Source organism: Schistocerca americana, chromosome 4 (genome assembly GCF_021461395.2).
Source record: "Schistocerca americana isolate TAMUIC-IGC-003095 chromosome 4, iqSchAmer2.1, whole genome shotgun sequence".
Lineage (NCBI taxonomy): Eukaryota > Metazoa > Arthropoda > Insecta > Orthoptera > Acrididae > Schistocerca > Schistocerca americana.
In genome coordinates this window covers 479386835-479531013 of record NC_060122.1, presented here as the reverse complement: position 1 = coordinate 479531013, position 144179 = coordinate 479386835, and the positions used below count along the sequence as shown (strand labels likewise).

Genomic DNA, 144179 nt, shown 5'->3' with positions numbered 1-144179 from the left:
TCTATAGTGGCCTAGACATCGATGAGACCTTACACTGTAACTTTGCTCGCTCACTTCCGCTTCAGACGGCTAATTATCGCGCATTTTCGTTTCGGCTCGCCGCTTCAGGCTGCCTTAAGGCTCGACGACAGGAGGCGCACACTTGGCTCTGCGCTGTTCTATTCTGCCCGCCGCCTGGCAGCCGTCGTCCTCAACCCTGTGTACTTTCGCCGCCGACCGTCCCGAATTCTCCGACGGCTGCTAACCCCGACATTTAACACCTATCGCTATTATTCTTACTGTCTGGCACACTTCGTTCGACAGTGTTCCTTGGTCAGCAAACCGCTGCTTTGATCTCACTCACTCCACTCGTTGTTCTGATCTCCTTTCGCCCGCAGCATTGAAGCTGGAAGCACTGCATTCTAGTGCATGGCAACGCTTGAGATGGTTAGAATACTTTTATCGGCCTTTACAGATTTTGGTGAGCTTGGCTTTATTTTTGGTGTTGTAATGCCTTTATTTCGATGCAACTAAATTCAGCGACCCTTCCCAAACACCCTACCCCCTCTGAATTCCAGCGGCACGCACCACATTATAATTTTTATCCCGTAAATCTCATCATAATGAATAAGGAATGCTAAATTGCATTGTGCCTGAGTATACTAATCGTTCTGAGGTGGGATAAATCACAAAGGCTGCAGAGAGAGTAGAAATTATCGTGTTTAGTGCAGTGAAGATGGGATTGAAACAAAACTCCCCCCTGAAGCTGATTCTGTTCATTGTTACCTTATTATTGCCATTGTGATGAAACTAGGCGCTGCAGGAGAGCGATAAGTTGCGTGATGGTTGACCGTGTTAGAACGCAGCACAATTCGATGGAATATGTCACGGAACGCAACAAGAAAAATCGAACTTCGTATCACAGACAGTTTGGACTGCAGGTTCTAAGAGAACACACTGATGGCGCGTAATCGTCACATCACCGAACTTCCCTTCCCAGCGGAATTAAACTGCTTAAACACGTAATAAACTTATACAGACAATTAGTTGCCACTCTATATTCACGAAGATGCAAAGCTGGTACTTTTTGCCGATGATACAAGTATAGCTATCACACCCAACAGACAAGAATTAACTGATGAAATTGTAAACGATGTTTTTCAGAAAATCATTAAGTGGTCCTCTGCAAATGGGCTCTCATTGAACTTTGACAAAACACAGTACATACAGTTCCACGCAATAAATGGAATGACACCATTAATAAATATAGACTTCGATCAGAAATCGGTAGATAAGGTAGAATATTCAAAATTTCTAGGAGTATGCATTGATTAGGGGTTGAACTGGAAAAAACACACTGAAGATCTGCTGAAACGTTTGAGTTCAACTACTTATGCTATTAGGGTCACTGCAAATCTTTGCGATATACATCTCAGTAATTTAGCTTACCACGCCTATTTTAATTCTCTGCTTTCTTATGGCATCATATTATGGTGTAACTCATCATTGAGTAAAAGAGTGTTCATTGCACAAAAGCGTGTAATCAGAATAATTGCTGGAGCTCATCCAAGATCATCCTGCAGACACTTATTTAAAGAGCTAGGGATCCTCACTGTAGCCTCACAATATATATATTCACGTATGAAATTTGCTGTTAACAATCCGAACGAATTCAAAAGTAATGGCTACAACACTAGGAGAAAGGATGATCTTCACTACTCAAGGTTAAATTTAACTTTGGCTCAGAAGGGGAAAATTATCATGCCGCAATAGTCTTTGGTCGCTTACCTAATAGCATCAAAAGTTTGACAGATAGCCATATAGCATTTAAAAGGAAGTTAAAAGAATTTCTCAATGGCAACTCCTACTCATTAGATGAATTTTTGGATATAGTAAGTGGGTAATTTCCCCACCCCCACAAAAAATTAAAAATATTAAGTGTCATGAAATATTTTGTGCAATGTAATATCTTGTATAGACACCTTTTATTAACCTGACACGTTCCACATCATTATGAAGTGTCGTATTCGTGATGTGTGGAACAAGTGCTAATCTAATCTAATCTAGTGATTTATAAGGTACATATTCAATAAATAGTAAGTTATTTTAACTCAGTACCAATGTTATTATTAATAATTAACTTATCGCTAAAAACATGACGGTCTTACATGTATGTTGACAGAAGAAAGAGTGTGAAGTAAGCAGGAGTCTAAGGAACTTCCTTCGTTTTTCATAGACGTGTAACGAAATTATTCCATTGATTCTAACACATAGAATTCAAGAATGTACATATCTCTCTGCATGATAATTAATCAAACGACCTTCATTATATTGCCTCCTTGAATTGCTATGACAAGGATTGCAACAATTTGTCGTAGCCATTCAAATGCACTATCAGGTGGTTGGTTTAGGATACATACAATGGTTACATATTATTGGCAGTATCATAGTTACAAGTAGTGTGAAGATAGTTGTTCAACACGTGTTTGTTGATGGGTAGTTATCAAGGTTCCACCTTTCTATTATCATATCGGGAAGTTTAGGTGCAAACTGCTGTTTTCTACCATAGTCGGTTACATAAAACAGTCATTACATTTTGGGTTAAACATCTTCCAGATAAGGCTTTTGCAAACACAAAGTATGGAAAAAATGCGAATCTCTGATTAGAGTTGCTGTTTGAGAATATTTTATGATTATTGATATACTGTAGGCCACTGCATTTCGCAGTTTAAAATCTTGCTATCAGTTTTTGTCGATTACAAATTCTTTAAATATTTTGTTATTACCTTAGTGTCTTTCAGTTTTAAAGTCATAGTGACTTAACACAACACAACACAACACAGCTGATTAATGTTGTGTTGACAAAAAGTGTCGTAGTTTGTGAGGCGCAGTATTTCAGAAGTGGATAGATGTTGCGGCAGACATTGACCAGGACTGCAGCAGTGACGTCATTTGGCTGCATTAGGACCCGTACTGGTACCAGGCCTTTTGATAGAAGATTATCAGTTGGAACAGTAGTCAAGAACCATTCGTCCAATAAGTCTGACAACGAAAAATTATCACAATCAGTTCAGCGTTTACTGTGTGCATGAAACAATTGTACAACATGAGCACTGTTTACTGTGAGAAATATTATCATCTTTCACCGTTCTGTATTGTCACAGTTGGATATAAACGAATTCGTTCAGACGAGATTAAATTTTTTATTAACACCTTAGCATGCACAATGTGAATGTGTAACACTATTGGCCCTTACCAAATTGACTGTTGTTGTTGTTGTTGTGGTCTTCAGTCCTAAGACTGGTTTGATGCAGCTCTCCATGCTACTATATCCTATGCAAGCTTCTTCATCTCCCAGTACCTACTGCAACCTACATCCTTCTGAATCTGCTTAGTGTATTCATCTCTTGGTCTCCCTCTACGATTTTTACCCTCCACGCTGCCCTCCAGTACTAAATTGGTGATCCCTTGATGCCTCAGAACGTACCCTACCAACCGATCCCTTCTTCTAGTCAAGTTGTGCCACAAACTCCTCTTCGCCCCAATTCTATTCAATACCTCCTCATTAGTTATGTGATCTACCCATCTAATCTCCAGCATTCTTCTGTAGCACCACATTTCGAAAGCTTCTTGTCTAAACTATTTATCGTCCGTGTTTCACTTCCATACATGGCTACACTCCATACAAATACTTTCAGAAACGACTTCCTGACACTTAAATCTATACTCGATGTTAACTAATTTCTCTTCTTCAGGAACGCTTTCCTTGCCATTGCCAATCTACATTTTATATCCTCTCTACTTCGACTATCATCAGTTATTTTGCTCCCCAAATAGCAAAACTCCTTTACTACTTTAAGTGTCTCATTTCCTAATCTAATTCCCTCAGCATCACCCGACTTAATTCGACTACATTCCATTATCCTCGTTTTGCTTTTGTTGATGTTCATCTTATATCCTCTTTTCAAGACGCTGTCCATTCCGTTCAACTGCTCTTCCAAGTCCTTTGCTGTCTCTGATAGAATTACAATGTCATCGGCGAACCTCAAAGTTTTTATTTCTTCTCCCTGGATTTTAATACCTACTCCGAACTTTTCTTTTGTTTCCTTTACTGCTTGCTCAATATAGAGATTGAATAGCATCAGGGAGAGGCTACAACCATGTCTCACTCCCTTCCTAACCACTGCTTCCCTTTCATGTCCCTCGACTCTAATAACTGCCATCTGCTTTCTGTACAAATTGTAAATAGCCTTTCGCTCCCTGTATTTTACCCCTGCCACCTTCAGAATTTGAAAGAGGGTATTCCAGTCAACATTGTCAAAAGCTTTCTCTAAGTCTACGAATGCTAGAAACGTAGGTTTGCCTTTCCTTAATCTTTCTTCTAAGATAAGTCGTAAGGTCAGTATTGCCTCAAGTGTTCCAACATTTCTACGGAATCCAAACTGATGTTCCCGAGGTCGGCTTCTACCAGTTTTTCCATTCGCCTGTAAAAAATTCGCGTTAGTATTTTGCAGCTGTGACTTATTAAACTGATAGTTCGATAATTTTCACATCTGTCAACACCTGCTTTCTTTGGGACTGGAATTATTATATTCTTCTTGAAGTCTGAGGGTATTTCGTCTGTCTCATACATCTTGCCCACCAGATGGTAAGAGTTTTGCCAGGACTGGCTCTCCCAAGGCTGTCAGTAGTTCTAATGGAATGTTGTCTACTCCCGGGGCCTTGTTTCGACTTAGGTCTTTCAGTGCTCTGTCAAACTCTTCACACAGTATCGTATCTCCCATTTCATCTTCATCTACATCCTCCTCCATTTCCGTAATATTGTCCTCAAGAACATCGCCCATGTGTAGACCCTCTATATACTCCTTCCACCATTATGCTTTTCCTTCTTTGCTTAGAACTGGGTTTCCATTTGAGCTCTTGATATTCATGCAAGTGGCTCTCTTTTCTCCAAAGGTCTCTTTAATTTTCTTGTAAGCAGTATCTATCTTACCTCTCACGAGATAAGCCTCTACATCCCTACATTTGTCGTCTAGCCATCCCTGCTTAGCCATTTTGCACTTCCTGTCGATCTCAATTTTGAGAAGTTTGTATTCCTTTTTGCCTGCTTCACTTACTGCATTTTTGTATTTTCTCCTTTCATCAATTAAATTCAGTATCTCTTCTGTTACCCAAGGATTTCTACTAGCCCTCGTCTTTTTACCTACTTGATCCTCTGCTGCCTTCACTATTTCATTTCTCAAAGCTACCCATTCTTCTTCTACTGTATTTCTTTCCCCCATTCCTGTCAATTGTCCCTTATGCTCTCCCTGCAACTCTGTACAACCTCTGGTTCTTTCAGTTTATCCAGGTCCCATCTCCTTATCACCGATAATCTTAACCTTCTGCGAAAGTGACTGTACCTAATGGCAAGCAATTGGACTACAGTTTGGTAATAGTGAAGTAAGTGAAACAGTAACAACAGCAAAGCAAACGGGTTTTTGAAATGATTTTTTACTAAAACGAGGGTAAACTATAATTGTATACAAATGCGGTCGCCAGCCTAATTAGGCAATACGGTTTCAAGTTATGGTGCAAAATGATTCAAATGGCTCTGAGCACTATGGGACTTAACATCTGAGGTCATCAGTCCCCTAGACTTAGAACTACTTAAACCTGACTAACCTAAGGACAACACACACATCCATGCCCGAGGCAGGATTCGAACCTGCGACCGTAGCAGCAGCGTGGTTCCGGACTGAAGCGCCTAGAACTGCTCTGCCACAACGGCCAGCAAGTTTTGTGGCAAAGCGGACATAAACTTCACCTAAGAAAACTAACCTCACTTAATACCCTAACTAATCTCTTCTAACACAATTACTCTCAAAACTGTACAGCAACTTGCAGCAGCAAACAACACAACAGCTAACCGTTATGCAGAATATAGAATGGTCAATAAATGCAGCAGTACACACTGTCTCACAATAACACTTACTATAAGCAAAAACTAGTATTCAGTGTAATGAACAAATGCAGAAGGGCGTATGAATCTACTAACGAAATTTGACTGGCAATAACATGAACTACTATTTTTTAAATTAATTATCAGCAAAAAGATCATGATTTGAAGCAGTACTGATTGCTAAGGACTTCAGAAATTTCCACACAAAGTTGCTCTATACAATTGGGCAGCGCATTTCTTATTTATAAGAAAACTTTTGGTGCAGAATAAATGATTGTAATGATTGCTACAGAGCCTTTACTTTCAGAAGGAGCCTTTAATTTCTTTTAAATACAAGTTAAGGAGCTTATGGCGTCCCTTAAACTGGTATGGTTTGAAGAACCACAATCAATAGTAAATAGTAAGACACAAAATTAAGAAAATGGCAAATACCTTTAGTAACAACCTTAAGTATAATGAATAATGGAAAATTAGTTCAACAGTTAACGAAGGAACCTAGTGAGTAGTCTCTCATTGGATACAAAATCAAATTGGCTTTTTAAATGACTACACAACTTGAAAAACTACTTCAAAATAACATATACAAGGAAACAAAATATTACAAGGTTACAAACCTGCTCAAAGTGAAATAATACTGCTGTCTTTTTATACCTTCCGCTAACAGACAGCTACAAGCAATCTATATTTTTGTCATTGGTTATTTTAATGACAGTTTCTCATTTAATGAAAAGATTTTTTATGTACAGACTTGAGGAAACTTTAATATGAACACTAGTGTGGAGTGAATCATTTATTACTGTACAGAACGCTAACCAAACTTCATGTTCCACAAAATTAATAAAACGGCAAAATGTTTTACTGCCAACATTGTCAGTTTAATAAAAAAAAAAAAACGGGATACTCGGTGTTATATTGCTAGAGAAGGCCGAAATGCACGCTGTAAGCTCACGTAGGATGGCGTGAGGTCTGAAACAGGATACGTAATGAATGCTATAAAGAAAAGTACGTATCTTCTGGAATACTTAACTTTAATCCATTATTTGTATACATCGTTCTTGATGAGACATGCTTCATACGATAACTATCAATTGCTATGGCACAATTTTGGTAAACATTTTTGGAAAGCAGTGATCAATTAATTGTTATATTTTGACTAAGGTTCAGTCTTGATCACATCATTTATGTTTTAATAATATAGGTTATTAAAACATACATGATGTGATCAAGACTGAACTTTAGTCAAAATATAAATTGCTATGGCGCCTTGCTAGGTCGTAGCCATTGACTTAGCTGAAGGCTATTCTAACTATTTTCTCTGCAAATAAGCGAGGCTTCGTCAGTGTTGCATCGCTAACTGAGTCGTCCGTTCAACTGGGGCGAGTGCTAGTATGTCTCTCGAGACCTGCCGTGTGGTGGCGCTCGGTCTGCGATCACTGACAGTGGCGACACGCGGGTCCGACATGTACTAATGGACCGCGGCCGATTTAAAGCTACCACCTAGCAAGTGTGGTGTCTGGCGGTGACACCACACTCGGAATTAATTCACTTGGAAAGGACCCTGTCTAGGAATATGACTGGGGATAATCACGGGCGTGCATATGTAAGGTAGAAGTTCCACAAAAAGATATTATTCAATGCATAATACCTGGTTCATTGGCTGTACATGTTTAGACAACAGTTCTGTTGAGGGTGATGGTGCTTGTGGGAAATTATTGAGGCTGTAAAATTAGCGGTAAAGCAACCGTGGTACTTGATTTTAGCCACGCCCTAGTACAACTCTTCCTGGCGTCGTAAATTTAACCAAACCGGACCAATAATGATACCATGGTCGATATGCCACTTTACATTCCATCCGAGGCTGATTTACATGCTCGCAAGATCTTCTTGCGTCAATTTATACATCCAAATTAGCCACAATAGCTGACCAAGTTTCGCGCTGACCACACAATATCACAGTCAGAAAGGAATGAAGCACGTTGCCCGCCAAGTTCACATCTCCCAGTCACACCAAACTACTTGCATAGTGGCGGGGTTTTACTACAGGTTTTACATTTAGCTCCCCTACTTATGGACAAGTAAAATATACAGAGTTTTTACAAATTATTACATTCACAGAGTATTACATATAAAACCAGAGCAACAGTTACAGTATAATTTATTAAAACGCCAAAATAATTAACATTATTTTTACATATTTACACAACCAAACATCGTGACTATGCAGATACACTAGTGTACATTGTCAGGAGAGAACTTATACGGAATACACATAAATCTACCGATTATTGGTTTTACATGTGTCTCCTCTAAATAACCCCATCAGGTCTTAACCATAATTCATGGCAATAATGACGGCATACTGAATCACAGACAACCAGAGCTGACGTCACGCCATACAAATGCTGAAGATGAGCAGAATATACACTCATAGTAATAACTCACGAAAACTCGTAGTACAATACTCATTCAAAGCCTGATTACTCTCTTATCTGAATATTTATACAGCAGTTAACTATGGTCAGTAAACAGAAACCTGGTGCTCGTCAGCTGTGTGGAATTTCTGAGTGAGTTGTTGTGACGTGTTTGAAAGTAGCTCCAGGCAAGCTGCCATTATTCCAAGATTTTCAGTATAACATAACTAGGTGTTTTTTTTTCACAAAACAAATAGTTGTACGAACCTTGCCTATTGGGTATAACACACACATATTTACATTCCTTTATCAATTTTCATCTAATATTGTTTTGGGAAGGTAAAATCGGTAGTGCAATGTTTTCTATTACTGGGAGACAGACCATATCAGAAGCAGAATTCGAAGAAAACAAGGAAAAGAATAAAGTAAATGCTGAAAGCTGAGCTGAATATATACTCATAGTCATAACTCGCGAAAACTCAAAGTACAGTACTCATTCAAAGCCTGCTTACTCTCTTATCTGAATATCCATATAGCTTTGATATGAGTAACACTAAAAATATTTTGCGTAGGGGGGTGTATAGGCTCGTGTATTTAGAGCACCTCCTCCTTTTGTTGAGCCTAAAATAGTTGTGTCATAAGTAATAATCCTTGCAAATACTATTAACATACATATGCATAAATTGGTAAGTATTCAATTATATAACGAAGCAGTAAATTATTCCTTCTCCAGGTTGATAGAAAGTGAGAACTATTTCACCTAAACGTTTGCTCTTGGGTCTCCTGCTCTTGCAAGGAACTAAATATTGCTTTCCTTAACTTAATAAATGTCTCTGAGCACTATGCGGCTTAACTTCTGAGGTCATCAGTCGCCTAGAACTTAGAACTAATTAAACCTAACTAACCTAAGGACATCACACACATCCATGCCAGAGGCAGGATTCGAACCTGCGACCGCAGCGGTCGCTCGGCTGCAGACTGTAGCGCCTAGAACCGCTCGGCCACTTCGGCTGGCTTAACTTAATAACACTTTGTAAGTAGGCTGTTTATGTTTTCTCTATGTAAGTAGGCTGTTTATGTTTTCTTATTGGCAACGTTACGTAGCGCTCAATATGAAAATCACTGGCTGTGCTGTGTGCAGTCTGTGGCTAGTTTGCATTGTTGTCTGCCATTGTAATGTTGGGCAGCGGCAGCTGGATGTGAACAGCGCGTAGCTTTGCGCAGTTGGAGGTGAGCCGCCAGCAGTGGTGGATGTGGGGAGAGAGATGGCGGAGATTTGTAATTTGTCATGAACTGCTATATTTATATATGATGATATCAAGGTAAATACATTGTTTGTTCTCTACTAATATCTTTCATTTGCTAACCATCCCTATCAGTAGTTAGTGCCTTCCATAGTTTGAATCTTTTATTTAGCTGGCAGTAGTGGCGCTCGCTGTATTGCAGTAGCTTGAGCAGCGAAGATTTTTGTGAGGTAAGTGATTTGTGAAAGGTATAGTTTAATGTTAGTCAGGGCCATTCTTTTGTAGGGATTTTTGAAAGTCAGATTGCGTTGCGCTAAAAAAAAAAAAAAAAAATATTGTGTATCAGTTTAAGCACAGTCATGTATAATTGTTCAAAGGGGACGTTTCAACCTTCTATTAAAGTTGTTAAGGTATCTCTGTTTTCTGTTAGATTGATAGTTCCCGCAGACATTAGGGGTTAATCTGTTATAAATCACCTCCTGCAAGTACACTTAAACATAAATATTACATATACGAAAATAAGATGAAGTAGTTATGAATATACATCTTCAAACACCGATGGGAATATAACCCCTAGAAGATAACTTCTGTCATGAGGTATTCTCACAGTCTTATTAGGATTAGTAAATAAAAGCTGCCACTTGTAATTTTTCTTGTACAGAGGTGATAACTGTGGGTGAGTTCTTAAAAGAATGTAGTCTTATACCTGGTATTTTTGTACTTAGCTTCCTATCATAGAACAATTTACGTGGTATTTTTGTACTTAGCTTCCTATCATAGAACAATTTACGTAAGTGTGCCTGCTAAGTGCGTGTAACTAATACTTCCCTTACTTTTTCCTCCCAGGAATTCTGTTCTCTGGATACTGTCATTCTTTTCTTTAGATTTGCTTATCAGATCAGCTGGAGTGAATTGTGCATTATACAGAGAAAGATTGTTTACCACCTGTTCAAAGAATTCCAAGTACTCCATCCATGTCGTTGGATGGTTATGAACATAAATCCTATTGAATCTGTTAAACTTTCTAAAAGCACGTTCACGTATGTTTCCTTCTAGACGAAAGGTGAAATTAATAATTATTTAAAACCATGTTCATTTAAAAATATTTTCCAAGTTTAATAAGTAAAATACAATAAATGCAGTGCAGCAGGTTTGTTAATTTTTGGGATGCAATGATGCGCTATTCTCTTGATGACTGGAACTGTTGTAGATTTTGTAACATAACATATTTGGTGAATGCTTTATATAAAGCTACAACTTTATTAACTCCACCTCTCGCAGAGGGGAGAAGTCCTGCATTATCCTCACAGACTATGTGAAGTTGTTGTCTTGGTATAAAGGGATTTAATGGTGGATTTGGATTTTTGACAAAGAGGACATGTTTTTAACAGATGTTGTGTTCGTTTTTCATTGTCTGGAAAATAACAGTATAAATTAAACTTCTGCATACACTTAGATTCGCCATAACGACCCCAAGTATTATGTGTATAACAGATTAATGCATCTTCATATGTGCTGGAAATGCAAAAACATCAAGTGTCAGGAATTAAGATTTCGTTTATAGAATAGGACATCATTCGTTCTGTATCATGTGGTGCTAGTTCAGTTTCTCTAATTGATTTTGAGAAAGCAATGTTTTTATCGTGTGTCAATGATTTTCTACGTCCTGTAAATCAGCCATGTTCCAACACATGTCTAAGTAATACTGGCTGTAATAACAAATTTTCACTAACTGTATTTGAGAGTCAGCGGGTCGTTTAACTAGTTCTGGACAAGCCTTGTTGTAGTTGTGATAGTGCATCTGCTACAGTATTGTCTCTAACGAATATGTAAATGACTCAAAATTGTACTCCTGAAGAAACAAAGATCCTCATACTAAGCAGCATTGTTGTAGGTTGCATGTCATGAGAAAGCTCAATACCTGTTGGTTACGAGAGACTTCTTTCCATAAATGTAATATTAGGATTTTCTAAGTACACAAACAATTGTAAAAGTTTCTAAATCACTAGCTGAAGGTACGACAAGAAAAACTCAAGACTCGAATTTCTCATTGTCTCTCTTTCTCATGTATCTGAAATAAACTAGTCCCTAATCAGATCAGGTTAAATAAATAAATAAATAGATAAACCAAGAAATTATGTGGCAGTGACAAAATAGAAATCTTTACCCATATCAGGGTAATACAGAATGTCAGAATTTTCCAAAGCCTCTCTTATTGCATTAAAATTATTCTCGCAACCACTCAAGCAAATCCACAATGCATCTTTCTTCAAAAGAATTAGCAAGTTTGAAGTGTTTAAAAGCTGATTGGGAAAAAATCAACGAAAAAATGAGCAGAAGCAAAAGAATGTTTTAAATTGTTTCTTAGTACATGGGCATCAAAAATTTTTGATGGCACTAGTCTTCATGGGATGATGTACAGATAATGATATGACTAAGAAATTTAACCTTTTCCTTACATCAACGTACAGTATAACTTTTCTGCTTGTTGCAGTGGATGGCCATGCAAACAAGAATGTTTCCTGGCAGCAAGAATGTTTCCTGGCTAAGGTGGAACAGTGAAATAGCACTGCACCGTTATGCGCTCCCGTGACATGAATGCACCCATGTTGTACAACTAACTACTTACTATTTTTAGAACATGTCATTATATAAATATTCAATACTACTGTGACAAGCATAACTGTTGAATGAGTACTAATTGCAAATGAAACCACTGTGCACATAGGTTGGAGTAGTAGACGATATCGTCCTTACCTGTTTTTCTATGTTGAGCACAGTCAGCAGTTCTTTTGATACAATTTTTCTTGTTGCTCCAGTAAAACTTATTGTGGGTATTTACCGTTTATTCTTCCTTACAATCTGCTGTCATACTCTGTATCTGTTCTCTCCAATACTATTCGTTGGGTATTTGTACATGAAGTAAAGGCAGAAAAATTACAACAATGCACTACTGTAATATATAATTTACATACAATATTCATACAGTTTATGCAGGGTCCTGTCTAAAGGTAGCTATTGTGATTTTTATCCTGTAAATTTCATTAAAATAAAGATGGAATTCTAAATTGCATTGCATCCCCAAATTCTGATTGTTTGGAAATGGGATAAATCAAATAAAAAAGGCTGCAGAAGGTGTGGAAACGATAGCGTTTAATTTGCAAATAAGATAGCTTTTAAACAGAACTCTTCGTCGACGCTGATCCTTCGTCTTGTGACCTTATTTTTCCCAGTATTATGAGACCAGATGCAGAGATCGCTATAGGAGAGCGATAGGGTGGGTGGTGATTGACCATGTTTAAATGAAGCACAATGTGATGAAACATTTCGCAATCGGAAATCATATAAGAAACAATTCAGACTGCAGGTTCTAAGAGAAAGAATGCGCATATGCATGTAATAACACACTAATGGCGCACAATCGTCACATCACCAATCTTCCGCTTCTCAGCTGAATTATGTACCACAACCATACGAAAGGTGAATAAAATCGATAACCTACTGGGTGTAAGTTTTCCTTGTTAGCTGAAGTTAATGCCGACATTTTACTAATTTATTTTTCACAGATTAATGATTAAGTTGCCGTCACCTATGTGACCATTATGGACAGATCACTTGCTAACTGGAAATGAATAAAGGAGCGAATCAGTAGTGCCACGGGAATGCTAGATCTTTACATTGATTGACTGTCCCATCGCTTCTTGACAGAATACTATTTTTTTTGTTTACTTTTCAAATAGGTTTTCGGCTGTTAAGCCATCATGAGCTACAAAGATAAATAGGTGTGGTTATGAAATTTTTGCAGGACCGAAGATTTTAAACCCGTGCATCTACAGAGTCTCTCAATGCGTTTCCAAAGACGACATTGCCAGTAACAGCTGTCATCTTTGGACAACTAAGATACTCTGCGGATGCATCAGTTTAAAACTTTGATCCTATAAATGTTCTACAGTCACACATATTTATTTTTTTACCTCATGATGAAGTAACATGAAAAAACGCTTTGTAAAATGAATTATTAATATTTTAAAATATTGCAACAATGTAGTGTGTGTTTTCATTCATAATGAATAGTTTATTCGATATGCCCCATCTGCTCCAAAAGTTTAGAAAATGGATTAGTAAAAAATAGAGAATAGTTAAGATGGTGGTTTTGATGTTTCAGTTGTTCTGCATAATCTTCCCACACTCTGGTACAACGCATAGAACTTTCACAAACCATATGAAACTATTAGAAAAGCCGTTCTTCGTGCTGTTGTACAACTCGCCCGTCACAATCTCTCTGTTTTCGGTCCTGGCGAATCATCAGAGACCCAGTCTGCACTTTGTCGTTTCGTTGTAGGTTCTATTGATAACACCATGATTTTCATCAGATAAGAATTGTCCGCGTTTTTTCTTTTAATCAAGTTGCGAAAGGCGTCCGCGCATCGTTGTTTTGTTTGAGAGTCAAGGTGTGCGAGATGAACTTGGCACACTTTTCTATTCTTCTAAAGGATGTGGAGAATTTCTTGAGCGCTTCATTTGATGCTGTTCAGTTCGTTGCCACATCGTGATTTGTGACACAGCAACGTTGGCATACGGTCGCATACTGGTTGCTCGCAACATATGGGTCGAATGCAGATCTCTTGTTTACAGTCGTTAATTCAAGCTGCCACCATAGTTAATGCGCTGACGTCACTTATACGCCACGAATAAAATCAGTCTCGGAACTTTTTATGGAGACGGCATATGAACCATGTCCTCTCAAAACTGGAACAAACGGATTGCTCTCCACCCTTACATCAATGTACTTTCTGTCTTCATAACCATTAATCGTTTTAGTTGTTATACATGTCTGCTGCATGACACAGTCACGTAATTTAAATACCTGGGTGTAACGTTGCAAAGCGATATGAAATGGAACGACCATGCGAGAACTGTGGTGGGAAGGCGAATTCTCTACTTCAGTTTAATGGGAGAATTTTAGGAAAATGTTGTTAATCTGTGAGGGAGACGGCATAAACGATGCTAGGGACCTGTCCTTGAGTACTCCTCGAATGTCTGGGATCCTTACCAGGTCAGATTGAAGGAGGACATCGAAACAATTCAGAGGTAACCTGCTAGATTTGCTACCGGTAGGTTCTTACAGCACGTAATTGTTACGGAGAGGCTTCCGGAACTGAAATGGGTATCCCTGGAGGAACACCGTTGAGAAAATTCAGAGAACCGGCGTCTGAAGCTGACTGCAGAACGATTCTTCTGCGCAAATATACATTTTGCACGAGGACCACGAAGAAAAGATAAGAGAAATTAGGGGTCATAGAGATGCATTAGGTTTTCCCTCGCTCTGTTAGAAAGTGGAACTGGAAGGGAAATGACTAGTGGTGGTACAGCGTACCCTCTGCCACACAGTACCGTACGGTGGCTTAAGGATTATATATGTATATGTAGATGCAGATGTAGAGTATTTTGAGCAGATTTCGACTTAGCTGATCATCTTCTCCCAATAATTAAAAAAAAATACTTTGTATCATTCATTATAGGAACAAGATAATCACTGCTACTCTCCTGTATTTCAAATAAAAAAAGTAGAAAAAATAGATTGGTGTGAAAGGAACGAAACAGCCTAGCTCATAAACATGTCCTAGCTCATTATTGTCCAGTACACGCATATACTCGTACAAGCTCAGGAAGCAACAAAGATTACTGTGTTTATATGCATTGTTTACATCCGGAAATTGCGACCCAACACCATGTGCCATCGGTGTGACATTTAGAAACAGTATTGAGTATTTAAGACAGTGAAGATTTATTTGGCTATCGAAAGTTTCCTTTACTGTGGTTTCCCTAAATCTGTTAAGCTAAATGCCAAGTTGCTTCCTTTCAAAAGACATGGCCGAATTCCTTCTTCATTCTTGTTCCATCTGAGTTTGGGCACCGACTCTAATGACTTCATCATAGACGTGACTTTAAACCACAAGCGTCTTTTACCCTTTTGCAGAAATATAAAAATACATATCTTCTTATTTGCTCGGTGTGAATGCTCATTAGTATAATGTAACATCTTTGTTGCTTTGGATGACCATAGAAAGTAAGATACACGATGCTGGCGTAGCGTTTATTTTTTCTTTCAAATTGCACCAAGGAGCTACACACGTTGTTCCAACCAATGGTCAATCATCATCAAAAGTATCACATTGGTTCATCCCTTGAGACACTGGTTGGATATTTGGCTTTCAACCAAGGACCTGGGCTAAGAGAAGGAACTGTACATCCCCAAGTATCCTCCTTTGTACTTCTTCAAGTTTCCTTGGTTAGAAAAAAAAGAAAAGAAAAGCGTAATGATAAAAGGTTTTCCATCAGTAGGTTTCGCAGCCTCTCATTTTGGGTCCTAGCGCTACTTCAGTAGCATACAGTAGTAACTTGCTCTAGAAAAGCAGGTATTTTCCATAAAGGATGATTATAACTGAACACCATGTACTAATTATACTTATCAAGTGGGTGCCAAATTCTGTAGGACTAAAGTACAGAAAACAGACTACAATATTGCGGGCTTCGCGAACTTAATTAGTCATACATCAGACTAGCAGACACAGTTATCATTCGGTGTTGTTAACAGATTCACTGGCGACGACCTATTGTTATTTAAGTAGTGGTAGTAGTAGTAGTAGTAGTAGCTTTATTCATCTGTAGATATCTTTTTACAAGGATATAGGACATGTCAAAGTATTTACAAGTTTAGACCAATTTAAAATAAGCTAATTCGTATACACATACATTACAGGCATCTAGTTAGGGGAAATCATTAGATTTACTCCTCGTATACAATACTTTTCTTACAAATAACTTATTAAATAATGTAATGCCACACTGGTCACTCATATCTCACCATTAGCCACTGCACACACCATACACACATTCTTTCATAACACTTCATTCACTACACGCACAAACACACAACACTGGTGATCTCCGGGCCATTTTCTGTACCGCAACTTCCCGTTTGCTAGCCTGAGTCAACATCCCTCTATAATGAGTGAGATGATGAGCTCAGAAAGAGGAAGAGGTGTTACTATTGTGCTATGCATAGCTAGGGGGTATGATTTTCTGGGAAAAAAAGAAGAAGGAAAAAAACATAGTGTGAAGGTGTTATGTGGAGTGTTGGATGTTTTATAATCATCATCATTAGTATTGTTTATTTGTATAACATTTTTTACCAAACACTTACTCAGTTTTCTCTAAGTAATCCTTCAACGTATAAAATGTATTGCATAACAGGTACTTTTTAGCAGCCTTTTTAAGTAAGTGCATTTTTGTAATTTCTTTGATCTTTTGTTAATTTATTTACAGTTTTATTCCTTGGTAGAAAACGCTGTTTGAGTTTTACGTTTATTTTTTTCTAGGTAAATGTAAGTTGAGTCTAGTTCTTGTTCCATGGTCATGGACAGAGCTGTTTGTACAGTAATTACCAATGTTATTTTTGATGTGTACAACTGACTGGTGAGTGTATTCACATGGAGCAGTTAAAATCCCCAGTGTTTTGAACAGATCTTTACAATGAGCTCAAGTACTATTTTTGGTTATTATTCTTATGACTCTCTTCTGGAGTTTGAAAATTGTGTTCATATTTTGTGCATTTGCTGTAGCGACACTATCCTTTGAGATAGAAAGAGTCAGTTTTGGTGCAATATTTCTGTGTGCGCAAATTACATCCAGGTGTGGGCCTGTTTACAGTGAGTTACACTCACCAGCAGTTGCGAAGTATAATAGACGCCACAGGGGTGTAGAACCGCTGGAAAAAGTACATGCAACAGTTTGCATGGCGCAAGCCACAGGCAGAAGGGGCCCTCTGGCCAACCCAAGTGTTATGAGAAAATAACATGGAGTGGCATGTTTAGCAAAATAAAGGCGCACTGCCGCATATAAATAGGTGCCGGTTCACTAACAAAGCATTCAAGTATGGCAGCTCTCCTGGATGGCGGGGCGTGTCACACCACCAGCTATACACAGCGGCAGATGGGCACCAGCATTCCAGTCCACAGTGGATCGCTGGTTCGACCCTCTGAAGCTGATGTGGGGTCCATAGCCAGCCAGTGGCGGGCCATGTCATGGCTCACGACCGTGGGCAGTCGTCTTGGCTCCCAACACGCACCAGAGACATCCAGGGCGAGGGCCGCAGATTCAGCTGCCGGATCGCAGGTGCTTGTTGTCGCCACGATCTTAGCCACGCAGGCGAGGGAGCACGCCACTGGGCAGCCTTGTGGCTTCCTAGCATGTGGCGCTGAGGCAAGTGGGGACAGAGGCTGCTGAGTCTGCTGCCGGCACATCCTGACGTCACCACAACTCCGCAGCGGTACAAGGCCGACACACCACAGGGGCGTTGCACAGGTCGCTCAGGCAGCTATTCCACACCAAGCCGTTTTGCAGACAGCAAAATGGTGTCCTCAGCATCCTGGGACCCGGTGACACAGACCAAGAGGAATGGGGGCACTGTAGCTGAAAATAATAAATCACTTGGGAAACTCGAACGAGTTTTAATATGGTGCCTTCTACCTCTTCCCACTACATTTGGTGTTGCTGTTCATTCAGTGTCAGAAGTTGTCACTACAATGCCATAGCTAAGAAATGAGTGTACATGTGAACAGTACATAACTGAATGACACTGCATGTTACACACTAATGATAGGATTCTAAGGGCATAACATGCTGATGACATTCTGTTTGCTAGTACCTTTGTGTGTTCACACCACTTCAACTGAAAATTAATATTCCTTGCTAGAAATTTTGCATTTGTTACACAGTCTATAGTAGTGACATATACATTTAATTAAACACTGTCATTTTCCCATTTCAAACTGAAATTCATAGCATTAGTTTTCTTTATGTTCAATGTTACATTATTGCTTATTGACCAATCGTAAACTTTCTTGAGAGTTTCATCTGCTTTCCCTGCAAGGAGTTCTCTTGTTTTCTCACTGACTATATATAATTTCTCACTGACTATATATAATTTTTTCACTATGAGTAACACTACTGGGAAAGTCATCGATGTGTATTGGGAATAGTATTGGTCCTAATATGCTGCCTTGCGGAACTCCTATATTAATGTATTTTGGTTCTGATAAGTGTTTTACTTAATGTTTAGACCTATTTGAAGTATGTGTTACCTCTACTCTTTTTACCCGATCTGCTAGGTATGATCGAAACCACTCATTAGCTACCCCCCTTATTCCAAATGCTTCTAATTTATTTAATAGAATCTTGTTGTCAACTGTATCAAAGGCCTTAGAAAGATCCAAAAATATGCCTGTGACACACTCATCTTTGCCAAGAGCATCAAGTACAACTTTTGTGAATTCTACTATGGCTGTCTCCATATTTTTGCCACTTCAGGAACCAAGCTGTGATTCGCTTGAAGCACTGTATTTATTCAGGTAATTAATTAATCTGTCTTTCATAACTACTTCTATTACTTTTGAGAATGGTGACAGAATCTAAATTTTCTATGTCTTTTGCATTACCTTTCTTAAGCAAAGGGACAACTCTTGCCTGTTTTAACTACTCTGGAAATGTCCCTGATGTGAAGGATTCATTAATTACATTTTTTAAGGGGTCTTGTATAATCTCTATTCATTGTTTCAGTACGCACACTGTCACTTTATTTGAGCCAACTGACTTTTTATTTTTTACTTCTGGAACAGTTTTATTGATTTCATTCTCTGTGGTTGGCAGTAACATCATTGTATTTAGTGCAACATTATTTACAGGTGTTATATTTGTTTTGGGGAATTTTTCCTGTAACTGCGCTGCAATACTTGAAAAATGCTCATTTACATGATTATTTAACTGTTGTAGATCATTTATTACCTTATCCCTCTCCCTTAGCAGTATGTTATTCTGTGTTTATTTGCCTCTCCACATTTTCTTTTTTGTAACACCCCAGACTGATTCGCTTTTACTCTCTGCATTATATATTATTTTGTCATTAAATGACTTTTTTGCAGCAATCAGCGCCTTCCTATAAATTTTTTTGTATCTATGATAGAAATTTAAGAATTCTGGATCATTGTGAATCTTTTTCATGGAACTGAGGTACTTAAGGGTTTGACAGGATTTCTTAATACCTGCTATTGTCCATCTGTTTTTGTAAGATGTTGATACAGACACGCATACATTCGGAAATGCCTTTTCAAAGTTCATTTTAAACAATGTGGATAATTTGGAGAATTACATTTTCACATTGATTTTCTTATACACTTCATCCCAGCTTTGTTTTGCTAGTTCTTTTGAAAAATCTTTTATTTTTATATCTGATAGATGTCGTTTGTAGGCTTGTAGTTTAGAGAACGATTTGATGCATGATTTTACTGTTGTTATTTGACAGAGATCGTCTGATAGTCTGAGATCTTTTACAGCTACATCAGATTTGTCCCTGTCCATATTTGTGGCCACATGATCAATTACTGATGCAGTCATTGTAGTCACCCTTGTTGCACTATTGACCAATAGGGACATGCCAAAACTTTGAAGGATGTTTATGAGGGTGCTGCTGGATTCATTTGATATTAGTGTTGATGTTAATGTTCCCACAATGAATTATGTTGACCTCTGAACTTGAGACTTTATCTAGAACTTCTGTTAATTTATTGAAAAAAGTGTCCACACTACCACTGGGAAAACTATACACATAAAAAATTATTAATTTCTTGGTGATATCAAGCCCTGTTAATTCAATAGCTGATGTTTCAAAGTGTTTGTCTTCATATACTGTACTGAGGTCATGTCTTGATTTGAACTGTGTTCCTTTTCTGATATAAATGCATGATCCTCCACCCCTTGAAGCAGTTCTGCAGTAAGAGTTTGCCCTTTCATACAGTGATAATACTACCTGTTGGATTTCTATGTCTCTACAACAGTGCTCAGCAACACGAACTACCGTGCAGTTCAAAGACTGGAGCTCAACTTATGATAGTTGTATTTTATTTTTTATTGATTGCATGTTTTGATGGAGGATCGTTAAGTCTGTGAAATGCCCCAGGTTACTCTATCCAATGGTTTGTTTTTCTTTGTGACATCTGGCATGTGTGATTTTTGGAGTTTTAAAATCTGTCTTGTGAGTGACTGTTTCAGTATTTTTTAAACTGCTGGAGATACTCTTTAGGCAGGCAAACCTGTTGTCTGGATTTCTTCTAAAAGAAGACTTATTTTTCCTGCATATGACAACAGGTATTTGACCATGTGTGGCCCGAGATCCACCCCCTATACTTTCATGAATCAGTTGTACCAATATTCCCTTCCCAGTCCTGTTTACATGTAGGACATGCCTAGTGAAACCCCATCTGTTGATAGTCCCAACGGGCGCCAGAGATACGTGAGCAAAGTTGGCTGCCCTCAGAGCCATCCCTAACCCCACATTGATTCGCCTCACAGCTCCATCAAGGTGTGGTCGATCATGACGTCGGAACAGCTCAACAAAGTGTACGTTGGTGCCATGAGTCAGGGAAACTGGAGTTGACAAGAGGTTCAACAGGAAAATCAGTGCATTATTTATGAAATTATAAACATTGTAACTACACTTTGATAGTATCACAGGTTGAAAGAACTACAGAAGGCTCTCATTTCCACGTCAGTTTTTCATATGATGGTAAAGAAGCTCAGAGAAATTGCAGCGATTGGACCTGTTGCAGTGCTGGATATTGCTTTTCCTGTGAGGGGCAAAACTTTGCCATAACCACCGACTGTTAAGCTACGTCTATGGCTACGGAACATTTGGTGCCCCACAGTTCATTCTTTGGAATGTTTTTCGGAAATCTTTGAGAGGATATACAAGCTAGATTCGTAATATATGGCAACAGACACAACAAGATGAGCAACAAGAGCCTCATTCCGTTCTGCATTTCCTTACAAGGATTAATGTTAGTTACATCTCGCCTTAAGCCATCTCATGAGTGACGAACCTTAACTTTTTCTTTTGAGTGTGATAGAAACAGTTACTCGGTTTGCTGTCTGGGAAGTCTCCTAATAGTTCAGTCACCTAAGTTGAAAAGAGTTTCTTTACCCGTGCCCCAGTATTCTTTATTTACAAAGTGTGTGTTTTTTCCGTTAATGTAGCCATTAGTGCAAGTGACTATGGTGGGTGCATCAGTGCAAAGTTTTTTTGTGTGGTTGTGATGATGATGAAGAAGAGAGAGAGAGAGAGAGGCAGGGTCGGAGGGAGACTGAAACCCAGTGTCGACAGGTAGCCTACTTCTCTCGAACAACACTAAGGGGGATCTCCAAGCTTAATTTACTGACTCAGCAGACCAATCATCATAATACTGTCCGATGCTCTCATTTAATTTTCATGTAACCAAGAAGAAAGCATGTTCCTAAACTTGCCATTGGGCGGAAGGTCTAATAATAATAATAGAAATAATAATAAAAATAATGTGGTATTCCAAATTTCGTTCTTTCTGAACAGGTAGTCAGTTGTTTGGTCATTGTACTGTATTACTCTATGGCAATGTTCTTCTAGAATAAAAACAAAGTAACTCTTCAGTACGACATTATTGCCTTCAAGTAAAATCATATTACAATATTAACTGGGAGGTTTCAGGGAGTAGTTTGAGGCATCTAATCCGAAAAATGTTCTTTTTCCAAGACTTAAATCATTTTCTCGATAAATCTTAACATCCTGATTCTGGTTATGGATCTATATCAAAGGTGTTTGTATAACATTCACACATTCACTGATATGAATCGAAATTTATAAACTACATTCAGTGTCCATCGAGATGGTGATGCAGTTTTAGCAGAAAGTTAGTGTTATGTGGTGGTTTATGTCCAAACTAGCATATAACATATTTTACAAAGTAATATGCATATCTCAATATCTAGTGATAGTTGATTCTATGATGCTGTGTTATAACTGCAGACAATATTCAATACTGCCAATGAATGCCTGGCTAATAATTTCTTCTGCTGCTTTTACTATGATGAGGGAGACGTGTTTTGTCCTGCAGCTTGGAGCTGTTCTTAGCTGGCTCGCACAACATGGAAGCTTACTTAAAAGAACCAGATAAGCATAAATGTATTTGGAGGTGTAAGCAGCCCTCCTGAGCAGTTAGAAGTCGGAGAATTGGCCACATTCTTAGTACAGCAGGTGATCTGTCTGCCATGAAACTGCTTTGTGCGAGGCTCAACAAGAAACACTTTAAACAAGTGTAACAGTGGCGACTGCAGGTAGGAGTGGGCGAGTGGTTATCTACTGGAGGCTGGCAATGGGAGACGGGTGGCGGGGGGGGGGGGGGGCAAAGGAGACAGCCAATTAATTAATAGAATATTTTATTGATGAATATGAACGGAAATGGCTAACCACGTCTGAAACAGACAGACTGCAGTCAACTGGAAGTGATCCTCAGACCCTAGCATACTGGTACATGTGTGCAGATACAGGCGTTCCCCGTATACGATAGTGGCTGTTTGGTTACGACAGCATGCTGGTGGGTGGTGGCTGACTGCTTCAGGACAGCTGTGTAGCAGCGAGACGAGGTTGGACACTCAGGCAGTGGACATTGATCCATGGTCCAGTGGAGACAGTGTCACAAATGTGGCGACGACCAGCACAGGTTTCGCTTCATCAGATGGTCCAGCTGTGATGACTTGCTGACACGCTGATTCTGGTGGTTTAGATCCCGTTCCCACATGCTGACAGTTGCAGAAGGCCCCTTGTATGGAGACCATATCAAAACAGCTGGAGCAGGGTCAGTGACATGGTGCAATGTTATCGGTAGGTCGGTAGATCATACGACAGGAGTCCACACGACAACCCCTATGTGGAAGCGCCAGCTGTGGAAATCATGTCTGATGATGCTACTGAGCTGGCAGGGTAATGACCTGTAGCTGTAGCCTAGTTTTGGTTGCTGGGCTCTTGTCCTGGCCATCAGTGTTTAAGTCTTACAGAAAGATAAAATATAAGACAGGTGTAGTCTTCAGAATGGTTAGCATGACACTGGCCATTTTTTCTACTGTCATGCCAGGAAAAAATGTCTGTCTAAAATCCTAGCACCAGAGACACTGACTGGCTCGAAACATTTATCTCTGTAGAGGCCGCACTTTTCCTCACATGTCCTCTTATAAACCTTTTGATAGGCCCGGATTAGAAACTTGTCATGGAATGGGACAGATTATCTGCCTTCCTCCCCACACCAGACAATCTATGTTTAACCATGACAAACCCACAAGAGTTTGTTAAACTTGTTTCTAACTTTGTTATTGGTCATAACTCGCAAGGTCTGCTGCAACTGGCCAACAAGATTCCTATACTGACAGAAATAGCCAAGTTTCGAGAATTTATGTGAGAGGACACTTCCTACCAGGTGACTGATGAGAGAACACTTTCTGTATAATCTACGAAGAGAGTTCTCTTACTGCCGGGGCGTCGCACAGAAGCATGACTGTGTACAGAGGACGAGCTGGACTCAGAATTTCCAGCCATTACTGCCGCCGTCTTCCGCATTCACACCATTTAAGTATAGCAAGAATGAGCTGGCTATGCAGTCATCAAATCGAGGGTGACGTAAGGCTAGTTAACCCATGTGAGGGTTTAACTGCACAGTTTTAACATTCGCAGCCAGCTAGTAGCTTCCATCACGAACTTTGGCGATTCTACCGATGTTCATACTTATTTTTCTGCGTTCTTTCTTTAAACCATTGACCAGTTTGCAGTCACCTGTAGTATCCACAGTTGGAGCAAAGAAAATAAATTAAAAGTAGCTCCCAACGAAACTGTATATTTACTGCTCAGAGGGACACTACAGAGGTATCCAGTTCTAAAATTAGACAATACAAGCATGCAGAGGAAGGAAGCTACACATTATCTCGGACTGCATCTAGATGAAGAACACTTTCAACCATCATACAAAATTGACAATTGACAAAGCCTCCAAAATTATGCACAAACTAGCAAGACTAAACACAACTCAGTACAAATTACCTATTACGACGATAAGGACCTACCACATTGCGATATTTGAATCCATCGCATGCTTCGCTGCAAGTGCTTGGGCTCACAGACTGATCGTATAGACTAAAAGACAGTTGCAAGACGAGGTCAACGTAGTGTACTCCTGAGAATGAGCGGAGCCTTCAACACAACCTCACTAGAGGCACTTTGCGTTGGGATGGGGACCTGACCTATAGACATAACAATACATTATAGAGCTGCACTTTACTGACTTAAGAGGGACAGGCTCGATAAAGTCACCGAACTTACGGGAATCAACATTATGAACAAAACGTAAATGAAAGAATGGCGGATTCAAACATGACACAGAGAGTGGGCTGCATCCGACAAGGGTCGCCGAATACACTCTTTCTTTCCTGATGTACACGAAAGACTACAACTGAAACATGTCGACTCAAGCCGGGCATTGGTCCATTTCCTGACAGGCCACGGACCGTATTCGGTACATTTAGACCGTATGGAACTAACTAATGATGAAGTATGCGTATGCGGAGAAACTGGGACACCAGAATATGTCCCACTGCTGTGCAACGCGCTAGCACAAGTAAGACCTATTACTGTCTGTTTAAAACACAATCGAATGCGAGGTAGCGTTCCACAGCATGGAATGATACCAATACACAACTCTGGATGACTCGACGTGCAGCCAGTTCCCCACGGGAATTATAATTTGTGAGACAGAATTGATCAAACAAAAAATTAAATGTTTGTCCAATCCCTAGAGAGTCCTAAGCAGCGAAACGAAGGAAACCATCTTAAGAAAAAGGTGGGAAATTATTGCTGACCATAAGAGATACGAGATCCAAACACGAAGGGTGGCAAGCGCAGCAGATCTTATCCTATCAGAAACGGTGAGCGTTGTGCAGTCAGCTCGCCCAGCAAGCTGCATGTGCGTATAAATACAGCGATTGTAGTGGGTGCGTGTATGCTGTCGCGGCACGACCGAATTCCAACGTCTGTGGTTTTGCACGCAGTAATAACCTGGTTTCACACAACTCTGACTCCGTGGTAATGAAGGCCTCTGTATGTTAAGTAAAGATGGTGACAAATACCAGACTAATTCTTTATAATGATTCAACGGCACTGTCGCACGGGTGGTCTCCGCCAAGACTCTATGCAAGACAGGCTTGGAGAGCCACTCTCCATATTATTGTCACGGAGGAGTCACAGTGAAGTACCTAGTCTGGAACAGAATGGAAGAAAGTAGTTCCTACAGTAAAACTTATTGGGTGGTGACGGGGGGAGGGAGAGGAGGGGGAGCAGCATTGAGCACCCCTGCGCTAGTTAGGAAGAGTAATGGGGGAAGACTTCCTGCTTCATAGGTTAGTCATTCTGTTGTGGCGACAGAAGGAAACCTCAGAAGTAAGCAGTTCACATAATGTGCAAAAAACAGGTGATTTCTCAAACTGGGGAACAATCAAGAATGGGGTGCCGCAAGGTTCCGTCTTGGGTCCTCTGCTGTTCTTAATATATATTAATGACTTGCCATTCTATACTCACGAAGATGCAAAGCTGATCCTTTTTGCCGATGATACAAGTATAGCTATCACACCCAACAGACAAGAATTAACTGGTGAAATGGTAAACGATGTTTTTCAGAAAATAATTAAGTGGTTTTCTGCAAATGGCCTCTCATTAAACTTTGACAAAACACAGTATACACAGTTCCACACAGTAAATGGAATGACACCATTAATAAATATAGACTTCGATCAGAAATCGGTAGATAAGGTAGAATATTCAAAATTTCTATGTGTATGCATTGATGAGGGGTTGAACTGAAAAAAACACACTGAGGATCATCTGCTGAAACGTTTGAGTTCAGCTACATTTGCTATTAGGGTCATTGCAAATTTTGGCGATATACATCTGAGTAAATTAGCTTACCATGCCTATTTTCATTCTCTGCTTTCGTATTCGTATGGCATCATATTCTGGGGTAACTCATCATTGAGTAAAAAGGTGTTCATTACACACAGCGTGTAATCAGAATAATTACTTGAGCTCATCCAAGATCATCCTGCAGACACTTATTTAAAGCGCTAGGGATCTTCACTGTAGCCTCACTATATATATATACACTCCTAGAAATGGAAAAAAGAACACATTGACACCGGTGTGTCAGACCCACCATACTTACTCCGGACACTGCGAGAGGGCTGTACAAGCAATGATCACACGCACGGCACAGCGGACACACCAGGAACCGCGGTGTTGGCCGTCGAATGGCGCTAGCTGCGTAGCATTTGTGCACCGCCGCCGTCAGTGTCAGCCAGTTTGCCGTGGCATACGGAGCTCCATCGCAGTCTTTAACACTGGTAGCATGCCGCGACAGCGTGGACGTGAACCGTATGCGCAGTTGACGGACTTTGAGTGAGGGCGTATAGTGGGCATGCGGGAGGCCGGGTGGACGAACCGCCGAATTGCTCATCACGTGGGGCGTAAGGTCTCCACAGTACATCGATGTTGTCGCCAGTGGTCGGCGGAAGGTGCACGTGCCCGTCGACCTGGGACCGGACCGCAGCGACGCACGTATGCACGCCAAGACCGTAGGATCCTACGCAGTGCCGTAGGGGACCGCACCGCCACTTCCCAGCAAATTAGGGACACTGTTGCTCCTGGGGTATCGGCGAGGACCATTCGCAACCGTCTCCATGAAGCTGGGCTACGGTCCCGCACACCGTTAGGCTGTCTTCCGCTCACGCCCCAACATCGTGCAGCCCGCCTCCAGTGGCGTCGCGACAGGCGTGAATGGAGGGACGAATGGAGACGTGTCGTCTTCAGCGATGAGAGTCGCTTCTGCCTTGGTGCCAATGATGGTCGTATGCATGTTTGGCGCCGTGCAGGTGAGCGCCACAATCAGGACTGCATACGACCGAGGCACACAGGGCCAACACCCAGCATCATGGTGTGGGGAGCGATCTCCTACACTGGCCGTACACCACTGGTGATCGTCGAGGGGACACTGAATAGTGCACGGTACATCCAAACCGTCATCGAACCCATCGTTCTACCATTCCTAGACCGGCAAGGGAACTTGCTGTTCCAACAGACAATGCACGTCCGCATGTATCCCGTGCCACCCAACGTGCTCTAGAAGGTGTAAGTCAACTACCCTGGCCAGCAAGATCTCCGGATCTGTCCCCCATTGAGCATGTTTGGGACTGGATGAAGCGTCGTCTCACGCGGTCTGCACGTCCAGCACGAACGCTGGTCCAACTGAGGCGCCAGGTGGACATGGCATGGCAAGCCATTCCACAGGACTACATCCAGCATCTCTACGATCGTCTCCATGGGAGAATAGCAGCCTGCATTGCTGCGAAAGGTGGATATACACTGTACTAGTGCCGACATTGTGCATGCTCTGTTGCCTGTGTCTATGTGCCTGTGGTTCTGTCAGTGTGATCATGTGATGTATCTGACCCCAGGAATGTGTCAATAAAGTTTCCCCTTCCTGGGACAATGAATTCACGGTGTTCTTATTTCAATTTCTAGGAGTATATATATATATATATATATATATATATATATATATATATATATATATATATATATATTCACTTATGAAATTTGTTATTAACAATCCGAACGAATTCAAAAGTAATAGCAGTGTACATGGCTACAACACTAGGAGAAAGGATGATCTTCACTACTCAGGGTTAAATCTAACTTTGGCTCAGAAGGGGATAAATTATGTTGCCACATAAGTCTTTGGTCACTTACTAACTCATCAAAAGTCTGACAGATAGCCATACAGCATTTAAAAGGAAATTAAAAGAATTTCTGAATAGCAACTCGTTCTACTCATTAGATGAATTTTTGGATATAGTAAGTGGGTAATTTCCCCACCCCCCACAAAAAATTAAAAATATTAAGTGTCATGTAATATTTTGTGTAATGTAATATCTTGTATAGACACCTTTTATTAACCTGACACGTTCCACATCATTACGAAGTGTCGTATTCATGATCTATGGAACAAGTACTAATCTAATCTAATCTAATCTATGAGCAGAAGATCTCTCTCTGCAGCAAGTATGCACTCCAATTTGAACACAGTGGCTCCATTCTTTACGATTTACGTCATCTTGAGGCCTCCTTAAAGTACACTCCAAGACAAAAAAAAGACGCGCCACGAAGGAACTACGCCAATTGGTCACTGACTGATTTTCATGCAGGTAACGACGGAAACTGCAAAACTGTAAACTTTGTCGACCGATATGAATGTGTGACACTACAGCTTAATTTCGCCGCGCAGTTGGCAAGGATTATATAGTGGGGACATGCCGATATCAGCGCACAAAGTCTTTGAGAATTTCATTTCATGTACTCAGTTGATTGCATTATGTCTCATAGATAGACGCATGAACAATATACGCAGATGTCAGCATTTGAATGAGGGCGTGTAACTGGGCTCAAAGAGACCGATTGGAGGAATCGACGATTCGCTAGACACTAGAATAAGAGAGATGCCACTATTCGACGATATTGGCAGGAATAGTCCAACCATGGCTGGACACAGCGTCAAGAAGGAAGCGACCGACCTAGAGAGACGACAGAACTTGAGGACCCAGCAATCGTCAGAGGCACTCAGAGCCCTGGATTCATCGTTATCATCGATCCGACGGTGGCTTCCGTGGCCTCAGGTTCCATTAATAGGCTGCTCACAGAAAGGGTGCTGAACTCACGGTGCCCCTTGCGCCGACTACATCTACATCTACATCCATACTCCGCAAGCCACCTGACGGTGTGTGGCGGAGGGTACCTTGAGTACCTCTATCGGTTCTCCCTTCTATTCGAGTCTCGTATTTTTCGTGGAAAGAAAGATTGTCGGTATGCCTCTGTGTGGGCTCTAATCTCTCTGATTTTATCCTCATGGTCTCTTCGCGAGATATATGTACGAGGGAGCAATATACTGCTTGACCCCTAGGTGCAGGTATGTTCTCGAAACTTCAACAGAAGCCCGTACCGAGCTACTGAGCGTCTCTCTTGCAGAGTCTTCCACTGGAGTTTATCTGTCATCTCCGTAACGCTTTCACGATTACTAAATGATCCTGTAACGAAGCGCGCTGCTCTCCGTTGGATCTTCTCTATCTCTTCTATCAACCTTATCTGGTACTGATCCCACACCAGTGAGCAGTATTCAAGCAGTGGACGAACCAAGTGTACTGTAACCTACTTCCTTTGTTTTTGGACCGCATTTCCTTAGGATTCTTCCAATGAATATCAGTCTGGCAGCTGCTTCACCGACGATTAATTTTGACTACTATTAACCTGCGTACACCATCGAGCCCATTTACGTGAGATCGGGCATATTCGGTCTGGAAACTCATTGACTGGAGTAGAATTGTCTTGAACGATGAGTCTCGCTTCGAACTGAGCCCCGATGACCAGCGAAGACGTCTGGAGATGACCTGGACAGCTGTGGAATACCAACCTGACTGTCGCCCGCCATACTGCACGACAAGTAGGAGTGATGGTCTAGGGTGCCATTCCGTTTCACGGCGGCAGCCCTCTGGTTATCATCCACGGCACCCTTACAGCACAGCGACGATTCTCTACGCCGCCTTTTGTTAACGTTCACTGCAAGACATTCTGGGCTTATATTTGAGCAAGATAGTGCCCTCCCGCAACACGGCGAGAGTTTCTGCTGCTTGTGTTCGTACTTTCCAAACGCTACCTTGTCCAGCAAGGTCTCCGGATCTCTCCCCAGGTGAGAACGTTTGGAGCAGTATGGGCAGGGCCCTCCAACCAGCTCGGGATTTTACGCTGTAAGGCGCCAATTAGACAGATTTGGTGCGATGTTCCTCAGGAGGACATACAGTAACTCTACCGATCAGTGCCAAGCCGAATAACTGCTTACACAAGGGCCAGATATGGACCAACGTGTTACTGAATTGCTCAATTTGTGAAGCTCATTCACTTGAACGAATCGTCCTATTTTTCTAATATTGCAATATTTGTTTGTCTGTCTGTGTATATCGCATCTACCGATTTCTGTCCCGTTCTGGCAGGTCCTTCATAGTGCAACCTGTTTTTTTCTCCTTTCCTTTTTTTGTTTTTTCCCTTGGAGTGTATTTTGCGGATATTCACATTCCTATATTCCCACCAGCCAATGGTCCTGTATCAAGACAACATATCAGCGGCTCCATAATAGCGTAATTAAATTCTCTTTCTCTGGACGACATGGCTGCTAAAGCGTCTCCATGCGTTGGTGGAAAACTAATTTTTACAGCGTTGTGGCCGCTCGTTGATCTGGTGTAAAGTCACCCGACTTTTTCTTACGGCACACATTAGGAGAGTCTACTTGAGAGTAAACATCGGCGAGTTGTCTGAGAGCTGAGTAGCCTCGAGTCCATCGCTACTAGCCAGCCGCTTGCTGGCCTCACCGGGAGCAGCTCGCCAAATACGAGCAGTGTTCGTATTCTGAGAGTCGCCCCCTGAAAGCTGTGCCGTATAACATGCTGGAACAGTGGTCACCAGAAGTAATTGTGGAACTGATTAAAAATTATGAAGTTAGTGAAAGGTCTAGGGATACAAAAAGTACTGAATATCGTAACATAAACAAGAAACAGAAGCTTTTGAAGGAGACAGGAAGTCAGTTGTCGTGTTCAGAAGAAGAGGTTCAAAGCAAACTTTACAATTTAAGAAATCATTAGTTTAGCTTAATGTTGATAGAAATTGAATCCAAAATAAATGACATTTGTTACACCGCTTTAACATTTATTTATTTATCGTATGATAACACATATGCAATGATTACAAAACAACTAAATGTAACATTTAAACACAGCTCTCCAATGTAAAATAAGACAAATCACAATAACTATATACAGATATCGATGACTTTTATGTACTTTCTCACATCACTCGTCGCTGTCAGGAAATCTTCGAAAGGACCCTTGTAGGCACGTGCGGGCCATGTTGATACAACATGAGCAACTGTCTGTCGTTCGGCACCGCAATCACACGAGGGTGATGAAGATTTGCCCCACTTGTAGACAGCGTATGTGCATCTTCCATGGCCCGTTCGGATGCGGTTCAGGGTAGTCCAAGTTGCCCAAGACTGGTAGAATGCAAATCAGTTTCAGACATTGTGCAGCACAGTTTTGTTGCCAGCAGCGTTTCCAGTCATCAGTGACATTGAATTCAGTTTCCGTGAGAGTCCTGACTGTGACGAGAGTTGGATGTCTTGATCTTAGTCTTTTTAGCACTCCAGCAAATACATATTTCAGTACTGGAAGGTCGAGGTTATGAGCAGTCTTCTTGTATTCATGCAGTAACACGCTCTTCCGTCTGATATCAGGAGGTGGGTTAAGATAGGTAACCAGTAGATGGGAGCAGATCGTATTGACCCATGTCTCCTTAAGGTCTGTCTTTCTTACGTGTGGACTATTTATCCAGATAGGTGCATATTACTCTGCTGCTGAATACACCAATCCGAGTGCTGACACCCGAGGAGTGTCTGCCGATTATCCTCAACGAGTTCACAGAGTTTAGGGAGAATGTTGTTTCTGCTTTTTTAACTTAGTGTATGGTCATGTCAAGTGTTCCTTAAAAGAAAGTGCCCTGTCTATCTTGATCCCGAGGTATTTTGGATGCATTCTGTGATGAAGTTTGCCTCACTCAAAACAGACATCCAGGCCTCTGTGTGCCAGTCTATTGGACAGATGAAAACAGGAAACTTCTGTTTGGTTTGAGTTTTGTTGTAACCTCGATTAATGGAAATATTGGTTTCAGATGTCTAGATCAGAAGTTGGGATGGCTTCAGTTGTTTCAAAGGTGTGTTGGTTAACTGTACCCCAGTCACTCACATAGCCCTACTTTCGGGTCTGTGTTGGAGGAATATCAGATATATATAAATCAAAGAAGGCAGTTGCAAGGACGGATGCCTGTGATAACCCATATTCAGTACTTTTGGACAGATAATGTCTTTTCCTGTATTTACTGTAAATGTCCTTCCATCTAGCATGTTGTCAATTACATTTGTTGTCCGTTAGCATGGGACGAGTTATAATAATTTATAAAGCAGCACATGCTTCCACACCATATCATATGCTGCATTTAGATCAACGAAGGCAACTAAAGTTTTCTGCTCCATTTGGTATCCTGCTTCAACAAAGGTTGTTGAAGATACGACATGATCAATACAGCTATGTCCTGGTCAGAATCCAGCTTACTCAGAAGGAAGATTCTGGAAGATCACTGGACTAATGCTACTGTATAGAATTCTTTCAAGGAACTTATAAGCAGTGCACAATTGTGCGACTGGGCGATAGTTCTTAGACTAGTCCGATGCCTTTCCGGGCTTTAGTATTGCTAAGGTTTTCGATTGCTTAATTTTTTGTGGGACTAACTCAGATATAATAATGTCAGAGAAGAAATCCGTCAGCCATCTGCTTGCGTAGTTCCCTCTATGTAGAAAAAATTTCGGGTGGATTCCATCATTTTCCGGTGATTTTCCAGGTTTTAGAGTTTTAAGAGCAGCAGAAATTTCAAATACAGAGAAAATTCTTCAGAGCTCTGATTGTTCATTAGTGTTCTTTTTGAGCAATGTGACTTTGCGTCTGATTTATGTTGTACGCGTATTGTTCTTTGGTGCTCTTGATGTGGACAATAAATGTGACGTAATCCTGTTTGTCGATATATGAGTGCTGTCCCTTCCATTAATTGTATTTCCATCCAACTTCCTTGCTAATGACAATGGTTCTCTACTTGATGTTTGAAAAAAAATCGTTTATGGAGATAAATACCTGCTACTGGTGTTGTCGATGTATTTTTGTTAAAGTAATAAGTTGTATTTTATTTTATTGGCTTCTTTTTCTGCATTTAGTTCGGAAGTAAAGATTAACAGCAGTGACTAAAAGTGCTGCTTGAAATAGTAATGTACGTTTACTACCACCAACAAGGTAACTGTTTTGGTGTGAAGTCCCAAAGGGGCACAACAATGACCACGAAACGACCACTTATCAAAGTCAATATGCAATGTTACCAGCTTTCAAATTTCTTGATAAATATGGGGTGGTATTTCTTTTGTGATTATTGCATGAAATAGACTATTATTGAAAACAATATTATTGCACCTGGGAATGAGGGCGCTTCGATCAGCTTATCTTGAGTTTTTATTGTGATATTTCATGAGAACACGTTGAACCACTTGATACTATATGCACTAGCGTCCTGCAAGCATTCATTGTGCGATGCATTTTCCTTAGTCACCACTGTACTTGTTTACTGTAACGTCACCGCATATTTCCGGTAACGGCCACGGGAGGCCAAGTGCAGTATTATCGTGGTCGAGAAGTTCTCACGTAGCTGTTTAACATTCGTGCCAATAAATATTTTCCGTTTAGAGCATTATGAATGATCGGAGGTACTTGTTTCATTATCCTGCAAATTGCACGTACAGGGATGTGTAAGAGATACTGAGGGACACCGTATGAGTCGTTAGAAAAAATGGTGACTGAGTGGTAGGGAGACAGTGCACGTTAAATTTTAGGCTTTTACAAAGTGAGGAAACCTTTTTAACCCTTTCATACCAATTCTTTTCACAATGAAAGACTTTAATGTATGATAATTGTAATAAATGTCAATGCCAGAAGTAACATTATGAAAAAATATTTCACACCGTTTCGTTCTCCAATGCGGGAAGGGGTTGGAGAACAGGGTTATTCATAACGGCCTCTGGGGTTTCAGAAGACGACTGCACAAAAACTGAGACACACAGAAAATAGACTCACTGGATAGAGAACCTCTCCAAGTTTTAAACTCACAGTACAGGATTACAAGCATTCGGTATGGATACCGTTTGTTTCGTGGCAGACGTCAGTGCGTGCCTGCAATTCATTGACACGAATTGTCTGGAAAGGCGCTACAGCAACCCGCTTTGCAAACCTGTTCTTTGGGTTGCCTGTATGCAAGCACGAACTAATTCAATTTGGCAGTAGGAATGCGGAACGGAGCGGAGGCTTTACAATGAATCTTGAAGACGATACAATCTACAGCTGGAATTTGTAATTATAAGTATTCTTCAAACCATTAACAGGCTTCTTTTTACGACTGATACATTGTTACCTAGCAACAACATGCAGTAAATTTCCATTGGTTCTCTGATAACCTATCGCGGGACATACAGGCGGATAAACTTTAGGGACAGGTTCCTTATAAAGAAATAAATAAAAAATGTCTAGCAAACATGTGCACCTGCAGAGGTATGAGCACTTGTTCATCTTCGGTAATCTGAAACAGATCTCTCCCACTGAAAGATCTTTTCTTTCTATATTTTAGGAGGAGGAACTATTGACAAAAATAAGAAAAAACGACCAGTAAACATGGGGTCTAAAATGCATACTTTAAGAGCTATGAACATTTTTTCATCTTCGCTAGTGTGAAACACATCTCTTCTTCAGAACAAGTGGTCATAGCTCTTAAGTATTCATTTTAGATCCCATGTTTGCTGGACATTTTTTCTTGTTGTGGGCCATACTACCTGCTCCCAGTATATGAAAAGCAAAGAGCTTGCAGTGGAAGAGTGCGTTTCATAGTATCACAGATGAATAAGTGCTCATATCTCTTAAGGTATGCCCTTTAAAGCCCTTTTTCATTGGTCTCTTTTTCTTGTTTTGGTTTGAGGAACATGACTATTAAGTTTTTTCGTGTTTTCTTGGGACACCCTATGTACATCCCAACGATAATGAAAAAGTTTGTATCAAATGGACTTACCTGTCGGAAGTAATATAACATAACCATCATTCTATCCCATGTTCATATTACTTATCTCATTTTTGTGTGTTTTCTCAGATGGCTGGCTAAATAGGACCTATAACAATCTGCACTTCTCAAGTTGTTAATCGGCATAATATTCGAAACTACTGTACTACCTTAAACTGCATTTACCGAATTTGAGTGTTGGTTGCATCTAATTGACATCTGAGATGTGTCCACAGTTTAACCCATGCTCTCTCTTTTTTCACTCTTCTTTTTTCCTTTCCTGCAAATAGTAGCTATCACCACACCGTCAGCGAGTTGCTTCTTGTCCGAAGTCGTTGTGACAACTCTCCACAGACACCTTCTCATGTGAACCCGCAACGTACTCTTCAGAGTAAATCTCGCCAAAAGTTAGTCTCCGGTGGACACGGACGTGAGAGTGACTCCCGACACTTACTCTCGCAAACACCTACCTTTAAGAGAAATTGAACAATGCGTTGCTGCATTTCCTGAACAGTCGCTAAAATACAGGGGGTAACGAGTATAAGTGCAGATATTTTTGTTGGTGACTGAGAACGGTGGACTGGACACTGTTACATCGGTATTTACTTCATTTGAAGCCTAATAATTATAGCTACTACAAGTCAGATGTTTTTAGGTTGGGTAGTACTTCCAAGCACTTCTGGCAAGAGCAAGCCATTAACGCTTATTTTCCCCTGGGCAGCAGGGTGGGTGTAATGCTTTTTTTTCCCTTGGGCAACAGGTTAGTCGTTCGAGTGTGGACTCATACACACAATACGGTTTACCTATACTGACGGATCTAGTTCACTTAGTGGTGCAGTTATGACGGCGCAGAAAACATCGGGAGTAAATTATATGACGTTTCAGTGGGAGAAAAAACAATCAACACAATGATGTGCCTACATATTATGTTGCCACATATAAAAATACCTGCTGTCATACGTGTTACAAATGGTTCAAATGGCTCTGAGCTCTATGGGACTTAACATCTGAGGCCATCCGTCCCCTAGACTTAGAACTACTTAAACCTAACTAACCCAAGGACATCACACATATCCATGCCCGAGGCAGGATTCGAACCTGCGCCGTAGCGGTCGCGCGGTTCCGGACTGAAGCGCCTAGAACCGCTCGGCCACACAGGCCGGCGTACCTGTTACATACTGTATGTGTTTAAGAAGGTGCAAAACTGTACTGAATGATGTGAATCTCATAGTGGTCGCCACATTCGACAGTTTTTGTAACTCCGTCGTTATCCTGTAAGACTGCCTTACTTTTTGAAGTTGTTTGCATTGTACAAAGTGTTGCAAGAACAGTAGACTCGCAAAAGAGGAGGCAAAGGAAGCACATGATTTTGAAACACGCATAATTTTCGTTTCACAATTGGCACGTAGTACACTCGTTGTACTGTACAACTTTATGACCATCTCGTTCGTCTCCGTGTGCGGGACGGAGAGTTTGGATGTCAGCGGCATGGCACGGACAGCACGTCAGCCACATCAGCGGGTGGCAGCAGCGAGGCCGCAAATAACTCTCCAGACATGGGGGGGGGGGGGGGGGGGGGGGAGCCGCGGCGGCGTGTCCGCGGTCAGGAGCCGGCGGGCCTTTGGGCTTTCGGCTTTCGGTCGGGATCGGCTCGGTTTCGCACGAGGCCCGCATATAGCCGCATCACAAAAGCAGCAGCGCTTATTTCTGGCCTGGGATTGTCTCGGCTTACCTCGGCCGCGTGTCTAGGCGCCGGCCGCCTGCCACCGCTCCACCAAACTCATTTACGAGCAGTCCGTCCTGGTAATGCGCTGCACCGCGTCAGCTGCGACGCCTCATTTCAGGCATTCGGGCCGGTGCTCAGCCGCTGACTGCGTGCCAGCAGCTCCGCTCGACTTGAGGCGCTCGCTTCTCGGCGTAATTACTTCTCAGTACCTCTTAGATTACCGACGCAGCAGCGGCGGTATTTATTTCACTCGACGTCACCACATCTCTTACAAGTATGAAGTTGTGTGCACAGTGCAAGGTGCTGCAGAGCTAAGAAAATGGTTCAAATGGCTCTAAGCACTATGGGACTTAACATCTGAGGTCATCAGTCCCCTAGACTTAGAACTACTTAAACCTAAGGGCATCACACACAACCATACCCGAGGCAGGATTCGAATCTACGACCATAGCAGCAGCGCGGTTCCGGACTGAAGCGCGTAGAACCGCTCGGCTACAGCGGCCGGTAGAGCTAAGACCCTGGACGAAGGAAATGCAAGGTTTTGAAAGACGCGTCATTTCCATTTCGTATTTGGAACCTTACTCTTGCACACTAAGGAGTAAGGTATAAAGTCATAAAAATACCTGAACGCTTTCTTTGTGCTGGGAGAGGGTGAAAAATTTAAAAACAAACTGATATCATTTCTTCCAGAATACTCTTTCGCTCTGGTGTGGGATGCCTGCTGATTTGAAATTTCCTGGCGGATTAAAGCTGTGTGTCGCAATGGGTCTCGAATGTGGGCTTCTTGCACTTTCTTCCCAGAGTGCTAGTACCGCAAGGTGTGCAGGAGAATTTCTGTGATGTTTCAAAGGTACAGCTGGTCCCTGACAGTTGCGGTGGGCTGGGTGTGGATCTTTGCTGGCCTAAATCAACCGACAACATAACGTGTTTTTGTAAACGTCTCTATGGCAACGCCTCACTGTTGTCACAGCTCTGTAGACAGCGACTGTCTTCGCCTGCAGCCGTTAGCGCTTTGCAGTTGAAAGTTGGCAACATCACTGCGAGCTGTCAGGGGGCTTCTTACGCCGTCTTGACAATAAGAGATCAGGTACTGGCGCAAATATACCTGTGCAGGTGGCTTGCAAGTGAAGAAGGTGGATATCACCTTAGTAACAAATTCGTCAGGCACATATAAACCCTTCTAGGGCTGTCCAAGTCAACTGTTTGTGATGCGATTATGAAGTGGCAATGTCAAGGAACAACCACAGCTGAATCAAGACCAGGTATACCACATGTGTTTTGGACAGAAACTGCCAAGGTTTGCGAAAAATCGGCGGAAGGAATCACTCGACAGTTCCAAAGTGATACTAACAGTCCATTTAGCACAATCACTGTGAAGAGCGACAGCACTGGACAGTGCATGATTGGAAACGAGTGATTTGGAACAATGAATCTTGCTGTATCTGTGTCAAGGGTTTGGGGTTGGTGAACACTTGGAGAAAGTAACCTACCATCACATGTAGTGTAAAAACTGAAGTATTGAGGAGATAACCGAGCGAGGTGGCGCAGTGGTTAGCACACTGGACTCGCATTCGGGAGGACGACGGTTCAATCCCGTCTCCGGCCATCCTGATTTAGGTTTTCCGTGATTTCCCTAAATCACTTCAGGCACATGCCGGGATGGTTCCTTTGAAAGGGCACGGCCGATTTCCTTCCCCATCCTTCCCTTACACGAGCTTGCGCTCCGTCTCTAATGACCTCGTTGTCGACGGGACGTTAAACACTAATCTCCTCCTCCTCCTATTGAGGAGATGGTGGTATGGATGTGTTTTTCATGGGTTGGAGGGGGGGGGGCGGGGTAGTCCGCATTTAAGAAACTGCTAAATGGGGAAGCATGTGAACATATTTTACAGGGTTGTCTTTTGAGTACAGAAGAGGAAGCCCGCCCAGTTAGCCATGTGGTCTAACGCACTGCTTCCTGGGTGGGAAGGCGTGCTGGTCCCCGGCACGAATCTGGCTGGTGGATTAGTGTCCAGGTCCGGTGTGCTGGCCAGTCTGTGGATGGTTTTTAAGGTGGTTTTCCGTCTGCCTCTGCGAATGCGGGCTCGTGCCCCTTATTCCGCCTCAGTTACACTATGTCGGCGAGTGCTACACAACCACTGTCTCCACGTACGCGTACACCATAATTACTCTACCATGCAAACATTGATGTTCCTGGAGGAGGAGGGGCGGGGGTTCCACTGTGGGCCGAGCTGCACAATAACCTTGGGTTCGGTGTGGGGTGGTGGTGGGGTGCGTGGACTGCTGTAGCCTGTTGTGGGGTTGTGAAGCACTGAGGGCTACGGCGTGGACGAAACCTCTCCATCATTTCTTGGTCCCCAGTTCCATACAATACAATACAGATACAGTAGCGGAACAGTTCAGAGATGATTGTTTGTATCAACATGATAACGCATCTTGTCATAAAGCAGCATCTGTGAGGCACTGGTTTGTGAACAATAACACCCTGTCTAGAGTCCCGACCTGTGTCCAATGAAAAACCTGTGAGATGGATTAGAACGTCGACTTCACTTCAAACTCTAGCGCCGAACATCACTACCTTGATTGGTTTAGGTTCTTGAGGAAGAGTGGGCTGCTATTCCTCTACAGACATTCAGAAACCTCATTGAAACCGAGCGAGGTGGCGCAGTGGTTAGCACACTGGACTCGCATTCGGGAGGATGACGGTTCAATCCCGCGTCCGGCCATCCTGATTTAGGTTTCCCGTGATTTCCCTAAATCGCTCCAGCAAATTCCGGGATGGTTCCTTTGAAAAAGGCACGGCCGACTTCCTTCCCCGTCCTTCCCTAATCCGATGAGACCGATGACCACGCTATTTGGTCTCTTCCCCCAAACAACCCAACCCAATCTCATTGAAAGTGCCCCCAGCAGAATTCAAGCCATTATAAAGCCGAAAGGTGGACACACCCCATATTAATGGCCTGTAATAGGTGTTCAGTTACTTTTGATAAGATAGTGTATGCCAGACCTTCACAGGAAAGAAACTTAAAATGTCACTTGTACTTACCTCCCGCCCAGGAAGAACCGAACAATTTCTGTATAACTGCTTTCTTTACGAGAATTCCTGACAGAGCGAAGCTGTGCCACAGCAAGTTTTAAAATTATACCCTTGCCTTTAACAAGCAGTATTCTAGAGTGTTCTAGCAATAGTGGACACTGGAAGATCCTGAAGAAGATCCCAGCACAGGGGTCGAAACGTCGATTACTCTAGAGGAAATATGATCCGGCCTAACACCCCAGAAGATTTTAACTTTAGTATTCTTACTGACTTTGGGAATCCAGGAACAACTCGGTAAGGGTATTTCCTATGGAAGACAAAAGTCCAGGTTCTAATCCCAGTTTTACCATGCCATGAAGTTTCACTGCAGCCTTCACACGAAAGGAGATTGGAAGACATATTCTAAAAACGACTGAGGGGCTGTTACTTTGCCATTCTTCGACATATTGTTTCTTCTCTGATCGGTAGCCCATCAAAGAATGAAGTTTGGAAGGTAGAGGAGAGGTACTGCCTCGTTGAAACTTTGATGCGGCTCATGAAGCACGCTAGGAAGCCTCAGCCAGTAAGACTATTCCCTAGGCAAAACGAAATAACCTTACAGGTGTGTGTGTGTGTGTGTGTGTGTGTGTGTGTGTGTGTGTGTGGGTGCGTGTTTGTGATAGTGAGAGAGGAGGAGGGGAGTGAGAGGGAGAGAAAGAGAAATGTTATCATCATCTTGGATACCTGGAAACTAACCGTATACCGACTGAAGAATGATTGTGTAAAAGAACATCTTCCATTCTTTCACTTCCGTTGGATAAACGAGACAGAACAATTTACTACAGCTCAGGTAATTATTATATTTGTAACCAGCTAACTGATGTAATTATGCCTGATACTAAACATTATTAAAGAAGTGAAACAGCGTAATTACGATCTGTGGAAAAAAAAGACAGAGTGTTAAATATGTATTTTACCCTCTCAGCATACTTTATCATTATTACATTAACTAACTGCTTCTGCCTGTGTTAATTACAACATTGTCTTTACCTGTTCATCCAGTCCTTGCTTGAGAGATGAATGTATTTTCCATATTTTTTCCTTGTGATTAGTGAGTACAATGCTCTTAGCAATAGCTCCAAGCAGATATTTCTAGATTCTTGATTGTCATAGCTCATCCAATTGATAAGACAATACTAGGTCTTTTCATTTGTGATATCTCAACAGTGTAAATGATTAGGGAGTTATTACATTATGAAACAACAATTAATTTTTATCCCGTCTTAAACTCATGGTGATTTAAGAGTCTTTTTCCACCATATGCGCTTCGTTTTTATTTACAAATCATCTTGAGGGGTCATTCCAGAAATATTGTATACATTATATTTCGATGCATGAAAGCGTTTTTCTTTACAAAGTAGGTGAACAGTTTACTTGCTGGTTTTATTCCTCTTGTTCACTTCTTCTGGAGTACACTGCTTTTTTCCATATTGTTAGCACAGGTTGGAATAGAAAAAAAAGCTAGGATCCCCATTCAACTTTCGCAGTTGCAGAAAACTTAAGATGGGAAAAAACAATAACTGATATGTATAGTGTAATGGGTATAAATGAAGATATTTCTATTGGTTACTGGGGACGGTGTACTGAACAACATTACATCAGTATTTTCAGTTTTTATTTCATTTGCAGACTAATAACTATAGCTGTTACAAGTGAATGTTTTTAGTTTTGGTAGTAGCTCCAAGCACTTGTGGGAAAAGTAAGCCATTAATGCTTTTTTTCGCCCTGTTGAACAGATCAGGTGCTGAAGTGAGAAAGTGTGGATGCAATACAGTTAGCGTATATTCACAGGGATGGTACACTTAGTAATGCAGTTACGACCATGCAGAAAACATCAGGTCAAAATTTTTGAGACGTGTTTGTGGGAAGACTGTTCACCGCAGAGACAAGACAAATATCACACTGATGTGAGTACATATTAAGGTACGACAAGTAAACCTATCTACACCACTGATGTCCATGGAAAAAAACGTATTAAGTATAATAAAGCGTTTGGAACCTGCGAAACAGTGATAAGGAACGTACTTCTGCAGGGAATGAATAGAGTTCAGACATTTTTCATATGTATTTTAAAAGAACGTATTTAAGTATACAGTAATTAGACATAAAGTATTACACTGATCCACCTTACAAAAGAAGAAAAACATTTCATTACATAATATTATGAATTACAGAGCTCAACACGGTCTAATTACATAAAAAGTCTAGCAAAGAGAATAATGGCAGCCTAACAGATACGAAAGTGTACTATTTTCTGAATGTGTGGAACGGATGAGATAGTGACGCTCAGAAGACAAATACGTAGCCATATGAATGGAGTAACATTTCTGTATTAGTTATGAGTCCAATAAATTACTTCCTCATAATAGAATTCTCAGAACGAGCCACCTCGTAATTATCATGATGATTATCGTTATAATCATCTCCACATGCAGGAATGACAATACACATCTCTACATTCATAATCTCATTTCGTCATCTATCCATTGTAAAGGTGTGATTGTTGTGTAATTTTTATCATTGAAAGCGACTTAGTAATTCACAACTCAGTGTAAATGTTGGAGCTGTGATCTCGTGGAGAAGAATAGTGCATTGCAGGAATTCGGAGGCTATAGATGATGTGCAGTAAACTGTATGAGATGATGGATGGTTTACAAACATTTTTTTTTGTGTCGTTGTAAGTAGCTAATGGAACAACGAAAAAGGGAGGAAGAAAATTATTTCAACATTGGAAGAGCGAAACACAGCGACTGGGACTGTGTTTCTGAGAAGTGCTTGGGGTTTAGGAAGAGTGCTGATTGTTTTGGTGCGTGGTGTGAAAAAGACTGGACGTACCATAACTGCACCCTCACGTTTCCGGTAGTAACCTCCCAGTTTCCCTCTGTCCCGGCCTGAGCGTGATGTCTTTCCTCTAAAATGTGTGACGTGCCAGTACCGCAGTCGCTCGCGCCGCCTTAGAAGGTGACAGTCTTCTTCTCGGCGGAGGCGGACACCTTCTTGACGCGCAGGGCGCTGGCGCGCACCGTGGTTGAGCTGGAGCTGGACTCGGCGGCGTCGGAGGAGAGGCCGACGTCGGCCGTCTCCTGGAGCAGCGCGCGCACGTTGGCCGAGCGCCGCTCGCGCGCCGCCGCGCGGTTCTCCAGCGCCTCCATCTCGTTCTCCAGGTCGGCCAGGCGCGCCCGCGACTGCCGCGCGCGGCTCGCCGCCGCCGACTCCGTGTTCTCCCGCACTGACTCCAGGTCAGTCAGCTTCGACCTGCAACACGGGTCGCACTACTGCTCCGGCTGCTCTCTGTCGGCGGGGAAAGGATACCCGCAGGGCTCAGTGTTGGGAACGATTTTTTGAAATATCACAGTCGAGCAGGTGTTAAAGAAACTTCAAGACAATTCATTCACTGATGATGTTATAGCTTAGATCACGATTGATAAAGACTGTGCATGGCGTCGTTATATTGAAACCAACATAGCGTTCAGCTGAGCATTGGCGGCGTCCATTTGCAGGCGATTTCTGTAATACTTTCAGTTCATTCCAGATGTATTTTCAATAAATGTTTGTTTATTACTATGATGAAATTTTACCCAGCGTTCGGTTGCGCTGAAAGATATGTGAAAAAATGAGAAAGAGCTTTTGTAAATCATTACAGATACTAGCTTATGACAACGGCATAGCTTTAGTCGTAAGAACTAGGAAGGCAATGAGGCAGACATTCGTCACACTTGAGCCAGTTAGTAGGAATATGGAACTGAATATCAACCAACAGAAAACAAAATATACGGCTGCTGGGAAAGCATGCAAGCCGAACTTTCCACCACCAATAACAATGGATGATTATACTTTCGAGAATGTTGATCAGTTTAAATATCGACAGTCACCCACTCAAATGACACATGCATTGCGTATTTTTCATTAAAAGTTTTTCCGTCAAGAACTCGTATCATCAAATTAACGATTTATAAAACACTTATGAGACCAGTTGTTATGTTTGTCTCGGAAACTTGGTCATTAACATCAAAAGATATTGAAATGATAGATGCTTTTGAGAGAAAAGAACTTCGAGCAATCGATAACTCAACCTATGTAAAGGAAGATGGAGGTGGAAGTACAATTATCAGCTGTACACTTGTGTATAAAGATCCACTTATCATAACCGTAGCGAAATCACAATTTAAGAATAGTGAGGTACATAACTACAACACTAGAAGAAAAATGGTCTTCGTTACTCATTGCTAAAGCTGTCAGTGGCTCAGAAAGGAGTTAAATATGCAGCAACAAAAATCTTTGATCATTTCCCCAAACACATAAAGTGACGTACAGGTAGGAAAGCAAATTTTAAAACTAAAGTTGTTTCTCCTGGACAACTCCCTGTATTCCATAGTCGTATTTGTATTTAAAAACTGGTAGCCCCTAGGGAAAAAAGTTTTATGTATAGTTGGGTGAATAGCACTAGAAAAATAATATGTTTATTAATGTTAACACTAATCGTGCATATATGTCCTGTAAACTGACACATTACACATCATTTGGGTTAAAGAACCGTTCAAATAAGCAATACAACAAGTACCTAACTATCTAATTAAGTCAGACTAAGAATGACAGTGCGCGTGGCAGTGATGAGAGATGTGGAAAAAGCCAAAAAGAGACTCAAAGAGGACTATCTCGACCTAGAACCGGATCAGTAGATGGAGTCATGGTGGACTTGCAGAAAATAGGGTGTATGGGATAAAAATCTCACGCGTTAATAACTGAAGAGGCCAAGGTTCACAATGAACTGTAGAGCCACAGAAGAAGAGAAGTTTATTTTCGCCAACACTGAATAGAAATACGTTAACTTTTCAAGACATCAAAGACGCAAAATTAAAACTGTATGTCTTCATGTTTTCACGACACATTCCGTGACCAATTGCATTTCAGGCGCTTTGCGAAACATTCAGTCAGCCTTGACGAAACCCAGAAGTGCTGTTGTCTTTGGTGGAGAGCGAATGGTCACTGTAACTTTATACTGTCCAAAGCATATAACGAGATGCTATGGATAAAACCTAATGTGGGCTTGAGAAATAAGGATAATGAAGTAGAGAGATTTAACTCCCTGACTTTCCGTTCATACGTGGGAAGTCTATTGTCAAAAATAGAGCATCCTCTCTGACGGATCACAGCAGCACTTTTGCGCAACGGCAGGGATGACTTGATGCTGAGCAAGGGGGTAAACTAGCTCCCCTGCAAGTGTGACATTTCATAGATCCAACGTATGACACGTACAGCCCAGAGCACTGAAGGCACACCCGTCTCTTAAAGCCAAATAAATCATCTCTGACCGAGCACTGTGTCATCATTAGCCGCTCTATGATGTACGTCGACTTCATTATTCTGGGACTGGTACTGAAGGAAGCAGTAGGAACTCATTTGCGAAGGAGTTAATCAATAGAGGTAGCAGTATCAGTCCGGTCAAAGCTTGGAATCCGGTGTTTTCTTTGATCAACTTGCAAGAACTTCGCTATAGTACAGCTCCTTCTGATACACTGGTATCTCTGCGTGGACTGAGTGTATACCTACAAATTTGGTTCATATGAGGTAAGGTCTTCAGACCTTACCGTACACCACCGCATCATCAGCAAACAACCGCAAATTGCTGTCTTCCTTGTCCGCCAAATCGTTCCCGTATACAGCTAATTGTAGGGGACAGACACTTACATAGCTGTGGCAGTGTTGTAGCGCCAGACAGACACTAGAGATAATTCTCTAAGCATTGTCACTGCCTTACGGGCGAAGGATCTAGCCAACACGACATTTCGTTGCCCACTGTTCGGTTCACAACTTATATCGTTATCTTCAAATCCCATATTTGGTACGCGCGTGAGTACTCCAGACAATTTAAGTTAGAAGTAAGAAAAAAAAATGTTCCAGAAGCGTGATAGTCGGTCTGCTTTAATACTGTGAATCTAGATAGTGCTCTTTGACATTAACGAGAAGTAGTTACCTCTGGTGGAACGTTATAAGCTGACATAGAAGAATAAATGACACAAATACGGCTCTACATCCCTTTACATAAATGCCTTCGAGATCATGTATGGAACACCACTTTTCCTACGAACAAACTGCCTGTCTATAATTCCAAGTATTTTACATATAAGATCGAACTTTAAAGATCCTATAAGTTTCATATCGCTTGCATGCTTCCGCGTTGCTTTACAAATATCGCTAGTATTTATGCATGCAGAATATATACTGGTGACATACTGTACGTCACGTCGTTCAATTTATTTTAGCAGTAGTCCTGATTTTCAGTGACAGGACCGTAACAGCACGCTAAACTGATAACTTGGATGCAGATAACACTACTGGTGTCAGCTACAGTTATGCAAAGTGATAGTTCCAACCTAGAGCTAGTTGCATAATGAGAGTAAAAAAGAAATAGACGCTCAAAAAAAGAAGTTACTGGTCTATAGTTCACAAATAAGCTAGAGTCAAATAGTTAGCAACAAATACGTTTCCATTACTGAATCAAACTGCCAAAGAGCTTTGTCAAGGAATGAGCACCGGGGTCTCACGATAGTGACATAGGCTATCAACTATCACGAACTCTGAGCGCACGTGCAGCTGCTTTACTGAAACGTCGCACGCTTGTTGCCCGTCTTGGCAAAAGAGAACCAAGCGGCTACGTAACAAAGGCGAACAACTGTTTTGACGTGAGTGTCAGAGGGAGCGGTGGCAACAGCTGACGAAAAAAGTCTGAGGGCGTATCACGCACTGGCAAACTACCAGGATGGTGAAATAATTCCAGAAGAGATGTAGATGTGGATGGTGGTGATCACGTGCAGGAGTACATTTCAGGAAGACGAACGCTCAACCAGGCGCAAACTAAGAAGTAAATAGCGCATACATATTTATGACAAATGTGTTGCTAAATAAGTAATGAACTCTCTTTTGAAGAATTTTCACATCTATTAAAAATTATCAAAGAGCGAACGGTCAACTTTTCACAGAGAAATACACAGATGAATTCGTTAAATGTCTGACGAAATCCACGTAATCTATCTCTCTTTTTTTGAAGCCATGAGAATATGATATTCTTTGAGCAAAGAGAGACAGTCATGTTGACGCAGAATGACAGTCGCGTGGCGGTGAGCTGGATACAGTTTCAGTCAAATGTTTCGTCGACCCAGAAAGGAAGTCAGACATTTAACTGTTCATATGTTGCTGCCTCTGCTTACTAGTAATACTACGTTCAAGCGATGTTTTCAGTACATGTCTGAACGAACCCACTTCCTATCTGCAATAAGTTGCTTTTATTGAAGAATTTAGTGTACGTGCTTAAGAGACTATCAACAGTTGCAGTATTTCAAGCGTCGATTTAGCGTACAGTTTAGTAATTATAGAACAGACAAGAAATCCTAGAAAGAAACTTTAAACATATATTCTGTAAGAAATGTAAGATACCCAGCGCTGCGAAAATTTGAACACGGAAAGGACGCTGTTAGGTACATGTTTCTGTATTAAAAGAAGTGGCTATTGGAGAAGATATCCTGAAAAAGCACAAAAAATAAAAAACATTTAAAATGATTGAGTTCATCAACGATGCAAATGACAGTTTTGAGGTTATAAGTGGCATACAACGGAAATGCTGTGTGGCTAGCGCCTCCCGTCGGGTAGGCCGTTCGCTGGTTCAAGACTTTCGTGCTAACAACACATCGGCGCCTTGCGTGTCGATGGGGATGAAATGATGATGATAAGGACAACAGAACATCCAGTCTCTGAGCGGAGAAAATCTGCGACCCAGCTGGGAATCGAACCCGGGCCGTTAGGTATGATATTCCGTCGGGCTGGCCACTCAGCTACCAGGGGTGGACACTGGCATAAAAAAAAACAGCCGTCTATCTACTTCTCTTTTACACTACTAGCCATTAAAATTGCTACACCACGAAGATGACGTGCTACAGACGCGAAATTTAACCGACAGGAAGAAGCTGCTGTGATATGCAAATTATTAGATTTTCAGAGCATTCACACAAGATTGGCGCCGGTGGCGACACCTACGACGTGCTGACATGAGGAAAGTTTCCAACCGATTTCTCATACACAAACACCAGTTGACCGGCGTTGCCTGGTGAAACCTTGTTGTGATGCCTCGTGTAAGGAGGAGAAATGCGTACCATCACGTTTCCGACTTTGATAAAGGTCGGATTGTAGCCTATCGCGATTGCGGTTTATCGTATCACGACATTGCTGCTCGTGTTGGTCTAGATCCAACGACTGTTAGCAGAATATGGAATCGGTGGGTTCAGGAAGGTAATATGGAACACCGTGCTGGATCCCAACGGCCTCGTATCACTAGCAGTCGAGATGACAGGCATCTTATCCTCATGGCTGTAACGGATCGTGCAACCACGTCTCGATCTCTGAGTCAACAGATCGGGAAGTTTGCAAGACAACAACCATCTGCACGAACAGTTCGACGACGTTTGCAGCAGCATGGACTATCAGCTCGGAGACCATGGATGCGGTTACACTTGACGCTGCATCACAGACAGGAGCGCCTGCGATGGTGTACTCAACAACGAACCTGGGTGCACGGATGGCAAAACGTCATATTTTCGGATGAATCCAGGTTCTGTTTACAGCATCATGATGGTCGCATCCGTGTTTGGCGACATCGTGGTGCACGCACATTGGAAGCGTGTATTCGTCATGGCCATACTGGCGTATCACCCAGCGTGATGGTATGGGGTGCCATTGGTTACACGTTTCGGTCACCTCTTATTCGCACTGACGGCACTTTGAGCAGTGGACGTTACATTTCAGATGTGTTACAACCCGTGGCTCTACCCTTCATTCGATCCCTGTGAAACCCTACATTTCAGCAGGATAATGCACGACAGCATGTTGCAGGCCCTGTAAGGGCCTTTCTGGATACAGAAAATGTCCGACTGCTGCCCTGGCCAGCACATTCTCCAGATCTCTCACCAATTGAAAACGTCTGGTCAATCATGGCCGAGCAACTGGCTCGTCACAATACGCCAGTCACTACTCTTGTTGAACTGTGGCATATTGTTGAAGCTGCATGGGCAGCTGTACCTGTACACGCCATCCAAGCTCTGTTTCACTCAATGCCCAAGCGTATCAAGACCGTTATTACGGCCAGAGGTGGTTGTTCTAGGTACTAATTTCTCAGGATCTATGCCTCCAAATTGCGTGAAAATGTAATCACATGTCAGTTCTCGTATAATATATTTGTCCAATGAATACCCATTTATCATCGGCATTTCTTCTTGGTGTAGCAATTTTAATGGCCAGTAGTGTATTTGTCATTTAACTGACCGTAAATTAGATGAGATGACAGCACTACGTCATTCCACGCATTTGCCTTCCTATTCATTTCCGCGTATGTAGCATACCCTACGTCGCTCGCAATCTGCAACATGTATGACTTCCTTGGTCTCTCCCAGAGATTCCTTCCTTCAATAGCTCCTTCTGCTATTGTTCCAATGAAAATGTTACGTCTTAAAACGTGATTTGTGGTATGTCTAATACTTGGCGTCCCTAGGAAATTTTAATGGTTAGCTGCATTTTCGAAATACATATCTACGAGAAAATGTTTTCACGGTATGATCCGAATCTCGATGTACAGTTCTGATGTGGAAGACCAGTACAGCCCTTTATCTTCCATGTTCCGTGTTGTCACTGCTATGTGTAAAGAAAACTTATCATCGTGCTCCGCATGATGAGTAACTGTTTACTCTAGATACCACTGTCAGAAAGATATGAGTAGCGCGTCTGGATGGTAGGATCTTCACAAAATACGATGACGGCTTAAATGCGTGGGTAAACAGAGAAGAAGAAAGGACGTACCACTTTGCGAGAGTTCTGCTGCCCGTGTCTTCCTCCTCCTCTGCAGCAGCGGCCCTGGACCGCCTCTTGTAGATTGACTCATCCTCCAGAAACTGGCGCGCCTTGCCTATGTCTGAATTCTTCAGGCCCACGGTGTCGAGAACCTGCGAACCGTGCACAGCGGTCACTACACACATTAATCGGGCAAAATACATTGGGATATTTTGCTGTTACTAAGCAAAGATATAGAGTCGGATACAAAGAGTTTATCTGGTGCAAACGGGAAGTCATTTCTGTCTTTCCAAGCATTAATCCCGACTCGCGGGGTCTGCTGGTTAATCGGATGGGACATGTTAATTTTAAGGGGTCGCCGGATGCCCTGCCTGTCGCCACCTCGCACTCTCCAAGGAAGGAATTAGTGCATCCCAAATGTCTGAATCTAGTGTAATCTATAGAATGGTGCGAATTTGTTCAGGTGTCTGCGAGCCGTGTAACTGAGGCGGATCGTGGGGACCAGCCCGGCATTCACCTAGTGGGATGTGGAAAACCGCCTAAAAACCACATCCAAGCTGGCTGGCACACCACCCCTCGTCGTTAATCCGCCGGGCGGATTCGATCCAGGGCCGACACGCCTAGCCGAGTCCAGGAAGCAGCGACTTAGTGCTCTCTGCTACCCTGGCGGGTGCAAATGGGAAGGCATTTATTGAAAGACAAAGCAGAGACGAGAAATGAGCATCTACACGATACAAAATGAGATATAATACAGGTACAAAATGCTTTCTTGTGAAACCCACACTTTTCTTCACTTTATAGAGAAATTACTTTTGAATACATTACGGGAAAGGCAGTGAGCAATGTCTTACAAATATTTACTATTAAAACAGTCTTGATCACGATTAATTTATCAAGGTGACCGGTTTCTACCACTACTGTGGTCATCTTCAGACCTACAAGGTGTATACAAAGCTTTAATTAGAGGGCTGCATACATTAAAGAAAATACATAAAGTTATAAAGCTATAAAACGAAGAATTACCATTGAGTAGGAACCTCTTTCTGTGGGAGAATCACTACTGGAGAAACCAGTGCACGTCTTACTACATATAATGGAGGCTCCACCCACTTCTGACTGCATGATGTCATTACTAACCAATGAGTTATAAGTCGAATTACAATTTAAAATTTCTCAGTTAAAAGAACATTGTCAGAATTAAAAATAAATACACACTAAACTTAGCTTATTAAACAGCTATTGTCAATTAAGAAGCGTTAAAAAATATTTAAATATGTAGGAAAAAGGAACTTCGGTTTGGCAGTACATGGGTTGCCCTCTCATTGAAAATCGTTTCAATAAAGACATGTTGCTGCTCAATAATACATCGTCTGATGTGACAGTCTTCGCCATTCCACTTTCGCAACAACTCCGATGGGAAGAGGCCTGCTGCCACATCTATGCACCGGCGTTTGTCCTCACCATGTCAACCACTAGTTCGACTATCGACTTTACAACAACTTCAGTGGAAAGAAGCCTTCTGCCTCATCTTTGCAACGGCGTCCAACTTCACCATGGCAACCAGTGGTTGCAAATGGTTCACTAACATGCCTTGAGAGGACAACCCATGTACTGCCAAACCGAAGTTCCTTTTTCCTACATATTTAAATACACTCCTGGAAATTGAAATAAGAACACCGTGAATTCATTGTCCCAGGAAGGGGAAACTTTATTGACACATTCCTGGGGTCAGATACATCACATGATCACACTGACAGAACCACAGGCACATAGCCACAGGCAACAGAGCATGCACAATGTCGGCACTAGTACAGTGTATATCCACCTTTCGCACCAATGCAGGCTGCTATTCTCCCATGGAGACGATCGTAGAGATGCTGGATGTAGTGATGTAGAACGGCTTGCCATGCCATTTCCACCTGGCGCCTCAGTTGGACCAGCGTTCGTGCTGGACGTGCATACCGCGTGAGACGACGCTTCATCCAGTCCCAAACATGCTCAATGGGGGACAGATCCGGAGATCTTGCTGGCCAGGGTAGTTGACTTACACCTTCTAGAGCACGTTGGGTGGTACGGGATACATGCGGACGTGCATTGTCCTGTTGGAACAGCAAGTTCCCTTGCCGGTCTAGGAATCGTAGAACGATGGGTTCGATGACGGTTTGGATGTACCGTGCACTATTCAGTGTCCCCTCGACGATCACCAGTGGTGTACGGCCAGTGTAGGAGATCGCTCCCCACACCATGATGCTGGGTGTTGGCCCTGTGTGCCTCGGTCGTATGCAGTCCTGATTGTGGCGCTCACCTGCACGGCGCCAAACACGCATACGACCATCATTGGCACCAAGGCAGAAGCGACTCTCATCGCTGAAGACGACACGTCTCCATTCGTCCCTCCATTCACGCCTGTCGCGACACCACTGGAGGCGGGCTGCACGATGTTGGGGCGTGAGCGGAAGACGGCCTAGCCCAGCTTCATGGAGACGGTTGCGAATGGTCCTCGCCGATACCCCAGGAGCAACAGTGTCCCTAATTTGCTGGGAAGTGGCGGTGCGGTCCCCTACGGCACTGCGTAGGATCCTACGGTCTTGGCGTACATCCGTGCGTCGCTGCGGTCCGGTCCCAGGTCGACGGGCACGTGCACCTTCCGCCGACCACTGGCGACAACATCGATGTACTGTGGAGACCTCACGCCCCACGTGTTGAGCAATTCGGCGGTACGTCCACCCGGCCTCCCGCATGCCCACTATACGCCCTCGCTCAAAGTCCGTCAACTGCACATACGGTTCACGTCCACGCTGTCGCGGCATGCTACCAGTGTTAAAGACTGCGATGGAGCTCCGTATGCCACGGCAAACTGGCTGACACTGACGGCGGCGGTGCACAAATGCTGCGCAGCTAGCGCCATTCGACGGCCAACACCGCGGATCCTGGTGCGTCCGCTGTGCCGTGCGTGTGATCATTGCTTGTACAGCCCTCTCGCAGTGTCCGGAGCAAGTATGGTGGGTCTGACACACCGGTGTCAATGTGTTCTTTTTTCCATTTCCAGGAGTGTATTTTTAACGCTTCTTAATCGACAATAGCTGTTTAATAAGCTAAGTTTAGTATATATTTATTTTTAATTCTTGACAATGTTCCTTTAACTAAGAAATTTTAAATTGTAATTCGACTTATAACTCATTGGTTAGTAATGACATCAAGCAGTCAGAAGTGGGTGGAGCCTCCATTATATATAGTAAGACGTGCACTGGTTTCTCCAGTAGTGATTCTCCAACAGAAAGAGGTTCCTACTCAATGGTAATCCTTCGTTTTATAGCTTTATAACTTTATGTATTTTCTTTAATGTTTGTAGCCCTCTAATTAAAGCTTTGTATACAACTTGTAGGTCTGAAGATGACCACAGTAGTGGTCGAAACCGGTCACCTTGATAAATAAATCGTGATCAAGACTGTTTTAATAGTAAATATTTGCAGAGAAATACTTCCATCTATGAACCAGACGATTATTGACAATTGGCACACAATGAATTGTGCAAGGTCTTTGTCGAAAATTAGTTTACCGACACGTTTCGATACATAAGCATCAGATATAGCAGTGGCAAAACAGAGAAATACAATATAAAAAGATGTGTCGGAAAAAAATGTATGCACTGTGGGCAGCAGATTCCATCAATACTTATAATGAAGTAAAAAAACAAACCACAAAAATTCAGCACAATAGATACTGAAAATATAGCTCGCATATACGTCGAGCCAGGTGCCAAACTGGCCTTACATAGAGAAAAATGGTGGTTAGGAAAACAACTGCCATCAACAGATTGCGTTGGCAACCATACAGACAGCAGTTGGCTATTAAAGAACGTAACCACTGGCAAAGCGTACATTGAATGTATTGAGTCAGTATTATATGAATTTGGATGCCATGGAGGAAACACGCAGACGTAAAACTTTAAAAACGCGAATTATGTAACGTGCAGATTGAAATATAAATAAACATAACAAAACATACTGACTTAATGCGAGCTGTTAACTGTTAAAATTATAAAACATAGAGGAATTATTAAGCAAAACATAAATTGCGCGAGATACAGGGAGTTTCAAAACCAGTACACGGGTTTTAAGGCTATGTAGCATTTATTCAACTTACAATTATAAGTAATATATCAAATGAAAGATCATCTCAAAAAGTTTTTCTTACAAGTGTTCAGTGTGAGCACCATTCGTCACACATCGAGTCTATACGTGAGTTCTTCCCATACGTTGATCAGTGTCTCCGCAGTATTTGTTGCAATAATGTTGTTTATAAAATCTGGTAAATCAGCTGTTAGCGTGGGCGCATAGAAACGACCATTTATGAAGCCCCAAAGCTAAAAATCGCATGGAGTCAGATCGTGTGTGAACGCAGAGACCGTGCGAAAGAAGCTCTGTAACCTGGCCCTTTGCGACCAATCCAGCGATCGGGTGCAACGTCAGTTAACCAATCGCGTACTGAGTTACGCCAGTGAATCGGCGCATCATCTTATTGCCAAATAAAGTATTGTGGTTCAGCTTCTACACGATCTTGTGGGGATTTGCTGACCCACAGATGCATACATTGCGTGTGTTCACATTTCCACTTACGTAAAAAGTCGATTCAACACTGAAAACAGCACGGGTCAGAAAATCTTCATTGTCATGCAGCAACATTTCGTTTGCAAAGTTGGTACGTATACCGTTGTCTGTAAGCTTTAGAGCTTGTAACAACTGTAAACGATAAGGACGTGGTTGTAAGCGTCTCCTTTAAAGTTTCCACACAGACGTTAGTGGAATTGCTAATTCACTACTAGCCTTCCGAACTGATTTCTTCGGACTACGCGTGGAAGACTCACACTCTTTCAACAGGTTCTTCAGTCATTGTTGGTCGTTTCAGACTCTTCCCTTTGTGCACAGGTGCACAAACAAAACTCTTTGAGTTGCTCTTTCATTTGATGTACAGGGTGTTTCAAAAATGACCGGTATATTTGAAACGGCAATAAAAACTAAACGAGCAGCGATAGAAATACACCGTTTGTTGCAATATGCTTGGGACAACAGTACATTTTCAGGCGGACAAACTTTCGAAATTACAGTAGTTACAATTTTCAACAACAGATGGCGCTGCAAGTGATGTGAAAGATATAGAAGACAACGCAGTCTGTGGGTGCGCCATTCTGTATGTCGTCTTTCTGCTGTAAGCGTGTGCTGTTCACAACGTGCAAGTGTGCTGTAGACAACATGGTTTATTCCTTAGAACAGAGGATTTTTTTGGTGTTGGCATTCCACCGTCTAGAACACAGTGTTGTTGCAACAAGACGAAGTTTTCAACGGAGGTTTAATGTAACCAAAGGACCGAAAAGCGATACAATAAAGGATCTGTTTGAAAAATTTCAACGGACTGGGAACGTGACGGATGAACGTGCTGGAGAGGTAGGGCGACCGCGTACGGCAACCACAGAGGGCAACGCGCAGTTAGTGCAGCAGGTGATCCAACAGCGGCCTCGGGTTTCCGTTCGCCGTGTTGCAGCTGCGGTCCAAATGACGCCAACGTCCACGTATCGTCTCATGCGCCAGAGTTTACACCTCTATCCATACAAAATTCAAATGCGGCAACTCCTCAGCGCCGCTACCATTGCTGCACGAGAGACATTCGCTAACGATATAGTGCACAGGATTGATGACGGCGATATGCATGTGGGCAGCATTTGGTTTACTGACGATGCTTATTTTTACCTGGACGGCTTCGTCAATAAACAGAACTGGCGCATATGGGGAACTGAAAAGCCCCATGTTGCAGTCCCATCGTCCCTGCATCCTCAAAAAGTACTGGTTTGGGCCGCCATTTCTTCCAAAGGAATCATTGGCCCATTTTTCAGATCCGAAACGATTACTGCATCACGCTATCTGGACATTCTTCGTGAATTTGTGGCGGTACAAACTGCCTTAGACGACACTACGAACACCTCGTGGTTTATGAAAGATGGTGCCCGGCCACATCGCACGGCCGACGTCTTTAATTTCCTGAATGAATATTTCCGAAACATACAGGAGGCGGCGTGGATTGGCCTCCCTATTCGCCAGACATGAACCCCTGTGACTTCTTTCTGTGGGGACACTTGGAAGACCAGGTGTACCGCCAGAATCCAGAAACAATTGAACAGCTGAAGCAGTACATCTCATCTGCATGTGAAGCCATTCCGCCAGACACGTTGTCAAAGGTTTCGGGTAATTTCATTCAGAGACTACGCCATATTATTGCTACGCATGGTGGATATGTGGAAAATATCGTACTATAGAGTTTCCCAGACCGCAGCGCCATCTGTTGTTGAAAATTGTAACTATTATAATTTCGAAAGTTTGTGTGCCTGAAAATGTACTGTTGTCCCAAGCATATTGCAACAAACGGTGTATTTCTATCGCTGCTCGTTTAGTTTTTATTGCCGTTTCAAATATGCCGGTCATTTTTGAAACTCCCTGTATGATCATTCCACTCCAAATCGTTCCGTACGCATACTCCCAGATATTTTACAGAAGTAACTGCTACCAGTGTTTGTTCCGCTATCATATAATCATACAATAAAGAATCCTACTTTCTATATATTCGCAGTACATTACATTTGTCTAAGTTAAGGGTCAGTTGCCACTCCCTGCACCAAGTACCTATCCGCTGCAGATATTCCTGCATTTCGCTGCAATTTTCTAATGCTGCAACTTCTCTGTATACTACAGCATCATCCGCGAAAAGCCGCATGGAACTTCCGACGCTATCTACTAGATCATTTATATATATTGTGAAAAGCAATGGTCCCATAACGCTCCCCTGTGGCACGCGAGAGGTTACTTTAACGTCTGTAGACGTCTCTCCATTGACAACATGCTGTGTTCTGTTTGCTAAAAACTATTCAATACAGCCACACAGCTGGTCTGATATTCCTTAGGCTCTTACTTTGTTTATCAGGCGACAGTGCGGAACTCTATCGAACGCCTTCGGGAAGTCAAGGAAAATGGGCATCTACCTGGGAGCCTGTATCTAATATTTTCTGGGTCTCATGAACAAATAAAGCGAGTTGAGTCTTAGACGATCGCTGTTTGCGGAATCCATGTTGATTCCTACAGAGTAGATTCTGGTTTTCCAGAAACGACATGATACGCGAGCAAAAAACATGTTCTAAAATTCTACAACAGATCGATGTCAAAGGTCTATAGTTTGGCACATCTGCTGGACGACCCTTCTTGAAAACTGGGACTACCTGTACTCTTTTCCAATCATTTGGAACCTTCCGTTCCTCTAGAGACTTGCGGCACACGGCTGTTAGAAGGGGAGCAAGTTCTTTCGCGTACTCTGTGTAGAATCGAATTGCTATCCCGTCAGGTCCAGTGGACTTTCCTCTGTTGAGTGATTTCAGTTGCTTTTCTATTCCTTGGACACTTATTTCGATGTCAGCCATTTATTCGTTTGTGCGAGTATTTAGAGAAGGAACTGCAGTGCGGTCTTCCTCTGTGAAACAGCTTTGGAAAAAGTTGTTTAGTATTTCAGCTTTACGCGTGTCATCCTCTGTTTCAATGCCATCATCATCCCGGAGTGTCTGAATATGCTGTTTCGAGCCACTTACTGATTTAACGTAAGACCAGAACTTCCTAGGATTTTCTGTCAAGTCGGTATACAGAATTTTACTTTCGAATTCACTGAACGCTTCACGCATAGCCCTCCTTACGCTAACTTTGACATCGTTTAGCTTCTGTTTGTCTGAGAGTTTCTGGCTGCGTTTAAACTGAAAGGGCTTCCAGCTTCCTCATTAGTGAACACTGCTAAGAGCTATTCGGCGATGCTTGCCCACCAGCTGCCATTGCACTTTCTCCGAAAAGCCAGCGCGACAGCAGTTGGGGACGCGAATACCAACCTTCTCGGCGAATTCGTCTGCAGCGCGCAGCTTGGACCGGGAGGACGTCCTAGCGGCAGAGATCTCGTCCTCGAGCGCCGCGATGCGTGCCCGGGACTCGCGGACGCGCCGCGAGCTGAAGAAGTCGTCCTCCTCGTCGGCGTCGTCGACGGAGCCGATCAGCCGCCGCCGGCCGCCGCCCGCGCGCCTGAAGGGCGACGAGTCTTCGCCCTCGGCTTCATCCAGCAGGGCCGACAGGGGCCGCCTCTGCGGCGAGAAGCGAACGCACGTTTCACTCCCAAACTTTGTCTGAACTCTAGACGGTGAACTCGAACTCCACTGACAAAATTTCGGGAGTTTTACAGGAATATCTTCATACATAAAAGTAGCTTCTGGTGTATCCCAAAGGAGTGTTGTAGGATAATTATATAGGGCGTAAATTTTAAGTTGACGAACCAAAATAACTCGAAAAATAAGCTTCACACGAAAAAATGTGTAGAATCCAAAGCTGATTATTTTCGAGGGGGACATCTGCTGGTGCTAAAATTAGCCCGCCAACCCAGCCCCCTGCGGGTGGGACGGGAGGCAACTTTAAAATTTCAGATGGGAACCCCCATTTTTTATTGCAGAATCAGATTCTATATCAAAACCTACGTACATTTTGTCTTAAACATTTGTTTTGATTCTTGGTAGTTGGCGCTGTAATTCAAGAAAATCCATGTTCTCATTTTTGCGTGGAAAATGGTTACGGATAAATAAAAAATACTTACTTACTTTGTAAATTTTGATTCGCTAAAACTAAAACTCACCCTCCTCCCCATAGGATGGGGTGAGAGAGAGAGGAATTAGAGTTTTACGAATGCTGACCTAAATATTAATTTTTTCCGCAGATTCGGATAAGTTTTGTTTGTATGTGGGTCAACATTTGTAAAACTCTAATTCCTCTCTCTGAAAACCCATCGAATGGGGAGAGAGGGAGAGTTTTAGTTTTAGCGAATCAAAATTTACGAAGTATGGCTCTGAGCACTATGGGACTTAACATCTGAGGTCATCAGTCCCTTAGAACTTAGAACTACTTAAACCTAACTAACCTAAGGACATCACACACATCCATGCCCGAGGCAGGATTCGAACCTGCGACCGTAGTGATCGCGCGGTTCCAGACTGAAGCGCCTAGAACCGCTCGGCCATCAGCGGCCGGCATTTACGAAGTAAAATTAGTATTTTTTATTTATCTGTAACCATTTTCCACACAAAAATGAGAACATGGATTTTCTTGAATTACAGCGCCAACTACCAAGAATCAAAACAAATGTTTAAAACAAAATGTACGTAGTTTTTTACGTGGAATCTGATTCTGCAATAAAAAGTGGGGTTCCGAACTGAAATTTTAAAGTTGCCTCCCGCCCCACCCCCGGGGGGCTGGGCTGGTGGACTAATTTTAGGACGAGCAGATGTCCCCCCTCGAAAATATTCAACTTTGGATTCTACACATTTTTTCGTGTGAAGTTTATATATCGAGTTATTCTGGTTTGTCAACTTAAAATTTACACCCTGTATATAAGGGACCCTGTATATAAGGATGAAGAAATAGTCGCACACTCGGACTTCGCAGAGCGGTTCCTCACGTACTAGCAATACGAAAACATCTCTCAAAATTTCGTCCCATGCATCTTTCAGGCAGTAAATGGACGTTAAAGTTTTACAATCTGGCAACACTGTAATCACATGTACGGTAACTACCTCCGTCAGAATATAGTAGTAGTGCTGTGCAATTGCAGCAGTGGGAAGCGTTTTGGGTTAGCATGCAGGAAATCGGGGGTTCGATTATGAGTCTAGGCTTATTTGTTTTTATTTACTAAAAGTAGCCTGCGTGCTACCGTATCTGGCGTCTTAATCGTCAACAGCGATCTTCTACAAAACATTTGCAGTTACTTACCATGAACACAGAAATGGAAATACAATCGTTTTCATTGGTCAGGTTTTAAAGAAACCTTTTGCAGGTCGTGGACGCGAATTGTTTCGCACCTCTGCATCTACTAGATTTCAAACTTGCTTCGTGTGTGTCCTCCCCCAATGGTCCCCACGATTAATACCAATTATTGTTCTTGCCACGCTCAGGCCCATGACATTTCGTTAGGACCTTATGTCACCAGTAGAGCTATCAACGTGCTTTGCAAATAATTTCGATGGGTCCACTGGGTGAGGGTACACACAAAAAAGTTTGTAATCTAGTAGATCCAGTGGTGAGAGATAATTCGCGTCCACGAAGTGCAAAAGGTTGATTTAAAAGATTACCATTGGAAACGATTGTATTTCCATTTGTGTGCTCGTAGTAAGTAACTGCAATTTTTTTGGAGAAGACCCACTGTAATCGCCAGATACTGTACGACGCAGACTACTTTTAGCAAATAAAACAAACAAGCCTCGACCCAGAATCGAATCCTCGACCTCCTACCTGCTGACACGAAACGCTGTCCACTGCACCAATGGCATAGCAGTGCTGTCAATTACATATGGGGGTAGTTACAATACAAGTGCTTATAGTGTTGCCAGATTCCAAATCTTTAACATCCATCTACTGCCGGAAATACGTTCAGGACGAAACTTTGTGAAAGACATATGCGAGGAATCGTGCTGTGAAGTGCAAGTGCGCGATTTTTTCTTCACCCTGTATATATATATATATATATATATATATATATATATATATATCACGGGTGTCCCTCAACAGTGACGTCAGGAGCATTTTCTATGATGTTTCCACAGATATTTGCAATTTCGTTTTTCCAATGTGTAGCTGTAATCAGCTCAAACAAGTACTGATTATCACATTTTTCACGTAACGCCCAACCAGTGCAGGCGGAAAGCGTCCGGTTGTATCCCACTAGAAACAAAATGATTCATGAAACGGAATTTTAGGCGCGCATTCTACAGAGCTGTACAAAATTAGTCTATTGCGATGTTTGTTTTAGCGGTATGTATCAAGAGCAACAGTAAAACATGGGGAATAACCAGTACCCTAACAGTGACAGAAGCGCTGCTCCATGGCTCTAGCAAACAGGGCACGCCAAGGCGGTGCTTTCGCTGCTCAAATACTCATTATTCTTCGTAGTTTATTGTCCCTGTTAACGCATACCGAAAAAACAAATATTACACTAAATTAGTCTGGGACCGCTCCATGAAATGTGCACTAAAATTCCTTTTCAAAAATCCTTTTGTTTGTAACGGAAAATAAACCGACTCTTTCTGTCGTGTTTTTGATATATATATATATATATATATATATATATATATATATATATCACAGCATACAGGGTGATTCCGCTGCCCCTACCGATAGGCTTTATGCAACCTGCAATGTCTTAACACAACTCTCACAGTATACAGGGTGATTCCACTGTCCCTACCGATAGGCTTTACGCAACCTGCAACGTTATATATACAGGGTGAGTCACCTAACGTTACCGCTGGATATATGTCGTAAACCACATCAAATACTGACGAACCGATTCCACAGACCAAACGTGAGGAGAGGGGCTAGTGTAATTGTTTAATACAAACCACACAAAAATGCACGGAAGTATGTTTTTTAACACAAACCTATGTTTTTTTAAATGGAACCACGTTAGTTTTGTTAGCACATCTGAACATATAAACAAATACGTAATCAGTGCCGTTTGTTGCATTGTAAAATGTTAATTACATCCGGAGATACTGTAAGCTAAAGTTGACTCTTGAAACCTCCGACGATCAGTTGCGTGTTGTAACAAACACGGGCCACGGTCGGCGAGCAGCATCTGCAGGGACATGTTTACGATGACGACCGTGTTTACGAGTGCGGCTGTAGTGCACTGTTGTGGTTTGGTCTAGCTGTCGCAGTGTCCGCATGTAGCGCTTGCTCAAAAAAAAAAAAAAAAAAAAAAAAAAAAAGAAATGGTTCAAATGGCAAACGGGTCCGTAACAGTCCCGTCACAGGAGAAGCGGGTGCAGTTGGTGTGTTAGCTGCTGTTGCCATGAACCCATACATGAGTACACGGGACATTGCGAGAGCCGGTGGACTGAGTCAAAGTAGTGTCATGCGCATACTGCATCGTCACCGCTTTCACCCGTTTCGTGTGTCGCTACATCACCAATTACATGGTGATGACTTTAATCATCGAGTGCAATTCTGTCAATGGTTGCAGTTCTACCTGTTTCCCGATGAAGCGGGTTTCATAAACCACGGGGCAGTGAATCTGCGGAACATGCATTACTGGTCCGTGGACAATCCTCGCTGGCTCAGAGAGGCAGAGCGACAGCGACCGTGGACTGTAAATGTATGGGCGGAATCATTGGCGACCACCTCATTGGTCCTCACTTCATTGCAGGGGCCCAAACAGCTGCAACATACATCGCGTTTCTACAGAGTGATCTGCCAACGTTGCTCGAAAATGTCCCACTGGAAACGCGTCGACGTATATGGTATCTGCATGATAGTGCACCTGCACATTCCGCAATTAACACTAGGCTGAGCCTTGACAGGATGTTCAACGGGCGTTTCATAGGACGTGGAGGACGCATAAGCTGGCCAGCCCGTTCTCCTGATCTTACACCTCTGGACTTCTTTCTGTGGGGTACGTTAAAGGAGAATGTGTACCGTGATGTGCCTACAACCCCAGAGGATATGAAACAACGTATTGTGGCAGCCTGCGGCGACATTACACCAAATGTACTGCGGCGTGTACGACATTCATTACGCCAGAGATTACAAGTGTATGCAGCAAATGATGGCCACAACATTGAACATCTATTGGCCTGACATGTCGGGACACACTCTATTCCACTCCGTAATTGAAAACGGAAACCACGTGTGTACGTGTACCTCACCCCTCATGGTAATGTACATGTGCATCAGTGAAAAAGACCAATAAAAAGGTGTTAGCATGTGGACGTAATGTGCTGTTCCAGTCTCTTCTGTATCTAAGGTCCATCACCGTTCCCTTTGGATCCCTACGTAATTCGGTGCTCTCCGATACACACGATCGAACAGTGGAGGAGTGGTACTCAAGCGTCAACTTTAGTTTACAATATCTCCGGATGTAATTAACATTTTACAATGAAACAAACGGCACTGATTACGTATTTGTTTATATGTTCAGATGTGCTAACAAAACTAACAGGGTTCCATTTTAAAAAAAACGTAGGTTTGTGCATTTTTTTATGGTTTGTATTAACCAATTACACTAGCCCCTCTCCTCACATTCGGTCTGTGGAATCGATTCGTCAGTATTTGATGTGGTTTACGAAATATATCCAGCGGTAATGTTAGGTGACTCACCCTGTATATATATATATATATATATATATATATATATATATATATATATATATATATATCACAGTATATAGGGTGATACCGCTGCCCCTACCGATAGGCTTTATGCAACCTGCAACGTCTTCATAAACCAGGAGCTAGCATCTGACATTCTCTCACTCGCTACATGCAGACTGTTAGTCCTGCAGAAAAAGTGAACAAGACTTTTCTTTAGGGAATTTAGTATAGTTCAATTTTACACTGGGATACGTTTTCGCTGGAAGCCATGGTTTTTGAGTTATTGAAGAAAAAAGCAAGGTAACTTTTGTGCGTTTTTCTTGAATAATTCGAGAACTATAGCCTCTAGCAAAGACGTATAGCAGTACAAAAGTTAAACACATTACATTTCCTACAAAAAGGTTATGTTCATTCCGTAGGAATAATAGTTTGCACAAAGAGAGTGAGAGAACACGATAAACCTGCAATGATTTGTGAAGGTATTGCGGGTTGCATAAAACCCCCCCAGTAGGGGCAGCTGAATTACGCTGTATAATTCAGCACCACAGAAGGACCTACAGCACTTCGAAGTTATGTATATCTTACTTATTTATTGTACATATCGTAAGTAAACCTATTAATGTGTCATCACTTTATAGATGTCTGACTATTTCTATTGGTCACCTCAACTACCGATACATCAGGTTTAGCGAGCCAGCCGTTGTGAGGCAGAATGCCTGAATGTTCGCCAATCCAGGAACGCACGAGTGCAGCCCTGTACATACATCTGTTGTTATTTTGGAACATAGGAGTGCCCACAGCGTATTCATCATGATGGTATAGAAGAAAGGACATTATTTGGTAACTAAGAACTTTGAAATAAGCCTGGTGAAACAGTGAGTCGAAATCTTGGCCGAAAATTTAACCAAAACGTCACAGAGCCACATCCACACACTGGACCTCATTGAGCCATCGGTACACTCAAGGCTCAAAAAAATGGTTCAAATGGCTCTGAGCACTATGGGACTTAACATCTGAGATGATCAATCCCCTAAAACTTTGAATTATTTAAACCTAACTAACCTAAGGACATCACAAACATTCATGCCCGAAGCAGGTTTCGAACCTGCGACCGTAGCGGTCGCGCGGTTCCGGATTGAAGCGCCTAGAACCGCTCGACCACCGCGGCAGGCTACACTCAAGGCCTTGCGTCATTTACAGAGGTAAAGTGTTGGCTCGTCGGTCCACATTAAACGCCTCTACTCAGCTGCGGTCCAGTTTCCGTGTTGTGTGGCCCACTAAAGGAGTGCTTCACGTGTCACTGTGAACATTGTCCTTTTGAGAGGCACCCGACACCAAATCTGCACTGCATGTAGTTTGTAATTAAGGAATGGAGATTAGAGTTCAATGTCTAATCGGCAGCTTGGTCGTTAAGAGACGGAGCACAAAGTATGATTACGAAATGATGGGGATGGAAATCGTCTGTGCCCTTTTAAAGGAGTTATCCCAACATTCACCCAGAGCATCATATGGAAATGACGGAAAACCTAAATCTGGATGGCTGGAGTTCCGTTGATATTATTCACACGGAACCTAAGCCGGCCGCGGTGGCCGAGCGGTTCTAGGCGCTTCAGTCCGGAACCGTGCAACTGGTACGGTCACAGGTTCGAATCCTGCGTCGGGCATGTATGTGTGTGATGTCCTTAGGTTAGTTAGGTTTAAGTAGTTCTAAGTTCTAGGGGACTGATGACCTCAGATGTTAAGTCCCATAGTGCTCAGAGCCAATTGAACCATACGGAACCTAGTTGAGATGCACCTGCGTTGACTGACAGCAGCAATTCCTGTCATATTTGAAAATGATTGTCATTGACAAGGTATGACATTCGCACAGGCATACACCATTTCACTGCCACGACGTACGTCAGCGATGGAGGGTCACGTTACCGCTTAGTACCAGAACTACAGCACTCTAAAGTGATCAGTGTGCTCTGTTGGAGGTGGAGAGAGGTGGCTTATGTTTTGTCCAGCGAACGTATTGTAGTCAATGTTGTGTGAATGTTGATTGCGTGTGGCTGCGATACTTTCAAACAGTTTCGAATAACAAAAATATGAGTGTAAATGGAAGAGAGGTATGACGTAACAGGTGTTACCTCTGGAAATTCTGCGTCAGGGGTGGCGCGCGACCGCGAGCCGAGCGACGCCTCTGCGTCGGCGAGAGCGCCTCGCAGCGAGGAGAGGCCTCCGGTGCCAGCTTCGGACCTGCCGGAGTACTTGCGGTCCACGTCGTCCAGCACCGGCTTGTAGTAGCGCTCGCCCGCCCGGAAGTTGCAGTCGTACACTTTGGTGCGCCGCGGCCGCGTCGAAATCCGGCTGGACATTTTGTCTGCAAAAGCACACACGTGGCAGTTCAGAAAAGCAGCCAGGCAGCACATATCGCTGTACAGTGTGTAACATCATTGCAAAGTCGACTATCGATTATTAAAATTAAGTCGATCGCGATCACTAGCAGCAGACGATGTAACCAGAGAGCACACATGACTGCACAATGTATCACATAACTGCCGTGTCGACTACCAGTTAATTAAGTCGATCGCGACCATTAACAACAGACTCTTTGACCTTAACCTACAGTACTGGCCATTAAAATTGCTACACCAAGAAGAAATGCAGATGATAAATGGGTATTCATTGGACAAATATATTATCCTAGAACTGACAAGTGATTACATTTTCACGCAATTTAGGTGCATAGATCCTGAGAAATCAGTACCCAAAACAACCACCTCTGGCCGTAATAACGGTCTTGATACGCCTGGGCATTGAGTCAAACAGAGCTTGGATGGCATGTACAGGTACAGCTTCAAATGCAGCTTCAACACAATATCACAGTTCATCAAGAGTAGTGACTGGCGTATTGTGACGAGCCAGTTGCTAGGTCACCATTGACCAGACGTTTTCAATTGGTGAGAGATCTGGAGAATGTGCTGGCCAGGGCAGTAGTCGAACATTTTCTGTATCCAGAAAGGCCTAAACAGAACCTGCAACATGCAGTCGTGCATAATCCTGCTGAAATGTATGGTTTCGCAGGGATAGAATGAAGGGTAGAGCCACGGGCCGTAATACATCTGAAATGTAACGTCCACTGTTCAAAGTGCCGTCAATGCGAGTAAGAGGTGACCGAGACGTGTAACCAATGGCACCCCAAATCATTACGCCAGGTGTTACGCCAGTATGGCGATGACGAAAACACGCTTCCAATGCGCATTCACCGTGATGTCGCCAAACACGGATGCGACCATCATGATGCTGTAAACAGAACCTGGATTCATTCGAAAATATGACGTTTTGCCATTCGTGCACTCAGGTTCGCCGTTGACTACACCATCGCAGGCGCTCCTGTCTGTGATGCAGCGTCAAGGGTAACCGCAGCCGTGGTCTCCGAGCTGATAGTCCATGCTGCTGCAAACGTCGTCGAACTGTTCGTGCGGATGGTTGTTGTCTTGCAAACGTCCCCATCTGTTGACTCAGGGATCGAGACGTGGCTGTACGATCCGTTGCAGCCATGCGGATAAGATGCCTATCATCTCGACTGCTAGTGATACGAGGCCGTTGGGATCCAGCACGGCTTTCCGTATTACCCTCCTAAACCCACCGGTTCCATGTTCTGCTACCACTCTTTGGATCTCGACCAATGCGAGCAGCAACGTCGCGATACGATAAACCGCAATCGCGATAGGCTACAATCCGACTTTTATCAAAGTCGGAAACGTGATGGTAGGCATTTCTCCTCCTTACACGAGGCATCGCAACAACGTTTCACCAGGTAACGCTGGTAAACTGCTGTTTGTGTGTGAGAAATCGGTTGGGAACTTTCCTCATGTCAGCACGTTTTAGGTGTCGCCACCGGCGCCTACCTTGTGTGAATGCTCTGAAAAGCTAATCATTTGCATATCACATCATCTTCTTCCTGTTGGTTAAATTTCGCGTCTGTAGCACGTCATCTTCATGGTGTAGCAATTTTAATGGCCAGTAGTGTAAATTGAAACCAGGGTAAATTCCATTATTCGTTCAGAAGACATTTTTACAACAAGAGCGCAACATTTCTGATTCTTCGGAAATGATATTTTAAGATTCATGTAAGAAGTCAATATTCCGAACGTTGAAACTAGTTAAATTCATCATCTCATATATTGCTACTATGAACTGAGGAAGTATAATGGCTAAAGACCATAATACCGATTAGTTATACTTAAAGGGCAGCTACTCAAGGGGGTCCAGTGTGGGCTGTAATTATCATATGGCAGCGGAACTTGATATGCTGGTGCGTTATCGCAGAACCAATTTACGCTGTAAAAACCATTATTTCCAAAAAACTGTGTTATTTCGGAAATCAGCCTTATGCAAGCACAACTAGTTTATTTTTATATTTCCCCAGACATGTTTCGACACCAATGTGTCATCTTCTGTGGGTTAACTTTTACTTTCTGTAAAATAATCATTTAACTACTGTAGGCCTAAGAAATACAATATTTGCAATTTGCTACGTTTTGTTTGGACACTCGCCTTAAAATTACATTGCTAATTGAACTGTATTATTAAACATCGATTTTAGTGCTCGTTTTCGTCCGTCGTTTTTTTTTTGACAGCATGTCATCTGCAAACTAGCCATGAAGAAAATTATAGCATATTTGTGGAGAGCTCTTTCGAGGTTAGAGGTTATGTACGTTTCTGTACTTACATTTTCCGTCCTGTTTCGTGTCTCTGGTTGGTGTCTCACTCAGCTACTACTGAGTGAAAGCAATGCACTAAATAGTAGCTGATTGAGACACCAACCAGGGACACAATATCACAAATGTGATATTGTACTTTACAAATGGTTCAAATGGCTCTGAGCAGTATGGGACTTAACTACTGAGGTCATCAGTCCCCTAGAACGTAGAACTACTTAAACATCACACACATCCATGCCCGAGGCAGGATTCGAACCGGCGACCGTAGCGGTCACGCGGTTCCAAACTGAAGCGCTTAGAACCGCACGGCCACACCGGCCGGCCTGTACTTTACAGAAAATAAAAGTTAACCCACATTGGTGTCGAAACATGTATGGGGAAATATAAAAATAAACTTGTTGTGTTTGCATAATGCCGATTTCTGAAATAACTCAGATTTTAAATCGCAAACACGGAAGAACGAGAAGAGGAGCTTCAAACCTCAGTAACATGAGTATCTCACTACTTCCAATTGTAGCCACCAGGGATAATCTTCCGCTGTACACTGTTTGGTGACGGCGTGACATCCACGCTGTCACTTGACAATCAATAACGTGACTGAACAGTATGGCTATCGAGAAGACAGACAGCGCACTGCATTGAGGGAGTATTGCCGACTGAAAGGTCTAAGGAGAAGCCTGATGTCATTAAATGGCTTAAAGAAGATGATGATGAAATTCGAAAACACGGATAAGCTTGCAGCGGCATTTTTGTCTCTGTAATGTAGAAGTTCTAATGTAAAAGTATTAGAGATGTGAGAAGCTTCCTCGAATTATGTTCTTATTTCCGTCGTTTTATCAAAGACTTTTGTATCAAAGCCAGGCCACTCCAAGGGTTGTTAAAAGCCGATGCTAAATTTATCTGGGGTGGTGCTCAACAAGATTCTTTCGATGTGCTGCGAAAAGCTCCGACGACTGACCCTGTACTTGGGCTGTATGATGAGAGAGCACCTACAGAATTACACACAGATGCCAGTGGGTATGGGATCGGTGCTGTTCTGGCGCAGATTTCTAACTGAAAAGAGAAGGTTATAGCCTATGCTTCTAAGATACTTACAAAATCCGAGAGAAACTACGCAACTACAGAAAGAGAATGTCTTGCTGTGATCTGGGCCATGTGCAAATTTCGACACTATCTCTATGGAAGCCCATTCACAGTTGTTACAGATCATCATTCACTTTGTTGGTTGATAGGTCTTAAGGATCCAACAGGACGACTCGCCAGGTGGGCACTACTTCTTCAAGAGTATCTACATCATCATCTACATGGATACTCTGCAAATCACATTTAAGTGCCTGGCAGAGGGTTCATCGAAACACCTCCACAATTCTCTATTATTCCAATCTCGTATACCGCGCGGAAAGAATGAATATCTACATCTTTCCGTACGAGCTCTGATTTCCCTTATTGTATCGTGGTGATCGTTCCGTACTATGTAGGTCGGTGTCTGCAAAATATTTTCGCATTCGGAGGAGAAAGTTGGTGACTGGAATTTCGTGAGAAAATTCCGTCGCAACGAAAAACGCCTTTCATCTACATCTACATCTACATTTATACTCCGCAAGCCACCCAACGGTGTGTCGCGGAGGGCACTTTACGTGCCACTGTCATTACCTCCCTTTCCTGTCTTTCCTGTCTGAAAGCCTCCGTGAGCGCTATAATCTCTCTAATTTTACATTCGTGATCTCCTCGGGAGGTATAAGTAGGGGGAAGCAATATATTCGATACCTCATCCAGAAACGCACCCTCTCGAAACCTGGACAGAAAGCTAAACCGCGATGCAGAGCGCCTCTCTTGCAGAGTCTGCCACTTGAGTTTGCTAAACATCTCCAAAACGCTATCACGGTTACCAAATAACCCTGTGACGAAACGCGCCGCTCTTCTTTGGATCTTCTCTATCTCCTCCGTCAACCCGATCTGGTACGGATCCCACACTGATGAGCAATACTCAAGTATAGGTCGAACGAGTGTTTTGTAAGCCACCTCCTTTGTTGATGGACTACATTTTCTAAGGACTCTCCCAATGCATCTCAACCTGGTACCCGCCTTACCAACAATTTATTTTATATGATCATTCCACTTCAAATCGTTCCACACGCATACTCCCAGATATTTTACAGAAGTAACTGCTACCAGTGTATGTTCCGCTATCATATAATCATACAATAAAGGATCCTTCTTTCTATGTATTCGCAATACATTACATTTGTCTATGTTAAGGGTCAGTTGCCACTCCCTGCACCAAGTGCCTATCCGCTGCAGATCTTCCTGCATTTCGCTACAATTTTCTAATGCTGCAACTTCTCTGTATACTACAGCATCATCCGCGAAAAGCCGCATGGGACTTCCGACACTATCTACTAGGTCATTTATATATATATTGTGAAAATCAGTGGTCCCATAACACTCCCCTGTGGCACGCCAGAGGTTACTTTGACGTCTGTAGACGTCTCTCCATTGATAACAACATGTTGTGTTCTGTTTGCTAAAAACTCTTCAATACAGCCACACAGCTGGTCTGATATTCCTTAGGCTCTTACTTTGTTTATCAGGCGACAGTGCGGAACTGTATCGAACGCCCTCCGGGAGTCAAGAAAAATAGCATCTACCTGGGAGCCTGTATCTAATATTTTCTGGGTCTCATGAACAAATAAAGCGAGTTGGGTCTCACACGATCGCTGTTTCCGGAATCCATGTTGATTCCTACATAGTAGATTCTGGGTTTCCAAAAACTACATGATACTCGAGCAAAAAACATGTTCTAAAATTCTACAACAGATCGACGTCAGAGATATAGGTCTATAGTTTTGCGCATCTGCTCGACGACCCTTCTTGAAGACTGGGACTACCTGTGCTCTTTTCCAATCATTTGGAACCTTCCGTTCCTCTAGAGACTTGCGGTACACGGCTGTTAGAAGGGGGGGGCAAGTTCTTTCGCGTACTCTGTGTAGAATCGAATTGGTATCCCGTCAGGTCCAGTGGACTTTCCTCTGTTGAGTGATTCCAGTTGCTTTTCTATTCCTTGGACACTTATTTCGATGTCAACCATTATTTCGTTTGTGCGAGGATTTAGAAAAGGAACTGCAGTGCGGTCTTCCTCTGTGAAACAGCTTTGGAAAAAGTTGTTTAGTATTTCAGCTTTACGCGTGTCATCCTCTGTTTCAAAGCCATCATCATCCCGGAGTGTCTGGATATGCTGTTTCGAGCCACTTACTGATTTAACGTAAGACCAGAACTTCCTAGGATTTTCTGTCAAGTCGGTACATAGAATTTTACTTTCGAATTCACTGAACGCTTCACGCATAGCCCTCCTTACGCTAACTTTGACATCGTTTAGCTTCTGTTTGTCTGAGAGGTTTTGGCTGCGTTTAAACTTAGAGTGAAGCTCTCTTTGCTTTCGCAGTAGTTTCCTATCTTTGTTGTTGTACCACGGTGGGTTTTTCCCGTCCATCACAGTTTTACTCGGCACGTACCTGTCTAAAATGCATTTTACGATTGCCTTGAACTTTTTCCATAAACACTCAACATTGTCAGTGTCGGAACAGAAATTTTCGTTTTGATCTGTTAGGTAGTCTGAAATCTGCCTTCTATTACTCTTGCTAAACAGATAAACCTTCCTCCCTTTTTTTTTATATTCCTACTAACTTCCATATTCAGGGATGCTGCAACGGCCTTATGATCACTGATTCCTTGTTCTGTACATACAGAGTCGAAAAGTTCGGGTCTGTTTGTTATCAGTAGGTCCAAGATGTTATCTCCACGAGTCGGTTCTCTGTTTAATTGCTCGAGGTAATTTTCGGATAGTGCACTCAGTATAATGTCACTCGATGCTCTGTCCTACCACCCGTCCTAAACATCTGAGTGTCCCAGTCTATATCTGGTAAATTGAAATCTCCACCTAAGACTATAACATGCTGAGAAAATTTATGTGAAATGTTTCCAAATTTTCTCTCAGTTGTTCTGCCACTAATGCTGCTGAGTCGGGAGGTCGGTAAAAGGAGCCAATTATTAACCTAGCTCGGTTGTTGAGTGTAACCTCCACCCATAGTAATTCACAGGAACTATCCACTTCTACTTCACTACAGGATAAACTACTACTAACAGCGACGAACACTCCACCACCGGTTGCATGCAATCTATCTTTTCTAAACACCGTCTGTACCTTTGTAAAAATTTCGGCAGAATTTATCTCTGGCTTCAACCAGCTTTCTGTACCTATAACGATTTCGGCTTCGGTGCTTTCTATCAGCTCTTGAAGTTCCGGTACTTTACCAACGCAGCTTCGACAGTTTACAATTACAATACCGATTGCTGCTTGTTCCCCGCATGTCCTGACTTTGCCCTGCTCCCGTTGAGGCTGTTGCCCTTTCTGTACTTGCCCAAGACCATCTAACCTAAAAAACCGCTCAGCCCACGCCACACAACCCCTGCTACCCGTGTAGCCGCTTGTTGCGTGTAGTGGACTCCTGACCTATCCAGCGGAACCCGAAACCCCACCACCCTATGGCGCAAGTCGAGGAATCTGCAGCCCACACGGTCGCAGAACCGTCTCAGCCTCTGATTCAGACCCTCCACTCGGCTCTGTACCAAAGGCCCGCAGTCAGTCCTGTCGACGATGCTGCAGATGGTGAGCTCTGCTTTCATCCCGCTAGCGAGACTGGCAGTCTTCACCAAATCAGATAGCCGCCGGAAGCCAGAGAGGATTTCCTCGGATCCATAGCGACACACATCATTGGTGCCGACATGAGCGACCACCTGCAGATGGGTGCACCCTGTACCCTTCATGGCATCCGGAAGGACCCTTTCCACATCTGGAATGACTCCCCCCGGTATGCACACGGAGTGCACATTGGTTTTCTTCCCCTCTCTTGCTGCCATATCCCTAAGGGGCCCCATTACGCGCCTGACGTTGGAGCTCCCAACTACCAGTAAGCCCACCCTCTGCGACCGCCCGGATCTTGCAGACTGAGGGGCAACCTCTGGAACAGGACAAGCAGCCATGTCAGGCCGAAGATCAGTATCAGCCTGAGACAGAGCCTGAAACCGGTTCGTCAGACAAACTGGAGAGGCCTTCCGTTCAGCTCTCCGAAATGTCTTTCGCCCCCTGCCACACCTTGAGACGACCTCCCACTCTACCACAGGCGAGGGATCAGCCTCAATGCGGGCAGTATCCCGGGCAACCACAGTCGTAGTCCGATCGGGGGATGCGTGGGACGAGCTGGCCGTCCCCGACAAACCCCCATCCGGAACCCCACAGTGATGCCCATTGGCAACAGCCTCAAGCTGTGTGACCGAAGCCAACACTTCCTGAAGCTGGGAGCGAAGGGATGCCAACGCAGCCTGCATCCGAACACAGCAGTTGCAGTCCCTATCCATGCTAAAAACTGTTGTGCAAAGAACGTCTGAACTAATCTACAGAGAGCGCAAACAAATCGACACAAAATTTAAACGGTTATTAAAATACAAGATTGCCTAGTAAATGCAGTAATGCTGCTACTTGCGCACTGCTGACACACTGCTCGGCGGCGGAAGGAGACTACGCGATTTTACACTATTCAAGTACTAAAACGCGATGCTACAACTCTCAAATACTATAATACGCTCGAAATTTATGAATTAAACAATGCAAGTACCAAAAACACGCAAAGAAATTAAGAATTAAACTATGTAACAAATGAGTGAGCTAGGAGTATACGACTTGCTGCTGCAGCTGCTTATCCAACGGCGGCAGGGAGCACACTGACTGTGACCAACCGACACTGGCCGTTCAAAACAAAAACAGAAGACAAACGACTACGCGAATTTACACTATTCAGGTACTAAAACGCGATGCTACAACTCTCAAATACTATAATACGCCAGAAATTTATGAATTAGACAATGCAAGTACCAAAAACACGCAAAGAAATTAAGAATTAAACTATGTAACAAATGAGTGAGCTAGGAGTATACGACTTGCTGCTGCAGCTGCTTATCCAACGGCGGCAGGGAGCACACTGATTTCCATCCCAAATCCCATATCATTTCTGTGACACTCTCTCCCATATTTCGCGATAATACAAAACGTGCTGCCTTTCTTTGAACTTTTTCGATGTACTCCGTCAGTCCTACCTGGTAAGGATCCCACACCGCGCAGCAGTATTCTAAAAGAGGACTGACAAGGGTAGTGTAGGCAGTTCCCTTAGTAGGTATGACATTACCATAGTGTACAAAAATGGAAGACAACACCAAGGTGCCGACTGTCTCTGAAGAAACCCTGTGCAAAACCATCAAGACTTTGATGAAGATAGTGACTGTTTCGCTGCACTCCAGGATCTCTCTGCTGAGCAGAACAAAAACGCCAGTATATCTCAAATTATGCTTGCCTTAAATCGGTCAGAGGATGTGAAAGGACAATTTAAGGTAGTTAATGGATTACTTTGCAAGAAAAACTTGGATCCGTTTGGGTAGAGGTGGCTACCAGTGATTCCTAAACACATGTGCTTAGATGTTCAACAGAAATTCCATGACACACCTGAGGCCGGACATTTAGGATTTATTAAGGCATGCGATAGGATCCGCAAGTGATTTTTCTGGCCAGATTTATTTAGGAGTGTCCGTCACTATGTGTCGCACTGTCGAGAGTACCAGAGGAGAAAGGCAGTTCTTTAGAAACCACCTGGACGACTCATACCAATTCCACCATCTGAAACGCCTTTCCAGCGTGTTGGGGTTGATCTCCTCAGACGATTTCCAACGTCTGCTAATGTGAATAGATGAATTATTGTTTGCACTGATTATCTGACACGCTATGCCATTACAAAAGCCATGAAAACAGTCGAAGCATTCTAGGTAGCCAAATTCATCGTGGAAGACATTGTATTAAGACACGGTGCCCCAAGGTCGTTAATTACGGATCGAGGGAACGTTTTTCAATCGAATCTTGTGACAGAGATAAGCCGTCGGTGCAACATTACTCATCACATGACGACTGCCTACCATCCTCAAACTAACGGGCTTACTGAACGCCTTAATAAGACCTTGGCTGACATGCTATCAATGTTTGTCATTGTTGAGCAGAGCAACTGGGATGAGGTGCTACCTTTCGTGACGTTCGCCTACAACACTGCCAAACAAGACACCATAGGATTTACGCCATTTTTCCTGGTGCATGGGCGTGAGGCGACTACGACGATGGAATCTGTGTTTCCGTTACGTCCTTATGACGTGGACGACTACTACACCGGCCAGGTGTTAGCCAGAACTGAGGTAGCTCGGCAGTTGGCTCGACTCGGCACGCTGCAGGCTCAAGAAAACGACCACCGAAGGAGTCCTATCTCAGTGGAAGTTATCGACGAGGTTGTTGTTGCTGTAACTGGCTATGCAGCAAATGGCCCGGGTAGTGCTACTGCTCGTACAGTGTCACGAGAACTGTCAATTCCATGGTCAACAATACAGAAATATTTGTAGCCTATTTTGCACTGGTACCCGTACAAGAACCAGACGGTGCAGCAAATGAAACCCAATGATCCGCGGCAACGTTCTGAATTTTCTCTTCGCTTTCTGGCACGGATAGAAGTTGATGACGTGTGACCGAGCAGTATTCTATGAAGTGACGAGGCACATTTTCCACTACAGTGTGCCACGAATACCCGGAACTGCCGATTTGGGGCACTGTTAAACCGCTTATTGCTCACGAAAAGCTATTGCACTTGCCGTAGGTGGCCGTGTGGTGTGGATTCACAGACACCTTTATTCTCAGCCAGTTCTTTTGTGAAGGCAGAACACCCAGAGGGCCTGTCAAGTGCACTTACAGCACGTGATTCTTGCTTTGGACGAGCGCAGCTGTGTGGAAACCACAGTTTGCACGCAAGATGGGGCAACACCTCACGTCGCTCTCCCAGTGAAAGTCTGCTTAATGTAAACATCCACGAGCGTGTTGTCTTTAGAGATTTTCCAGATGTATGGTCTGCGGAATCACCTCATCTGAATCCATATGACCCTTGGCTCTGAGGATAACTAAAAGAATGCGTTTCCAGGGATACGTTCGGCCTCTATCCGATCTGAAGGCCAGTTTACGGGAATAGGTCGTTCAGATTCCACCGGAACTGATGCGAGCAACTGTTGATTTCGTCGTTTTACGAATGCAGCATTTCGTCTACGTCTCTGGTGCCTGTGCTGAACAAATCGTGCAAGCGGCCTTTAGTATTAAAACCAACAACTCACTCCTTCGAACTGTTTCGCCTAGCAGTCAAAGCATAGTTGACAGCTTCTTCGAACAAAGCTGGTATTTTTCTAGGTACCGGCAGCCCTAACGCCAGAATAAACAGATGCATATCTAAAATATTGTACAAATACAGTGAGCGTTTCAAAAAGGATCTTACTACTTTGAAAATTCAGAGATACTACAGACCTAATTGTGGCTTTCTTTTGTAGGAAAATAAATCAAGTTTTCAGTCACGTATTATGCTTGTACGTGCTGGCGACAGTGGTAGCGAAGGTGGCTTCTTTCATTGGTTCAGAGCGTGGCCGAGATGTGTTTTGGTTTGAAGAATCAAAGTAGCATAATTTTCGCACAGAGTTCGATCAAAGTCCTCCCGGAAGGCCTGCCATTTCTGAATGACGTAATCCCTTCGATGATACTGGGTGCATGGGAAGCAATAAAAAATCCTTCGACTTCACTAAAATATTCCTAGAATCGGAACAGGAGTAACATACAAGTGTGTTAATACCGTTTTGCCTCATGCGAATTTGCATTCTGAAGTTGAGCGGATGAGGCGCTCATACCAGTAGCTTCCTAAACATGTGCTAGCACAGGGTAGTGTGAGTCGTCACCCCACCTCAAAGTAATTTTCTATAAGAAGCCGTTTCGCCCTTCTTTTTCTAATAGCTTATTAGCGCATATCTGTATCCACGCAATATTCAGTCATCCCTAATGTTAGAACCATACCCTCGATATTTCCGTGAGAGCTCTGACGGTCAGTTTTACCTATGTATGTTCCATCATAAATTTCAAAAAATTACCTTATTAGATTTACAGCAAACAATGCCGTATCTAAAAATTTTCTTACAAGAACACAACGTTGGTACACACTGGAGAATGGAAGCAAAGGACTACGTCCAGCTGCAGAATCTTGAGCGCCTGCTCATCCCTGCACACGTATTACATCAGCTTGATTTGCTAAGTCCTTCGGTTTCCCTAACATGCGGTACGGCGATAGATGAAGTGTGTTTGCCATGGAGCGTGGGTAAGCAAGCGTCTACGTCACGTAAACAGCACCAGGAATAGACGCACCGCACGTGAACTGCAGGCGTGCCGTAGTCGTGGTGTCTGCTTAATGAAACCACGTGTTACTGCTGGCTGCGAGCCACTGGTACACTTGAACATCCACAACCAAGTCTACAGCTATTCTCTTTAAATGTTTGCAATGAACAGGGAAGAGTATGCTGTACAGAGCAACAAATATTACAGGCTCTCCCCCTTCACGGACTGAAGGTGAGAGAGATGAATGTTAACACGACACTTTGAGACATGCTGTTTGTTTCATTTTACAGATACGAGAACCACTGGAGTGGTACTTAAAAAAGAACTGAGGAGTGTGAGTTCACTCTGAAGACCGGCTTCCGCAATTTTCCAAGTCTGCTCTTAGGCACAGTACATCAGGTGTCTTGAACTGAATTTCTTCCTATTCAAAGTTTTCAGCATATCCATGACTCCGCTCCGCAATGCAAGGAAACCAGTGACTGCGCTGAATTTCTTTATAAGCGTTTGCAGACGGGGAATGATCCTCGGGTTAGAAAAAAAACAGTTGTAGGAATATACCAGAAAATTTGCTGTTATAATGAAGCACTTAGCTCACATTTCTGCTTAGAGAATATTTCTTTACCACGTTCCAGATCTTTTAATGTTACTTATATTTATTTTGACCTACATATTAACGTACTAGTGTCGTACAAGCTGATATATTTAAATAATAGTGCCATCAACATCTACATAAGACATGCCCTGGTGGATATACACCTCTTCCAGACTATTTCATGCATTACTATCCACAGCTACATGCATCCATGTTGCTCCTCCATCTTCTCTACCGTCGTCTACCAGCCTTCCCTCAGATCGTAGACTCGGGCATTTCCAATCTCTTGTAATGCAGGAAAGAAATTTTTCGGTCCATCTACCATCTATTCATAGGTACAAATGTCCTAATCAGATCTAGTTTCTTTCCCTGACAATCGTAATTACGTTTTACATTTCAATTTGCTCTGGATTCGCCTATCATCAACAGTTTTAAGTGTTTGTAGCGTTAAAAATCCTTTTGTCGTACACTTCCCTTTCCAGACCCATAGAAAGAACAGTTCGAAAACTGTATTCAGTTTACCAGAAGCGCTGTAGGCAGTTTTTACTCTTCTTTTTATTTCTCTTGCTGTCCTCCTTAGCAAGTAAAGTAAAGCAATCATCACCCCGAATGATGGATTTGAGCACCACAGTGCTTCACTGGGCATGGTCCCATTGAGCTGAATTACTCAGCCAGTTATGGGAGGACCTACAGTTCAACGTGAAATCCGAACCGTGGTGCAACCCAGTGTTTTTCTTATTAACAGACATAGCCAGAGGTGAAAGAAGTGATGACAGATATCCTTAGGAAGTGCAGTCCACCCAGAAAAGAGGTAACTTACAAAATGATCGTTCGAGCAATACCGGAATATTGCTCGTCTGTCTGGGATTCGTACCGTATAGGATTGATAAAGGAAATAGAGAAGATCCAAAGAAGGGCAGTACGTTTTGCTAGTGGTTCATTTAATAACCGCGAAAGCGTCACGAAGATGCTCAGCCAACTCCAGTGCCGATGCTACAAGAGAGGCGTTCTGCATCAGGTGTGATTTACTGTTACAGTCCCGAAAGCGTGGGAAAGACCGGGGTTAGTTCGCATAGGGGTTAGATGGCACATATCTTTTGTTTTCTGCTATCGTGGAGTTAGAGCGCTGCCATGGTGCTAGTGGAGAGTGTATCCAAATGCGCGCCATTCAATGTAACTCCAGTCTGTTTGGAAGCGTCACGAAGGAATGGCCCATGTTTCATCGTAATTTTTTTTTTCTGGCGAGCCTGTCGATAGACCTGAGGCGCTATCTTTGTCGGTTTTCGAAAGAAAAGTTAACTGTGGTTGCATTCACGTATAATAATCTTTTATTTCTAATGTTGGGGATTTTGTGATATCCATTTCGTTTTTGATATCACCGTGAGACTAGCTGGCATAGTTAGGTATGGGGTCAGTTGGCATTCCTATGGCAACTTGTCCCACATATATGCCAACTAACTCATGCGTTACCATTCATTAAAAAAGAAACAATATCTGTAAATAAGAATAAATACACGTAACCCCAGAAGAAATTCGGCCTTCCAGCACAGGCCACAACAGCAATCCAACCATCGCCGATAAGTAATATTTACTTTAACAGACAGTCCCATCAAAGATACAATCTTGCTGAAAGGCCAATAAGAAGAAAAAACCGTATAGTCAAGAAGGTTGACAGGGGTAAGGTTGACAAGTCGAACAGGAACGTCTCAGAAGATGTCGATCTGAATTTTAACCTACGGACTGTGATGGCGACGTCTCAGACTTTATCTGTGTAGGAAGGGACAGCAGCTTGGCATTATTAATAGTAGTTCTGGGTCTGACGGACGTCTCTATGGCAAAAGCTTTCACCCTTCACCTCCTGTCAGGACGATGGTGAATGTCCACATTCGATAGTTGTAATGAATCCTGGAGGACCTCAGAAAAATGACAACAGGTTAGACTGTACATGATCAACAACGAATGCTACAGTATCTCAAGCGCCCGCCCCCCCCCCCCCCCTCCCTGATCTCCCTGAAATCCATGTAAACGATTTTTATTTTATTTATTTATTTGTGGAGTACCAACCCTGCTAGTGTCCAGGGAAGAATACCGAAACCGATGGTAATGAAATTCACGTGTTCACTGTGGTCAATAAGAGGACAAACTGAAGCCTGGCAGACGAGGATGATTCAATTAGGTATGACTAAAGTAAAATTGTGCGCAAGTTGAACCGACCTGTTCAAATAAACGAGCGCCCAAATCCTATATTTGATTTAAAATATTGATCTGTTTCTATCTGAATAACTACAGGTAAGTAGGATTTAGTTTTCTTGAAGGATTAATTGTTTTTTCTTACGTTTCAGTTGATACTATTGTGTATACATTTAAGCAGAATTTATATTTGTTCAAATATTATTTCTCCAGGAAATATTATTTCTTCACGCTCTTTTCGGGATTTTGTTCCTAAAATATTATTTCAGTGAATCTCACGCATTGTAGAAACGAATAACGTAACGACTTCTCACTATTAAGTTGCATATGACTACCTAGTGATATCCGTACTGGCTTCTCAGTGGGTGGACTATTAATCATTAACTTACGCAGGACTACTTAGTGGTGTCTGCACCGACTATCTAGTGGTGTCTGTACTGACCTTCCAGTAGATCGACTGTTAACGATTAACTTACGTGTGGCTGTCTAGTGATGTCTGTGTCGACATCTCAGTAGATTAACTTACATATGGCTACCTATGATGTATACACTGATCTCTCAGTAGATGGGCTATTAACCGTTAACCATTAGCTTACGTGACCTAGGGATGTCTGTACCGATCTTTTAGTAGATTAGCTGTTAATTATTAAGTACATAGAATGAAACTATCATGTGTGCTTCTGCTAACAATTCTGAAAAAGCTATATGAACAATAAGAGAATATTTCTAAGTTAAATACTATCATAAGGTTTTTAAGACAAGCCCAGCATCGCAGTTCTTCAAGAAAGTCAGTGGATTTGGTCATATGAAAATTTCCTATTATTATTACCAACACGGAGGTTGTGGGGTTTAAACAATACTGACTTCCAATGCTTCAGACAAGAACTACTGTTCGAAACTATTGTCTCACGGGGACGAAAAATGTATGGGGATATTAATTCTGGCTGCCCTTCGCCTTCGTTGACGGGCTTCCAAATCCACGAACAGTCTCTGCTAAATATAAGCTGCTGTCGCAACCGTCTTCGCCGCTGTTTTACAACGGCTGTGGAGGGACCAAGTGACGTATGTCTTGTTTGCAGACGCAAATCGAGCCCGCAGCAGCGCTCTGTCCGTAGCAGCAGAAAGCTTCCATAAACGAAGCTGTCAATATCGTGTTAGCCCGGATCACATTGCGTGCTAGCATCTGTTTATGACTACCTCTCTTTCAAGAGTATGCGTGAAACTTTGATAAAAAACGAAAAATATGAACAGTACTATTGGAAATTAGACAAAAAATATTCGTATCACATCTTTGGCTAGGAGACATCGGAAAGTTCAATCAATTTATTACCTTCAATGCTGCACGTCTGCACCATTCCTCCGCAACATGTGAGAGCTGCGGTTATATTTTTAGTTCGGATAACTGTGATAAGCGCGCGTGTAGTATACAGCTGTGTTCCGTTGTCAATTATGAAGGAAGGGGATGAAACTCCGTCACCCACTATTCTAGCGCACTACCAAAGGAGCCACTGACCTTAAAGTTTGTGCCAAACTGACGAATCACTATCAACAGATTCCCGGGTCCCCACTCTATGAGCAGCACTGCTGCAGCCAGAGTTTCAGAAACTACCCTCGGACGTAATGGGAATTTTGGTAGCATTTCCCGTAGACTCGACCTGTTTGATTCTCATTTGTGACAGAAAGATAATGCCACGAAATTCCAAATAAAAAATTGCAATATACCTATGAATATTAGCATTACAGTTCGACGAATCCTTAAAGCACAAATCTACGAAATTTCCTTACCCCAATCGTCTGGGAAAGAGCAAGAGGGAAGAGACCCTTCTGTTTAAAAGCATGAAATGCAATATCCAAAAAATTAAAATCTAACAAAATACGAAGAAGACTGAGATTTAAAGTAATAAACTGATTCTCAACCGGTAATTAAGAACCATACACCACCTCCTCTATTGTTTCTGGCTGTGAAATCCCAGTAGGCTGGACCTTACTCACGGCCACAGGAGTAATTTGTTATTACACACAATTTTTAAAATGTAGTCTAAACCTTAAACATTTATTTTAATTGCCGGCCGGGGTGGCCGAGCGGTTCTAGGCGCTACAGTCTGGAACCGCGCGACCACTGTGTGATGTCCTTAGGTTAGTTAGGTCTAAGTAGTTCTAAGTTCTAGGGGACTGATGACCTCAGAAGTTGAGTCCCATAGTGCTCAGAGCCATTTGATCCATTTAGTTTAATTACTTTGTGTCACTGGAATACACAAGCAGGCTAGTTCTGCCACTTTAATAATTTCACACACTTCTAAGAAAGGCAAATTTTCTGCACTCCTAACATTTTTTTATTTCAAGCTTTTCGACAAGTTTTATATTCTCCGCCATTTGCTTTTTGTTGATCATACATGCGTTTGCACGTAACGTTAATAAGTGTGCATGGTTCACGTTTTATCATGTCAGCTCGGAGGGAACTGATGTCACTTCCTTCGAATTTGATCTCACTGGTACTGGGTGTTTAACGTTTCTCCTCCTTTTATGCTAAGCTTCCTGTCACTACACAACCGACTTTGCCGTATTTACAATTAATTTCAATTTAATCGTCATTATGTTTGTCTTTCTCAGTAATCTATGTATCATATTGTGTAACCACATGTTTTTAAATAATAAAGTACCGAAATGTCACAAATTGTTTAATGTGTACATCTTTTATTATTTATACGAGGGCTATTCGGAAAGTAAGGTCCGATCGGTCGTAAAAAGGAAACCACAGTGAAAATCATAAATGTTTTACTTGCAACACTTTGCTACACCTTGCAGTTACTCCGATTTAGACATTTGTCGTAGCGCTGTACCAACTTTCCAATACCCTCGTCATAGAAGGCAACCGCCTGTGGTTTCCGCCATTTCTCTATGCTGGTCTGCAGTCTGTTGTTTGTGCCAAAATGTTGTCTTCATAGCCAGCGGTTCATGTGAACAGAGATGAAAATTAGTGAGAGCCAAGTCCTGGCTGCACGAGTATGGTGGGTGATCAAACACTTCGCATTGAAAACGCTGCAGGAGCGTCTTCATGGCCCCTGCAGTGCGCGACCGAGAATTGTCTCGAAGAATGAAGCTCACTACAGGTGTGTTATGTGGGGTTGCATGAAATCAGGCGAAACCTCGCTGCAGGTATCCATATTTGCCGGTGTACATTGCTATTCTAGGCACCTTTAAGTGCTCACTGTGTGCTCAGAACTGAAAAGAGTGACGTGACGTGATCGGCAGGCATACTAGAGGCACTGCATAACACATCTGTGCAAAGATTCTTTGGATTTTCACTGTTGTTTCCATTTTGAGACGTATCGGGCCTTACTTTCCAAACAGTCGTCGTCTATCACATTATGTATCATTTCGCATGCGTCCAAACAGCCCTTGTCTATCACATTATGTATCATTTTACACGTATAGAAAACATGTTCAATAGCTGGAATGAAATTTTCACCCTGCAGCGGAGTGTGCGCTGATATGAAAATTACTGGTGTATCAAACTGTGTGCCGGACCACGACTCGAACTTTGGATCTTTGCCTTTCGCATGGAAGTAGTCTACCGCTCTCTGTCGCATTTGCCAGCGAAAAGGAAAGGTCCCACATTCGAGTCTTGGTCTGGCATATAATTTTAATTTGTGAGGAAGTTTTATCTTTAATAACATTTTTAACTTTAGAAATTAATTTGATTGGAAGTGCCGATAGCTTAGAAAGAACAGCTTCGCTGAAAGATATCTAGAGACTAATGCACTACTAAACCCAAGCGTCTACGCCTTCAGGAGACGTGGACTGGAGGAAAATATACGTTAAAGTCAACAGAGAAGTCATAGCGTTCACTGAGATTTTTTGCTATGTTTTCGACATTCTCGATTACAATGAAGTGAATAATAGTGTAAAATTTATTCCACTGTGTAAAGAAATCAGCGCAAAACAGCTTGTGAATCTAAAAAAACACTTTTCTTTAGTTTTCCAACATCTAAAACTCAAAGTAATTTGTGAGACTATGCGAACATGTTAGTCAGTATATACAATTACTAAGCACACTAATAGTTCTACAGTGTGTGAACATGTTATAATAGAGACCGGGTCGTTATAAGTATTTGATGCATGTTCCAGAAGTCGATTTTATCAAAGTAGAATGACAAATATATGTCTGTTATGTGTAGCGGGGTAGAAAATAACCGTTTGCTGCACGTTAAACATGCGTAAACATTGTGCATTTGGTGGCGAAGAAAGGCTGCACAATATACAATCGTCTTTCAACGCTGATACGTAAAATTAAAAAAAAATATTTAAAAGCTGTCCAAGTGCGAGTAGTACTTGCGCTCTGGGGACTCCATACAATCTTAGTTATGCGTATACATACTTTATCCATTCTGGGAATCGAAAATCTCTACGATTTTTGCCAGTTATGGACGTTAATACTGGCAAGATAAGGGCTCTGGGAATCGAAGACTTTCGAGAATGTTTTAATTTTCAGTTTGACGTCGGGTAGAAAATGGCAAAAGAAATATGTTTTTTGCGTGTGTAAAAATATGTGACATAAATGGCCGCATCTTTTGAATACACTGACTTAGAGGTTTCAATTTTTACACCGCCCACGGACGATAGACCTTAGAACGTGACATAAATTTCAACTTTATATGTCTGTCTGTTCCCGATAAAAAGAGTTTTTAAGTCAGAGAGGCAACATACAAACAGACAGACAGGCGAGCAACGAATTGATCCTACGAGGGCTATATGGAACGTGAGATCAGATAGCTCGCGGAATGGAAACGACAGTGAAAATCAGATGAAGTTTTGCAGAGATGTGGTGGAAGTGTCAATAGTATGCCTGTCGACTGCGTCACATTGCTCTTTTCAGTTCTGAGCACACAGTAGCGCGTAAAGATGCCTACAACAATAGCGTCCTCAGTCAAAAGTGAATATCCGCTGCGAGGTTTCGCCTGATTTCATGCAACCCCATATAACATACCTACCACGAATTTCAGTCTCCGTGACAATTTTCGGCTGCGTACTGCACTCTGCAGTGTTTTCGATGGGAAAGCGTATGATCACCTACCATACAGCCCGCAATTGGTTCTCTCTAATGTTCACCTCTGCTCACATGAACCACTGGCTGTGAGGACTACATTTTGGCACAGACAACGGACTACAGACCAACGTAGAGAATTGGCGGAAAGCACAGGCAGTTGCCTTACACGACGAGGGTTTTGGAAAATTGGTTCACCACTACGACAAATATCTAAGTCGGAGCTGTGACTGTGTAGAGAAGCAGCTTAAAGGTGTAACAAACTGTATTAAATAAAACATTTTTGATTTTTACTGTAGTTTCCATTTCACGACCGATCGGACACTACCTTCCCAACAGCTTTCGTATAACGTGAAATACAGTGTGATTCAGCTCCCGCTACATATGGTTTGTATGTAATCGGGAGTGCCTTCAAATACCAGGCATAAATTTTCATAAAATTGTCATACTCTCTCGCTCGCTGCTCGGAAACTGTTAGTCCTACAGAAAAATGAAGAGGATCTTTTCGTAGGAAATTTTGATGTGGTTAAATTTTGTAGCAGAATACGTGTTCGATAGAAGCCATACTTTCCGAATTATTCAAGGAAAATACACAAAACTGATCTTCAAACGCGTTTTTTCTTTAATAGCTCGAAAACTGTGACCTCCAGCGAAACACAGCCTAGTACAAAATTTAGCAACATTAAATTTTCTACAAAAATATCCTGTTCATATGAAAATCTCTGTTGTTTTTGAAGGCGTTGCGAGTTGCATAAAACACATAGATAGGGGAAACCGAATCATCCTGTGTAACGAGAGATATAAACATTACCAGCAGTGCCAGAAATTTGAAATGTGGCCTCTTTGTAATTTAGTGACTTGAGCGTTCAAATTACTAACGTACGTTTCTGAGTTTTGGCGCAAGTTTTGTCAATGTTAGGGTTAATCCTGATAGAATTTACTGATTCAACTAGAACATTTGTTTTATTTTGTTTTAGCTACCTATCGCGTGTAGTAATGATATTTTGTTCATGGCGGTGTACTATTTTATTTTAAAATGTTCCTAAACCATATTTATTTCATTCTCGCTGTTTCATATCGAAGAGCTTTCTTTTTTGTGTTTATGTGAGTATCGCTCGCACAACAAACTTCACATCAAATCTTACCCATCATGATAATTTGTGTTTTAACATGAACCTACTTCTTTGAATCTTACTGTTGTCTCTTCATACGTACCGCTATTTCAGACAAGTGTGTCTCATACTGTATGTTAGTATTTGAAATACGAACCTTTTGCTATTTTTTACGATAGGCACCCAAACTGTACATAATAATAAAAATAATAAAATATTTTTCATCATACGCCTCAGGACTGAGCTACGTAATCATTAATACAAAAGCTTCTATCTCTTCAACAAGGTTTACTTATTTTTCATGAAAGCAATTCATAACAAAATAAGAAACAATTTAAACTGCAGCACTTCAGGACGTTCAAGCTCGCCAAGAACATAAAAAGTATATCAACGCCTAGCTGTATTAACTTCATACACATCAGAGTATTAGCGAGAGAAATTGGAAGTGGCTGTCTTTGACCTCGTCCACGAGGAGAATGGATCATTACTGAAAGAAGTACATTTCTCGAAAATTACACGTACGGAAGGAAGCTAAAGAAATTATTCTACGCGTAATGTTGTGAGCGAAATGCAGGCCAGTATTAAGCTCGATTCCGGAATCTACAACTAGAGCAGTCCGTTTCGAGTAGCTTTCAGTGGTACTACGATAAACATATGTCTTAATACCAGCTAAATTAAAACCTTGAAAGTTTTAGACACGATTCACTAGTAATATTTTCTGCCATGACGATCTTATTATTCTTGAGACTGCCTGCGTGAGGGATTTGAATCGCTGGCACTGGCACTTTTCTTGGTTATTACTCGCCCCATACAGAATTACAAGGAAAATATATAACGCGTATTTTTCCCAATTATTTCTGGTCAATTCGAGCTGGTTGCTGCATAAAATTTAGTTTCTAGGGTGAGCGACATCTAAAAATATTATTCTTTTCATGAGCTTCGTTCCCTTTAGATGCTACTAACGTTTCCTATGTTTCATTTAATTGCCAATGATTAGCAGGGATACTTATAACCTAATTTTTGTAGTGTATTGCTGCATTTAAAAAATGCCTGTGACGTAACTATTTACTTTTTGTTAATTTCATTAATTTTGCTTATGAAGCTGCATTTACGCGTGAGGTTTTTCAGAGATTATTATCTCAATGTGTTATTCACCTTAATTTTTCTCGAGAGTATTAGAACTCTCAGAGAGCCTTGCTCCATATAAACGATTACTTTATAATGCCCGTTCACCACTTGTGTCCAACGACGTCTTATACGTAGGACCAAGCCGTGCTACGTCCGGAGGCTAATGGCCTAAGGGAACAGCAGTGCCACTTGTAACGATCCTAATGATTATACACGCATTATCATTGTATAGAGGCACGTATCAAATGGCTGGCTGACTTCATACATTATTTTGAACAGGCGCGAATGCAAAGCAATTTGTGTGTAAGTGTCCTACATAGAACAAATCTGCGCCTCCTCCCCTCCCCACCCGCGCCCTCACACACATACACATACACACTTTTACAGCAATTTAGCAAATTTTATAATTTTTTATGTAGCTTTAATAAAATTGAAGCATTATTGGAAAGTAAAACTTAAATGAATCACATTGATGAGAAATATGGCACACACTCAGTTGAATGTATAAACTTTCTGATAAATACTGGATTTAATATATTTAATATCTAATTAGAAACAGATTTTATATGTTCCAGTTCCTTTTTAATTCTTGTTAGTGCACAAATTAGTAGTTAGGTATAAAAGAAATAGCCTGTAATAATGAACTGGCATTATATCCTCTTCTAGGATTTCTGTTTTTTTATATATTTATTTACGTTGCGTATCTTTCCTTTGAGCGAAGAAACTTCGCTGGTTCCATCATTGAAGTCGATTCAAAAAGACAGCTGAATTTGGCTGTCATCTTCCACCTACAGTTGTATAGTGTGTTGTGTATTTAAACCGGAGACCTAGAAACGACGGAGAGGCTTCGTCCCGCCGATGACCTCAGTGGTTCACAACCCCACAACAGGCCCCCACCGCCACCCCACACCGAACACCAGGGTTATTGTGCGGTTCGTTCCCCGTGGACCCCATCCGGGAACATCTCATACCAGACGAGTGTAACCCCAAATGTTTGCGTGGTAGAGTAATTATGGTGTACGCATACGTGGACACAGTGTTTGCGCAGCAAACTCCGACACAGTGTAACTGAGGCGGAATAAGGGGAACCAGCCCGCATTCGCCGAGGTAGATGGTTCAAAATGGTTCAAATGGCTGTAAGCACTATGGGACTTAACATCTGAGGTCATCGGTGCCCTAGAACTTAGAACTACTTGAACCTAAATAACCTAATAACGTCACACACATCCATGCCCGCGGGAGGATTCGAACCTGCGACCGTAGCGGTCGCACGGTTCCAGACTATAGTGCCTAGAACCGCTCGGCACTCTGGCCGGCTCTCGCTTCGAAACAGGTATATAAATTAATTAACAGTACGACACTGCAGTAGCTACATAATGGTTACTATAGTGCTGTACACAGTATTATTATTATTATTATTATTTCCTTCCTTTCTCAGACGTTATGTCTGGTTAAATATGGAAAGTGACGCGGACCTTGATCAAGCGTGACTTCCTTTTAACTGAACGGTATATGTTATATTGCATTTAGGAACTTTCGGGTAATTGAACATGTATCAATAATTCCAGATTTCTGCAGTTGTATATATACGTTTCGATGTAGCTGTATTGCGTTGATGTACTGGTGGATATTGTGTGGTATGACTCCTGTAGTTGATAGTATAATTGGTATAATGTCAACTTTATCCTGATGCCACATGTCCTTGACTTCCTCAGCCAGTTGGATGTATTTTTCAATTTTTTCTCCTGTTTTCTTCTGTATATTAGTTGTATTGGGTATGGATATTTCGATTAGTCGTGTTAATTTCTTCTTTTTATTGGTGAGTATGATGTCAGGTTTGTTATGTGGTGTTGTTTTATCTGTTATAATGGTTCTGTTCCAGTATAATTTGTATTCATCATTCTCCAGTACATTTTGTGGTGGTAAAGTGTTGTTTTATTAATTTTTGTTGTATGCAAGTTGTTGATGTATTATTTTTCTACATTGTCATGTCTTCTGGTGTATTCTGTATTTGCTAGTATTGTACATCCGCTTGTGATGTCATCTACTGTTTCTATATGTTGTTTGCAAAGTCTGCATTTATCTGTTGTGGTATTGGGATCTTTAATAATATGCTTGCTGTAATATCTGGTGTTTATTGTTTGATCCTGTACTGCAATCATGAATCCTTCCGTCTCACTGTATATATTGCCTTTTCTTAGCCATGTATTGGATGCGTTTTGATCGATGTGTTGCTGTATTAGATGATACGGGTGCTTGCCATGTAGTGTTTTCTTTTTCCAATTTACTTTCTTTGTATCTGTTGATGTTATGTGATCTGAAGTGTTGTAGAAGTGGTTATGAAATTGCAATGGTGTAGCCGATGTATTTATATGAGTGATTGCTTTGTGTATTTTGCTAGTCTCTGCTCGTTCTATAAAGAATTTTCTTAAATTGTCTACCTGTCCATAATGTAGGATTTTATGTCGATAAATCCCCTTCCTCCTTCCTTTCTGCTTAATGTGAATCTTTCTGTTGCTGAATGTATGTGATGTATTCTATATTTGTGTCATTGTGATCGCGTGAGTGTACTGAGTGCTTCTAGTTCAGTGTTACTCCATTTCACTACTCCAAATGAATAGGTCAATATTGGTATAGCATAAGTATTTATAGCTTTTGTCTTGTTTATTGCTGTCAATTCTGTTTTCAGTAGTTTTGTTAGTCTTTGTCTAAACTTTTCTTTTAATTCTTCTTTAATATTTGTATTATCTATTCCTATTTTTTGCCTGTATCCTAGATATTTATAGGCATCTTCTATGCAGTCGCTGTGGTTATCCAATAAGTAATCTTCTTGTTTAGTGTGTTTCCCTTGACTATGCTATTTTTCTTACATTTGTCTGTTCCGAAAGCCATATTTATATCATTGCTGAATACTTCTGTTATCTTTAGTAATTGGTTGAGTTGTTGATTTGTTGCTGCCAGTAGTTTTAGGTCATCCATGTATAGCAAATGTGCGATTTTGTGTTGGTATGTTCGAGTAATATTATATCCATAATTTGTATTAATTAGCATGTTGGATAGTGGGGTCAGAGCAAGGCAGAACCAGAAAGGACTTAATGAGTCCCCTTGGTATATTCCACGCTTAATCTGTAGTGGCTGTGATGTGATATTATTTGAATTTGTTTGGATATTAAGTGTGGTTTCTGTTGTCCACATCACCATTTCATCATCATTAACACGGAAGTCGCCAAAATGGCATCGAATAAAAAGATTTGCAACAGACGGCCGAACCACCCTAGATGGAGTCTCCCGGCCAAAAATGCCATACGATCATACGTTCATCAAAAAACATGGGACAGTGGGTGAAAGATGAGGAGAACAAGGAAGTGATAAACACAAATAGTGTCGATAGGAAAAGGAAAGTGAGATAAAATTGAGAAATGGAAAGAGAAAAACACGTCAATGGGAGAAGATGAGAGCATTTGCTGTACCATTGGACACAGGGAAAAAATAGCGACATGCTTTAACTCTTGAGGAAACGTTATGTAAGTTCAAATGGTCCAAATGGCTCTGAGCACTATGGGACTCAACTGCTGAGGTCATTAGTCCCCTAGAACTTAGAACTAGTTAAACCTAACTACATCACAAACATCCATGCCCGAGGCAGGATTCGAACCTGCGACCGTAGCGGTCTTGCGGTTCCAGACTGCAGCGCCTTTAACCGTTATGTAAGTGGCAGAAATAAGTGCTTCGGCATCATCTGAAAAGGAGCAGGGCACTTAATTGCACGTACGGGGCAGACCAGTTTGTTCTATAGGGGGACGGCAGGAACAGGGAAGGAGTTATGAATGTTTTTGTTTTATGGATAGGATCACCTAGATACTGGATTGGTGAGACCTTGTCTTGCGATTATTATGAGATGGCGGATACTTAATTTCTGACGCGAAGTAATGGAGCACTTGTGCTCTGAGGAGCAGACGAAGTAAACACAGAAACTTGTTTTCTTTCGTAGTCAACAAATAAATAAGAGCGAAGCAATTGGTGTTTGTAGAAGGGAAATAGATAAGAAGACATTATACTGATTCTGTAGTCATCACGTACTAGAATGACGTCGCTAGAACGTTGCCAGTCGTGACAACAGAAATTCCACAAATTCCGGCGAAACGTTTCGTCCGCCACTTCTAATTCTGAGTGGTAACGGGCAGTGGAATAAAACTACAAATGCATTATTTTAAGACGTTGCCTGAAGCGACAGGTGGTGGAACGTGGGGTTTAAGAGCGTTTATTCGCGTACGGGTGAGTGCAGGCTATTTTAATAAGGCGGTAAGCCGTGCGGTAACCTCGATGTTTGCTGGGATGGCAGACATACCTGCTGGCAGCTCGGCTGTCCCCTCTCGACGTAAACGCTCGGAGGGCGGCCTCTTCTCAATATAGAGCGGGCCTTCCTCCTGGCTGGTGTTATATTTAGCGGACCCCCGCGTCGACCCGTTTATTTGGCGCTCGCCGCACCTTGAACGTCTCTTCTGTTCACTCGCGCTGAGTGCCGCAGGCTAAATCCCTGCTGCTTCCCTGTGTCACTCGTTACAGGCGCTAAGGAAATGCTATACGGTCGTCACTAGCTTGATGTCGCTGTACTGTGACTAGCGGAGCCATAAGGTAAAATAGGGAGAAACTTGTAACACCCATCCCCTATTCTTCAAGGAATCAAACTTGCATGTACGAAACAACTTCAAACCTCTGATTGCGTTAGAGATGAGTTAATGTGCTAAACATTTACATTGAGAGTGTAATGTGTCACATATCCCACGTTAAGCATGTAAAACCAATATGGTTGCAGACGAAAAACCATAATTATGTTGGATTTGTTAGTTTTGAATTATTTACACACAGAATAATGAAAAGGGCAGAACCACAACTTTGAAATTATGTTTAAAGTTTGTTCGAAATCGCTAAGTGCTCTCATTCTAAAAAAACACCTTCCATTGGGTCGATTTCCATATTCCAGAAACAACATTGACGTCAAACTGCTATGAGCATGCGAACGCCATCGTCATCACGCTGACTGACGTGATACATGGCGAGGAAGGTAGTAATGGCCATCCAAAATACACTACTGGCCATTAAAATTGCTACACCATGAAGATGACGTACTACAGACGCGAAATTTAACCGACAGGAAGAAGATGCTGTGATATGAAAATGATTAGCTTTTCAGAACATTCACACAAGACTGGCGCCGGTGGCAACACCTACAACGTGCTGACATGAGGAAAGTTTCCAACCGATTTCTCATACACAAACAGCAGTTGACCCGCGTTGCCTGGTGAAACGATGTTGTGATGCCTCGTGTAAGGAGGAGAAATGAGTACCATCACATTTCCGACTTCGATAAAGGTCGGATTGTAGCCTATCACGATTGCGGTTTATCGTATCGCGACATTGCTGCTCGCGTTGGTCGAGACCCAATGACTGTTCGCTGAATATGGAATCGGTGGGTTCAGGAGAGTAATACGGAACGCCGTGCTGGATCCCAACGGTCTCGTGTCACTAGCAGTCCATATGACAGGCATCTTATCCTCGTGGCTGTAATGGATCGTGCAACCACGTCTCGATCCCTGAGTCAGCAGATGGGGACGTTTGCAAGACAACAACCATCTGCACGAACAGTTCGACGACGTTTGCAGCAGCATGGACTATCAGCTCGGAGACCATGGCTGCGGCTACCCTTGACGCTGCATCACAGACAGGAGCGCCTGCGATGGTGTACTCAACGACGAACCTGGGTGCACGAATGGCAAAACGTCATTTTTTCGGATGAATCCAGGTTCTGTTTACGGCATCATGATGGTCGCATCCGTGTTTGGCGACATCGCGGTGAACGCATATTGGAAGCGTGTATTCGTGATCACCTTACTGTTGTATCACCGTGCGTGACGGTATGGTGTGCCATTGGCTAGACGTCAGGGTCACCTCTTGTTCGCATTGACGGCACTTTGAACGGTGGACGTTACATTTCAGATGTGTTACTACCCGTGGCTCTACCCTTCATTCGATCCCTGCGAAACTCTACATTTCAGCAAGATAATGCACGACCGCATGTTGCAGGTCCTGTACGGGCCTTTTTGGATACAGAAAATGTTCGACTGCTGCCCTGACCAGCACATTCTCCAGATCCCTCACCAATTGAAAACGTCTAGTCAATGGTGGCCGAGCAACTGGCTCGTCGCAATACGCCAGTCACTACTCATGATGAACTGTGGTATCGTGTTGAAGCTGCATGGGCAGCTGTACCTCTACACGCCATCCAAGCTCTGTTTGACTGAATGCCCAGGCGTATCAAGGTCGTTATTACGACCAGAGGTGGTTGTTCTGGGTACTGATTTCTCAGGATCTATGCGCCCACAGGCGCGAAAATGTAATCACATGTCAGTTCTAGTATAATATATTTGTCCAATGAATACCAGCTTATCATCTGCATTTCTTCTTGGTGTATATACAGAACGATTAAATATACCGAGATTCGGTTTTCGGCACATTAAAGCAGGCGACGTAGCAAATTTTCTGACGTACGCAAGTAATTCTTAATGTTACAAGCTGCCGAAACATGATTTTTTTTCTGTACCATTGGAAATAATTTTCAAACATGACTTCAATGACACAACGTGTGGGGTTTTATTATATACTAACTAGGCAACACCACAATAAACCGTTGTCCCGCCGGCTGGAGAAGAGGTCTCACAAACGTATGCGACCTATGTCCTCAATTGTTTGCTATACATATTCCAATCTCTGTCTTCCCTACAGTTTCCCTGTAACACCGTGGAAGTTTTCCCTGATGTCTTAATAGATGTCACATCGTCCTGTCCCTTCTTCTTGTCAGTGTCTTCCATATATTACTTTTCTGCCGACTCTGCGGAAATCTCCTCATTGCATACCTTATCAGTCTACCTAATTTTCAACATATTTCTGTAGCACTATATTCCGAATGCTTCAATTCTCTTCTTTTCCGGTTTCCCACGGTCGATACCTTACTACTACACACTGCAGTGCTCCAAACATACATTCTCGAAAACCTCTTTCTCAAATTAAGGCCTATGCCATCGTGAGAAGTGGCGACAAGACGACTATTCCCGTTGGTGTGTACCCTGGTGTGGCGATATACCATTAGACTCTCGGAAAAACATCATCCCCATAATTGCGGCGATAACAAGAGCCGACAAGTAAGAGAGTTGTCGCACATTCAGCTTAACAGCCGAAAGACTAAATCCCTATATCCTTTTTAATCCGAGTAATTCGTCCTTGGTCTTCCAGTCCTATTGATATTTCTTAGTTCTTGAATATATTGTATATTACCTGTCTTTCCCTATAGCTTACCGCTAGTTTTCTCAGAATTTCGAACATCTTGCACCATTTTACATGTCGAACGCTTTTTCCGGGTCGACAGATCATATGAGTGTGTTTCCCTAAAGGCAAACTGATTGTCATATAAAAGAACCTCAATTTTCTTTCCCGCTCTTCTATATATTATTCTTCTCAGCAACTTGGATGAATGAGCTGTTAAGCTGAATGTGCGACAACTCTCTTACTTGTCGGCTCTTGTTATCGCCGCAATTATGGGGATGATGTTTTTCCGAGAGTCTAATGGTATATCGCCACACCAGGGTACACACCAACGGGAATAGTCGTCTTGTCGCCACTTCTCACAATGATTTTAGAATCTCTGATGGAATGTTATCTACCCCTTCTGCCTTATTTGATCTTAAGTCGCCCAAAGCTCTTTTAAATTCTAACTCTAATGCTGGATCCTCTATCTCATCCCTGTCGACTTCTGTTTGTTCTTCAGTCACATCATCAGAAAAGTTCTCCCCATTACACAGGTCTTCAACATACTCTTTCCAGGTATCCGCTGTCTCCTCTGCATTTAACGGTAGAATTCCCATTGCACTTTTAATGTTACCGTCCATCCTTTTATTTTCACTGAAGGTTGTTTTGACTTTTCTGTATGCTGAGTCACTCTTTCTGACCATCTTTTGTTTTTCGAGTTTCATGTAGCTATTTCGCATTAGTTTCCCTACACTTCTTATTTATTTCATTCTTAAATGACTTTTATTTCTGTATTCTTGAATCTCCCTGAACATTTTTGCACTTCCTTCTTCAACTGAAGTATTTCTTCTGTCACCCATGGTCTGTTCGCTGTTGCCTTCCTTGTACCTATGTTTTTCTTCCCACCTTTGTATCCTCGACCGTACTAAACGCTAATAAGCACTTGTTACTCAGAAGGTGAACTGGTTACCTGCCAGGGATGGAAGCACCGACGTGTTTACGCGCGGGAAGTAGGGATGGTGGTTATCGCTGAAACAAAAGGTTTCCGGTTATATCTTTTTTGTTTTTCACGCCAGCTTAACCTGACGGTTACAACAGCTCAAATTAACCGGTTTTTTGAAATAATCGATGTTCAGTATTTTATTCGTATTATTGCCTTTAATAATGGTAGAGATCGAACAAGATTGAAAAATTGAGACTCACTCGGTTTCAAGACACATACATCCAAAAATTAAATTAAATAGGCAAATAAAAGAAAACTTAATCCGACCACCGTTCGCCGCTTTTCTCCGAAAGTGATAAGCAATACTACAAAATTTCGCCAGTATTCTACTACTGATTCTCATTATCTGAAACTCTGCTCAAAAATCATGTTGTAATCGAGTATCATACCACTATTTGGGAATTATGAATAATGTGTGCTAAAGGGTGAAAACTGAAGTCGAAGAAATCTACTTTTCATGCTAATTTGTTCGCTTTCAAGGACTACAGGCAGATAAAGGCAAATTATGTAGACGCAGCAAGTCTGCTAATTCTGTTTTTATTGCGTTTATATGAACGAATTGCTGTTAAGTTATTAATTTATTGCTATTATCATAATTCCTTCCTCTTCGATTATTTCATAGAAGTGACAGACAAATCTTTAATCTTTTAAAGCAAATTAAGCATTGCACTTCATTGGTACGTGAAGTAGTAAAAATTAGGGTTGATGCCATTTTGTAATTCAACAGATGATCAGCGACGAGGGCTGGAAGCTACCGTATAAGACTAGGTGGTGGCACTGTTACTAAAATAGCACTGACCGTTTTTCTCATTTTCTATAATAACGCAATATTTTGAACCAATGCATAATCGACAACTAAAAATTGTCCGTTTTTAAAAAAGATTTATTTAAAAAGAAAAAACTTTGATATTCCTTTTTTTACTCAGTTGTTAGTAAAAAACACCTATTATAACAGAGATCAAATATATACATAGAAAAATAGTGGTTAGTTGTTATTCAGAATTAAAATAACGGTATCGATTTTAATCGGTCAGTTAGTCCCACCTCTACCGAGAAGCAGGAATGTGAGGCAGTAACAGTGGACACTCCCGTACTCCTACACATGAACTGATGCTACTCGCTACACGTCCGTGTGTACGACTGAATGAAATGCCTGTTAGGCTGCTCCCGACGCTTCGCTGGCAGTGTCACTAGGACTAACTTTCACGGTGATGCTGCTATTTTGCACGACTGCGTCTGTCGTTTCGTCGTCTGCTGTTTCAGTCGCGGATGGTAATGCCGGTTCTTCGTTCGAATCTTGCCGACTGGTTTTATTATATTCTCAGGTCTATCAACCGTTATAATATCTCTTTTCGTCTAGCCATCACACATTTTTTTGGCTTGATAAACAGCTTTTCTAGCCTTCTAATGCCGTAACAGTTAAAGCTAATATCACATCATCAACAGCAAATTGACTGCGTGGTCTAGTGGTTCTGTTAATGCCAAAAGTTCCAGTTTTTTTGTCTCTACGTATCGTTAAACTTTTCTGTCCATTTGTTCACTCCAATCCGAAGTTTTCCTGTTATAGGCATAGAAGAGAAGTGAACACGAAAAGAAACTCTGCATTCACATCAATGAAGCGTTGCCTCAGTATGCATATTATTTCTCAAGTCAATATCCATTTTTCTCAACACATGCTAATCATACAGGGATAAATGAGGTTGCATCAAATAGGTTCTTTAATCGGCTTCCAACTTTGCATACCGATGCTGCGCTAAAAGGTACTATTTGTGGGAAACTTTTTAACATGAAACAGACTTTTAACTATCACAGGCGAAAGAGCATCATACCTATATTTTATTAAGCGAACTTATTAATCATGAATAAGAGACTCCATTTTCATATTATCGTATTACAAATACCATTTTATATGTTTTAAAGTACTTATTTCTATACAGCATTGTCACAGATAATAACCGTGACAACTTCCGTAGTTCATTATCTCTGCCCGTGATACAAATTGACTTTTGTAAACAAATATACTTTCTGGAACGACACACATATGTGTCGCTGTCGCTTTGAAGTGTGATTTACCTATTCGTACTGCGGCCTGACGTGCATTCATAAAGTAGGAAGTGCAATTAAAATTTCGAAATACAACTGGAGCTTATTGTTGTCTTAGTGACATACCGGGTAAGACGCGAACCCTAAGTTCTAAAGTACACATTTCCCAACTGATTTACATTTTTTGTATTTTATGTTCGTATTTCTCATTAAACTTCTCTTCAACAACAGATAAATGTAAATATTACTGTCGAAAGCTAGAAATTACAACAATAATTTATGAAAATGTGTAAGTATACAAGGATGTAGGCCTAATTCATGATTATTGTCTCATGTCGTTAGGTTTATTTTTAAAGATGTTTTCAGGTCCATAACTACCCTTATCCCAACGACTACACTCATTCCATATACTTTCATTTTTTAAAACTATAAAAGTGCGAAAGTTTCGAGCACGTCCCCTGGTTTATCGTGTAATCTGTATCAATGCATGGTTCTTTATATAACCTTCTGGCTGTTTAGCCGATTTAATCCAGATGCTTCTTTTTACAAGTCCGCACATAATAACCCATCCATTCTGATAGCTTTCAAAATAAATCTCACAGACAGAACAGTTTTTATGAGAGTTTCTTTGCTAGCCTCGAAGTTCATGTCTGTGCGACAAAAGCTGTGAAGTTTTTGAGAAGAAGATATTAACTTTTTACTGTTCATAACATCGCAGGAACTGATGTCTAATATCAAATTTCTCTACATAGTCGGTGAAGAACTTATTGTGTGAATGCGCTTTGGGGCAGATACGTGAACCCTGCTCCTCTCTGCAACGTGTCGTTTCTGCGGTGATTTGCACGCAGCTGACTTTCTTCAGTTTTGCTTGTCGGTACTGCCTTGCGCATTCCATAATCTTCTTTGTCCACGCCGTCACACATTTCTTGTTCTCATTGTCAGTAAAATTAATGATGCTGACAGCAAGTTTCCGCTCCTTGCCGCGAAATCATTTTAGTCAGTCGCTTTCCCTGTTCACACTGCAAGGTAACTACGCGGTCTATTTTGAACAGCAACGTGACTACACCTCTTTACGTGACCAGGATAATTCCCGCTGTCTGGGTTACCAGTTCCCATTGCCGAGTAACAACTCAGGTATGGTTCGTGTGTTTGTTGTTACAGCTATCATATCAAACGCTCAAATTGTTGCCCCTGAACACTGATACATCCAAACCAGCAATTCTGGACAGAGTTGAATGTGACTTACCGCTGCAGCGGTCCATGTTATATAGCATTCCACATATACAGGAGTCATTAATGTTTCTTCGTTTGCCCATAGGTAAACGTTCAGAGGTCCTAAGTCTGTCGAGCGTGCAAATCGAAAACAATCTTCAGATTTTCTGTCAAGAAGGTCCGTATTCATCTGTGAGGAATGGACAGATCATCCCTCATGTTGGCGCAAGATGGACCGCCTTATTTTCAGTGGGATGTCTTCCACTACCTCTGGCAGCATATTTGTTAGGGATAGTGGGTATTTGCGGCTATTTAGAGACCCACCAATAAAAAATGGTTCAAATGGCTCTGAGTACTATAGGACTTAACTTCTAAGGTCATCAGTCCCCTAGATTTAGAACTACTTATACCTAACTAACTTAAGGACATCACACACATCCATGCCCGAGGCAGGATTCGAACCTGCGAACGTAGCGGTCGCACGGTTCCAGACTGTAGTGTCTAGAACCGCTCGGCCACTCCGGCCGGCACCCAGCAACAGAACCGTCGAAAAGCTCGCAGACGAAGATCAACGTTTCTCTTCTCTCAGCCACCGTACTTTTTCACCTTATCAGTAATGAACATTACGAAAAATGATTTGTCCATGGTTTGTAAACAATGCGTCGTCCGCTAAGAAAATCTTGTATAGGAACGTCGCATCACTTTGCAGTTTTTTTTAGAATTAAAGATATGGGAATGTAGCTGATGCTATGAAAGAAACGATGCTCTACTTTTCATGCTTATTGAATAGGGGAGTGTGTTGCTCCTGGAAACATTATTCAGCACTTATATATGTAGAACTCTTAATATTTACAAACGTTGCACATAACACAACCTAATGTCTCACGACAACAAAAACAGGAGAAAATGACGGTCTCTAGCGCTCATTCCTTCCTATAATTGTAAGGTCAGACACTACACTGAGACACCGACTGTAACACATCATATGATCCCCGGTACACTATCCCTCAGGTACAACAGTTTCCCCTATCATTTTTTCACCTCGACCGCCCAGTGCTACAACAAGAAGTGAAAAAAAAGCGACATGCGTGCCTCTTAAAGCCAGAAACCTAAAACGGCCGCCTTGTTTACAAAATAACTACATTCATCGTTACCAACATCCTCCAGATCAAATGTCTCTGTCAGCAGCCTGTTCTTGATTATGTATTCTTTGTTCCCCAGTTCTTCCCCTTTTTCTACCCCTTTTACGTGTTCTTCTTCATCATAATGACTTCTTATTCCATACTTTTCATGGTCACCTCCCATCTTTAATTTCTCTCCTTTATTCTCCCCTGTATGTGTTGTTGTCCATCAATATTATCCTTTCCTTTAATGACCATATCTACTACCATTCTCTGCAGACCACTGTGAAGGGCGTGGCCAAGGGTATTTCTCATTGTGCTACGTATTAAAAGCCGCTGTGCACGCTTTAATTAGTGTAACCTTATCTTCACGGTGCTTGCGGGAGCTTCAGAAAAGGGGCTGTAGTAAGCTCCTAGATTCTTTACCTAATACAAGTTCTCGAAAGATTGTGAGGAAGCTTTCGCAAAATAGTCAACATCTGTCTTCAAGCATCAATCAGGAAAGGTTTTCCAACATTTCCGTGACGCTCTCCCCATATTTCTTCTCATCTCGTCCGTCTCCATGTTTTGCAGTTCCTCATCTTTTCTGTAGCAGTCTAACACTTTCTCCTGCGTTTTATAGAAGAGTAGCTCTTAACACTAATATTACATAAACATTGGTTCTTCCCATGCAGATATGCTATATAAGGTATCGATGAGTTGCTGTGCGACCTTCCTATTCTTCTTAATTTGTTATCCACTTTCATAACTTGCATGTTTATTAAATACCATTTTAAGATTTCTAAAATCCTTTTAGTCCTTAATTACGTTTCCTTCATGTCTACCTCTTTAGTATCAGAACAAATGAACAGATAGCCCATCTTTTCAAAAACTGTTTCTAAATAGCGTATCTTTAAGTCTTCTTCAAATTTCCACATCTTGCTGTTATCATTAGATTTACCTTTGGTTACTTGACTAATGGAGTGATAACGAAGTGTGTGGAAATATGACTCAACCATTTGGAAATACATTGCACGATATTTCTTTGTGTAGTCCCTCAGTGCACATCGGACGTATATCTTAAGTTTGAAAACAAAACAAAAAAATAAAAAAAAATAAAACAGTAGAACTGTATTAAACGTTTTGCTTTTATAAACTCTTCAGAGGTAACATTGCCGAGTTTCACTGAGGACTAAAGTCGTGCTATTGGTTGGTTGGTTGATCTAGGGGAGGAGACCAAACAGCGAGGTCATCGGCCCCATCGGATTAGGGAAGAATAGGAAACGAAGTCGGGCGTGCTCTTTGAAAGGAACCATCCTGGCATTTGACTGAAGCGATTTAGGAAAATCACGGGAAATCTAAATCAGGATAGTCCGACGGGGATTTGAATCGTCGTCCTCCATGAAGTACTACTATAAAAATTATTTACATAACTTACGCAACATTTTCTTACTCCACATTTGCTAATACTTGCGTTATTTTTAATATTGACATGCACTTTGAAACTCCTACACTGTTTTTCGGTCGCCTATTAGTGTCAGCGAACTCAAAATAACCGTTATGTACACAGCACAATTCCACATGACATTCTAAGTTAGTCCGAGAGAGAATAGGAAGAACACTGTTGGAATGGCCGACTTGTGAAGTGTCGACCTAAATACAGGTACAAAAGATGCGGAATGGGGACACTGGCAGTTGTTTCTTGGCAGCTGCCACTTAGCACAGGTGAACGACATCCTGGTTAAAAATAACAGCGCAGTCTGCCTGCTTAGCTAGGTGGTAACATGCTTGCCTTCCATGCACTGGGCCCGGGTTCAATCCGCGGCCGGGTCCCGAGAGTTTCTCCGTTCGAGAATTGGGTGTTGCGTTGTCCTCATCATCTTTTCATCCTCATCATCGGCCGCAAGTCGCCCAATGTAGTGCCGACTGAAATAAGACCTGCACTCGGCGGCCGAACCTTACTGGGACATCCTGACCAACAATGCCATACAATTATTTCATTTCATTCAATAACTGCGCACATTGCTCATCTCACTATTCGTTACTGTTATAAGAAGTAAATGCGTCACTGACAGCAATTCGTAACTGGGCGAATAATTCACTTTCTGTGCCTACCCGTAAAGTACTATTTATGTACTGATTTCGAAGAATTTTTTACAAGCGAATTTCTTATGGTATTTAGAAGAATTGCCAAAACGCACTTAAAATAGTGATAACATTCCGGAACTAAGTGATGTTAGCAAAACCATAAAAATGGAAAAAATTAAGCCATTGTTCTTACAGAAGATGATAATGGGTGTGTTGGAGATAATAGTTTTTGCACTAGATTACAGCAACTCGTTTTCGTGTGTAGCTTATGTAGCACGCCATACTTCCAGACAGTCCGCAGCTCGTGATCTCGCGGTAACGTTATCGCTTCCCGTGCACGGGGTCCCGGGTTCGATTCCTAGCGGGATCAGGGATGTTCACCTGCATCGAGATGACTGGGTGCTGTTGTCCGCAATCAGGTAATGCAGCTGGTATGGAATCATACTCTTAACGATCTCTAGACGTCGCGTTCATTAAAGAAGGAGCAGCACTTCAGATGGGCAAAGATAGGTTATGAAACTTCGAAAAATGTAATTCTAGATGGGTGCGCAGAGTTCTGAATTCTGTTCTCTCTGACTGTGAATCCATTGCGTCATCGCGCTCGGTCAGGTGGCAAGAGCGTAGCACACGAATGGCAAGGGACAGAGTTCGAGTCCCAGTCTAAAAAATATTTTGTCAGATACCTTCACATAGGAAAGGAGGAAAAATTAGAGTGTAACGTCCGTTATAGATTGCTCATTGGCGTCGGAGCACAAGCTCGGATTAGTGAAGGATGGATAAGGAAAACGGCCGTGTCCTTTAAAAGGAACTATCCCAGCATTTGCATTATGAAATTTAGAGAAATCACAGAAAAAATCAATTTGGATGGCCAGGGGTGAATTTGAAGCGCCGTTCTTCGAAATACGAGTCCAGTGTGCTAACCACTTTGTCGATTTTCTTTCTTAATCCACCACTATTCTTTCATAATAGGAATAACACTACAACAGAACGGAAATCATACCCCACACATTTCTGTGGTCAGTATTAAGCGACGCTTGAGGTGGCGTAAACACAAACGTCACTGGATAGCGTGTGACTAGGAACGAGTGATTTGGAGCAATGAATCACTCTATACTCTGTAGCAATCCGATGGAATCGTTTGGGTTTAGCAAATGCCTGGAGAAAGTTACCTACCATCATGTTTAGTGCCAAAAGTGAGTACGGGAGCAGTGATGTTGCGGTATGAGAGTATTTTCCGTGGTCAGAACATGAGCCCGTTACTGTACCTAAGAAAATGCCATATTCGCATAGAAATGGAGCCATTTTACAGCACTCTGCATTGCGTACAATGGAGGAACAATTCGGATACGATGACTGTTTACTTCAACACGACAGTTTGATTGGTGTTAGCTGTGAATCGCTCTGTTTCATCCATTACGCAACGATATTCTGAGTAACTAGTGCAGCTCTTTCCCACATCTCGTTCGAATCAGCACAGCGGATTAGCGACTGTGGCTGGTGCAAACAACCAGAGTGCGGCTTGTCAGTGGTTTCCCACGCTCCTTTAGGCAAATGCTGGGCTGTTCCCCAATTCGCCTCAGGAAAACGATACACAAACAGTTAAAATGCGACCACACACAGAACAAAGTTTAGACAGTGCACAAACAGGTGACGCTCACGACTTCTCTCCCGTAGACGAGATGAACGCTAAGAAGACGAAAAAATAAGAAGTACGTATCTTTAGTGCACCAAGAGCGCACATTCAGATATTCTATAAGTCTGCCTCCGAGACGTTCACAAAGATTTCAGTACAGATATTGAAAACTGAAGGGATTAGCAGTAAGCCGTCCGAATTTCATATGTAGTTTATTACAGGAAAGCATCACGAAATCCTGCAGAAACAAGTACAATCTTAAGAAATGGAGCCGCAAATTCGATTATATACTAGCAATAGTATGGCGGCAAGAAACTTCTGACAGGAAAAGAGAAAATTTAAAACAAAACAGTGTAAAAAGCATCCATTTTGAAGAGAAAAGGAGCAGTAAATCAATCAGTTGTTATAGTTAACACTTATGATTTGCCTTTTTGGAGACTTATTGCTCGTCTTACAAAGTCAAGCTACTTCAGGCACAAGAGGATCAAGATGATAGGGTACTTCAGTTCGTTGACAAAGATGAGTGGAGAATATGTTGTCCCATTCGTCTCCAGAAGAAATGTAAAGCAATCGACGTTTACTGGAGTTCGTAATTACACAGCCATGTTAACTGTGCTACCATATACCATAGTAGTATTGGTAGACACAAGAAGAACGTCAGTTGCGCGATTAAGGAGTGTAATGCTCTTCTATTGAGTATAGCTTTTCTTTCCATACCAGGAGATTACAGGCGTTTGCGGTCAGTAATTGAAATCAAAAGCAGTGTGCTTTAGGGTATGGCAACCATAGCAGTGTCCCTCAATACCAAAACACTAGCAGAGGATAAGAATAAAATTAAATTATTGGGTCTGAGAAAAGTCAGACGACTGTTCAGAGTGAAGGAGTGGTTAACAAGATGGAACCGTTAAATTGAGAGAGCGCGCGCTCGTTTCTAGATGTAGCCAACCTAATTTAAGTTCGTCGCTGTTTCTTTAAATCATTTCAGGTAGAAGGCGGTTACTGTCAACAAGACGTTAATTCTAGGAAACGAGCAAGAGAAAAGGAGAAGCCGTTGGATGATACAGTTACCTTGACAGTCTTTCAGCTTCATGAGGCGTAACCTATAAATTTAGTTGTAAGTGTAGCAGGTGTCAGACATCCGTGGATACGCACAGTACATCATAATCGTAGTTCATATGCGACAGGGAACTCCTGCACTTGTCGTCTGCTCGGTAGAAATTACTGACTCTTTGAGACATCTGCAATACCGAATTAACAAACTATATGCAAGGACGGACACCACTATTGATGGCTGGTTAAATCATGTGAGTGCTTTATAGTCCGCTTTATAGATATTGATAGAGAAGTTTCTTTGAATCCTAACGGAACCTAAGAGCACAGAGCACTGTAAAGGATAATGTAGGACAACAGCAACTATCTCGTTGGAAACTATTGGTTTAGTATCCGGATAACTTTTCAATGGCGACTCTAAGGAATAGCAATCAATATTCAACACAGCAACTTGGATTCACCTTCGTCATATAAACTATTTACATTATTATAACCTTGACTATTTATTCTCGAGAAATTACAATATAATTAATGAATAAATTAATAGAATAAGATACGTTATTTGGAAGTTATGGAATAATGGAAAGGTAGCATGTTCCCCACTCTAATGAACCAGATCACACTCGAGTTCCCATTTCAAATATCACACGATACGTAGGAAGTCAATAAGAACCAGAAACTTTGTTTAAAAACCACAGAGCCTTACCAAACTGATCCTGCCGAAGAAAGTAAGACCTTATCTTAAGTCCACCTAAGATCCAATTCACCCTACCAATTATAGGATTATTAACAAGTTAAACAGAATCCGAAGCACAATCGAAACTGATTTTTTCGCGTACGCAAAGCGCTGTCAGAGGTGAACATAAAAGTAAGTGGTGATTTGTGGTGTGGAGTCCCGTTGAGTCTAATGCTGCGGATACACTTAAGGCCACGACTTAAAACACACGACGAAGCCGTCTAGATACTTCGTCCATATTCTTCAAAAGAATTGGCATGATCAACCTAGCTATAGACACAAAAATATAGTTTTTTTCAATTAAGTTGGAAAATCCTCAGAATTTGCATCACATTAACTGCTAGTAAAAAATCCTAGAAGCAAGTGGCTGCTGCAACCGATATCTGAGGCTTCCCACTTAGCCATTAAACAACGCATTTAACATTCATTCATGTTACATCACACTACAAAGGACAGTACATAATAGAACAGTCACACTGTGTATGACCTTGAATTCCTCAGATTTTCTCAAAACGTTGATTTCACGATAAGTACACTGGAGGAAGCAATACATAGCCTGCCTTATCTTAGAAATTACGTTCTCGAAATTATAAAAATAAATCTTTCCGTACTACACAACGTATCTCTTGCAGCGCCTTCCATTGGAATTTGCTGAACATGTCTGTCAAATTCTCACGTTTACTAAATGAACCCGTGACAAAACGCGTCGCTTTTCTTTGTATCTTTTTCTACGCCCTGTATTAAACATATCTGAGAGAGAAAGAGATCTTTTCACGAAAACATTTTTTTTTATGTTTACCGTCGTTCCTCAGTTGCTTCTGTTTTTTTGCAGATGTGGTCCGTCTATACAGCTAAATAACTGGCTGCTCGTTTTGTGCCACGCCCCTTCGACCGCTTTGTTTGGGAACACAGACAAAGCAAGGAAAAAAACACACAGCGACAGTTGGGAAAACCTGATACAGTAAACGCACAATCAACACGCAGTGAACAGCGAAACTGAGGTGTTGAGTTGAAATGTGTTCGTAAAGCACCGAAAATCTGACAACCTCACGTACAGAGACCAACGAAGTACCGGGTGGTTACAATTAAACTTTCCCTATTTAACGCGTTATAACACTGAAACTATTTACTGTAAGAGTACCAAACTTGGTAGCATTAATGTCTAGAGAATATTGTCATGATTTGCATGCGTCACAGCACCACGATCCAGTTCCAACTGTGGCCACCAGGTGCCATAATCAGTCATCGTGATTCATAGTCTGACACACCTCACCAGTCGCAGTGCACTTGCTGATGTGTCAACATGAGTTTGGACAAAAGTAGCAGGGCATTGTTGGTGAAGTTGTGTTATTAAAACAACAGTAATGCATCAGCTGCACTTCGAGAATATCGGCGGCTGAAAGATTACAGAGGTCCTCTTTCTCCACCTGCTGTGCAGAGCATGATGAAGAAGTTCGAATCAAATGGAGAACTGGACGTCGCTCTGGGAAGAGGCCGACGACCGATTGCACCACAGGTGACTGATGAAATCGCTGTTGATATGGCAGACTACGCTGCGCGCAATTCCCGATCGTCAGGCAGCGCGCGTGGTGTGTCACGACAGTTGAACATCCCGTGGTCCACTGTACGGAAGATGCTTTGAACCATTCTCAAATGTTATCCGTACAAGATCTATATCGTACAGCAGCTTGCACCACAGGATGCACAACGACGTGTTGACTTTGCTCTCCACTTTCTCGCAAGGATTGAAGTTGACGAGGGATGGCCCTGGATCATCCTGTGGACAGACGAAGCTCATATTTCTCTGACGGGTGAGCTGAACACGCAGAATCGCCGAGTGTCGGGATCTTCACCCCCAGTCAGTGTGCATGAAGTTCCTCTGTACGGTGAACGTGTCACCGTATGGTGTGGCTTCACGGCTACATTCATCATTGGCCCATTCTTTTTTGAACCAAGTGGCGCTCAGGGACCCAAGACGTGCAGTGTGACTGGCCAGCGTTACTAAGATGTGCTTCGCCAGCATGTCACACGCGCCCTACAGGAGAGAGACGCATTGAAGTCAACAGTTTTCGTGCAAGTTGGGGCCCCAACGCACATCGCTCGTGAAATTTACCTCCTCCTACGAAACACGTTTGGAAACGATCGAATTATCTGCGGATCATTTCCAAATGCTTGGCTGGCACAATCACCTGATCTCTCTCCCTGTGATTTCCGGTTGTGCGGCTACCTGAAGGACACGGTTTACCAGGGGAGCATTCACATATGTGCTGATCTGAAGCGCAGCATATCAAGAGAGGTAGCCAGAATACCTACGGACATGGTTTCTTCTGCTCTGGAGAATGCAATTCTGCGCTTTTAGACTCATCTGGGCACTGATGGGCTCGATAGGGAGCACCTTCTGAAACAGTAATGGTACGGGTATGTAATGGTGCGATGTACCGTACCAGCAAATAAAAAGTGTTTCAATTGAATTGATTCTGCATTATTTATCTTCCCTATGTCCTCGACATTAATGCAGGCTAGTTTGGTCCTCGTACGGTTATTAGTTTCCGTGTTATAACGTGTTAAATAGAAAAAGATTAATCACCCGGTACAACAGCAGGGTAGCACATGAGGAGTAATAAGATAACAAATCGTAGCTAAAACCTAACAGTAATTTAACCTCACGAAACTTATACTGCAAAAAATTGTATCTCACATAACACCAACAATAGACTATAATATAGTAAGATATCTGCGTGCAACAGTCTACTAAAGAGACTGCCTACACTACGCTTATCCGTGCTTTGCTGGAGTATTGCCGTGCGGTGTGGGATGCTTACCAGGTGGGATTGAAGGAGAGCATCGAGAAAGTCCAGAGAATACCAACTCGTTTTGTATTATCACGAAATAGGGGAGAGAATGTAGCGAATATGAGAAGCGAGTTGGAGTGGCAATCATTAGAATCATTAAAACAAAGGCATTTTTCGTTGCAGCGAGATCTTTTAACGAAATTTCAGTCACCAACTTTCTCCTCTGCAGGTGTAAATGTATTACTGTCATCAAATATACATACGGAGAACTGATGATCTTAATAAAATAAGAGAAATCAGAGCTCTTACACAAAGATTTACGTGTTCTTTTTTACCACGCGCTGTTCTAGTGCAAAGGGAGAGAAATAGTCCAAAGCTGGCTCGAACAATCCTCTGCCTGGGATTTGAGTGTGAACTGCAGAATAATCATGTAGATGCAGATGAACGCCTGTATTTGTCATATAACGCAATTTCATACATATAAAACAAACACTTATTACAGGATGTTTCGCAAACAAAAAGAAGCGAGTTGCATATGGCACAAAAACAATCTCCAAAGAAATTACTAAACAACTTATCGAAAGAGGGTTTTGTTAGTTACTTCTTTCGTGGGTGAATTACGTTTCCATAGAATTCTTCTAATAAATCTCAAACTAGCTTTTACTACAACTACTTTTATGTAGGCATCGCATTTTTGAGTTCTTCCGGATGGCCACTCCTAAACATTTTACTGTTGTGACAGTTCCCTGTTACTGATAGCCAGTCGTTTAACCGACCAGTAAGTAGTCCTTCCTCTTGTTTATGAACAACACGTTAAGTTTATTGACGGTGCGGGTCAACTGCCAGTACATGCACCATGCACTGGTCCTCTGTAATTATGCCATGTACGTCGCTACGATGTTCTGACTTGGCGACTTTACTGCACAGGACAGCGTTGGTCGCAAACATTCCTACAGAAATTCCGCCAACATCCACCATATCACTTATGCACATCGTGTACAGTATCGGTCATGTAACACTCCCTTAGTGTACATCCTAGGTTAGTTTCACGTCTGACATCTTCGCCACAATGAAAACGACATATTGAGCTCTAGTTGCAAGGAAGTCCTGAGTCTAACAAAAAGCTTTTCTGATGTTCCATTAGCCCGCACATAGTTCGTTAGGCGACACTCTTTCATATAACTTCCGACGGTCAAAGAACACAGCAGGAACTAGGGTGCCGTTATCTGTTACATTCTACATTACACGGACGAATGGAGTTAGCCGAGTCTCTACAAGTGCGCTGTTTATACCTAGAGATGATTTTCGGTCTCGGAAATACGCGAGCATTAAACATTGTGAGGCAGTGTGCGGCCTGACTCTTCTAGATGGGACACGATTGAGCTGCAGGAAATTCACCATCGAGATCTTCACCAGCGACAACGCCTGGAGAGTGGACTTCCTTCAGAGAAACGGAAGCGCCGACGACAGGAAATTTCGCGAGCCACCTTCCCCGGCCACTGTGTATGTGTGAGGAGAAGCCACTGACCTTTGCTGTGTGGCGGAGTGGCGCGCAGGAGAAGGGAAGCCGCTGTGCTGAGCCTGTGGCTGCCGGGCGTCGACTGAGGACGGCAGCGGCGGAGGCGCCGTTTCAAGCGTCGGCCGAGCGCGAGCGGCGTCGCGGAGGTGTCGGGTGACTCACCGCCAGCCTGACGTAGCCCTGAATATTCTGGGACCGCCGCGTCGCGACGCGCCGCTCTGCAGGTGCATGGCTCCATCGACTTTGATCACCATTACGACACTCACACGTCGTTGCCGGCGTTTGACTCATTACGTGGGACGTTGTCACGTGGCTCAGACGTCCTGATAGCCGGTTCAAATGGCTCTGAGCACTATGGGACTTAACGTCTGAGGTCACCAGTCCGCTAGAACTTAGAACTACTTAAACCTAACTAACCTAAGGACATCACACACATCCATGAACGAGGCAGGATTCGAAACTGCGACCGTAGCGGTCGCGCGGTTTCAGACTGTAGCGCCTAGAACCGATCGGCCACCCCGGCTGGCCCTGATAGCCGGAACAAAGACCCTGTATTAAGTGAAGTCCCTGTTCCTTTATTTGCTATTATTAGTTGAGTACCCGGCGCTGCCCGAGTATGTACTTATTTCAGTCTTCTATTAGTCCATCTTCTCCTTCCGCCCTCTCTCTCTGTCCATCTCTTCCTTCTCTCCATCTCTGCCCATCTTATACGCCCCCCCCCCCCACTCTCTCTGTCAATCTGCTCCTCTCCCTCTCCCTGTCAATCTGCTGCTTCACCTATCTCCACCAATCTCCTCCTCTCCTTCTGTCCATCTGCTCCTCCCCGTCTCTGCATATGCTCCTTCCCACACTGTCCATCTCCTCCATCCATCTAATTCCATATCCTCTCCCCCCCTCCAACTGTTCATCTCTTCCTTTCCTCTCTCTATGTCTATTTCATCCTTACCCTGTCTCTTCCCATTTCATCCTCTTTCATTTCTCTGTCCATCTCCTCCTCTCCCATCCCCCCTCTATCTCCCATTCCCTGCTCTTTGTTTTTCTCGTCCTTCCTCTTATCTGTGCTGATCTCCTGCTTCCCCTTCGCTGCCTGCCCAATTTCTCCTCCCACCTTCTCTCCCCATGCTATCATGCTCACAAGAAAAGGATGCTGATGATTCTTACCCCTGCAGTATTTCTTTCCAGATTGTAACTAATATGTGTACGCTACAATATAGCAGGTCAGCAACTGGAAGCAGTTAATTCCATAAACTATCTGAGAGTGCGCATTAGGAGTGATTTAAAATGGAATGATCATATAAAGTTGATCGTCGGTAAAGCAGATGCCAGACTGAGATTGATTGGTAGAATCCTAAGGAAATGCAATCCGAAAACAAAGGAAGTAGGTTACAGTACGCTTGTTCGCCCACTGTTTGAATACTGCTCAGCAGTACCAGATAGGATTGATAGAAGAGATAGAGAAGATCCAACGGAGAGCAGCGCGCTTCGTTACAGGATCATTTAGTAATCGCGAAAGCGTTGCGGAGATGATAGATAAACTCCAGTGGAAGACTCTGCAGGAGAGACGCTCAGCAGCTCGGTACGGGCTTTTGTTGAAGTTTCGAGAACATACCTTCACCGAGGAGTCAAGCAGTATATTGGTCCCTCCTACGTATATCTCGCGAAGAGACCATGAGGATAAAATCAGAGAGATTAGAGCCCACACAGAGGCATACCGACAATCCTTCTTTCCACGAACAATACGAGACTGGAATAGAAGCGAGAAGCGATAGAGGTACTCAATGTACCCTCCGCCGCACACCGTCAGGTGGCTTGCGGAGTATGGATGTAGATGTAGATTGTTCCAGGAGTTTAGGATGAGCTTTTTTACTGTGGAAATTTTTTGGAAATTTGTGGTAAGGTCTTATGGGACCAAACTACTGAGGTAATCGGTCCCTAAGCTTACACACTATTTAATCTAACTTAAACTAACTTACGCTACGGACGACACACACTCCCATGCCCAAGGGAGGACTCGAACCTCCGACAGGGGCAGCCGCGCGGACCGTGATAAGACGTCTCGGACCGCGCGGCTACCCCGCGCGGTTAACATATTTCGCACGTGTTTCTACGCATGTTTCATGTGTATACCTAGCGAATTTCGTTCTGCAGTTTCATTTTCACAAAGCTCAATGTTTATGACGTCGCATCTCCTAACTGTCTGGTGTACAATGATATAATTTCGCAGGTACTCCCAGTTGTATATGTGGCTACTTTGTGTGTAATGTGTTGTGAATAAACTTAGTAAGGAGCAAGTAACAAATTAAAACGCCATGCATGATGCAGCAGTTTTTTACATATCTCAGTATCTGATCTAATATGTGTTAAACTATACATGTCGTACAGTCACATATTTTTGTGTATACATTTAGTGACATATCTGCATACTATCTGCGAAAATTGTTACGAATAGAATTAGTAGGAACTAAGTAATAAATTTAAATTTCTTGCATGATGCGGCAGTTTTTCATACATCTCAGTGTGTAAGACGTCATATCTCCCGTTCTTTGTGTCCTACAGTGATATAATTTTGTAGGTATATTCAGTGGAATGTGTGAATACTGTCTGCAAAATGTGTCGCGAATGCAGTTAGTAGTAAAGAAGTAATAAATTAAAACATCGTGCTTCATGCGGCAGTTGCATTGCATTAACAGCGAAAATGTAGTAATTGAAGTATGAGCCGCGCGAGGTAGCAGCACGGTCTGGGGTGTCTTGACATAGTTCGCACGGCTCCCCCCGTCGGATGTTCGAGTCCTCCCTTGAGCGTGGGTGTGTGTTGTCCTTATTGTAAGTCAGATTAAGTTCAAAAATGGCTCTGAGCACTATGGGACTCAACTTCTGAGGTCATTAGTCCCCTAGAACTTAGAACTAGTTAAACCTAACTAACCTAAGGACATCACGAACATCCATGCCCGAGGCAGGATTCGAACCTGCGACCGTAGCGGTCTTGCGGTTCCAGACTGCAGCGCCTTTAACCGCACGGCCACTTCGGCCGGCTCAGATTAAGTAGTGTGTAAGCCTAGGGACCGATGACCTCAGCAGTTTGGTCTCATAGGAACTTACCGCCACTAAAGTATGGGTAGTCGCACGTCCAAGGCTACACTGGTTTTTAAGCCCCATCCCCTCTGATAGGTACGTGGTTCTTATTCCTAAGGTGATGATTTCCCGACAGAAAGTGATACGTGTATCAAGTCTGGCTGAAATCGGTCTAGTAGTTTAGGAGGAGATGTGGAATGTACACACATTCAGACATCCATATGCGTGTATCCAGTTCCTACGTTTGAAACTGTTCTGTTATGTTCACATCTATCCAGTGCCTAAGCAACTATTCTTATAAAATCGAGCCACATTTCTTCTACAATCTCCTATCCAGAGCTAAATGTTCGAAGCTTCTTATTGAGATACGACACTATTGCCACTTTATCTGGCTTTCTCGACCCATAAATCTTGTTTTGGTTGCCGTTTGTGATAGTAATCATTGTCGCTAATGCTGTCTCACGGCTACTAATACCAGTTTCAAAGTGAACCTCATGAGAGGGGCAGGTCTGTTTGTTGCCATTAGATACGATATATTTCCATCAAATGGCTCTGAGCACAATGGGACTTAACATCTACGGTCATCAATCCCCTAGAACTTAGAACTACTTAAACATAACTGACCTAAGGACATCACACAACACCCAGTCATCACGAGGCAGAGAAAATCCCTGACCCCGCCGGGAATCGAACTCGGGCGCGGGAAGCGAGAACGCTACCGCACGACCACGAGCTGCGGACATATTTCCATCATTTCGGAACTATCTGTAGTAGGTAGTTTTCGGAGAAGGCATTAGATATTGTTTCACAGGATATCTTGAGACGACCATAACTTTTAAAATTACATCTGTTCTAATTGACTGAAACATGATTTATGCCAGTATGGTTGAGGAACCGAGGTACTAGCGAGCTGAAGTTCTCTCTAAAATTTTCAGTTACATTCGGGGGGGGGGGGGGGGGGGGGGGGAGGGCTTGAGTCTGGTAGTCAATAGAAGGAAGTAGCTATAAGTTGATGTTAACTGTTGATAGAGTGTCCGCCTCTGTAGATGATTGGTCAGCGTTACTGCTTGCCATGCAGAGGACCCAGGTTCAATTCTTGGTACTGCCAGGGATTTTCCCTCAGTGGGAGAAATGACACAGGGTGCGCTCAGCTTCGTGAAGCCAACTGAGGAGCTACTTGAACGATTAGGTCAAGAAACCCGATAACGGCCGGGAGAGCGGTGTGCTCACCACGTGCTCCTCCACACCACACCCACTGACACTATAGGCAGAGGATGACACGGTGATCGCTAGGGCCCGATGATCCGTGTGGGCCAGAACGCGGAACTTTACCTTGGTAAAGAGTGTTTCCGAAAAAATCTCTGAGTTTCTTGTGTAATGTGAGAAATATACAACCCCCCCTTCCGAGTAGCCTATCCTTTCGAAATATGTTATTTTGTTCTCAAAAACCTCAAGGGTATCCATTTTGGGTTTTAATCAGCTTTCTGAATATAGTGTTGGAAAGCTTCAATCTCTGGCACTATACTGCGATTTTGGTACGTGATCACTAGGATTTTAATACTCTCGCACTGTGGATAACATTTCTGTGGAGGGGTGGAAAGAGTGGACAGTGGGTAGGGGCGAGGGGTGAAGGGGAGGGAGATGAGGGGGAAGGGTGTAATGTAACATATATGTTGGCGAGCTATTAGCCGCCCAAAGGTATTAAAATTTTCTTGTAGAAATAGTGAACTGCCAATCAGTTGCAAATTGGAAGGTTTATTAGAACCCCCTTACCATGGGTTCAATGTCTATAAAAACATCTATCTTCAGAAGGAAACATAGAAAACTGGATTACGTGTTGTAGCAGATGTCCGTTAAAATATAGCCAAAAGGCTTCCGTCAAATATAAAATTTCACCTCCTCAATAAAGTAAAACACGCACAACACGGTTGTCGTCATATGGTATTTTCAAAACAATATACAGCTAGTGCACGCATGTGTTGAGCTGGCCAATTTAACTGTTTTATATGTTTTAACAACTACTTCTACGTTATTTGTCATAAGGGTGCATGCGTAGAATTCATGTTCTAATTATACTTGCACTAGTATACATAGAATAATGTGTTTGGTCTTAATGGAACTCGAAGAAAATGAACTATTATTTAAGCCATACGTCAAATTTGTAACTTGATTATTTTTCGAACAGTGGTACATTTTCTGTATTTTAAGTACTAGTACGTTATACATTTTGGTGTGGGGGGCAGTTAGGTTTCAAAAGCGTGAGCGAGCTGTGGTTCTGGGTGATTCTGAGTCTGATGGTCAGTCTGTATGGGTGGGTCCTGAGGTAACATGGTGGTCAGCTGATAGTGCGGCTTCAGAAGAGTAAAACTGATTGCTTTTCAGCTGCAAGCGGCCCCACGAATACATTAACATTCCAAGTACGCCTCAAATAACGGAGAATCATCTCTAGTCGACTTGCTTGTGAAGTGGCAACACTGTCTCGAAAGTTGTCTACACTGCATTTTATCGGAAAGTTGAGTGCTGCTGCTGTTGTAAGAATCTCGTATTGTTGAGTTGTTATAGAAATGGGGCCGTTTGCATTACAACAGCAAATTAATATTGTAAAATGTTACATGAAGACAGTTTTCATCAAGAAATGTAAATAAATGTTTCAACCGAAGTGAGCCGTGGTAAAAATTGCTGTTTTGAAGAGCACGCCGCAGCGCGTAGTGTGAAGCAGTCGCCCTCCGTTTCTGGCGGTGGCGCCGCTGTGGCAATCGCAGCTTTGGCGTCTCCCTCTGGTGCGAACGGGGAAAGGTTGCCTGTTCACGTGCATTTAAGGGGCGCTATGAGCTCGTCAGTGGGTCAGTCTGGGTCAGTCTCTCGTCCCCAGCTTGCTAGTCTGTATCTCGTCCGCATTTGTCAGGCAGTTAGTGTCTGTCTGTCGTTCGGAGTGCTAGTATGTCTGTCGTTCGGATCAACCTTTAAATCCGGTAAAATGAGAGGTAGGGACCCGTGGTCTAGGGGTAGCATCTTTGATTCATAATCAAAACGTCTTCGCTCCCGGGTTCGATCCCCGCCACTGCCTAAATTTTGATAAATAATCAGCATTGGCGGCCGAAGACTTCCGGCTTAAGAAGTCAGCCTCATTCTGCCAACGGCCTTGTCACAGAGGGCGGAGGAGCGGATAGAGGTTCAGGGCACTCTCTTGTCCTAGGGGTGGGAAATTGCCCCTAAAGGCGGAAGAATCAGCAATGATCAACGACATGAGGATGCAGAAGGCAATGGAAACCACTGCATTAAAGACACGTAACGTGTATCCACAGGACATGTGGCCTGTAATTGAAGAAGTGTCATGATGACCTCTCCATTGGCAAAAGATTCCGGAATAGTCCCCCATTCGGATCTCCGGGAGGGGACTGCCAAGGGCGAGGTTACCATGAGAAAAAGATTGAATAATCAACGAAAGGATAAAGTTCTACGAGTCGGGGCGTGGAATGCCAGAAGCTTGAACGTGGTAGGGAAACTAGAAAATCTGAAAAGGGAAATGCAAAGGCTCAATCTAGATATAGTAGGGGTCAGTGAAGTGAAGTGGAAGGAAGACAAGGATTTCTGGTCAGATGAGTATCGGGTAATATCAACAGCAGCAGAAAATGGTATAACACGTGTAGGATTCGTTATGAATAGGAAGGTAGGGCAGAGGGTGTGTTACTGTGAACAGTTCAGTGATCCGGTTGTTCTAATCAGAATCGACAGCAGACCAACACCGACAACGATAGTTCAGGTATACATGCCGACGTCGCAAGCTGAAGATGAACAGATAGAGAAAGTGTATGAGGATATTGAAAGGGTAATGCAGTATGTAAAGGGGGGACGAAAATCTAATAATCATGGGCGACTGGAATGCAGTTGTAGGGGAAGGAGTAGAAGAAAAGGTTACAGGAGAATATGGGCTTGGGACAAGAAATGAAAGAGGAGAAAGACTAATTGAGTTCTGTAACAAGTTTCAGCTAGTAATAGCGAATACCCTGTTCAAGAATCACAAGAGGAGGAGGTATACTTGGAAAAGGCCGGGAGATACGGGAAGATTTCAATTAGATTACATCATTGTCAGACAGAGATTCCGAAATCAGATACTGGATTGTAAGGCGTACCCAGGAGCAGATATAGACTCAGATCACAATATAGTAGTGATGAAGAGTAGGCTGAAGTTCAAGACATTAGTCAGGAAGAATCAATACGCAAAGTAGTGGGATACGGAAGTACTAAGGAATGACGAGTTACGTTTGAAGTTCTCTAACGCTATAGATACAGCAATAAGGAATAGCGCAGTAGGCAGTACAGTTGATGAGGAATGGACATCTCTAAAAAGGGCCATCACAGAAGTTGGGAAGGAAAACATAGGTACAAAGAAGGTAGCTGCGAAGAAACCATGGGTAACAGAAGAAATACTTCAGTTGATTGATGAAAGGAGGAAGTACAAACATGTTCCGGGAAAATCAGGAATACAGAAATACAAGTCGCTGAGGAATGAAATAAATAGGAAGTGCAGGGAAGCTAAGACGAAATGGCTGCAGGAAAAATATGAAGACATCGAAAAAGATATGATTGTCGGAAGGACAGACTCAACATACAGGAAAGTCAAAACAGAAAGCAACGGTGGTAAATTTAAGAGTGCAACGAGAATTCCACTGTTAAATGCAGAGGAGAGAGCAGATAGGTGGAAAGAATACATTGAAAGCCTCTATGAGGGTGAAGATTTGTCTGATGTGATAGAAGAAGAAACAGGAGTCGATTTAGAAGAGATAGGGGATCCAGTATTAGAATCGGAATTTAAAAGAGCTTTGGAGGACTTACGGTCAAATAAGGCAGAAGGGATAGATAACATTCCATCAGAATTTCTAAAATCATTGGGGGAAGTGGCAACAAAACGACTATTCACGTTGGTGTGTAGAATATATGAGTCTGGCGACATACCATCTGACTTTCGGAAAAGCATCATCCACACAATTCCGAAGACGGCAAGAGCTGACAAGTGCGAGAATTATCGCACAATCAGCTTAACAGCTCATGCATCGAAGCTGCTTACAAGAATAATATACAGAAGAATGGAAAAGAAAATTGAGAATGTGCTAGGTGACGATCAGTTTGGCTTTAGGAAAAGTAAAGGGACGAGAGAGGCAATTCTGACGTTACGGCTAATAATGGAGGCAAGGCTAAAGAAAAATCAAGACACTTTCATAGGATTTGTCGACCTGGAAAAAGCGTTCGACAATATAAAATGGGGCAAGCTGTTCGAGATTCTGAAAAAAGTAGGGGTAAGCTATAGGAAGAGACGGGTCATATACAATATGTACAACAACCAAGAGGGAATAATAAGAGTGGACGATCAAGAACGAAGTACTCGTATTAGGAAGGGTGTAAGACAAGGCTGTAGCCTTTCGCCCCTACCCTTCAATCTACACATCGAGGAAGCAATGATGGAAATGAAAGAAAGGTTCAGGAGTGGAATTAAAATACAAGGTGAAAGGATATCAATGATACGATTCGCTGATGACATTGCTATCCTGAGTGAAAGTGAAGAAGAATTAAATGATCTGCTGAACGGAATGAACAGTCTAATGAGTACACAGTATGGTTTGAGAGTAAATCAGAGAAAGACGAAGGTAATGAGAAGTAGTAGAAATGAGAACAGCGAGAAACTTAACATCAGGATTGATGGTCACGAAGTCAATGAAGTTATGGAGTTCTGCTACCTAGGCAGTAAAATAACCAATGACGGACGCAGCAAGGAGGACATCAAAAGCAGACTCGCTATGGCAAAAAAGGTATTTCTGGCCAAGAGAAGTCTACTAATGTCAAATACCGGCCTTAATTTGAGGAAGAAATTTCTGAGGATGTACGTCTGGAGTACAGCATTGTATGGTAGTGAAACATGGACTGTGGGAAAACCGGAACAGAAGAGAATCGAAGCATTTGAGATGTGGTGCTATAGACGAATGTTGAAAATAGGTGGACTGATAAGGTAAGGAATGAGGAGGTTCTATGCAGAATCGGAGAGGAAAGGAATATGTGGAAAACACTGATAAGGAGAAGGGACAGGATGATAGGACATCTGGTAAGACATGAGGGAAAAAAAAGAGAGAGAGAGAGAGAGTCTTTCCACTCCGCCAGTAAGAGAACTCAGCGAGTGGTCGCCCGGTCGGGGCTTAGTTCCTGCACCTGAGTCTGCGGGTTAGGCCGCCAGTCTGCTCGCTGCTCGAGTGTTTGCTCAGGAAAGGTTCATTGGCGGTTGGATCGATCGGTTGGTCGGTCGCACACTGACTGAGACACAAGATGACTTGTCCGTCTTGAGCGTCGGCGCATGTGAGGTCGCCATGTGAGTCCAATGGGCCGCGGTGTATAGCGAGGGGTAGTGAGTGACTTCGCGGTCGACACGAGAGCAACAGGAGTGAACCCATGACATCAGTCTGGCCGGTGCGAGCTGCGACGCCTTGAGACGGGAGATCGGCGCGCCTTCCTGCGTTCGTTGAAACGGCTGGAGCGGACGGTTCGGGAGAGCGATTTGGGGGTGCTGCGCCAGGTCTTCTCGAGAAATCGCAGTTTATTAGAAGTTAAGTGATTGGTGATATGTTGTTTGATTTACTCTTGTTAAATTCTACTTGTTTTCTTGGTGGGGTCACCAGCCGTCCCACCATTCTTCTGCGTTTGCCTACCCGCGGGAAGGTGATTGTTTAAAAACTGGGTGGTCCGTTTCTACCTTGTGGAGTAGGGGCGGGTTAGAGCAACCTGCGGATCGGGTTGTTCGGTAATCTCCCTATCAATCTACTGTACGGTAGTAGCTGCCTCTGTCGTGTTTGTCGGATTTGGTGTGTTAACGAATTTATTGCTTGGCGTGTAACGGCCTAATACCTGAAATATGTTTTGATCTTGGAAACTTTGATATTATTGCCTATGATCTTGAGAGGCGGTATCTGTGTACTGTAGAGCATCTTAACTATTGTTTGGCCAACGTTGTAGTATTTTATATAAGGTTCCACTTCATGGGCTTTTATTTAAATGATCATTTTAGTATATAAAGTTGCCACCTTTCACCGTAAGACTTTTCTTAGAAGTTAAAATCAAGTTGCACCTTCGGTGGCAAGGTTAATATTTTAATTGTTAGTGTTTGTACCATTTCCATCCCGCCTACGGGGGGGGCATAGTTTGCGTGCTTGTGTAAACTGTTAAAACTCTTAGTTTAAAGTTATCTGGTGTGTTTCAGATTTGCACCAGTGTAGTCTTTCAGAGGCTGTTGTGAACGGTCGTAACTACGGCCGTGTCAAAAGGGAGCGGCAAGGTTCTCTGCCCGAAAGCTCATACAGTCGAAGCCTGTTTCTTTCTGCCTCTGAATGAATTGTAACTTTGATATTTAGAGGGTGCTTCCTGATTATAATTTTAAATCTGTTTCTTTAAAAAATGCTTTTAGGCACTATTAAAGTGAATAAAATTTCCATTTGTTAAAAAGAAATGGGTTATGATTTCATCAGTTACTCCCTGGCAACTACTTCCATGCTTACATAGTGTGATTAAATGTGTTAATGTTCTTGATGAATCGCTAGTAAATAACATAAATTCTTAAGAATATTCTTTGAAAATAAATCACGGTTCACGAAGTATCCTGGTAGAAGACTCCTCACGACCAGCACTATTCAAGATCTGTACAAGGAATGGAGGGCTGTAGGATCCGTTCAGAATGTGGAAAAGAGTGGGCGACCGATAATGAGGCCCTGAAACTATAGACAGAATTTGCTTGGGCATTACGAGAAGTCCCCACAAGTCGATAAGGAGCTCATCACAGCGCGTTGGTGTATCTCGTACAGTGTCATCGTGTACTAAAAAGAATGAAATTAAAAGCCTATCGAGTGAGTGTAGTGTAAGAGTTGAAATTTGAGGAGCAGGAAAAAAGAGTTCACTATTGTAACTGGCTGTCAATATCAATGTGTTACCGTTACTTGGACCCCTTGCTTTATTTGACGTCGGATGAGGCTTGGTTTTATACGTCAGGTCATCTACACTCCCTGAATTGCAGATACTGGCCGCAGGACAATCCACATATTCTACATGAAGAACTTCTCTACTCAGAGCTGTTTGATGTGCGTTGTCCAACATGCGCATTATTGTGCCTATATTTTTCAATATCATCTCAAACAGCGCCAGATATCAAGAGATCTATGACTCTTTCTATGTACTATTACAGATGCCAGAGAAGCTGTATGCAGTAGTCCAACAAGATGGAGCAACCGCTCACACACCCAACCAAAGTATGGCTCGCATCACCAACATGTTTCCTGAAGACAGACTTATCAGTAGAAACCTCTGGCCCCAAAGGACCGTTGCTATTCACAATATATATAAATGACCTTGTGGATAACATCGGAAGTTCATTGAGGCTTTTTGCGGACGATGCTGTAGTATATCGAGAGGTTGTAACAATGGAAAATTGTACTGATATGCAGGAGGATCTGCAACGAATTGACGCATGGTGCAGGGAATGGCAGTTGAATCTCAATGTATACAAGTGTAATGTGCTGCGAATACATAGAAAGAAAGATCCTTTATCATTTAGCTACAATATAGCAGCTCAGCAACCGGAAGCAGTTAATTCCATAAATTATCTGGGAGTAGGCATTATGAGTGATATAAGTTGGAATGACCATATAAAATTAATCGTCGGTAAATCAGATACCATACTGAGATTCATTGGAAGAATCCTAAGGAAATGCAGTCCGAAAACAAAGGTTCAAATGGTTCAAATGGCTCTGAGCACTATGGGACTTAACATCTGTGGTCATCAGTCCTCTAGAGCTTAGAACTACTTAAGCCTAACTAACCTAAGGACACCACACACATCCATGCCCGAGGCAGGATTCGAACCTGCGACCGGACTGAGCGCCTAGAACCGCTACACCACCGCGGCCAGCCCGAAAACAAAGGAAGTAGGTTACAGTACACTTGTTCGCCCACAGCTTGAATACTGCTCACCGGTGTGGGAACCATACCAGATAGGATTGATAGAAGAGATAGAGAAGATCCAACGGAGAGCAGGGCGCTTCGTTACAGGATCATTTAGTAATCGTGAAAGCGTTACGGATATGATAAACTCCAGTAGAAGACTCTGTAAGAGAGACGCTGAGCACCTCGGTACGGGCTTTTGTTGAAGTTTCGATAACATACTGTGGTGTCACCGCCAGACACCACACTTGCTAGGTGGTAGCCTTTAAATCGGCCGCGGTCCGTTAGTATACGTCGGACCTGCGTGTCGCCACTATCAGTGATTGCAGACCGAGCGCCGCCACACGGCAGGTCTAGAGAGACTTCCTAACACTCGCCCCAATTATACAACCGACTTTGCTAGCGATGGTTCACTGACAAAATAAGCTCCCATTTGCCGAGACGATAGTTTAGCATAGCCTTCAGCTACGTCATTTGCTACGACCTAGCAAGGCACCATTATCAGTTACTATTGATATTGATTCATGTACCGTCAAGATCGACGTTCTTCATCAACGGATTAAAGTTAAGCATTCCACCAGCTACATTCGTTTTTCTAAATTCTAATTTCCTTGTCCCGTTCCAGACCTCACGCCAGCCTGCGTGAGCTAAAGCACCTGCCTTTCGGCCTCCTTCTAGTAACACTGGGTTGGCTCTCCTGCCAACCAAAACATTGGCGACGAGGCACATCCGCGTTCTTCTTTAAATTGCCCTGATTTACTTGTGTAATGGCTTCGCCACAATCTGCAGATGTACTGTCCGAATTTTATCGCTTACAGAATCAGCAGACGCAGGCCTTACTGGATGCCCTTGGACAGCTCGTCCAGGGTCAACGGGCAATGCAAAACGATGCGGCAGCCGCCGCTCCACCGCTAATGCAGCCACAACACGCTGTTGCACCAACTTTTCGACCTTTTGATGCTGCACTGGAAAGCTGGACGGAGTGGTCACGCCAATTTGGATTCCATCTCGCCGCCTACAGAATTCAAGGTAACGAGCGGCAGCCTTTTTTGTTATCCTCAGTCGGGGTGACCACGTACCGTGTGATAGTCAAATTATTTCCCCGACGCGACGTAACAACTCTGTCCTACGAAGAAATTTTGTCTGCATTAGATACATATTTCAAAGAATCAGTCAATGTAGTTGCGAAAAGGTATTTTGAAACTAGTCAATCCCTCCCTTCAACAAGTGATGGACATATTGGATTGGCAGGACACACTTGACTTTGCTCAGGAATCATTTGAAACTTCACCAGCCGTGTGTCAGATTAACCGGCCCGCCGGGCGAGCTGCACGGAACAGTAAACAGTCCTCGCTCCTGGCCGCGCCGCTGCAGTCAGGCTCTCAGCCACGTGTGCCATGCAGGCAAGCAAATGCAGTGCTAAAATCATGCCCGTGGTGTGCTACTAGACATTTGCGTGAGAATTGCCCATCACGCCAGGCTATTTGCTTTTTCTGTAATAAAAAAGGACATGTTCAGAGTGTTTGCCAGAAAAAGTTCAGATTGGACACTCACAACCATTCCAGGCCCTTTGCTTTGCGCCGAATTCGAACCAAGGATACTCAGGCTCGTGACACTTAACCCATGGAAATTCATGTAGTTCATTCCACTCCGCCCGGTGCCACTCTCTCTAACAGTGACTGTGTTCGTCCCACCAACAGTGTGCGTCGACATCACCAGAAATCCCATCAAGTCGCAAGTGATTATGTGCCAGTGTCAGTTCACGTTGCACAAGACAGTCGCTTTTGTCGTCAGCAGGACAATAAACTTTTTGTAGACTTGGACATTAACGGCAAAGTGATACCATTCCAGCAGGACAGTGCAGCCTTCTTGCAACAAGCAAAGGACAAACTTCTTCTGCAGTGAACTTGTTTGGTTTCGATTTATTTCAGTTGTTTAACTTGTCTATAGTACATCAGGTCCTATCAGTGAACCAGACTGTGCCTTCAGACAGTGTTTCTCGTCTATCTGAAGAATTTGCAGACATTTTTGCACCGGGCCTTGGTTGCACTAAGAACTATAAAGCACATTTGGAAATGAAAGTACACGCGCAACCGAATTTTTTCAGAGCACGCAATGTTCCCCACGCATTGCGTGATGCAGTCGCAAAAACATTACACGATTTGGAATCACAAGGTGTAATTGAACGTGAGCAGGCTTCTCTCTGGGCATCACCCTTAGTAATTTTGCCAAAACCTTCCGGAAAATTGAGACTTTGTGTGGACTTCAAGGCAACAGTGAATCCGCAACTAGTGATTGCAACTTTTCCTTTACCCCGCCCAGAAGACCTTTTTGACAGACTGTGCCCGGGTAAATATTTTTCGAAGTTGGACCTAGCAGATGCGTACTTGCAAATACCGGTGGACGAAGACTCCCAGCGCGTTTTGGTGGTTAACACGCATCTTGGTTTGTATCGATTCAAACGACTGCCATTCGGGTGTGCATCTGCCCCTGCATTGTTTCAGCAATATCTCCAAACTGTTTGTGCGTCGGTCCCTACTGCAGCAAACTATCTGGACGATATTATGATCTCCGGATAGATGGAAGAAGAACATTTAGCCAATCTCAGAATATTATTTCAGGTCTTGCGACAAAATGGCCTTCGCTTGTGGAAGGACAAATGTGTGTTTTTTGCTCGCTATACCACACGCCTCTTCCATTTCAGCTCTGCTTCATCGCTTACGCCGTAAAGGTGTTCCGTTCGTCTGGACGACGGAATGCGAACGCGCCTTTCACCAGTTGAAATCGGCGTTGCTTTCCAATACTTGCCTTACGCCATTCGATCCCCAGAAAGCCCTTTTGTTGATGGTGGATGCATCGGATTTCGGGATCGGTGCGGTGCTTGCGCACGAAGATGGTTCGCACGATCGCCCTATTGCCTTTGCGTCCAAATTGCTCTCGTCTGCGCAAAGAAATTATTCACAGTTCGAGAAAGAAGCATTGGCTCTCGTATTTGGTGTTACAAAGTTTCATGATTTCTTGTATGGTCGTCACTTTACCATCATCACAGACCACAAACCTTTGACATCGCTTTTTCATCCGAACAAGCCTGTACCTCCACGTACAGCGCAGAAATTCATTCGCTGGTCTATTTTCCTCTCGCAGTACCGCTCCGATATCTTGTATCGGTCCACTGCTAATCACGGAAACGCCGATGTGTTGTCCCGTTTGCCTGTTGCTGAGGATAGAGCATTCGATTCCTCCGAACTTGCTTGCATGTTCATTGATTCGGAAACGGATGACGTGGTCGAATCCTTTCCGATTGATTTTCGTCGTGTAGCTACAGCCACAGCTGCCGACCCTGTCCTTGCTACCGTTCTGCGTTTTGTTGCTACGCAATGGCCCTTGTCAAAGTCACGGATCGGGGATCCGTTGGTTCGCCGATTTTTTGCTCACCAGGAGAGACTTTTTGTTCGACGTGGTGTTTTGCTGTTGCGTTCTGATAATGATCAGTCCAGGTTCGTGGTCCCACGTTCGTTACAGTCCTCTGTCTTACAGCTTCTCCACCAAGGACATTGGGTTATAGTCAGAACGAAACAACTTGCTCGTCAGCACTGTACTTGGTTCGGAATCGATGCCGCGATTACGAATATGTGCTCTTCTTGCATGGTGTGTGCCGAACAACAATCAGCACCACCGCGGAAATTCTTTGCATGGCCAAAAGCCACTTCCCCTTGGCAACGCTTACACATCGATTTTGCTGGTACATTCTGGAATGCTCGCTGGTTGGTTGTGGTTGATTCATTCAGTAATTTTCCTTTTGTTGTCCGGATGTCTTCCACGACGTCATCTGCCACCATCCAAGCGTTATCTGTTATCTTTTGCATTGAAGGTCTTCCACAGACTATTGTTTCCGACAATGGCCCACAATTCATGTCCGCAGAATTTCAGTCATTCTGCAAGGCCAATGGTATTCAACATCTGACGCCCGCGCCGTTTTCGCCACAGTCAAACGGTGCCGCTGAACGATTGGTCAGGACTTTCAAGTCACAGATGTTGAAGTTAAAAGGGTCGCATTCTCGGGAGGACGCGTTATTGCTCTTTTCGTTCTCGTATCGCTCTCAGCCCCGAGATGGTCGCTCGCCGGCTGAGTTGCTCCACGGTCGTCATCATCGAACCTTGATGTCTTTGCTACATCCGTCACATCAGGTTCCTGTGCAGCGGCAGACACCTGCTTTTGCTCCAGGCGACGTTGTCTACTATCGTCACTACCGAGGTTCACAACGTTGGCTCGAAGGGCGCATTCTTCGCTGCCTCGGTCGCGGTATGTATCTGGTTTTGGGGGCCTCTAGTGAGGTGCGCCGGCATCTCAACCAGCTGCGCCTCGCACGCAGCTCGTGGTCGTGCGGTAGCGTTCTCGTTTCCCACGCCCGGGTTCCCGGGTTCGATTCCCGGCGGGGTCAGGCATTTTCTCTGCCTCGTGATGGCTGGGTGTTGTGTGATGTCCTTACGTTAGTTAGGTTTAAGTAGTTCTAAGTTCTATGGGACTGATGACCATAGATGCTAAGTCCCATAGTGCTCAGAGCCATTTGAACCAGCTGCGCCTCTGTCGTTGCACGGGATCTGCCACTCCCCGTCTGCTTTCAGCGACGGTGCCGTCCGGTCAACGCCCTGGGGACCCATCTACTGGCTCGCCTCAGCCCCAGGTGTTACCGACGCTGCCTTCCATTTTGCCCCATGGCGACGCGCCGCCGCCGCCGCTGCCGCCTGTTCTCCCACCGGCGACGCCCGCAGTGGACGCTTCGCTGCAGCCGCCGGGCGCCTCCCTGCGTCACGCGCCGCCGATCGCTTCCCGGGACCAGTTGTCCTCCGACATGAAACTCTTGCCCGCTCCGGACCATATGTCGTCTTCGCCCGTCGGGTACCCTGGCCCGATGGAGGTCGACCCTTCGGCCCCTCCCGCCTCTCTACGGGCGCATACACCGCATGTTGGCGTGCACCCTGGAGCAGGTTTTGAGGCGTTTCCTAGCTCCCCGCGGTCCGAATGGTAGGGTGCGGGTGGCACAGCCACGCCTTTTGTTAGGCTCCCCACCTCGTCGCATACGTCAACATAGGGTCCTCCCCACGGCGGGCGGAAGCCTTATGCCACCACAGTCCGCCGATTTACAGGGGAGGAATGTGGTGTCACCGCTAGACACCACACTTGCTAGTGGTAGCCTTTCAATCGGCCGCGGTCCGTTAGTATACGTCCGACCTGCGTGTCGCCACTATCAGTGATTGCAGACCGAGCGCCGCCACACGGCAGGTCTAGAGAGACTTCCTAGCACTCGCCCCAGTTGTACAACCGACTTTGCTAGCGATGGTTCACTGACAATATAAGCTCTCATTTGCCGAGACGATAGTTTAGCATAGCCTTCAGCTACGTCATTTGCTACGACCTAGCAAGGCGCCATTATCAGTTACAATTGATATTGATTCATGTACCGTCAAGACCGACGTTCTTCATCAACGGATTAAAGTTAAGTATTCCACCAGCTACGTTCGTTTTTCTAAATTCTAATTTCCTTGTCCTGTTCCAGACCTCACGCCAGCTTGCGTGAGCTAAAACGCGCGCCTTTCGGCCTCCTTCTAGTAACACTGGGTTGGCTCTCCTGCCAACCAAAATACATACCTTCACCGAAGAGTCAAGCAGTATATTGCTCCCTCCTACGTATATCTCGCTAAGAGACCATGAGGATAAAATCAGAGAGATTAGAGCCCACACGAAGGCATACCGACAGTCTTTCTTTCCACGAACAATACGAGACTGGAACAGAAAGGAGAACCGATAGAGGTACTGAAGGTACCCTCCGCTACACACCGACATGTGGCTTGCTGAGTATGTAGATATAGATGTAGACCCTTATTTCTGGGGCACATTAAAAAGCAAAGTGTGTGCTGACAATCCTTGCTCAATAGACGATCTTAAAACGAAATATTACTAGAAACATTAACAACAGCACGTCTGTAGAATTACAGCTCGTTGCTGGTAAAGTCATCGTCTAAGAGCAGCGATGCCTGGATGCCCATGGCCACCATTTCCAGCATCTCTTAGACAGGTAACTATATGTCTTTTTACGTTACTATTATCTATTCTTTTTTAGTTAGTTCATTTTTATTTGAATCCCGGGCATTAGACGTATCATTTTTGTGTGGGACACTCCGTATTTATGGCACGTGAAGTTAAGAACTTAAACATCAATCTCCCAAAATAGTACGATACAACTCTCAAAAATTCTCGAGAAAATCTACTTTGAAGATTTTCGACGTTGTTAATATGTTAAAGCAAAGTCGATTTTTCTCGACAGGCCGCATGTCTTTGTGGTAGAACGCAAATTTTTAAGTTAGAGTTTAAAATACATAAAGAGGAATAAAATCAGTAGCGCCGGGGTTGGTAATAGCTGGTTCGATTCTCGTTTCTCTGTTTTTTTGTTATATTTTTGTTTAGTTTGAATACCTACTTCCGTAAATATAAAATTCATTAAACGCGCTAATGGACAGGTATGTATTTGCTATTTTTATGAGAAATTGATATTGCCTTTGATAATCCAGTTTTTGTTGCAAATATAAATTCTTAATTACTGATCTTTTATGAAAGATCTTTAAATTAAAGAAACAAAAATTAATTTCTTTTTTGTCCTTATGTATTTCACGGATCATGAAAGCCTTCGTGGAACATACATCTTTGTTTAAAATTCGCCAGGGCTGGAAACAGCACCCGCACCACACACATGGTTGGACAGCATCTTGCCGCACAGTTTTTAGAGAAAAATCGACTGTCGAAAAACTTCAAAGTCGATTTTCTGGATAATTTTTGAGAGTGGCAAACGAACTGATTTTGATGAGTGAATTTCGAGTTCTGAACTTCATGCACAATAAATATAAAAAATACAAAAATGCGATTGCCCTGTGGTCCCCTTGTTAGAATCTGGGAGCTAGCCTCTTACGCAATGCTATCTTCATCCGAGGGAAAGAGGAGGAACTCACAGGGTGCGATGTCAGGAGAGTATTATGTTGCGGAGGGAGGGGACGGATGGGCAGAGGTAGGGGGGATGGGGAAAGTTGTAACACAACATATACCGACTGATAGAAAACCACGGTACCAAAAGATAATTAATGTAGAGTAATGAAATTTCGGGAATGTGTTCGTCGAGGTATGATATGTAAGTGATTAACATTGCAAGATCACAGGTTAATGTAACCGCGAGACAAGCCACTGCAAATGTGAAATGCTGGTGCATTACCAACGGGTGAAACCGTCACAATTTTGCATGCAAGCATTCACAGGTGCATGCATTGTGGTGTACAGGTGCCTGTACAGTGGAGTTCCTCGCCTGTTGCATTTGGTCGGACAATACAGGGATGTTAATCCTGTTTGTGGATGACGCTGCAGTAGTCGTTCGATTATGTCCTACATGCGCTAGATTGGAAATAGATCTGGTGATGGAGCAAGCAAAGACAACACGTTGGCACTCTGTAGAGCATGTTGGACTACAACAGCGGTATGTGGGCCAGCGTTATCCTATTGGAAAACACCATCTGGAATGCTGCTCATGAATGGCAGCATAACAGGTCGAATCGCCAGACTAACGTACAATTTACAGTCAGGGCGCGGAATAACCACGGGAGTGCTCCTGTTGTCATACGAAATCGCATTCCAGACCATAACTCCAGGTGTAGGTCTAGTGTATTTAGGACGCAGACAGGTTGGTTGCTGGTCCTCAAATGGCCTCCCGCTAATCAACACACGGCCATCACTGGCACCAAGGCAGAACCAGCTTTCAACAGAAAACACAACATGTCTACACCCTGCAGTCCCCCCTCCACCCCCCCAATGAGCTCTCCATTGACACCGCTGAAGTCGCAAATGGTGGTGGTTTTTGAATAGTGTAATGCATGCTACAGGGCGTCTGGCTCGGATCTGTCATTGAAGTAACCGATTTGCGCCATTTCGTTCTGTCACTGTGGTGACAATTTCTGCTCAAACCGCTGATGCAGATGAGGTTCGATACGCCAGAGCCATACGCCGAACACGATGGTGTTCCCGTCGGTAGTGCCTCGTGGGTGTCCGGAGCCGTCTTCTTGCAACCGTACATTCCCGTGACCACCGCTGCCAGCAATCATGTATAGTGTAAGTAGGCTGTTTAGGTTTTTCTGTTGGTAACGCCACGTTAGCGCTCTCTATGAAAATCACTGACTGTGCTGTGTGCAGTCTGTGGCTGGTTGGCATTGTTGGAATATTCGCTATTGTAGTGTTGGGCAGTTGGATGTGAACAGCGCGTAGCGCTGCACAGTTGGAGGTGAGCCGCCAGCAGTGGTGGATGTGGAGAGAGAGATGCCAGAGTTTTGAGAGGTTAATATAAGCGGACGACCTGGACGCGTGTCCGCTAGAAAAAGGAAATTTGTAAAGATGGATGTCATCAATTGATAGATATATGATGACTTTTGAACATTATTAAGGTAAATACATTGTTTGTTCTCTATCAAAATCTTTCATTTGCTAACCATGCCTATCAGCAGTTAGTGTCTTCAGTGGTTGGAATCTTTTATATAGCTGGCAGCATTGGCGCTAGCTGTATTGCACTAGTTCGAGTAACGAAGATTTTTGTGAGATAAGTGATTCATGAAAGGTATAGATTATTGTTAGTCAGAGCCATTCTTTTGTAGGGATTATTGAAAGTCAGATTGCGTTGCGCTAAAAAATATTGTGCGTAAGTTTAGTGATGATCAGAATGAGTAAAGAGAGAACTGTCTGAGTACGTCCAGTTTTGCTCAGCTGTTCGAAAATCAAATAACGTAAGAGGTTTACCAGCACAGTAATTCATAATTTTTTCTTAGGGGACGTTTAATAGTAGCTACATTCCTACTAGTCTTTCTGCATTATGGTAGAAGGAACATTCAGCTTCCCGTAGCCCTATTACACGATCTCATTTAAACTAAGTGAGATGTTGATAATGGCGTCTATGTCACCTTAAAGGCATTCTTGACTAACTTCAGTTCATCACGTCCAAAGGTAACTAACTAAAGTTCATGACCGTTACAGCGTACGTGATGTGGCTCAATTGTCGGTACACTGGACTCACATTCGGGAGGACGACGGTTCAAACCAGCATCCATCCATCCAGATTGTTTCCCGCGATTCCCTTAAATCGCTGCAGACAAATGCAGCGATGGTTCTTTTGACAGGGCACGGCCGAGTTCCTTCCCAAATCTTGGCATATTCCGAGGGTTTGCTCTGTCTGTAATGATTTTGCTGTCGACGGGACGTTAAACCAAATCCTCCTTCCTTCCTTCTTCCTTCCACCAGATAGCTACTTTAGGGGCAATTCCGAAGGACCTGACCCAAGGCTTGTAGTTACCCCATACGTTGGCGACAGTAATACAGTGGAGGAGACTGTTGGAGGGACGTAATAAATGGATGACTAGACAGCTTACGGAGTTATCTACATATCGGAAACTAGTTATTACCTAACATTACTCAAGAATTCTTTTACAATGCAAAATTCTTGGCCAGCGTATGTACTAGTTAACATGTGAAAAGAGGGTTTTACGTAACAGAAAAGGAAGGTTTTAAGACCAGGAACCTGAGTCGCCAAAACAGATGTTTGAGGGAGACATCGCCAGAGAGTTAAATACTTTACGTTGGGGCCTTAGGGAAGCATTTCAACATCCATTGTGAGGAACAAGACTTTGATTGTGTGCTTAAACAATGACTACATTCACTGCTGACAGAGGCAGAGCCCAGTCCAGCCATCACATACATACAGCAGCCAACGTCTTCGTGACTGTCACAGGGGAACGCTGGTGATGTGCTTGCAATTCCATGACTCTTACATAATTTCACTGTCATATACCACTTGGTAAATGAAATGCGCTAAAAATTCCCGTAAACTTTCCCTTGCCAGTGTCCCATTTGTCTCAAAGTAGTAAGCAGTTCCCTGGAAAGATATCCAGATGTAATTATCAACACAATGAGGATACTATTGCTTTTTTTTTTAAAACTGATATATGTGATTGAAAGATCTACGAAGGGACTTCTAAAAGTAAGTTCAACGTTATTATGGCAGACCAAGTAACTTTTATTGACTGCTGCACTGTACACTTCATAGTGACATAGATGCATGATGCTATTTTTCAACATAATCACCAAGTCTCTGTGAACAACCAACGGAAAGTGCTACCAGTGGTTCAATTCCTCGACGATAGAAATCCGCTTCTTGGTCACAGAACCTTCTGAGAACCGCTACCTGAAAGTTACGAAAGAAGGAGACATAAAAAAGGTGAAATGATTACAGCAATATAAGTCATTTACATTTGAAATGATTACAAAGTGTGAAGAAGTTGAAGCAACTTGGCTGAGGGTAAGGTCTAAAGAAGTCAGCCAAAACATTGCGACCATCTGCTTAATACTGTGTTGACCCACCTCTGGAAAACAACACGTTAGCGATTCTGCCTGGCATGGATTCGACAAGTCCTTGATAGGTTTAAGGAGGTACGTGGTACCATATATCCACGCAAGGTCACGCAATTCTCTAAATTACTGGCCGGTAGTTCGTGGCCGCGGATCTGGTGGCCAGTTGAATCCCAAATGCGTAACGTCGGATTCGTATGACTCGAATTTGGTGTCCAAGACATCAATGATAGTTCCATACCGCGCTCCTCAAACCACTGCAGCACGATTCTGTCCTGCTGGGAGATGCCGTCACCGTCAGGGAAGACGTCAAGCATGAAAGGATGCAGGTGATCCGGAATAATGATCACGTAATTCAAAGCTGTCTTGGTGCCTTCAATTACCATCACAGGACTCGCGGAAGCAGGGCATACGAGGGTCACTCCAAAAGAAATGCACACTATTTTTGTAAAAATACGATTTCATTCTGCATGTGTGAAAGTTTTACAGTGTGTAGATACATCCTTCCCGCTGGTTTTCAAACTTAGTTCAACCTGTTCCCGTGACTGGCGCCGTCACAGCATGTCTTCAAGATGGCTGCTACACTTGACGTTCGTCAGAAGCAACGTGCTGTCATAGAATTCCTGTGCTGTGAAAACGAGACAATGAGAAACATCCACAAGAGGTTGAAAAAGGTGTATGGGGATGCTGCTGTCGATCGTAGTACAGTTAGTCGGTGGGCAAGCAGGTTACATGATGAAAGCGGGTACGGCAATATTGAGGATTGTCTTCGCAGCGGCAGGCCTCGTACTGCACACACTCCAGACAATGTGCAGAGAGTTAACGAATTGGTGACTGCTGACAGACGCATCACAGTGAACGAATTGTCACGCTACGCTGGGATAGGAGAAGGAAGTGTTTGCAGAATACTGAAAGTGTTGGCCTTAAAAAAGGTTTGTGCCAGGTGAGTTCCCAGGATGTTGACAGTGGCTCACAAAGAAACAAGAAAAACGGTACGTAGCGAACTTTTGGAACAGTTCAAGAATGGTGGAGATGAATTTCTTGGAAGAATTGTGACAGTTGATGAAACATGGCTCCATCATTTTTCACCAGAGACGAAGAGGCAATCAATGGAGTGGCATCATGCAAATTCATCCAAGAAAAAAAAATTCAAAACCACACCTTCTGCTGGAAAAGTTATGGCTGCGATGTTTTTCGATTCCGAAGGACTCTTGCTTGTGAACATCATGCAAAGTGGAACCACCATAAATTCTGATGTATATGTGACGACACTGAAGAAAGTTCAAGCTCGACTGAGTCGTGTTCGGCCACATCGGCAAAAGCAGGTTGTTTTCCTGTTGCACGACAATGCACGGCCTCATTTCAGTCAAAAAAAACCATGGAAGCGATCACTAAACTCGGATGGACAACAGTGAAACACTCCTGACCTGGCTCCATGTGACTATCATCTCTTTGGGAAACTGAAAGACTCTCTTCGTGGAACAAGGTTTGAAGATGATGACTCCCTTGTGCACGCTGCCAAACAGTGGCTCCAACAGATTGGTCCAGAATTTTACCGTGCGGGTATACAGGCGCTGGTTCCAAGATGGCGTAAGGCAGTTGAGAGGGATGGAAATTACGTGGAGAAATGAAAATATTGTTCCTAAAGGATGTGTCTACACACTGTAAAACTTTCAAACATGTAGAATAAAAGATGGGTTTCAAAAAAAAAGTGTGCATTTCTTTTGGAGTGACCCTCGTACAATAGCCCCCACTAGGCTGCGTCCGTTGCGCGGTGCATGTTTCGAGCAGCCGTTCACATAGAGGGCGGCGTGCGCGGACACGGTCAGTGAACTGGTGTACCAAGAAATGTGATTCGTGCAACCAAGCGACAGGCTTCACCGTCAACCGTCCATTCTCACTGATCTTGTACTCACTGCTGTCGTGACTGAGCCGGCCTAAGTGGCCGCGTGGTTCTAGGCGCTGCAGTCTGGAAACGCGAGACCGCTACGGTCGCGGTTTCGAATCCTGCCTCGGGCATGGATGTGTGTGACGTCCTTAGGTTAGTTAGGTTTAACTAGTTCTAAGTTCTAGGGGACTAATGACCTCAGAAGTTGAGTCCCATAGTGCTCAGAGCCATTTGTCGTGACTGATTATGTCTGTCGGTCAACATGGCAACACGTAGGTGTCATTTGCTGCGGAGCACTATGTTCAACAAAATGCGCTGAACAATGTGCTGTGAAATGCTTTTCCCTGTACCAGCGTTGTACTCTGTCGTCAGACCGAGCAAGCCTGCAGCCTTCACGTTCTTTGACGCAGTAGCACGCGAACAGCCGACCATCTGCGCCGTTTCCGAATGCTCGTTCCGGCCACCGGGCCGTAACAATCTGCCCTCTTTCAAAGTCGCGTGTATCAGCGTTATCCCTTCTGTGGGGTTATGAACATATTTCATTTAGTTATTTTCCAGAGACTCGTAGCATCTAAGTATAGCTTCCCAAACAGAACATTATTTTTACATCATCCAACTGACCGTATTTCGACTAACTCATCTACATCTACGTCTACATGGACTCTCTGAAAATCACAAAAATAAATGGCTCTGAGCACTATGGGACGTAACATCTATGGTCATCAATCCCCTAGAACTTAGAACTACTTAAACCTAACTAACCTAAGGACATCACACAACACCCAGTCATCACGAGGCAGAGAAAATCCCTGCCCCGCCGGGAATCGAACCCGGGAACTGAAAATCACATTTAAGTGCTTGGCAGAGGGTTCATCGAACCACCTTCACAATTCTCTATTATTCCAATCTCGTACTCTGCGCGGAAAGAATGAACACCTATATCTTTCCGTACGAGATCTGATTTCCCTTATTTTTATCGTGGTGATCGTTCCGCCCTATGTAGGTCGGTGTCAACAAAATATTTTCGCATTCGGAGGGGAAAGCTGGTGATTGGAATTTCGTGAGAAGATTCCGTCGCAAAGAAAAACGCCTTCTTTTAATGATGTCCAGCCCAAATCCTGTATCATTTCTGTGACACTCTCTCCCATATTTCGCGATAATACAAAACGTGCTGCCTTTCTTTGAACTTTTTCGATGTACTCCGTCAGTCCTATCTTCTAAGGAACCCACACCGCGCAGCAGTATTCTAAAAGAGGATGGACAAGCGTAGTGTAGGCAGTCTCCTTAGTAGATCTGTAACATTTTCTAAGTGTTCTGCCAATAAAACGAAGTCTTTGGTAAGCCTTCCCCACAACATTTTCTATGTGTTCCTTCCAGTTTAAGTTGTTCGTGATTGTAATACCTAGGTATTTAGTTGAATTTACGGTTTTTAGGTTAGACTGATTTATCGCATAACCGAAGTTTAACGAGTTCATTTTAGTACTCATTTGGATGACCTCAAACTTTTCGTTATTTAAGGTCAACTGCCACTTTTCACACCATTCAGATATCTTTTCTAAATCGTTTTGCAGTTTGTTTTGTTCTTCTGATGAGTTTATTAGTCGACAAACGACAGCGTCATCTGCAAACAACCGATGACGGCTGCTCAGATTGTCTCCAAAATCGTTTATATAGATAAGGAACAGCAAAAGGCCTAAAACACTACCTTGGGGAATGCCAGAAATCACTTCTGTTTTACTCGATTACTTTCCGTCAGTTACTCACATAACTGAGACGATATTCCATAAGCACGCAATTTCATTACGAGCCGCTTGTGTGGTACAATGCCAAAAACCTTCCGGAATTCCAGAAATACGGAATCGATCTGAAATCCCTTGTCAATAGCACTCAACACTTCCTGTGAATAAAGATATAGTTGTGATTCACAGGAACGATGTTTTCTAAACCCATGTTGACTGTGTGTTAATAGACAGTTTTCTTCGAGATAATTCATAACGTTCGAACACAATAAATGTTCTAAAATTCTGCTGCATATCGACGTTAACGATATGGGGCTGTAATTTAGTGGATTACTCTTACTACCTTTCTTGAATATTGTTGTGACCTGTGAAACTTTCCAGTCTTTGGGTACGGATCTTTCGTCGAGCGAACGGTTGTATGTGATCGTTAAATCAATTTAAATCAAATTTCTATCAACTGTAATTTCAGGAGTGGATACAACATGCTGTACATAGCCGTTCTGAGGTGGACATTCTGGTGTGGGAATGTTAATTTAAGTAAGGTGTTAAGACAAGTGCTCAATTTATTGAACGCACAATTCAATGCTCCTTCTAAACGACCTACAGAAGAGATGTAAAGTTGGTGGTAGAAGCATGCTTTCGTGACTTATTGTCATCCTTAAACCATAAAGTTCTTTTAAAAAAAAAAACTTTAAAATTCTTATTTTTTTCTTCGTGAACTGTACATGATATTTACGCTAGTATCAGCTAGTTGTGCGAATGTAGAAGAGTGTTGTCTGGATTCGTTGTAGACCATGAGTTCGATATCGGATGGAAGCGGTTTGGAATTACAGTTGTGGGAATACAGGTGATTTGGTTTGGTTACACTTTGGTTTTTCCTAAATAGCTGACTGGTTAGGGCCTCTGATTGCCGTGGGGCGGACTCAGACCCAAGGGAGTACACACAACCACGTGATGCTAGTTGAGAAACTACTTATATGAAAAGTAGCGGCTCCAAGGTTTGGAAGGTCGGTAACCGCTGGGTAAGCGCTGCACCGACATCATGCCTCTCCTGTATTTTTCTTTGCCTTTGGACTCATTAGTATTCTGATGGGTTCGATGCGACCCGCCACAAATTCATCCCTTGTGACAACCTCTTCATCTCGGAATAGCACTTGCAGCTTACGTCTTGAAATATTTTGTTGGCTGTACTACAATCTCTGTCTTCTCCTAGAGTTTTTACCCCCTGTAGCTTCCTCTAGTACCGTGGAAGTTATTCACTGATGTCTTAACAGGTGTCCTGTCATCCTGTCCGTTCTTCTTGTTAGCTTTGCCCTCACCGATTCCGTGGAGAACCTCCTCGTTCCTTATTTTATGAGTCCACTTAATTTTCAATATCCTTCAATATCACCACATTTCTAAAGCTTCGATTGTCTTCTTTACTGGTTTTCTCACAGACCCCGATTAGCTACCAAACAATGCTGAGAGCCAAACGAACATTCTCAGAAATTTCGTTCTCACATTAAGGCCGATGTTTGATACTGGCAGATTTCCCTTCCATGCCGCAACCGAATGACGCCACGTGGCAGAGGATGACACAGCGGCCGGTCGGTACTGAGCGGTGCAATAGGTCTCATTGCGGGGCAAAAGTCCGAATGGTTCCCTGGAAAAGGAAACGCCCGGTTTCCTTCTCGATCCTTATCCAGTCTGAACACGAATTCCGTTTTTAATAACCTCGTCGTTGACAGGATCGGTCCGCAATTGGTTTCAATCCGGCTCGCGGAAGAAATTCATGGGAGAGAGGCAGCGAGAGCACGGCTTGTACTCCACCCGCGACGTATTTTCGGATATTTCCAACGACACTCGGCTCGCCTCGAGTTTGCAGCTATCGCAGACAACTGGAACTTCTGCTTACTTCGCGCTGCGCAATACTGGATTTGAAAAACAACAAAGACAAACACGTTTTCAATCTGAGTGCGAAGTTATGGCCCATGTGCTCATCTGCGCGTGGAGAGTGGTTGAAACGGCTCATTACTTTGAATGTGTGCGGGGAGAAGTATTTTCGCCACTGGATGAGTGCTGACAACACACGTTATGTACTACTTACTGTCGATGCTGTGCTGCAAAATGATAGATCGCAAACGTTGGCATCAGGCGATAATCGCATAAAATCATCAACTACTCGCGAAATATATCGATTTGAACAACGGTAGCTGGGGCCCTAATTGATGAACAAACTAATTATCTGTTGGTGGTTTACGTGTAAAGTTCTGCGCTAGTTGTTTGTTAATTTCGTGCAAGTGTTTCCATGCATATCTACTGAATTTATTCGCAAAATGTCTGACATTTAAGGGGAGAAAAGTAGATAAACGTGTTTGCTTGCTAGGAAATAAATCACTATTTGTTGGGAAGGAACAGAACATGAAAAGGTACTTTTCTACGAAACACATTGCTCAAGGCAATTGTAGGAAGAGAAAATGAACACATTATTTTCCAATTTGGACAAACAACGGCGAACGTTTGGCAAACGGAGAACACCGTGTGACAATTTTGCTTGGAATTAGTATTATAGTGAGTAGAAAAATTAACTAATCGTTAAAGCCTTTTGCTAAAGGCGAATTGGTAAATAAGCGTCTCTTGGAGACTGCAGATAAAAAGAGTTGTAGCAAATAAGTTTATCGACATGAACAATTGTTCGCCAAATGAATTTATAATGAATTAGCTGCAACCAGTTGCTTTTATAGGCGTTTATTTTTCGATGATGGCGTTTCCACGATGCCTGGTGTCTCATCTTCAGATGTTTACATTCATTTACGTCTCATGAATATGATTTCTTTAACGGCGTTGCAGAATTGTGCAGCGGAAGTTTTTTAAATGCAGCTATTGTAAAACGTCACAAGTAAAGAAACAATCTATATAAATAAACATGTAAATGTTCGTTCGTTAAAAATCAATAATGAATTTTTGACACAACATTGCATTATAATACAGGCGTTTTTGTAGATATCTAGTCCTTTGTGCCTGTGTTTTGTGTGTGTGTGTGTGTATGTGTGTGTGTGTGTGTGTATGTGTGTGTGTGTGTGTGTGTAACTTTTAGAGATTTTTTGTAACAACGTTTCCCTATTATTAAATTTATAAGACATTGTATATCACATACATTAAAACATTGATAAAATTATATATTACATATATTAAGGAATAGGTATAGAAAAACACACACATGTTCCAATGCAGCATTGCATCAAAATTTCAAAAATTTTCGAGGATTTGCGATTAAGAACATTTAAAATTTCTATATAAGTACAAATGTAGATGTTTGTACCTTTCCGATTTGGTTCAAATTTTTACTCATTAATGAAAATGTGGAAATTTGTGGTAAGGTCTCATGGGGCCAAACTGCTGAGGTCATCGGTCCCTAAGCTTACACACTACTTAATCTAACTTAAACTAAATTACGCTAAGGACAACACACATACCCATGCCCGAGGAAGGACTCGTACTTCCGTCGGGGGGAGCCGTGGCGATGGGGACAAGAGGCCCTAGACTGCGCGGCTATCCCACGCAGGTACAGATTTATGCAACACACGTTTAGAAACGTATAGATTATATACTTTTTATGCATAAATATACACATAAAACATACTATAATGAAATGTTGTCAGCAAAAGTTGTATTTATGGCTTACCGGTTTATGATTAGAATACTACTGCAGAACCTGAATTTCCGGTAACAATAAACAAGGCTCAAGGTCAGAGAGAAGAGGCAAAGAGGAAACGGACGGAAAGATGGGAGGAAATGGACATAGAAAACGGGATGGAGGAGATGGACAGAGATAGGGGGTAGGAGAAGATAGAGAGAGGGGTGGCAGCAGAAGATGGACAGAGAAAGGTGTTGGTCTGAGGGAGGGGGAGAGATGTGGCAGAAGGAGATGGAGAATGAGAGGAGGGAGGAGAAAATGAACAGATAGAGGGGGAGAGGAGGAGGAAATGGACAAAGAAAGGGGGAGGGGAGATGGACAGAGACGGGAGAGAAGGATATTAGGACATATATCCAATTCTCATGCATATTAGAAACGTGTGCTTCTTCTTTGCTTTCTTTTCGATTTGAGCAGACTGAGCCACATCAAAGCTTGGCTGGTTTCACTGATAATGGGGTTAACACAAAATGGATGTGCTCTCAAAATCGCGTGTTTTGAGGCATAAATTGCTGGCGTGCCGTGTCAGGGAAGGGGTACCACTCATATCGCAGCGTTACCCCTTAAACGTTAACGTAACAGACGCTATAATTTTGACTTGGTGCGCTAGGAGCGCTACTGTCGTGTCACGTCACGAGGTGGCCTGCAAGGCTAAATACGTAAACAAGGCCCACAGATCACCAAAGGTTGTCCATGCCTATTCTAGTGCATGGGTTCAATTGGAGCCTCTGCCCTGAAATTCATGTGATGTTATATTTGAAAAAGATGGTCGCCAGAGGCACGCAGTAGCTTCCGGATGCTGGCAGGAAGGCGGGGGGGAATGTGTGGTGAAGCTGTGGCGTTCGCGGCTTTAGTCACGGTCGCTTTAGGCCAGAGCGTCTGGCGGCCGTCCAGCGCCGCTAGTACCGACCGACTAGCAAGCAGCATTTGTCCGCTGAGCCGGACACCCGTGAGCAGATCGTGCGGGCAGGCACTCTGTGACGCTGGCCGCCGAATCACGCGGTATATTTGCCAGCGGCCGCGCTGTCACCAACGTACCAAACAACTCCATTCCATCCAACTGGCTCACGCCCGCGAGTCCGATGATTCAGTCTGTGTATCGGGGCTTTATTTAGACGCCAATTAACTTTGCTTCTAGTACATCTGAGTCAGAAATTGTTTGAACGCCATTCGCGTAAACGCGAGCTCGAAGGTCTTAGCAAGGTTGAGAAAGTACCGTCACTCAGTTCTAAAATACAGTTTGTGGATGACGTTTGGTTTCTGATTGTCAGTCAGCTCAAGTGTGGCTCTTAGGCAGGTTACATCCTTCGACAGAAATATCACATTTTCCCAGTAGATCACGTACACTCGACAGCAAAAATATTAAGGCCATTGTAGGCAGAACGACAGAAATTTCGAACTATTTGGCAATAGCAGCAGTAAGGGGGCAGTGCCAAAGAGTACTCTCTACAAAACCGAAATGTAATTCCATCCGGACCTGCTGACTTATTTACTTTAAACTTCTTTAGTTGGTTTTAACCCCAGGGATGCCTATTTCTATTTTCTCCAGACAGGAGTCTGTGCGGCCGTGAAATGATGATATGTCTGTACGGCCGGCCACTGTGACCGGGCGGTTCTAGGCGCTTCAGTCCGAAACCGCACTGTTGCTACGGTCGCAGGTTCGAATCCTGTCTCGGGCATGGATGTGTGTGATCTCCTTAGGTTAGTTAGGTTTAAGTAGTTCTAAGTCTAGGGCACTGATGACCTCAGATGTTAAGTTCCATAGTGCTTAGAGCCATTTCAACCATTTTTATGTCTGTACGATCCTCCTGCATGTGTGATTTCTTAAACGCGATATTTAAGACTTGAGGTTTCCTTTTGCTGTCTCTATTGCCACACCACACTGGTCAACGAGTGAGTGAATAGATCCCGTCGAATCGCTTAGCTATTTTACGTATAATCAGAATTTTCCCGGATTCTCGGCAAGATCTTTCGCAAAGATATCACTGTGGAAGTGGTTCAATGCTTCGTGCATCGATCGTCTTATAGATGCAAGAATTTCTACGAACGTTTGCTCACAGACATTTCTGCAGTCTTTTATCAACCAAGAAAGCAACAATATTTGTTTTCTTTGCATTTTCCGAATTTTATTATTAACCGACGATTGGTTTTTTCCCGTTGTTATTCCGCGTACGTACTTCTTCAGGCGATTTGCAATCGGTTTAAACTTTGCTCGTAATTCCTCTACCTCTATCATACTGTCCATTCACTGTCTAAATAGGACGCTTACAGCTGCTGATCAGCCCGAACCAGCACAAAACTCACCTACTCTTTTTGATGGATTTACTACCTTCAGTAATTATCGTCGCTATGACGGCCTTACGATCCCTAATCCCTGTCTCTATAATGACACTATCCATAAGTTGAGGGCTATTTGCAACGTCTAAAATGTTCCCATTATGTATGGGCTTTCGAACTAACTGCTCAAGGCAGTTTTGGAAAATGTTTTCAGAATAACTTCACAAGACTGTCTGCAATGAGTCCATAGACGTGCCAGTCCATACTCGATACGTTAAAGTTGCCTCCAACTAATATTGCATGATTTGGGTGTTACCGCGCTACTGACCACAGACTTCCTTTAAATGACTTTACAACTTTTGCAGCTGAATAGGGCGGCTGCTCGATAGCTGAGTTCGCCTAGGACGGTTACTGGCGTCCAGATATCTAAGCAGTCAGACTCGATTTCGGCCTCGATAAAATAATATTTCTATTGATTAAAATGTAAACTCCACCTCCTCTTATGTCTTTCGGAGTTTTCTGCTACGGATTTCATCCAGCTCTCTGTTCTGAGTATGTCCGCGACAGCTTTTCTGGAGGTGGTGAATTCAGAGACTTCATTGATAATGTTACGGAAATTCATTGCTAAGATCTTGAAATTTCAAGTGTCTCCAATTTGTACGTGATATTACATCGCTTCATACCTATCGACGGCGAACGTTCATCAGAGGAGCTCAGACTTTCGCATATTCTAAAATAAAAGCGCACTCCTTAAGTACTCCGCTACCTCAGCAGCTGTTTCGTCTGCGTAGTGTACCCCTGACCCATCCGCACACTCTATGCGATTTGCAGTGCGTGAGACGAACTACGAGACGTACTTTTCGGTGGTTATACTCGAAAAAGTTTAATAGCGGATCTGGATTAATTCTTTGCACTTCTACGCTTATGAAATCAGTCTAAAGAAGTTCGTTAGACTTGCTGTGCCCCGCGAGGAAGGATTAAGACTACTCGCTGCTTCGAAGTCAATAATCAAAACCGGAACCGCGCGACTGCTACGGTCGCAGGTTCGAATCCTGCCTCGGGCATGGACGTGTGTCATGTACTTAGGTTAGTTAGGTTTAAGCAGTTCTAAATTCTAGGGGACTGATGACCTCAGATGTTAAGTCCCATAGTGCTCAGAGCCATTTTTTAATCAAAACCCTGTGCCAATCCAACACCTTCCCGAAAAAATTCTAATGCACGGTCACTGTGCTGGACTTTGTTCGTCGCTAACAGTTCCGTGTACAGCCTCCCACGGCTACTAACAGTCCTTCCGATGATCACAATTTCAATACAGCAATACAGTTCAATCTCAACAAAGGCAAATTACAGCAGTATAACACTTATATATTCACAGAAACAAATGGAAGTTATTTGTTCCACTAAAACCTCGCCAAGTTCCTCTCGTTCGCTGAAATATCATCGTCCAGTTTGGTACAAATGGTTCAAATGGCTCTAAGCACTATGGGACTTAACTTCTGAGGTCATCAGTCCCCTAGAACTTAGAACTACTTAAACCTAACTAACCTAAGGACATCACACACATCCATGCCCGAGGCAGGATTCGAACCTGCGACCGTAGCGGTCGCGCGGTTCCAGACTGTAGCGCCTAGGACCGCTCGGCCACTCCGGCCAGCTCAGTTTGGTACTTGGCTCCTCAACTTGATATAAGATGCCTATACTTACCGCGCACTTGCACGCTCACAAAAAGGCAACAGCCACCTGGAAAAAACGGGTATGGTTCACGATGTCGACCTGAAACTGCTGGTAGAGGTATGTGACCATTATTATTAATATCACTCACTGGATTTTAGGAAAGCTGAGTATCTCAAAGAAACAGATACTAGTTGTTTTTTGGTATATTTATTCCAAATGACATGTTTCAGGCTCTGCCCATCAGCAGATTTTCTCGTGTAAACAATGTAACAAATAATTAGTTATACATTCTTTTAAAGCACAAAATGATAGCAAGAAACCGCAAATCAAACGAAGTATCAGAACCAATATATATAAATAATCTCGTAGAAAGCATCGGATGCTCTTTAAGGCTACTTGCAGATGATGCAATCGTCTACACCAAAGCCACAATGCCAGAAGATAGTAAGAATTTGCAGAACGACCTGCAGAGAATTGCTGAATAGAATTTGCAGAACGACCTGCAGAGAATTGCTGAATAGTGCAGGCTCTGGCAGTTGACCCTGAACGTAAGTAAATGTAACATATTGTGCATACATAGGAAAAGAAATCCACTACTGCACAGCTGCACTATTGATGACAAACAGCTTTAGATAGCGTCTGCCGAAAAATATCTACGCGTAACTATCCAGAGCGATCTTCAGTGGAATGACCACGTGAAACAGACAGGTGGAAAAGCAGATACGAGACTCAGTTTCATCGGATGAATCTTAAGGAAATGTAACTCATCCACGAAAGAAGTGGCTTATAAGACGCTTGTTCTCCCG

At 42.9% G+C, this 144179-nt stretch overlaps 1 protein-coding gene across 1 annotated transcript; it reads right to left on the bottom strand.

The window, feature by feature from the left end:
- Positions 1-41668: 41668 nt before the first annotated feature.
- LOC124613004 lies at positions 41669-109901 on the bottom strand. Its single transcript, XM_047141557.1, has 5 exons — positions 109658-109901; positions 65242-65474; positions 57820-58065; positions 49914-50056; positions 41669-43325 (listed from the first exon to the last, which is right to left on the bottom strand). The coding sequence occupies exons 1-5, from the start codon at positions 109884-109886 to the stop codon at positions 43025-43027; spliced, it is 1152 nt and encodes a 383-aa protein (XP_046997513.1). The 5' UTR covers positions 109887-109901; the 3' UTR covers positions 41669-43024.
- Positions 109902-144179: the final 34278 nt, after the last annotated feature.

Bases quoted from the DNA above. Each gene is read 5' to 3' on its own strand.
- LOC124613004 (XM_047141557.1), bottom strand. From the start codon at position 109,886: ATGGAGCCATGCACCTGCAGAGCGGCGCGTCGCGACGCGGCGGTCCCA. The intron at 65,475-109,657 runs GTCAGTGGCTTC...GTGCTTTTGCAG, and splicing joins CACTCCGCCACACAGCAAAG to ACAAAATGTCCAGCCGGATT. The intron at 43,326-49,913 runs GTACGTCCTTTC...CCCGTGTTGCAG, and splicing joins AGCAGAACTCTCGCAAAGTG to GTCGAAGCTGACTGACCTGG.